The sequence below is a fragment of the Mauremys mutica genome, chromosome 13 (genome assembly GCF_020497125.1).
Source record: "Mauremys mutica isolate MM-2020 ecotype Southern chromosome 13, ASM2049712v1, whole genome shotgun sequence".
In the NCBI taxonomy this organism is placed as follows: Eukaryota; Metazoa; Chordata; order Testudines; family Geoemydidae; genus Mauremys; species Mauremys mutica.
In genome coordinates, this window is record NC_059084.1 from 12,359,846 (window position 1) to 12,479,253 (window position 119,408).

Sequence of the window (119,408 nt, forward strand, 5' to 3'; positions counted from 1 at the left end):
TATCCCTGGATATTTTAATTCTCCAACCGTGTAACAGTCAAAGAGATATCTGGTTACTTACACAAAGGAAAGGCTGTAATTGTAACATCTTCTATACTCTAAGGTGAATAATAAAGTAGACATCACTTACAAAAGGTTGAGAAGACTGTGCCTCAAGACATTTAGTCATTGGAGCTAAAGGACACGAATGTTACAGAGACACAAACAAGGCTAAATTTAACATGTACTTATGGAAGGCACAAGAGTCATGTAGCCAATGAAATGTTTGATTCTCAACAAATTATTCACACAACTTCTGTGCAATTTTTGCACAGTGTACCGGAGTGAGGCAGAAGGAAAAGTTTCAAGGTAACAGACACTCAGCAAGACAGTACTTAGAGAGGGCAGCTTCTCATTTATACAAGTCCTCAAGAGAGGACAGAAAAACCATTCTCCTGCAAGTAAAGCAACCCTCTTTTTCCTTTTTGACTTCTTCACAGCTACAAGCATTAAGGATTTATTGGACCTTTTAAGGGTGGACAGAGGGTTTTCATTCACCCTTCTTTGGGCACAAGGTGCTAAGTATTTTTATTCAGCTCTCTGAAAGTCCTCCAAGAAAGCTGTAGCATTGCACATCACTTCTTTGCTTGTTGTCTTACCCTCTCCTTACTGATCTTTTCACTATGAAGAATTTTATTTCCACAATACATTCATTTATTGTGAGTGTAAGGGGCTGGAATCCAGGGTTTCCCCCAAACCACTATCTCCTACATGATAATAGCACTTCCAGCTGAATCCCTTTAGGCTACAGATCAGAACTGAGGAGTAGTCAGTGTGTAAGCTCCTCCCACTACCAAGGTATAAAAAACACATTTAGACTCAACATTTCACACATCGTTCACAGGTACTAGAGTGATGGAGGGTAGCACAAAATCGGAAGCATGGTTTTGTTGTGGGTTTTTTGGTTGAGCAGTGGGTGGTTTTTTGTTGTTTTCGTTGGTAATGTATCAACTTTGGCCCTAAATTGATGTGTAAATATGAATGGAGAATCCAAAAGATCTGAGCATCTTATAGAATGTTAACATTGGTGTCATGGGAACCTTGAAGCAACAAGATCTAAGCCAATTTTGAAAGATGGAAGAATGTTACGATGGAATATGGATTACCGAGAGCCAGGTGACCATCGTCTTCATAGGGCCCAATCCTGCATATTTTATTAAGTCAATACACCGTCTGGAGTGTTCATTGCAAACTCCACTTAGGCGAGTGGGGAATTTAGCCCCTCAGATTTACTGAGCCAATAATGTCCCGGATACATATTTGCATTTAAATATGAACATTTTAATACTAATGTCTGAGAGCTTTGAAAGAATAAGAGAAAACAGAGTCATATGCTCCACCAGAGGAAAATGTTGTTGACCTCTTCCCAGATATCTAGAAGCACCTGGAGTTATTGATTACAGTGTGTCTCACTAGATAGGATTACTTTAAGGAGGATGTTATAAGCTAGCAATGCTCCAGCTGTACCTCCAGAGCAGAAGGGAGTTCTTCAAGGCTCTAGAAACAGCTGTCAATGTAAACGTCTAACTGACATTCCAGTCACTGTTAGGTTTAGGGCAAATGGACTAACAGTGAGAGCACTACTGAAATTCCCCTTCCCTTCAAAGAATGAGGAGAATCTGGGGGCATTGCCTCTGCCTGCCCAAATCAAGAATGGAACCTGACCCGTCCCTTCCCACCAAACACCATGAGTGGAGACAATCCTTTCCCTTCACCCTCACCCGCAGCCAGGAGTGCAAGAATAGACCCAGTAACAAAGGAATTAGGTTGTGTCAATCTAATGGGCTGCAATGATGCACAAAACCACCTATTGATACAGCATGGCGATATAAAGATCACATGCAGCATCAGCAGGAGATTGTTGGGAGTCTCTGCAAATCCATTTGAGGCTGTTGCAGGTCTTTAGCTGTTAAAGCCCATGCAGTGCTGTTATAAGAGATACATACTGAGAGCTCACATTCAAAACCACAGGCATTTAAAATCCATAACTAATTTTAAATTGACACAATGTCCTTCTTATCCTGTCTCTTTCTCAGCTAGCAAAGGGGGCCGGAGGTGGCTTGTTGGCTCAGACTCAACAGACACTGATCTTCTGAGGTCTTGATAGCAGGTAGGGTCAAGATACTGTACATACAGCACACACACAAAAACACACTAGAAAAGGATTAGTAAATAACATAGGAAGATCTAGACAGACTAGGATCCTGGGGACATAAGAGGCAGTAAGTTAAGAGGACTGGATTTACTGGCCCAACTAGTTTTCCATCCAGGACAATCCTTTTAAAAGAATGATTTTTAAGCTGTTCTTTTCAATCTTCCGTTAATTTGTTTGACATGACCTTATCAGGACTCTGCTAGTTATGTTCTGCTTCCCTTATGTAGTTGTTTTCAACAAAATGAAACTGCATATAGTTGTCTCCTTCTGTTATGCATTCACTGCTGCAGTGCTGAAACATTAAAACAATTTGAAAGATCTGACAACGAAGTTCCTCAGTACAGTGAGCATGTGGATTGATATGTTTTGATTTTTTTTCTTTAGAGAACAAGACTTGTCAGTGCTCAACTAGAAAAGCTGCCAAATACATCATCATCTCTAGTTCACTATGACCCAGGTACTGTCAGCCCAAACTGACTGTTTTCAGTAAAAAGAAAAAATCACATTGGGTGAGCTCAAAACTTATCTCAATAGGTGCCAATTAGCAACCATTTTAAGTGCAGATTCAATTGTTAATTTTGTAAGTTTGATTATCAATTCTCCAGTTTAAGGCCCACTTTATAATCTAATTTTGTATCACACAAGCTCTTTCTTTCATGCCAGACATAGACTTATGTGCAGCTATAAGGGTAATAATCGCATTTAAATATTTGATTCACTGCCATTAGCAAAAGGAGAGGGGAAGAACCTTTATGATGGATGATATGATTCGCTGTTCAGAGAATGCCTTCATGCTCTTCACCATGCATTATCATCAACATACCTCTGCCTATGATGTGCATTTTTTAGGTAAGTAAAACAAATAAAACAAGTACCACGGAACTCAAAAAAAAATCAATTTGCTAGTAACAGGGATTAAAGTGTGTGGTTCATATACAAACTGCTGAATGATCAGTTTTATTCAGATCATGTCTGTTTACTACCAAAAAAAAAAACAGGACCAGAAAAAACATCACTATGTTGCAATGTGTGTTTTCATTACTTTTAACAGTGAAAGATGCGTTAAAATAGAAAAAGGCCTTCCTGCATTTTTCTCAGAAACCACCACCATGCTATCTAGAAGGGTGACCTATCTAGCTGTCTAATCTATTGCACCCTTCATTGTAGTATCTTGGTGTATGTGTGTCCAGAATACATCCTTACTGATAGATATGTATTAAAAATCTTGGGAAAGTATGATTTAAAAAGGTCTGGTCAATATCCTGTGTAACTGATTGCTTGAATTAATCTTAACATTCCTAGCTCTGTTAAAATCAAATCGGTGTTACCAACTCTAATTTGTAAAGGTGGATGGCAAAGCTGAATATTTTCATGCAATCCAAACCCGATGAAACAGTCAGCACTATCACGTAACTGACAACACTCACAGTTAGAGCAAATGGGCCAGATTCAGACCTGGTGCAAGTGGTTGCAACTCTATTGACATCACTAGGAGTTAAGGGTGCTGCTCAGTACCTGTCAGCACTGTGCCCATTGTGTTCCTCTTTCACTAAGTGTTGCCTTTCATACACAGAATAGAATGGTCCTGAAGAGTTCCCACCCAGAAGTGAATGAAGCTCTGGACCCTTGGTGCAGGGACAGAGCAAACCCCCAGTAGTCAATTAGCTCTGGGCTCGTGATGCAGAACCAGAGCAAAAGTCCCAGGGGTCAAGCGTCCTAGCTCTGGCGCACTACCAATGAACACAGGCCTCTGGACCTGGCAAGGGGAGGCTGCCACCTCAGGGATGGGGTGGCAGGTGCTGCCCGGACCCACCCAACTCCACTGGACCCCGACCCACGGTGCTAATAGTGGAGGGCGGAATGGTGCACCACTGGGTCAGCAGGGATTCCAGCTGCAACAAGCCGCCTATGCCTCAGGCAGAGCTACAGCCAGACTGAGGTCAGCTGTCTCTGGGCCTCTTCTTCCCCTCCTCTCGCCCTGAATCAGTGGGGCGCCCTCCGTCTCTTCTGGGAAGGAGGTCAGTGGCAGTCCTGGCAGGTGCAAGTTCCCCGGACGGCATGGCACCCCTGGACTCAGCAGCAGAGTCAGTGGCCGGGAACAAGCAGGATCCATCTGCCTCCCTCGGTGTCTCAGCTCCAACTAAGCTGGAGGCTCTGCCCTTTACACTTCCTGTCCCTAATACCCACTTCTGGTGGGAGGGGCAAGGCAGGCCTGGCTCCGCCCACTTGGGCACAAAGGGTGGTTCCTCCCGCTCTGGGTCAGAGGGAGGCAGCACCGCCTCACTACAAAGAGTAAGGGAAAAATTCCCACATGAATTATATGCCAACATATGCAAATAGAAGAGATAGTACTCCAGAGGAAAGAATCCAAGTTTATAAGATAGTCCTTAGCCAGTTCCATCATCTTTCAAGTTTCATGAAAGCCATTCATTTTAGCTGGTTTTATTTTTAGAGGCAACATCGCGTCACAAGATGGTCCAGTTGTTTGGTTCTAGTTTTGCATAATTTTCTAATTTAAAAATGCCTGACCTGGTGCTGAACTTGTTGAGGAAATGCCATGCAAAGTCCCTGGGAGATTAGCCCTGGCAGCCCCTGCTGGCTGTCTAGGGTGCAGCATCACCAGTGGCAGCTGCTCGCCTGCTCTTGGAGCCAGAACAGCTTTCCTGGGATACAGATGATAGATGAGGGCTCAGGAAGAGAATGAAATGAGGGGTTGGAAGAGAAAATCTATAGTGAACAAAACCAAAAATAAAGGCACAGAACTGCTGTAGTGGTACAGAATGAACCAAAACCCAAATTGTTTTAATGAATGTATCTTTTGTGTCTCTCTGCCTATAAGTATCGGTGTGTGGTTAGAACTGGATATACTGAGACTACTGGAGAGTAAATTAGCTTTCCAGCATTTGATGTGCAGGCAATACAGGCACAAATACAGAATTTCCCCAGCCAATATAGGTCTACTTAGATAACATTTGCAATTTGCTCATACATTTAGGACATTAGCCCATGATGGCTGATACACATGGTTTAAAGTCAGTGGTTAACTATGGATTGTTTGGTGTATGAGTGTCTGTGACAGAGCGCACCACTCACCGCTAGTCTGGTGCCTCATCCTGGCCGCTCTAGGGATTAGCTCATCAGGTCAACACCTCTTCCCACAGCTGCATGCCGTCACTCCATCTCTCTCACTCCAGGAACTGCAGTGTCCTCTTCATGACTCAGCCCTCCAGCCAGGTCACTTGGCATTCCCCCTCTGTCAGAGTATATCAAAGTCTTTCCTTCAGCAGCCCTAGGCAGTCTTCCCATTCACTGCCTCGGGTGCCAGTCCTTCAGTGGCTGGTAGAGGAACCCAGGCCCACCCTCTACTGTCAGTTCCAATTCAGGGACCCTGAACCCAGTAGTTCTGGGCTTTATTCTCCCAGCCCTCACTCTACTTCCCTGGATTCTTCCTGCCACTCCTGGTTTCCCCTTTCCCTGGAAGTACCAGCTCCCAACCTTCCTCCCTCTTCCCAGGAAGTGACTGCAGCCTACACACCTCTGCAACCTCCAAATACTCATCCCTCTTCCCTGGGAATGACTGCCCTTTCCCAGCAGCAGCCCCTGTCTGTTGCCAGCTTCCTGGTTTATTAGGCCCCGCCTGTTCCTGCATAGCTGAATCTGCTTGCAATCAACTCCCTGCTCCCTGGCTCTTCCTCCAGGTGAAGCCTGTGGAGTTAATTGACCTACCTTGCCACTGCCAGTCCTGTGCGATGTGGACACCCCATCACAGTGTTATACGATTTATTGATTTAGTAAATTATGCCACATCAAGAAACTAAATCATTTCATTTGAAGAAAGCCAAAGACTATTTCTTTCAAACCTTAACATTACAAAGGCCTGATTCTGTGAGATGCCAAGTGTCGTCAACGCCTGTTAAGTATCCGGTTTTGTTTTTAATTAATAAGTATCAGGGGGTATTTTTTTCTATTAAAGGGACATGATCAACTTTGGCCCAGATCTTGAGTTTCTGAAGCGAAGGTCGATAGAAGTGTTCCCTTTTAAAACATTCCAATAGAAAAATATTTTAAAAGAAAAAGTCACAGTGCACCATTGGGTTAGTGCATGACAGCCAGATCCCAGCAGAGTGAAATGCAAAAAACCAGAAACAAATCAAAACAAAAAAAACCCACCCAACATAAATGGCAAAAAATGAATTAAGTTGGGGTAAACGACACTGATGTAGACTTCCACAACATGAGGCAGTTGCACTGGGACATGTGCATCAGAGGCTACAACCCCAATGTGCACAAGGCTATAAATATCAGTTTTAAGACTCTAAAGGGCCCCAATTCTCCACTGCTTTGAACCTCATGAAGTTGTTACCACACTGATTTAGCAGCATTTTTACATTCACTTTGCACAGATTTCGCCATTTTTACTCTTAGTTTTGCAGGTGTAAATGATTACATGAGGTGAAAGGCAGGAGAGACTCAGACCCAGGATGATATCAGGAGTTATGATTTTTATTCCAGCTATGTCCCTTTAAACTCTGTTCAGCATTGTCCTTTTTTTAAGCCTTTGCCCTTTCAGAGAAGTAGTTAATGCCCAAAAGGTTCCAATCTTTGCTCACATGCCTCTAGACGGGATTACAAGGAACAGCTCATTGAGAGTCTTCTTCAGCTCAAGTGGTGCAACTGCTGATCTAGCATTCAAGGCTTATATGGACAAACTCTTCACAACATGGTACCCTACGTAGCCTGTAACCGATAGGGGTTCGGGGCACCGCATCCAAAATCCAAATACAGGAGTTATTTTGAAAGGGCAACGAACCCCGGCCAAAGCAGCAGCTGCCAGTCTGCACAGTCAAGAAAGGAAATGCTAACTCCAGAAGATCTGACTCAGCAGAATGAAGAAAGAAAAAAGACAATCCTCCCTCCTCAACGAACACACCTATCTTTACACTTCAGGCAGTTAAAATGTCCTGGGGGAGACAGGGGGGAATGGCGGTGGAAATGCTAGCAAAGGCAAAAGACAATAAAGACAGATGTGCAGTTGCAGCACACACCTTTGCTGGGGAATAGTGAGTAATAACCCATAGGTTATTAAGAACCTGCAACATTTCTTAGCATTAGGCTATAAAAAAAGTGCTCTGATTTCGAAGTAGTATATCTCGGAACTCTATCTCCACATGAGCGTTGAGGTTTTTGTTTAGCCTTTAGCCTGCAGAAATGGAATTTACTGTTGCATGGACGGATTCCAGGAAACTGTTTCCGTGTACATTGCATGCCAAAACTGGGCCTAGTCAGCTGTTATTAAAATGTTGCTGTCAAGCTATTAGCTGCTTGAAAAGCAGAGAATTAAAAGAAGCTTGATGCATGCTCTCCCCACAGTGGTTCTAAACATGCCTTAGACACCTGGAGAGCCAATTTCCTTCAAAACGTTGAGTTACAGTTTGTGTTTATGGATCATGTCTTTAAGAACAGTAATCAAACAGCCGATTACACCCCCCATTCTCATCTGCACCATTGTGAGCAAGAATAGGATTGTATTCAAGCATGCTGAAAATACAGAGTGCTCCAGGGAAGCTGTGAAATGCAGGTATTTACAGGACTAGTTACTTCTGAACTAGGGAGTGGGGTTTGCTTTACAAGCCTTCACTTCTTTTCTCATCTTGGACCAGTTTGTGCCTGACTGCTCTGCATGGGATAGAGAGCCCATAAGGGAGCGCCTTCACTCCCTTGGACCTTGCACAACAGCCAAATACTGGAGCCCTTTGGTTGCAGTCCCAGGGATGCTCCTTTCTGCCTGCAATATGGAGCTGTGCGGAAACAGCATGATTTAGCAGGGCGGCCCAGAGGATTCAGGGGGCCTGGGGTCTTCCGCTGCCAAATTGCCACCGAAGACCCGGCACTTAGGCGGCGGGTCCTGGGGCGGAAGGACCCCCACCACCACAGGGTCTTCGGGGCACTTCGGCAGTGGGTCCCAGAGCAGAAGGATACCCTCCCGCCGCCGAATTGCCGCTGAAGACCCGGAGCGGAGGTGGCGGGTCCCGAGGAGGAGGGACCCCCACCACCACAGGGTCTTCGGGGCACTTCGGCAGTGGGTCCCAGAGCAGAAGGACACCCTCCCGCCGCCGAATTGTCGCTGAAGACCCGGAGCGGAGGAAGCTCCGAGGGCCTGGGCTCCATGAGAGTTTTACGGGCCCCCCAGAGCGAGTGAAGGACCCTGCTCCAGGGGCCCCGAAAAACTCTCGTGGGGGCCCCTGCGGGGCCCAGGGCCTGGGGCAAATTGCCCCACTTGCCCCCCCCCCTCTGGGCGGCCCTGTGATTTAGCAATATCTGGCTATTAAAACAGGCATGAAATGCAACACTCCAAGCCCTGGAGCTTAATATACCTGAACCAAACAAATAGCCATTTTTTAGATATCCTTCCATTATGATGACCTAGACCAGTTGCTTCAGAGGAAAGAGGAAATAAGAAAACCAATGTGATCATCTGTGCATTACCGTAGCTTTGAGTGAGCTAACTGGTGAACAACTTATGCCAATAGCCCTGAGGCTATTCAATTTTAAATTACGTTTCTCAAAGTCCAACTCAATTCTTTTGCTTGCTCTAGCACACGTTATTGCTCTTTACTTTCACCACGGGTCACATTTTTGTTTAGACATATGCAAAGTGACATCAAATGCACTCCTCTCAGAGTGGTGGTGGTTTAGATTTGCTTTGAACAGGTGTTAATCAATGAAGAACCAGGCTATTGCATTGTCTGTTTACATTTTCTTATTTTTTCTTTTTTTTTGTGAGTGAAGTTTTGAGAACTTCCATGAGCTGCCTCCTAGTTGCTGACTTCATCTGCTGTATCTGACGTGCCGAGTGGAAGACAATTTGTACAAAAGAGAACAGCAGTGGTATAGGTAGCAACAGAAAAAAATTAGATTTAGGACACTGATTAAACTTCATTCCTGTCCAGAATGAAATCAGTAACGATACTAACTAGAGATGAGCTTAAGCCACATCCCTGCATCCAAACAGCCTCAAACTTTTGGGGGTTTGTTTGAAATCCAGATCCCAAACCTATAGTTCACTCCCAGCCCCAGTACATGTAACCAAATATACCTGGGTGAGTCATCGGGATCAGGGATTGAACCTGGGATTTGAGTAAACCTCTACTGCCTGAACTAAAGAGACTCAACTAAAAAGACTGAACTAGGGAGACTAACTCAAAAGCTGTTGCAGACTCAAAAAATTCTGTGTGGCCCAGCCATTAGACAGGGACAGAAAGCCACAGTGTGGTTGTGGGATACGTATGTTTAGTAACCTAGGCTCTGGTCCTTAGAGGTATTTAGGCATCTAACTCCCCTTGAAATCAATGGGAATTAGGGCCCTAAATACCTAAATGACAAATATCCATGTATTTGAGGATCTGGCCTGTATTGACTAATCCTGTAATGTTTGCAGGCAGAGCTCCCACTGAAGAATGTGCCTGTTTAGGGACTGAATGGGTCAAGTAGATTATTAACAACTTGCTTTTATATAGGATTGCGAAATTGAAGTCTTCACTGGGCCTGGTGCACCACTTTGTTACTCTAGCTTTATGCTAGTCTGACTCTTCTGCTACGTACGGAAGCCAAATCCTCAGTTTTTGTAAATTAGCAAGGATCTGGTCCTATATACCAGGTATTGTAAAGGAGCCCTTTCAAAGTAGACACGTCTATTTGGATTCATCACCAGTGTTTAAACAGCCATCAGTTGTTCAGCTCTCGATGCTCTTCATTCTTGTCAGCCTTATGGACAAAAGAAATCCACCACAAACACAAATCACTGAAAACATGAGGTAGAGAAAAAATAATCATCCTTTAATTGACTGTTCACTAATGGAATCTATTAATTTATGGCCACAGAAGAGCCAGCTAATTTGTGGTTAATGGTGTTTAAAAGATAAACAATCTAAACTAAATCAGATGTGCATAATCCCCACATACTGACATCATCTCTGCATTCTGGGATGGCCTTGTAGTTTTTAACCTAGCAAGAAGAGAGCGATTAATCCTGAGAGATGACAAGCACCCACAACTTCTGTTGAAGACAATGGGAGCCAAGCATCCTCAGCATCAGGTAGGACCAGGCCAAAAGAAGTTAAGTATTTCAGAAGCCTGCAGAGCGGTAAGAAATGCAGTGACATACTTCAGTTCCTGAGGCGAGTGGGGAGAGAGGATTTAGATAAGCTATTGTGCTAAACATACAGCAAATGACATATTTCAGTGCCTGAACACTTACATGAATAAACCAGTCTGGAGCAGGGTATTCAAGCATAGGCTGTTGCTCACCTCTTGAATTTGAGGACTGTCTGTTTTTCATCTAATCTTTGAATGGGGAAGAAAACATTTGGCACTATGCTAAATATTCTATTATTTTGGAATAGCTGTTGGGGGAGGGGTCAGGTCTTTTAAAGCAAATCTCATCACACTGAAACAGGATTTATTTAACCAATGCTCCTGATTCCCAAGTGTTTTTGTTCAGGTGTTTGTCACAAGCTAAAAAGGATATGATATTATGATGGAACTGCATATAATACCTCCACTGATAGATCATTTTACATGATCCTAATTGAATTTGGGACTTTGAGATGTGTTATTTAGGGCTTATTCTCCCATTGCTTGTAACGAGATGACTGGGATTTACCTTTATATCAGAAGTTGTGGAACACATTTACAGAAGTGTACCTGCTGGAATATCCATATAGTTTTGTGCCTGATTTATGCATAGTTATGACAATAGAGTGTACAAATTAGTTAATTGCACAAATGGATAATCAGAGTTGCCCATGCAATTTGGGCACTTGCAAATTTAATGCAAATATTTCAATGCTTGTTTGCATCCATGCCATTTTGAACATTTGGGTCAAGCTTCCTGTGAATATGCTATATTGTACATGACACTATACATTAACTGAACAGCCAAAGCTTCATTTCTATAAGATCTCTGCTGTGTTGAGAGACGATTTTGCTGTAAACCAAGACATCTGAATTTAGGTGAGGATTGAACAAGTAGGAATTGAGAGGGAAGATTTTTTTTGACGCACAATATGTTAAAAGATAAATATACATTTTTTAAAGGAAAATAGGAAAGCCCCTTCCCTTCCACAAAATCAGTCTTTACTCTGGTGATCACCTGACCTCCACAGATTTAGGCAGCAGGAGTCATTTCCTATGCTGGACCTGCCCTGCAAAAGCACATAGCAGTGCTAGCGTGCCACTAAATTGCTTTGATAAGCTTTCCTAATGCCACTCTGAACCTTTTTTCTCTGAGTTTGTGGTTCCTAAATTCATGTTTTTGACCTAGTTTGATCATGATCCCAGAGCATGAGCTAATAGTTGAGCTCTGGTGCCTGTTCTCACAAGGTGTGGAGAATACAATTCTATACATTTCTATACTAACAAGCTGTTGCCTTTAGAATCTTAGATGTTAGAGATAGGGAAGACTCAGGTGTTTTCTAGTGGTTTGTCATGTCTAGTTTTAAAAAGGAAAAGCTATGTGTATTTAACAGGGCATCTAAACAGTACAGATGGATAGTATAAGATATTACTCATGACAATACTGCATTTGGAGCCCGTATTGAGTCAGTGCAGCAATACACATTTACATATATATACACACCCTTTTGTACTCAATTATGCAAGCTTAGGACAGACAGCATGAGCTCACATAAAATCTAACTGAGAAGAAAAACCTGTAGGTTTGCTTGCCTCACAGGATGTCCTCCTGCAATGGGACACTTCATTGAGGGGGGGAAAAAATCCCCACTATTTCCTCCTAATCAGCTTCTGCTTTCTGAGAAAGTTACTTCCTTGTCACCACCTGCGAACCAGATTCAACACAGCAAGAATAAACATATCAAATATTGAAATATTATTTCTTCTTTAAAGCACTTTACGCTTTAACTCATTAATCAAAGGAAGATTGTAGCCCATTTCATCTAGTTCCCAGACTTTTTCGGCAACTGTCTCATTGCAGATGAAGAACTTCTGCTGAACCAACCAACAACCTCCTCGCGCCTCTAGAGCCAACAACCTTCCCCACCTGCACATAAATAATAATTAGAGCAACCTTCCCCAGTGCTAGGCAGCCTAGCGAGTTCCAGCTGCCTGCTTCCTCTTTGAGCGTGTGCACTGAAACCTAGTACAAACCGACAGATGGGGGTTGAAATTGGGATTCAGGTCTGAATTGTTGGTCTCAAGGCACATTTCTAGTCTCAGCATTCAGATGCTTAATCAGTAGCCATCTTACTGATCATGTGATTCCTCCACAGAACTCCATCGAACAAGTGAACTGTGAAGTTAAGAAGGAAATATTATTTATCATTTGGGGGGAGGCAATATTGCTTAGTGGACAAATAACTGGTTGGGGATTCAGGAGATCTGGGTTCTATTCCTGACCTGCTGGGTGACCTCGGAGAAGTCACTTCAGCTCCCCGTGCCTCAGTTTCCCCATCTGTAAAATGGGGATAATGGCATTGGCCTTTGTACAACCCTGTGAGATGTACTTATGAAAAGGGCTATATTGGAGATAGATGTTATTATGTGAATGGAATTACCCTCAACAAACAACAAGTGTTAATCCTATGTTCTTCTCCTAACCCTGTTCCCCAACCAACGACCACTCAGCCAAGAACCTCAAAGTGAATTTCTCTTGTTCCCCTCCCCTCTTAAAACTCTTTGCTACAGTGGATAAAATTCATCCCTGGGGAATCCATGTTTCCACTACACTCTAAACACACCTTGCTCTCTTGGATAAGACTTTGGATCAGATTTTTGTTTTTGTTGTTGTTGTTGTTAAATAATTATTTGATAATATTAACTGGGGGAAATTTTGGTTAACTTATGAAGAAATTTCTCTGTTCCTTGCTTATTTCCATCTAAATATCCTAAGACCACACCAACAAATGAGATACAATTCAACCTATCTTTCCTATTGAACTTAAAACCTAGCAAGAGATTAATCACTACCAATGAGGCAGCAAATTCAAATTTGCCTTTATTGTGAAAGCATCTTTAACATAACTCCTGACATTCTCTGTTGCTTAATTGCCACATGTTGGTAGCACGTCCATGTAGTAATGCACTGACTCATCTTACTAGTTTAATCATGGATTGACATGGCTGGGTAAGCTCCTGCAGAACCATTTTTGGGACAAATGTTCCAAAGTGAAATCCTTCGGTGCATGACCAAAGTAGATCCATTATTCATTTTAATGCCAACTCTGCCTCTAACTTTGTATTTATGAATCTATACTCACAACTGCCGATTTCCCATTCCTACTGCCAGGAACACTCAGCAAAAAATTGGAATCATCTGAGCTTTTGCCATAGGGTGGGTTTTTTGTTTTGTTTTTTAATAGAAAAAGAAAATACATTTGCTCTGCTTCCGCAATTGTAATATTTACTTTTATGAGAGTACGTAAACCAGTCCTTTCCTGTTTACATTAAATAATAGACATGCTCATTCAACAAGCCAAAGTTGTGTAACAGTGAACAGTTAATCAGATTTGCTAATAGTTGTTTGGCAGCATGGGACACTTAGCACTGAATATTTCTATATATCTGTTTTTCTCTGCCTTTCCTTATGTCAAGAATATATTATCAAGCTGGAAGAATAGGACTGTACTCTACCCTTATGAACAAATATTGAGTGACTTCAGGGCACCTTTTCTCTTCCTTTGCATTGATTTTTATGTGTCTTTTAGCTCATTTATATAATTTACTTATAGTACATTTTTTGAAAGTGTCATAGTAACACTGAAGAAAAGTATCAAGGATCTCATGAGAGAGACTATCAAACTCAAGAATATTTCACATACTCTTGCAAACTTTTGAGTACATAGCCAAGTCTGAACTTTCAAGCCATCCGATGTTCACCCATCCCTAGGACAGGCATGAAGTGAGGGTTAATAAGGATTTTCTCAATGCAGATTTAATTCCTTGCACTCCATGAACCTGATTTTTTTTCCCGTTTGCATTAGTTGTACACCTATATAAATCCATGGATGTCAATGCTATTACTCCTGATTTACACCAGTGAAGGACTAGTGTCAGACCCTCCATGTCCCTTTTCAGAAATTTAATTTCACATGCTATCACTTTCTAAAATACACATTAAGCAGAGTACAGCATTAATTTCTTTACCCTCATTTAAAGCATTGCTAATGTATATTCAGTATGGAAGATCAGGTCATCAGGTCAGAGTATTGAGAATCAGAACTCCTGGCTTGGATTTTCAGCACTGACAGATCTGATCTGGGACCTTTGGCAGGTAGCTTAACCTCACTGTGCTTCGTTTCATTCATCCTCTAGAACAATTATGGAAAAGTTGTGAGGTTTAATCACTGTGTATAAAGATGCTTCAAGATCCTTAGATGGAATGTCTATTTTGGTTGTGGTCCAATTTTAGGAGAATGTATGGGGAAAGGTTTAAGTATGAGAATTTAGAAGATGTTTAATTTTTTGTATGTTGGTCCAATGTATGTAGATTTGGTTTTTGTTTTTTAAAGAAAGTGTATCCATGCACTCAGAGCTTTGAGAGAGGGCATTTTAAAAAAAATAGAAATAAATAAATGCAAAATATTGTATGTAGATGACACTGCACTTTTGTTTCTTAAGAAAGATATTTTCCCTTTCCTTTCCTAGGATCTTATTCCACATCCCCATCCTATGCAGAATATCAGTTGAAGACAATAAGAGTTCCTCACATTGGGCTGGATGTTGCAAAATGCTGAGCACCCTCAATGCCCACTGAAGTCAGTGAGAGTTGAAGTTGCTCAGCACTTGACAAGATTGAGCCCATGGAGGGATTGCTGAATCCAGTCGTGATAGCATGAACAAAGGGAACCTAGAAATGCCTTCCACCTGGCTTTGGACTGGAGAACCCAGATTCAGATGCTTTCTTCTCTCTCAACATTCAACCACAAGTCTTTAGTTCACAGCCACTCATTGCACTGACCTGTGAAGCTAAAAGCTTGACCCCTTTTCACTGTGTCCAAGTCAGAAGGCAGATGAGATACAGGAAGAGAGGCAGACTTTTTGCCTCCGAGGCTGGCAAAGGAGGCAGAAGCATTGTATATGAAATCTATTTAGAGCCACCACCAAGAAGTTATCTATTCTGTAGTCTCTCTGATTGTCACATCATTTCAGTGCTAGAGCTGCATGGCATTCTGTCATGCACGCTATCAGTAGTTCAAGGGATCATGAGAAATAATGTATTTCAGAGCACAGATTTTTAAAAAGAGGGAAGCAAAACACAAACAAGTCTTAAGTATGCCTGCATGGTTGTATTAAATACTTCTTTTTAAAATGGACATTTTTCTAATCTATATGGCCACATTTAAAAAGATTGCCTTTAAAACTGTAGATGTAATTTTCCACCCCAGAATGTTACATTATTAGGCACTAAACAACCCCATTGGCACGCAAATATTATCCGCACTTAAAATTCAGTGTTGTGTGCACAGAAACGGATAGCTCTGTCACTTTAGAAGCCTACTGAAAGTCCTTTGAAAATTTGGCCCTAAATGATATCAATTCCCCCATAGCTATAAGGGTTGCCATTATTGTTAATTTTCTCTTTTGATTTAGAGTCATCAAAATCACAGAAATTGGGTATATTAGCATGTGCGATTTGTTCCAAACCAATTATAGGATCAGGGTCTGCAAATGGAGGATACCTATATTAAGCCATCAGGCCATTTCCCTGCTAATGCAAGATTCTCCCCATTAAACATTTTTAGTGGTTCTCCAGAACTATCTCAAGTGTTGAGGTTTCCACAACTTCCACTATTCTACAGCCAAATACGGTCAAGATTATTTTTTGTTCAATATTTGCCCCAAATTTTTCCTCTCAAGTTCATCCATTACACCTAGTTACAAACAGGTGTGACACCCTAAGTAATTCCTACTCAACTTTGGCATTTGCACCTATACATATTTACAGTGATGAGCTGCCAAAATCTTAACAATGGGTTCCCTATAAAAAGTTCTGATTTAAGGGATGTGCGACAGCATGTATTTTTTGTACCAATAGGGTTACCATACGTCCATATTTTCCCAGGAGGTGATTAAGAACCGAAAAGCCTGACATGTCCAGGAAAATACAGATGTATTTTAACCCTACCTAAAGTTCTTTTTTTAAAAGATGGGGCTGAACTAGAAATGAGCTCCGTTTCACATGTGTGGGTGGTGATCAGGGACAGTCTCAATTTTTGGGTCTTTTTCTTATATAGGCTCCTATTACCCCTCACCCCCGTCCCGATTTTTCACACTTGCTGTCTGGTCACTCTAGGGTGTGCACATGTGTGGGTCCCAGCTGCTCCCTATCCCCCCCCCTCATTAAAGCAGGTGTGCAGGGTTACTGCCCTGGGAACTGCAGGGCACCAGTGGATGTGGGGCTGGCTGCAGATAGGGGCGTGGGGCAGGGCTAGCTGGAGGCAGGGAGTGACACGGGCTGGCTGTGGGCAGGTGATGCAGACGGGCAGGCTGCGGGTGGCTGTGGGCAGAGGCTGGCTGCAGGCAGGGGGTGGCTGTGGCAGGGGCTGCAGGCAGAGGCTGGCTGCGGGCAGAGGGTGGCTGTGGCAAGGGCTGGCTGCGGGCAGAGGGCGGCTGTGGGCAGGGGCTGGCTGCGGGTGGCTGTGGGCAGGGGGTGGGGCAGAGGGCGGCTGTGGGCAGGGGCTGGCTGCGGGTGGCTGTGGGCAGGGGGTGGGGCAGAGGGCAGCTGTGGGCAGGGGCTGGCTGCAGGTGGCTGGGGGGCAGGGGCTGGCTGTGGGCAGGGGGTGGGGGCAGGGGCTGGCTGGGGCAGGGGGCAGGGGGCGGCTGCGGGCAGGGGGTGGGGCAGGGGGTGGCTGGGGCTGGCTGGGGGCAGGGGGTGGCTGTGGGCAGGGGCTGGCTGCGGGTGGCTAGGGGGCAGGGGGTGGCTGGGGGTGGCTGTGGGCAGGGGCTGGCTGTGGGCAGGGGGTGGGGGCAGGGGCTGGCTGTGGGCAGGGGCTGGCTGTGGGCAGGGGGTGGGGGCAGGGGCTGGCTGTGGGCAGGGGCTGGCTGTGGGCAGGGGGTGGGGGCAGGGGCTGGCTGGGGGCAGGGGCTGGCTGTGGGCAGGGGGTGGGGCAGGGGCTGGCTGGGGGCAGGGGGTGGCTGTGGGCAGGGGGTGGGGCAGGGGGGCGGCTGCGGGCAGGGGGTGGGGCAGGGGGTGGCTGGGGGCTGGCTGGGGGCAGGGGGTGGCTGGGGCTGGCTGCGGGCAGGGAAGGCGGGGGAGGGGCGCAGATACTCACACGGGGGGGGGCGGCTGGGAGCAGCAGGATGCAGCCGGGGACTCAGCAGGCAGCAGCAGGAGCCCCAGGGCCAGAGGTCCAAAGAGCAGGAGCAGCAACAGGGCCAGGAGGCAGCCCACATGGCTCTCGCTGCACAGCGCAGCGCCCCCCAGCGGCCGGGAGGAGGAATTACAGGCTTCCCCGGCAGAGCCCATCAAAGCTTCCCTCGCAGGGAAGCTAGTTAACAAGCGGTCCTAAAACCGCTTCTAAATTTAACAACGGGTTCGTGCGAACCAGTGCGAACCGGCTCCAGCTCACCCCTGCATATTTATACATGGCCAGCCCATAACCAAGTTGTGCATATTTAGCTCTTGTAATATTTCTTCATAAGTCAATCTTTCCAGACCCTTGATTGCAGAAAGCAGATTCTGGACAAACAAGTCCCTACATTCTCTAATTTCTTAAGTGATAAACTGTGATACCCTAAAAATATTTGTGCAAAGGGGCATGTTTAGGGGACAGAGTCATAAAATAGAGTTAAAAGCAAAGACAAACTGTTTCTTTTTGTTTCATTTCTAAAATAGGAACATGATCCTTTATAGTCTGTAAATGTATATTCTGCTTCAGATTATGATTGAACACTAGTGACCTGTTCAATGACAAAAATCATTGAACCAGTCAAGCCAATTTGTGGTGAAAAATCACAGGGACAGAACAGAAGCATGCTCAAAGGGACCAGAGAACTTTGGAGTCATACTGTTCTATTTAAATCATAAAAGGCAAATTCCTTCCCTACTAGCAAAATCAGATTCTGTGTAAACTCTGCTAAAGAATTAAATATTTAAGCGCTCACACAAAATAAACACGTGTCTGCATCTGAATCACTTTGCCTGAATGTTTGGAGCTCTTAATGAAGCAGCGTTTGGCAAAGTTACAAATTTGCACATAAGAAAAATCTACTTTTTTTCCCACCTTCAATGCTCCTTTATATGCACGATGACAAAGCTGAATCCAGTTTAAAAATGCACCTGTCAGACCTGTCAGATGTCAACAGTACTCTTTTGTTTAGTTATGCTGTATGGATATTTGAGCATGTTTTCACTAAGAGCAGGAGGTGTAACTTTCATCTGAAAATGAAAAAACAAAACAGCATGACTCATAAGTAGGAAAATCATAGAGGCATAACACTTTGGAATAAGACATAAAGGCCTGCTTGGATTGTAAACACTTTGCGGCAGGGACTATCTTTTTGTCCTGCATTTGTACAGCACTGAGCATAATCGAGTCCTGGCCCACAACTAGGGCTCCTAAGCACTGCGGTTCTCAAACTTCATTGCACCATGACACCCTTCTGACAACAAAAATTACTACACGACCCCAGAGGGGGGACCAAAACCTGAGCCCACCCGAACCCCTCCATCCTGGGGGATGGGGGCAAAACCAAAGCCTGAGCCCTGCCTCCCCAGGTGGGGGTGGGGGCAAACCAATGCCAAAGGGATTCAGCCCAGGGCAGGGAGCATGTAACCTGAACCCTCCCGCCCAGGGCTGAAGCCAAATCCAGAGCCTCACTGCCCAGGGCTGAAGCCTAATGCCAGTTCTGGCGACCCCATTAAAACGGGGTCATGACCCACTTTGGGGTCCCGACCCACAGTCTGAGAATCGCTGCAATGCAAATAAAATAATCATATCTGGACAGCAGGTAATTAAGGATCTTTTGAATCAACCAAAGTAATACTCACGTGTTGCTACAATAATTACCTTTAACATCAAATTACTTTTACTGTATGTCCTATCTTAAGCCCTGATTCAGCAAGATACTTAAGCACATTCCAAACTTTTAAGTACGTGACTAGTCCTATTGACATCAACTGGCTTTCAATGAGGGCCTTAAGGCACAATTTAAGAGCGTCTAGAGCTGTTTAATACAGGAAGTGATAGCACAGATTTATACTGCAGAGACTGTGAAATAATATTGGAATTAAAGGTCACCTGCAAAGTTTTTCAAAAAAGTAGGCACGTGCCCTATTTTTTCTTCTTTAGGATGTGTTTAGGCCTTTTTCTTCCTGCTTGTGCTTTTTAACATTATAAATTCAGGTCTTGTTTACCCTGCTTTTTCTGGAAGTTATGACTAGTGAACCAGTAGGATGATGACAGACGTCATGCAAGCACTACCTCACTGAAAGAGAAAGTTATTTTTGTCAAATTGTTTGAGGCCTCCCTCCCCACAACACCCACAAGTTTTTGTTAAAATACCTAATCGTGTATTTGAGTGAAATAAGCAATTAGGAGAAAAGAAGGCTTTCTTAAGTTTCAACATCCTACTGCTTCAATTAAGGGCTTAAAAAGCTTACAATCCACATATAACGTTTCTAATGAGTTCTCAATAAAACTAGGAACACCACAGTTAGTATTCCTGATATTTTTAAAGGTAAAATCCAAGCAGAAAAAAAATCCTTTAGAGACCTTTCAAGACTTCCATATAAGAAGCAAAAATGGCTCAAAAAATTCTCTCATTTGCAGGTCACCTTTACACTTATCTGGTGAGACTTCTTTCAGTAGTATGCCAGAGTTTAGGAAACTTGAAGGTAAATATGTTAAAAAGATATTGAAATATGAAGGAAAAGTTGGACATTTATTTTGACTTATTCAGAATTGCCTATTCCTAGCACTCCAAACACACGTACGTAATTTAAAACACACATTACAAAATAATTAAACAGTTAGCCCCGCCAAGACAAGGCAAACGCACAATTCTTGCTTTATGCTGGTTCAATGAAGAAAATTCAAAATTAAGATATATCATCTCTAGATGTTCTTTTTGGGTTGTTTATCTGAAACTCAGGTCTTTTGTAGTTCTTCTACCCATCATTTTAGAATAACTGAACTGTCTATATATGGATTTGCAGAGGTACTTTTGCTCACAGTTAAGTGTACAACACTAAACCTTAACAGGCATCTTAATTTGGTAGGTACAAGCCCCTCACCATGACATCCAGAGTAAAGACATTAAACTAAGTTGACCAAGACCAGCAGGACCTTTGTTACACATTCCTAAAAGCCCTCTCATTCTACCTCTACAAACCACTAGAAGAACGAAGTCCCCCGGCAACAATCACATCAGTCAAGTCCGCTGCTACCTCCTAGATTAGAACTCATTTGTACCAGAGGCAGCAGAATCTCAGTCAAGGGCCCTTGTCTATAGAAATCACTTTCCTAATTGTTCAAGAAGAAGAGTTTGGTGGCCTCCAGTACATAATAAGGTGCATTCGTGATGGAAGTTCAATCGTTACAGAGATGAGACAGGTCAGTCAGTAGTGGCACAGTGAGGAATTGAATATCCCACATGGATGGTAATGTGTGTTTACAGGAGGGCTCAGATGCTACAGTTACACATTTAAATCCCCACAAATTGTGAAGAAGGTGTCATTAAAATATTCTCTCTCCACACTCATCCTGCCCAAAGTAAAACTAGAAATTCCTAAGCTATAGCGGGGTCAGAAAGCAAGACATTGGGCATGGTCTCCTCTTCCTGGCAGCATGCTGCATGCTCCACTTTAACCCTTTACTTAATGTGCTCTATTATTTTAGACAGTACTTCTGGTCACTCACAGGATAAAAGCTTGGCAGATGTACAACCTAAGTGCCAACAGTCTGGACTCTTATCATTGTTGCCAGTAGTGGCATCTGGGGATATGGCTGGCTTCCTAGTTGGCATTTGTTCAAGTATTTGTCCTTACTTCAGTTCTGGCTAGTGCTCTGTTGAGCTGCCTGTGGATCTGGTGGGTCAGCCTGTCTCTGTTGACAAGCTTGTTGAAAATCCCCTATCTTGATTAACACTTTCATTCTCAAGGATGAGATTTGGGGTATGAAAACTTTGTAATGTGACAGCCTGGACTTGCCTCCTGATTCATGGATAGCTTGAATAACCTGAATAAACTCACCCTATTACTTAGCAAACATGTGTCTGGGCATCACAGATTAGCACAGATGTATTTTTCACTCAGAGCTATGTGGCACTGGAACAGAGAGCTTGTTGCAGATGAAGACAGAGATTCATTACTAGGAATGCACATGTTTTTCAGAACAGGGTGTGTGTGCTAATGTATACACCTAAATTGTGTGCACAAATGGCCCATTTGATGCCCCAAATTAAATGCCTGCTTTTGCCTGCACAAATTTTGCCTGCCTGAAATTTTCTGAAAACAGAGATCCACATTTGAAGGGATTTTGGCCCTCACGCTCAAACCCAGACTGGTTCACTAACATTTCAGAATGAGAAAAAGGATCTGAGCTGATTTAAAGAAATATATTTGTTAAAATCCTGAGTAAATTTTCCTCAAGATTCTTGTCTAAAGGCACCTTTTCTACTACAAGCCAAACAACTGCCTTGGAGTTTTTAAATCAAGACTGGATGGTTTTCTGGAAGAAATACTTTAGATCAGTTTTTCTCAAACTGGGGTCGCCGCTTGTGTAGGGAAAGCCCCTGGCGCGCTGGGCTGGTTTGTTTACCTGCCCCGTCCGCAGGTCTGGCCGATCACGGCTCCCACTGCCCGCGGTTCACTGCTGCAGATCAATGGGAGCTGCTGGAAGTGACAACCAGTACATCCCTCAGCCTGCGCTACTTCCAGCAGCTCCCATTGGCCTGGAGCAGCGAACTGCAGCCAGTGGGAGCCGCGATCAGCCAGACCTGCAGATGGGGCAGGTAAACAAACCGGCCCAGCCTGCCAGGGTGCTTACCCTGGTGAGCCACGTGCCAAAGGTTGCCAATCCCTGATCTAGACCAATCACAAGTCATTGGGCTAAGTACAGCACTGATAGGCCAGAAAATTTTACCCAGTGTTTACAGGAGGTCAGACTCATGTACTACAAAGGACTTCACTCCCTGCAAGCTAGCTCCGCTCTTAGCACATTTTTGGATGACATTTATTCCTACCAGTTTTCAGATGGTTTGCTGTATAGCACATGGATCTCTCCACTATACAATATATAATGCAATTTTGGCTCCTTCTGGATCAAATAAGGGATAATCATTATACCACAATAACTGCAGAAGGCTTTGTATTTTGGCCCATTCGAACTGACTGTGAATTATTATCCTCAACTTTCTATTACTTTGGCTCCATGCTCACATAGCTTAGCCAAAATTTTTATAGTTTAAATTGCTCAGACAAATACAGAAGTCTGTTTTCTGGGGCACATAGTTTTGCATCACCAGCGCCTCATGCATATAAGGTTCTAGCTTTGAATAAGGTAATATGAAAGTAAAGCAATGATTTTCTATTACTCATAGGGAGCAATAGGATAGACATTTACAGCTAAGAAATGACTATGTCTCAGCGCTAGAAATATTCCTAGTACACTTTGGGGCACTGTAACACAAGCCCTCTTATCTCATTTAGAAAGTGACTCTAGATTTCAAAAGCTTCCCAACCCAATGCAACATTCAGAGGCATTGAAGCGATTTGCTGGAGTTCTACTGAGTTAAAATCAGCCTCTTCCCCTTCTGTTAACAGCTTGTCCCTAGAAGCACCATAGCAGCTAAGGACGAACTAGAAAGAGACTCAGATGCCGCTACTGGAAAGACGTATTCCAGCACTTGGCATCTGGGACTTACAGCTGCCAAACGTTCCCCCATCTGTGGTGAGGGGACACTCCACTGCTTGCAAAAGACAAGAAAATAAAAACAGCAGACACACAGCAGTAATAAGGGGGATTGTATCCAGGCCAAACTTCGCATGCGAGCCCGATTCTGATCTCACACCAGTGCAGCTCCATTGACCTCAGTGAATTGGCTCCTGAATGAGAGCAGAATCAGTCCCGATGGCCCCAGTTCTGACCCACAGCTGAGGAGGTGCAACCAAAGGGAGGCAAATGTGACTGTGCACCACCTCTGTGCCTCCTAGATCCTGACGGTGGCTGGAGATCAGAGCAGTTCCCAGGGCAAGGTCAGATCTACACTTAAAACTTTTGCTGGTATAGTAGTCAATTAGGCGTGCTTTTTTAAATATAACGGTAATAGCCCCAGTGTAGTTGTAATTCTACCAGCAGATAAGTTGGAGTATGTTTTCTGCAACGGCTCCCTTTGGGCTCTGTGGCGGGGTGAAGCCTCACCAGCGCTGGCACCTCCTGCTGGCCATCTCGGGAATTAGCTCTTCCAGCTCAGAGCGCCCTCTGCAGGCCAGTGTCTTGCCTGCCACTGGCCCTCGTGTCCCTTCCGGACCCCAGTGGGCCCTCTATGTCAGGGTTCTTCCCTCAGCAGTAACCCACAATCTGGGTCTCTCCACTCAGGGGAACCCCCAACCCTCTATTCCCACCTTGCCTCAGTAGCTACTGCCAGTCACCATCTAGCCCCCGCTCCCTGGGGCAGACTGCAGTGTATAAACCACTCATCATCGGCGAGGGGGGTTGGACCAGCTGCCTCTGCCTATCTCTGGACTGCCCCTCTGCAGCCCCAGTACCTTTTGCAGGCCTTTAACAAGACCTGCAGCCTGGGGTTTTACTAGGCTGGAGCTCCCCGGCTCCCTCTGCCCTTCCCCAGCACTGCTCCACCTTAGGTACCCTGCTCAGCTCCCAGGAAGCCAGGTCCTTCTCTCTCGGAAGCTATAGAGAGAGTCTCTTCTTCCTTCTGGCCCGCTGCCCTCTTATAAGGGGCCAGCTGGGCCCTGATTGCACTGGCTACAGCTGTGGCTGCTTTCCCAATCAGCCCAGCTTTTCCCCTGCCACAGCCCTCTCCCAGGGCTATTTGCAGCCATTCAGGGCAGGAGCGGGGTAACCACCCTGCTACAGGCTCCTCCACCAGCCCAGAATACCTGGAGCACAAAGAACTCCAGCCATGCTTACCTCCTGGCTCTCCCCTCCCTCCTACAGGGGCTGCAAGAAGACAGCCAAGGGCCACCACATCAGAGGGAGGCCAATTTACACCAGAGATATTCCCAGAGGAAAGGTATGCCAGAATTGCAGCCACAGAGCCTGAGTACAGATGCCAGAGGAGACCACAGAATCAGGGCTCACATGGACACCCTTGACTTGGCTGCTATTTTGGGGAGTCCTAACAGAGTAGCAGAGGCTCCCCTAGGCAACTGCACATTTCAATATCAAGATCATATAAGTGAGGAACACTTTTTCCTGCTCCTCAGCCACAGATCTGTAGTGAAAAGGCAAATCCCTAGCATGCGTAGCCACAGAATCTTGTATTAAGTGGCCAACTGTCTTTGTGCTCTAAAAACCTCTGGCACAGGATCATTTCTACCTTATTCACTGCTGTGTGGGTTTCTCCTCAATCAGAAGAATTTGGAGACGGGTTCCCTATCAGACAGGCCCCGTTTATCTCCCCAGCATTAACTCCATTCATGAATCAATCATATGCTTGCTGCTTCCTTGATCAATAAATCAGTGTCTGCTCCTCACTACCCACAATTTTGGGGCAGTTTCAAATTTCTCTGATGTTACCATTAGCCTTCTGATTTTGGATCCAGAATTATTTGTAATGGATTCAGCTGGAGCCCACCAAGGAACAAAAGAAATTTTTGAGTTAGAAAACTAACTCAGGAAGGGAATCCTGCTTCATCACTGCTGAAGGCAAAGTTTCAGATTCAGCAAATGTTACATACTAACCTAGGGAAGTTAGACCTCTGTTTTTCCCTCCCAAGATTAAATTCACTTTCCTCTTCCCTCCCTCCCACTCTACCACCCCATGCACATACGTCATGAGCAGGCTTTGGTTAGGAAATAGACTCCAGGCCCTTTCCCAACCAATGAAGACAGTCACGAGGAGGGGGGTCTTACACAGTCCCCTGGCCTGCTTGGCTAATGCAGGCTCTGCACCCTTGTGCGGGGGTTTGGGCCATTAGATCTAAGTGCTGATCCAGCAATCTCTCCTCCAGCCCACCCACTATCAGCCCAGATGCATGCAGGGATTGAAGAAGTATCTGCTTTCCCTGTGGAGATAGAACTATGAAGTGACAGACAGAAGACTGACGTGCATGTCCACTGCTCAGAAGGGTGCCACTTGATGATGGCTTTTCTGATGTGGACACTTAGCAGCTAGGAATGGACTGGGACCAACTAAAATTTCTTTCAGACACTGAACAGCTCTTACATGATAACTTTAAATACCTACCCACCTGGCCTGCATTCAAACCAAATATTAAATACTCTGCACCCTGTGGCCAGCCCCTTGTGTTACGTATCCTGAAGGCTACAGTATTTCCTGACAGACAAAGCCAAAATAGTCCTTGGTGACCTCGAAGACAAACTTTTATAATATTTACTATTGAAAGAGTGCAGTAGGGCAGAGTAAGGACAAGGAAACAAGATCAAGCGAAAAAAGTATGAGAAACCAAGATTGCTGCTGTCTATACACCCAAGCTTATTCTTCTCGTGATACAGGTCAAAAGAGTTTTGTGCCTCAAGGAAATACCTCTGAGACCCAGACAATATCACTATCCTCCCAAGTACATGGCTGTGTGTACCATTTGTATGTGGGTAAAGGTGAGTTCCCTTTTCTTGCTCATGCTCACGGCCGACATATTTGCAAATCCTCATACACCCAAGTCCAAATAATTTCAAACCAAACCAAACCCAAACAGGGGAAATCAGACAGACACCCATCAGTTCTCCTTTGCTGCCCCATTGCAATGATCACGCTGCCTCTCTAAACTTCTCTGCAATAGACTTGTGTGCCTATTTTCCAGCAACAGTGCAGCTGCGCTGACTTTTAGCACCATATCATGCAATTTGGTTCCGAACCAGGCCTGGAAGCTGGTTGTATTGACCCAGATTCTTTCCGTTTTATAAATCAAACTTTGCTGTGGAAATTGTTCTTTGATTTATTTTAAATGGAAGCAGCAAGTAAATTATAACTGCAAGATCCACCCTAAAGGGGGTCACACCAAACATGCTCGACCTGTCTGGGCAGGTCTAATTTAAACACCAGCCTTTTAAAACCGGTATGGTCTTTGAATGAAATCTCTTTGTACTTCTGAAGACACCACACACCCTTTCCCTGCCTCTTGACTAAACAGCACTCACCCAACGAAGAGATCTGCTTCAGGAAGAGAAGTGCCAGGAACTCTCGTGGAGGGGGGAGATATGTGCTAGCCTTTTCCAAGCTCAGCCTTTGGGAAGCCGTAAGTGTATTTCCTGGATGGCCTTTCAGGCTGAGTGCATAGCCAGGTTCACCCTGTTCTGTCAGCTGAAAGTGTCTGTGCCTTTATTCAAAGCAATTGCTTGAAAAAATTACCCATTAACATTAGCAGAAGCTTTCATAGAATCATAGAAATTTAGAGCTGGAAGGGCCCTTCAGAGCAGGGCAGCTCTAGGTATTTTGCCGCCCCAAGCATGGCAGGCAGGCTGTCTTCGGCGGCTTGCCTGCGGGAGGTCCGCCGAAACCGCGGGACCAGCGGACCCTCCGCAGGCATGCCGCCGAAGGCAACCTGCCTGCCGCCCTTGCGGCGACCGGCAGAGCGCCCCCCGTGGATTGCCACCCCAGGCACGCGCTTGGCGTGATGGTGCCTGGAGCCGCCCCTGCTTCAGAGGTTCTAGTTCAGTCCCCCTATGCTGAGGCAAGACCAAGTATACTTAGGCCATGCCTGACAGGTGTTTGTCTAACCTGCTCTTAAAATCCCCAAAAGAAGGATTCCACCACCTCCCTTGGAAGCCTCTTCCAGTTCTTAACTATCCTGATAGTTGGAAAGTTTTCCCTAATATCTAACCTAAAACCTCTGTGCACTGTACTGTTTAATTCATTGTTGCCACTTTTCCATTCTGGAGGGCATCTGAATGAAGGCTTAGTGTCACCTTCATGAGCTGACACCTTTTATTCCAAGATGTGCACTGTACCCTGGGCTGATGCAGCATCGGATGTGCCATAACATCCAAAGCTAAAATCTTGATATGCACATATTGTATTTTGCAGAAGTGGATCCTCCCCTCATAAAAATAGCACTGCCTCTGCTGCTTACGTGATTAACTTGATCCTTGCTCACATTCATCCAGGAAAGCTGTGTAGCCATGTCAAAAGACAGCAGATCAGGCTAAAGCTGAAGGGAAGCACACAACTGATTTTTGCATAGCACTTGGCTGCTAAGATTTCCACTCACTCTCAAAGCACTGGTTCCACTAATGACTGCAGAAATGCTGAGGCATAGCATAAAAGTCATGCTTAAGACTTAGGGAAGTGTCAGATCATATAACATATGGATTTCAGTCTCAGATTTTGACATTAGGACCTTCGGAAGTGACTCCTACATTTAGAGACATGGATGCTAATTTGAACCCCCAACTCCATCAGAAAGAGAAAGAATGATCCAGTGGATAGGCCAGAAGCCTGGGACCCAGAAGATCTGGGATCAGTTCCCCTGCTTCACCACAGACTTCCATGGGTAACTTTGGGAAAGTCAGTTCCCCCTCTGTAAACTGAGAGTAACAGCAATACTTCCCTACCTCACAGGGTGCTGTGAGGATAACTACATTGATGATTATGTGGTGCTCAGATACCACAGTGGCGGGGGCCATATATGAATCATAGATCATGCAAACTGACCCACACTTTCCAATGCCAATTCAGTTCCAGCAACAGGATATGCTATTGTTGATTTGACACAACGATTTGGAGTGATTACAAAACACAAGTCAGTGGATCAAAGTGACTGATCAATGTCAGTAGTGAAACCACCACCCAGTGCCTGATTCTGAACTCATTTCCATCAGGATAAGTTAGTGATCAGGGGTGCATTTGGCTAGTGATAGTAGAATTGAGCTCAAGCTGCAAATCCAGTAACTATTTAGTTAGTTATAAAAAAAAAGTTGGCACCTAAAGTTTCAGTGGTTGAATTTGTAAACTTGACATCCACAAAACTGAAGTACTTTTCACAAACAATTTTTTTGTACATGCAAAAACTGAGGGGCTTTGCCCTGTATTTGCATGAACTGGTCAAGGCAGGCAGCCATGGCATTGGCTTTAACAGCAGCAGGATCGGCCCAACAGAAATATGGGCACAAAAATCAGTATGTGGACAAGCAACACTGTGCCTTCAAACCTCCAGTGTTGGGTACCCCCAGGTACAAGTCTGGTCAGAAATTTGGACCTAAGTGATAATATTGTAGCCCTTAAAAAGTTATTATCTACTAATGGTGGGAGAGAACATAGACATCTTCTCGCTCTCCCCCTCCCAGGAAGAAAATGAGAACAGAAGGGTTGGCTGTGAGCTAGGAAAGTGATTTTAACTAGTCTTAAAAAAAAATTTTAAAAATCTGTTGTATAAGCATCTGCTTCTTTGCATAGCACAAGGGGATAAATCTACTAGTGAATTCTTTACAACCCTTTATCCGCCTCTGTCCTTCCCTCATGATACTTAAGCAAACACTTCTCAGTTTATGTAAATAGTCAGTGGATCAAATTTCACCACCTGCCACACCCTGAATCAGTACAAGAGACAAAGACAGTCAATATCATACATTTCCCCCCCAAAGTATAAACGAGTTGCTATGTTACCCCTTTTCCAGCCAGCATTTTCCATTCTGAAATAATTTTGCTGTATACGAACTATTTTACAAAAAGCTTGTTAAAATGTGATCTGATTATGAAGGGGAGTGGTGGGTGCAAGTGTCAGTGAAGGAGCATTCAGGATGTGTCTTTCTTCTTGCCATCATCTCCTCCCTACCTTTTTTTTTTTTTTTGTCACCCCAGAGACAGTTGCAGTGCTGTGGCTCAGTTTGAAGAGGAATCTGGAAACATCTATCTCAAGTATTTCTGACGAACCTATCGCTGCAATATCTAAGTGCAATATCTAAGGAACATAGGATTGCACCATCTCTGGGTATGAAAAACAATGAGACATATTTGGGAGGATCTTCATGAAAAAGCATTAATTTTTCCATATAAAGTCAGAACTAAGACTGAACCTGATTCTCCAGTCACACTAGCATAAGTCAGGAGTAACTTCAGCAAAGTCAATGGAGTTTCAATACTACAGAACTTGGCTTCAGTGAGTAAGACAAATCAGTCTTGTTATCTTTCCCCCATTCATTCTATTATTGTTCCTTGATGGAACCCAGTCTAGACACTTTTTTGCAACAGAATACTATACAGCTTTACATGAGCAGAGTTAGGCCACAGGCTATAGGCAACACTCAAAGTTCTCAAAGACTGAGCACAGCTAGAAGAACTCACTATATTCCTTCCCAGGGTATCCATCCTACCAGTAATTGAGCTGATCAGCACCCCCAGAATTTTAAGCAACCTAAATACCACTGTCTCTGAAGAGAAAGGGAAAATAGCTAGGGCCGTGGTTCGCAACCTATTTACCACTGTGGACTGCATATGCAGCTCTCTCTGTGTTATGTGGGTCACATCCACACAATATATATACTAGCTGTATGGCCCTGAGGATGTCACATGGGACACAACTGTATGCTTATTGGGCCACAGGTTGAGAGCCACTGAGCTAGGGGCTTTGATGATTGTATCACCTGGCATTTCAAAGAGCAGTCATCCATGGGCATGATTGTCCAGCAGCAGCTGAGCCATTGTCTAGACTATGAAAATAGGCTATTTTGAGATCTCTTTGCACTGCAAGATCAAAATAAAAGTTCCGTAGCATTACTGAGAATCAAGACCTGAATTCAGCTCCCAAATGTAGCACTTATGTCGGTAGGTTCTACAAGAACATGAGCACAATTCCTGTTGTGTCATTAACTGATCTATATCATCTCCTTTCTCCATTCCCACATACAAAAGATTGGCTCCTTACATCTACTTTGGCTCTTGGTTGCATCATTGTAACTGAGGGGGAATTTGATCCAAGAGTTTTCTATTCCTGTTTACTGGCCATTTGAAAGAAGTTCAAGTGCATGAATTTCTTTAATTTATTCCATCATTAGTTTGCCTTATTTCATAGCACAGTGTATTTACTGAAATCTTTTGGGGGGTTTGCTTGCTTAAGGTTCTTTATAGAAAATTCTTATTTTCAAATATTTGTGGTTGTACATTTGTAAATACATGCATTTTCAACAAGGTTTCTAGCCATTGCATTTTATTTTTAACTGTTCAGTTGAACTTCACACATTTACAACAAGTAACTTCTCAAAACCTCTTTTTTTGCTTCATTCCTATTTTGTTTAATGTTGCCAGTGCTGGCTTTTGGCAGATCTACCATAATGCCCAAAGGCAACCAGGGCATAAGATATACTGTATATCCCAAATCATTGTGATAAATGTTTGGTTTTGTGGAAGAATAAAGGGCCTGATCCTGCCAAGACTTACCCATTTGCTTTTTGGGAGCAGTCCAGGAGATGCAACTCTCTATTTTCATCTTATCCAGTCTCCTACTTCAATGAGAATCATTCCAAACATAACAAAAAAAAAACCCTCATGAGTGTTAGAATAGTAGTTCCTGTTAGATTAAAGAAATATCAATATAAGTCTGCTTCCTTCAGAAAGTTTACCAGCTACTCAGACCTACAACTGAAAGTTTAGAGGAAATTTTTCCTTTTTTTCCAGTTTGTGTGGTGCTTTTTACAATACCTTGAATATAATCATTTTCACTGTTCCTGTTGTAAAGACAGTTTTCTGCTATTTGATTGTGAGTATTTCATACAGCAACAGTTAAGAGAAAAGTATTTATACTTAAGGTAATGCAATAGGAAGATCAACCAGCCTGAATGAACAGTGAACTGGGATCTAACCCATACTGCTGGCCAGTCCAGGTTAAAAGTACCACTTAACTTGGATAAAAGGGTTGTGTGTGTGAACAGCAGGGGAGTTAGGGGCAACCTACAGATAAGAGGCCAGGCTAACTCTGCCGCGAAGACATACGCAAAGTGGAAGCTTTCTCTCTCACACACATGCATCCCCGCCCATCCCCCTCTGATATGTTAGCTAGTTAATGATGGAGGTTTCTGGTATGTAATCATGCTACGAGAGTTGGCACAGGATGCAAAACTATTGATGTGATCCATTAATCCTTAGCAAACTGATTGTACACACCCAATTGAAAAATGTAAGTCAACAATAAATCCTGTCCTTTTACATATATATATTACCTCAAGCTCAAGCATGTCTTAATCCTGCATTTTATTTGGTATCATTTACCTTCTCCAATTTATATAAAAGGATATGTTCTCCCCTTTAGACTACACTGAGCTTTCTATGAAAGTAGCTTTAAGGAGTAGGCCAATATTTGTATAGCAGATAATACCAAGACAAGGCAGCCTGCTTTTAGGTAAACTGTAGTGAAGCAGAGAAAGTCCCCATTTTAGGCCTTTAAAACAGGATAATTCTTGTATGCTTAGAGACACACACAATCTGGCTTCAGCAGCATGGTTCATACCATTTACAGTGTCATGTATTCCCTTGTGTTTGAAAAACAGGGACCGTAGGCTGGAACTCATTAATCTTCCAGATACTTCATAACAAAAACGTCCCCACCTCAGAACAAAATACTTGCGGCCTTATGCCCTAGAGCAGGTTTGAAATGCTTATTAAATTCAGTATAATAAAGCCACACTCAAAATAAGAATAGAAGTGGCGGATGGGGAGAAGAGAGGAAGACTAGTCATGGGGCTAAGGTACAGGCTTCCTGTGTGGCCTTTGGCAAGTCCCTTATCCTTTCTGTGCGTCAATTCCCCAACAGTCAGAAGGGGGCAGAGGGGCTGAGAGACTTACTTCATTAGTGTTTGTGAAGCGTTCAGAGACACTACCATGAGCAGCTCCGCAGGGCTAACAAATAGAAAGAGGGCACAGCAAGGCCCATAGGAAACACTCCTTCTGGAAGGAGAGCTCGGCATTTTAGGAGTAAGGAGGTTGGGACGAATGGCCACTAAAGGAGTAGGTTCTAGAGTCTCCTTAATATCTAATCTTGCTTCTTTTCATATTCATCAGCAAAGGGGCTTTTTACATACAGGGCCCCCTTTTTCACTTTCTTGCCTGCGGTTCCACAACAGCCCTGATCCTGTAAAGTGAATGAGTATGTGTGAGTCTTTGCAGGACTGGGATCCATTTTTAATCCATTCATCACCATAGCATTTAAGTGCCTCCCTTATTTTCCTCTCCACTTCCCCCAAGGCAGTCCTGTCTTCATGTTGTATGTTTGTGTTAAATGCAAGTTCTTCCTCTTACTATCTGCATATTGCTTAGACGTTACATAAACATCTTTGGTGTCACGCTTAAAAATTGATTACAACCTTTGATCAGTAACGATTTCCATGCTTATTTTTGTTTACATATATGCAAATAAAACATATGCCTGTAACTGTCTTAAGATGTGCAACAAATATTTAAACTACTTCTGGGTCTTAACATAGTTCTTTAAGAGGAAAGCACTTTATACTTCAGACCAAATCCATCAAATCTGGTCTCTTACCCCACAGCACATGCTGAAGATGCTAACAACACACAACCTTCTCTCTCATTTTCTTCTCCCATATATAGGTAAGGTAGTGCAGGGATATTATATGAAAACATCTTTCTATGGAATAGAGGAGGGATGTACACATTTCAGACAGGCTCTCTATTTCAAGACTATCGGATGATCTCAAAATCCCAAGGCATGACAATAAATGAGAGAAGCTATCTGTAAGAATTATTCTCTGCAGCTGGAAAGTTCCCATGCCTCCAGAACAGAGTTTGAAGAGAAATTAACCCTTGAGGATAAATGCACCTGGAAAATATCCAATACTGTATGAGACAGAATTGCATGAGGTAGTACTCCAACTTCTCAGTGTTCATTTGACCTGTGCTCCTATTCCTGTGATTAAACTATGTTGCAAATATCTACACTGCATGGATGAAGTGCAATTCTACGCTGAAAAGGGATTATATAGAAGTGGCACCTTCTGGTAACAGCTCTTAAAAGCATATTCAATGTTAGATATGCTGATTTTAATGACAAAAATGGAATTTTACAGCAGAGCTGGCACAGCTAAGCAAGGGGTATTCTGATTGGGTTCCTTCATCAGATTTTTTCATTGAGAGCCACTCTGTTACACCATTGCACCTGGCACTGAGCTCCAGCCTCTCTTCCAGGTAAGAGGCTAGCATACTGGCCTTGCACACTGGCTGGAAACGGATACTGTGAGTTCACCAATTACTCTGCCTCTACAGAGGTTGAATCACTTTTACGCAGCGAAATTAGTCCTGCAGCAATGTAGGTAGGGAGATGGACAAGACCCACTAGTGTGCCCAAGCCAAGTGATTCTCTTAAACACATGCAGATATAGTGGGACTTGTATCTCTCCAGGGGCATGAAGTTCTCGTGCCAGTCTTTAAGTCCATGTCTATGGAGCAGCATTAACATTATATCTTCAGCTTACTCCTGCTACTCTGGAGAGTAGAAGTGAGAATGGGAATCAGTCCCCAAAGTGGCAATTAGCAACAAGCATGACCGGAAAAATACTCCGAGTACTGTTTTGGTTTGAAATGACATCCAAAGGCTCAGGTACTCCTCAAAACCTCCTCCAAATTACCTAAAATCTCAGGGAGCTGCAGAACTAGACTTATTTTTCTTAGTAGCATAAAGGACAAAACAGTTTGCTACAATGCAAATCTTGTTTATTACATAGCAGCATTTGTGTTTAAATACACAATACACTATAATATTATATATACTGCTGCGTGTCTTGTTTTCCCACACAAATCTGGTTTAGTTCCAAAGCCAGCTTTTTAACACACTACCGTTGTCATTGCTCTTTGCTAAGTACCAACAAAGGACAGCAAGTGCTCCTCCATCGGAATCCTGAACTGTTGCATTTAGCCTGTTTATCAGCCAGGAAACTGATCTTTTCATATTTGTTAGCCTGGAGCTTCACTAAAATTAAGATCAACAGCGTACAGCTATAACTAATATCAATTTTCATTCTTGTATAACAGCTTGAAATTGCCTTTAGGAAAAAGGAGGCTCCTGTTGCTTTGGATGAGAAAAAAAAAATTATAATCAACTACTCTTTCGTCCTCAGGCTAAACATGTGGTTAGTCTCACAGAAAGTATTCAACAACTTTACAAGCTGCATCCCTGTCTGCTTTAGCTTTTACTTTGAAAAGTGAGCGAGTAAAACACTGCAGAGCTGGTTAACTTGTATGCACAGCTTAGTAGCAGTGTACTTACACCCATCCTATGTGATATCACTTCCTTCAGCCTAACAAAACAGGTCTGAGATGGCACAAATTGAAGTCCTGATCCAGAGCCCTTTGAAGCCAATGACTCCCATTGACTCCAGTGGATTTTGGATCAAGCCCTCAATGCGCAGTTTGGTCACAGATGAGGGCCATACTTGTCAAAAATTTAAGATCATTTATAAAGAAAGAGTTTCACACAGAAATCAGGGAAAGAAGTGGAGGGATCTTTAAAAATATTATCGTCGCTGATGACTTTTAGGAACTTACTAAATGCTCTGTTGTGGTAGGAATGGAAAACAGTCTGATCAAGTGAAATTCCTGGAGAATGGACAAGAGGCACTGGTATCGCCTATTGACTTCGGAACTCTGTTTCATTCCTTGGATCTGAGAAAAGTAGCAGGAAGGCGAAAAGTTTGGTCATTTTCAAGGTTCATCAACACTACAGGAAAAAGCTTCCATGTGCCTATAAAACAGGAGCACAATTGTCAGCTCAGCTGCTTGATTTTACTGTACATAGCTGTTATTTTTCCCTTGCTTTTGGAATCAATGTAAAAAGAATCAATTAGTGATGATCAAGATAAAAATTCATCCAGCAGTTTGACAAGAAATTGCTTGTCTGGCTACATGAAAGTTCACGTTGTTTTAATAAAGGCGGCTCTCCTCCTTCACACTCCCTTTTTAGCCCCTTTTTTCAGTGTGGGGGGAGAGTAATGGGAGAGAACAAGTTTATTTTTCATTTCAGTGAAGTTTTCTCTTTTTAAAAAAAAATTCTGGGAACTTTTTTTTCCTTTTTACCCACAGAAAATATTTACCATTTTTCCCACTGGCCCTAGAATAGACCTTGTTGACCATGGCTGAGCAAACTCATGGAATCCAATGTTGAAATAGTGAGGCCTCCAAATTGCTTGAAGCTGTACAAAGATGAAAGCAGCAGAATATCCTACCTGGGACCCACATTGCTCAATAGCTGAGATCACAAACTCCAACTTCAAGGCATGTGTGATATTGCAGTGTGGGAGACCCATATATCCTGAGTAGGAGGTGAAAGGAGCTGACATCCTGTTGAGCAACATTTTCTATGACAGACAAATGAAGCATCATTCAAAGAGAGACAGGTGAGTCAAAGATTAATTTGCTACCAATATGAAAATACAAGAAGAGACAAAGCAGCTTCATCAGGAAAGATCAGCCTCCACGGATAAGAAATGAGCAGACCTCACTGGGAGGCAGAACTACTGATATTTTACCTCTTGTGCAAAGTGAGTGCAATGCTGTTGCAGTATCATATTATATATATATATATATATATATATATATATATATATATATATATATATATATATATATATAATTTTTGCCTTGTGGAATCAAGTTAGTAAGAGCAAGGACTTCCAGTACACTAGATCTGCAACTGCATATGCACAATCACAGTCACTAAGCGTACACGTGGGGTATGAAATTTGAACATGCTTTTTGTTATACACCACTTGTTTGAAAACTAGTCTGGTAACTAGAAAAAAATCTCTTCTTGGTGGGTGTAAAAGGATAGAGAAGGGGAATTCCACTTGTATCAGGCAACTGGATTCTGGGGATAGTCAGCACCCAAGGATGTCTCTAGTTCAACATCCAACAGGTCTAGCTGTTTGTCTTGTTGGCCAGTGTACCCTGAGGAATGGTGTTCAAAGAAAGAACTCAGTAGCAACAATATACCATATATGCATTGCACTTGTGAAGCTGGGTTGAGAATGAGTGTAGTACTATAGCTCCCTCAACCAAGAGAATGAATGGCACCTAGAGAATCATCATTCATATGGGGAGCTGTTAAGTTTCATCCCAGCAGGGTTTTTTCCCCTTCCCATTCTAATCAAGAGGGTAGGCCGGCAATTAAAACTATAGCCAACAGCTGCTTCAGCACCACTGACAAACCTCCATCCTACTGTGGCACTGAAACATGTGTCCCACATTGCAATTAACAAGCCACCGAGAGCTCATTTCCAGAATGTCATGAACTACAGCAACATTCAGAAAGACACAGTCTGGATTTGTCTTTGTGATTGTAAAAACAAGCTACGGCAGGCAAAAGTGATAGTGTACTTAGCAAGAAATCACTGAGGATCTCCTAAAGTATGGAGATACAATCTTCATTTTATTGTTCCACCATGGTAGTTTGCAAATATTTACCCATGATGAGGGTAGCATTATGGAATTACTGAGATAAAACTCAGGGGCTGCCTCTCAACGTGCTGCACCCTGGCTACATTATGTTGGGGTGTTCAGACACTAGCTAGCTAATGATTCATTTATGAGTCGGACAAAAATGACATAGCTAGCATCTCTCCCCCCACCCCCAACATGCACTTAAAATCATAGAAATGTAGGATGAGACGGGACCTCGATAGGTCATCTACGCCAGTCCCCTGCACCGGGGCAGGACTAAATATTATCTAGACCATCCTCTTTCCTAGGCAGTCATTTCCCATTTGTGCAGCTGATTATTCCTTCTTAAGTGTAGCACTTTCCATTTGTCCTTATTGAATTTCACCCTACTTATTTCAGACCATTTCTCAAGTTTGTCAAGATCATCACAACAAAAGGTACTGTCCAAAAAAGGTGAACATATACATTAATACTCATACATATACTCATCTCATTGGACGGTAGGTAAGTGAAAGCTAAAACAGTGACCCTTGACTAAAAGTCACCAGGCCAACAGTGCTTGACTGAACGTAGGTCCCAACAGCAGGAATATACTCTGCAGAGGAGTGAAGGGGATTTCCTTTGATGTTTCAAATATTTGTTTAGTCCAAAAGTCTTCAGTGTTGGAAGAAAAAGCAGCATCAGCCACACATAAAATAGCCACTGTAGATTAAAGTAGCCATTCAGAAAACTGAGCAGGGCATTAGGCTTCTGGCCTCTCTAGTTACAATCCAGGGATGCTACTTCACAGCCATGATCAGAAGGGGGGAAGAGGGCAAGATGGTGCTCGCATACAGGCCAACATTTAACTTTTCCCTCAGTTGGGCTGTTCACTGCATGTGACAGGAGCAGGTCAGTATAGCAGGCGAGACAATATATGAGTCAGCCTGTGTCTCATCTGAATACAACTTGGGATCTACCATAATGACACTTCCTTCATTGAGGTGATAACTACCTGTCTGGTAAAAAAAGCATCAGATTCCAACTTATTATTAAAGTGAAACTGGACCTGGTATCCCTCAGGCAATTGATTCCAGTCTTCAGGTTGACATGGTTTTTCCTGCTGACAAGACTGGTTTGAAGGAGAGCCAGAAAGCCAGAGGCATTTGACCTTGCTAAGAAGAACACTGAAAGAAGTTACGATGATTATTAATAGTTCACACACATGCATGTGCGGTTTTCTACCATAAGCTGGTAGTTTATAACTAAGTTAGTTTTGCATGGCAGCTACTGATATAAAAAGGAACCACTGAAATATGAAATTCACATGCATGAAAGAGATAGCAAGCAATTTCCTGATCTTCTCCATGGTAGAATGCTTTCTCCAGTCAACAGTAGAGAAAGAACCTGATTTGCAAAGAGTCAGACAGTATTAATGCAATTGCATATGCAAATTCATATCTGCACATGCAGACGACCATGTGCACGCGCACATACCAGATTAGCTCATGCAGCCCAACAAATCATGAGACACAATTGTGGATGTATTTGTAGTTGCACAACTAGCTTTTTAAAGACCATGCTCTAAGTGCTATCAGTTTTTTGGTGGGGAGGGAGATGTGGGAGAGCCAAATAGTTTAATTATTGAAAAGTCAGGTTCCATTTTACTTGAGACTTTCAGGAAGCTTCATGATGGCATGGGATGTGGTTCCATGGTTTTGATGATCATGATCCACTCTAAGGACACAAGGGAATAAGTAAGTTATTGTGGTTTTGCTGCACTAGCCATGATTGTCATTTTCCCAAAGGGAATTAGACATGTTGTGTAATCTGGGGAAGCACCTTGCCTAGCTCTCCACCTCTATTCCTCCTACAGTCACTGGAAGGGTGTTTTATACAAGTCACTACAGTAATTAAAAATAAACAGTGCATCATGTTAGCCATAAAACTAGGGTGCAGGCTTCCTTCTGAGCCATGATTTCTCATGAAAGGGGTTGACAACAGCTTCATTTTTCATATATTACACAATAACCGTGTCCATAGCTTTTTCCAAGCAGTGATTTAATACGGGAGGTTCATTTGTGCTAAGCAGTCACTTTGAATAATTGCACTGAACTGTTCCAGTTTTTCTGGACCTGTTGCATTTTTCTACATTTTGCAAACAGGTTTAAAAAAAAAAAAGATTTTTAGCAGCTATAAAAACCCTCATGGCCGTGGAAGGCAAAAAGAAGCTCCTTACCCACAGAAGCCAGCAGGGGCCTGCTGGCATATGTAGACACTGAAATTGCTTCTATTTATGGTGTGATGTATCCCTTCCTCTACCAGCCATAAAACAGCTCATGAGGTGTCCCCCTTCTCTGTGGCCTGGAGTCTTATAAAGATTTAACTGAACGGGTTTCCTAAAACTGGTTACTGACTTCAGCTCAACATTAACTTCAGGCATTTTTAGTCTGAAATAAGAGTCTCCCCACACCAACTTGCACCAAAATAACTACATCAGGTCTCATTCACAATTTTTGTTGTTTGGGTGCAAGTGTGTAGGAGTGTGTGTGTGTGTGTGTACGTACATACCAGTCCTCTGGCAGGTGGAAGGCCTCTGCCCAAACTAGTGATCATCGATGACAACAGGACATTACGATTGTCTAGCCACGGTAAGCAAACAGTATGTTATTCTGTCTAGATTGTATGTTTTCTGAAGTAAATCAGTGAAGGAATAAAATGTGTGTGCCTTCCCAGCAGCCACATGTAGTCAGTAGAAACCCCAGCTACTAAGATTCTCTCTCTTACTTTTCATTCTGGTCATATTTCCCCACCCCCACCTTTGAATCCCACCACTGGTTCCCTATTTGCCACCGCATCAACTTCAAACTTCCTAGCCTCACTTTCAAAGCCCTTCACAGTTCTGCCCCTCGCTGCTTATCTGCGCTTGTCTCTGATCACACCACCCTTCCTCTCACTACTCTGCCAGACCCATTCACCTGTCGGTTTGCTTTTCCCATAACCATCTTCTTGATTGTGTCCAGACTGGCCTTTTACACACAACACCCTGCTTCACCTCCTTCTTCCCCCTTCAAATCCCTCCAAGACCCTTGTCTGCCACAGCACCACCAAGAAAAAAAACACATGCAAGAAAATGAATTTGTTTATAATTCGGGACCATCATGATGTCCACATACTGCAGCAAGTCTACACAGCTATGTGACATCATCATTAGCAAATTCTCCTCCCACCCTATTGTTTGCATCACTTATGTCTTGCCTTATATTAGTTCAATTGCAAGCTCTTTGGGATAGCGTCTTTCTATGGTTTATACAGCACCTGGCACAGTGGGGTCACCAACACAGATTACTATTTCCATAAAAGGAAGACAGCAAGACTCACTGACATTCTGCATTTTATGGACTGAAACAAAATGGCAGCTTCCTTGAAGCAGGTAGTCAGACTCCTGTATATTTAATGAGTGAGAAAAGTTTACATGGAAAAGTAAACCTCAGCCTTACGCCTGACCCTGGCACCAGCTCTTTTCAGTTACAGTAGAACCTCAGAGTTACGAACACCAGAGTTACGAATGGACCAGTCAATCACACACCTCATTTGGAACCAGAAGTACACAATCAGGCAGCAGAGACCAAAAAAAGCAAATACTGCACAGCAGCGTACTGTGTTAAATATAAACTACTACAAATAAAGGGAAAGTTTCAAAAAAAGATTTGACAAGATAAGGAAACTTTTTCTTTGCTTGTTTCATTTCAATTAAGATGATTAAAAGCAGCATTTTTCTTCTGCATAATAAAGTTTCAAAGCTGTATTAAGTCAATGTTCTGTTGTAAACTTTTGGAAGAACCATAACGTTTTGTGCAGAGTTATGAACAACCTCCATTCCCTGGTGTTCATCACGCTGAGATTCTATTGTACATCCATATTCACCCCACCATAAAGGGAATGAGAATTTGTATTTCCGTAGCAACCGTAATGTGCTAGGCTCTGTACAAACAAAATGCAGCATAGTCTCTGTCCAAGAGAGCTGAGAGCTCCCCAGATACTAATATCAGGAGAACAACCCATCATTTAATGGGAAGAGCACAGTCGCGCCAGCCCAAAGATATCCACACATGCCATGGCTTATGACTGCATTCTGGGAAGCAACCAAGGAGGAGAGAAAACCTAGTTGGAGACATTTGCCACAAAGTTCCCATCTCTAAAAACTGCAATCCCAGAGAAGAAAAGTGCTCTACCTCCAGTTTTACCCGGAGTGTTCAGGGAAGGCAAGAGCTGATCCCTACAAGGCTAATTTAAAACAAAACCTCTCTTCCTGAAGCCATCTCTCTTGTAACCTCAGTCCTAATGTATCACGGAAGCAAACATTCCAAAGTGAAAGTCAGTAACAGCAAGAATCAGATGCGAGTCACACAGGAGGGTCACATCACTGGTTTTCCACTGAAGCCTATAAGAAGCCTTTGCACTTGTCTCCAGAATACTATTGAAGATCTCACAGTAACCTCCCTTACTTACTAATTTTTACTTTACACTGCAGTGTTGCTCCTGATTCTGGCACTGATGTACAAGTGCTTGTTACCTTAACCAAAACCTTAAACCACATGCTTCTGCCCATGGATGACAGCTGCATAGGGTCATGTAAAGCTGGTTAAATTGAGAGCTAATCAGCTGCAGGGAAACATTTTACCATGTGATAAAGTGAGCAAGCTATAGCTCTCAATTCCTAGTTCTAGGTTCACATTTCAGACTCTTCAAGTGTCTCCAGAGTTACCGACAGACATCCAGTACATGTAAAACATTTAACTGGAAAGCAGTACAGAGTTGCGTGTTACATGCAACTTCTTGATTCTCTAGTGTTTTCTGTAACAAGAGCTTTGAAGTTTGCTTACGAAGTCACTGCATTGAAGGCACATACCCTAAACACGGCACAACATATCCATCAACAGTAGGCTATGCAAGAAAGAATCAGCATTCACAAATGTTCCCTGCCAATTGTGTTTTACATGATATTGGGTGATCAGTGTAAACATTCAGGAGAGATGCTGTTCCTCAGGCAGACTTGGTTTTCTTAAGCATTCTTAAAAGATCAAACATAGCTCTTGTCCCAAGTTCTTACTAAATGTATATGCCTATTTCACTCTGTTCCTTAAATAAAAAATCTATTTGTTGACTTCAGAAATTTAATACAGACAGTACAATGCAAAGAAATGCAGCTCCCAGCAGAGCACCTGGCTTGTTCTCATTTAACCTTTCATAATAACGCTTTCATAATAAAACTCCATTAGGATCATAGACTTTGGAAACCTGCTTCCATCCCAAGTTCATAACAGTCCAAATTTATTAGCCTTCAAGGAGTTCTGCAATGCTTATTTATTCACCCTTCCCCATGAGGAGATGGGTGTCGGGAAGGGCTGTGCAGCAAAGGTGTGAGAAACTAGTGGGGAGGTTGATTAGTTTTGTTGTTCTAGTACTTTATAAGTGTATGTGTGTGTGTAAATAATTAATAGAAGCTGATGGCTCTTAATACAGCAACAACATAAATAAGTGTTATTTGATCTGATTGGGGTAATTGATGGATCTTGTTTATTAGTGTGTTATTTAAAACACGATTGTCACAAGTGCCCAGAGCATTTCTGTACTAGAAACCGCGAACCATTAATATTGTAGTGATTGGGTCATGGTAACACCTTTGACTCTTTGGGCCCATTTTCCATTGAAATTAACAGAGCGGTGCTCTTTTATTATAGTTTGTAAAATTCCAAATAAAGAACTGGATAATTCTTGGGCACTGTTGCTGGATCACAGCAATGTTCTGGTTGCACCACAGAGCATTAGAAACACACTGGTGATCAGTTTTGTCGTCTCAGAAGATCTGATTTTGAGAACTGAGTGTGTGCAACATAATTTACATACACCATTTCCCTGACTGCATGCACAATTATGGCAACTTAAGATGCAAATGGCAGTAAGTCATCCAATTGGATGTTTTGGAAGCCCAAATTGAGGCAGTGTCATGTACAAGTTATGCCCAGACCTTTCCAATTGTATCCATTTATTTCATGCAAAATTAAGTCTAGAGCATAAAGTCTAAGATGGGTGGCAGGGATATATGTGGATTTTGAGGCCTTCAAAAGGATCCCTCTCTTCAGCAGTGATCCAAAACAACAGTGAAATCATTTACAAATTCTGATTTGTAATTTCTCTCTCCTCATTTCTCCAGTCAGCTTTATGCATTGGCAAGAGAACACACTGTAAGCATTGCCTTCTGCACTTTGACATGTACACACATAATGTCATTCTTTCCACTCACAGCTGTCACTACCATGCACGCTTCACACATTGCCTAGGGCTGTGGTATATCTTACTTCTATCCAGACACAAACACATCCAGAGCAGACACAGAACAATATGTGCACCATGCGGTATGAATGCAACAAACTTTAGTTACACTAAGCAAAAGTGGAGTAAGATGGGGAAGAGACAAAAAATTAGTTTGGAGCACACTGGAATGTGAGTACAAGGGTATGTCTACACTACCCGCGATCGATCCAGCAGGGGTCGATTTATCGCATCTAGTCTAGACGCGATAAATCGACCCCCAAGTGCTCTCCCGTCAACTCCTGTACTCCAGCTCAGCGAGAGGCACAGGCAGAGTCGACGGAGGAGCAGCAGCAGCAGCAGTTGACTCACCACAGTGAAGACACCACGGTAAGTCGATCTAAGTTGCGTAACTTAGATCGACACACCCCTCCCACCCCCCCAAATGTAGACCAAGCCCAAGAATCTGTGCTGTCTAGAAAAATTAAAACCGAGGTGAAGTGGGGCTGTAGAATGGACAGGATCCATTTTCTCTTTTGGCTTCCTCTATCCCCCAAATAATGTTTACCAACTGTTCCGACTTGCACATATACAATACACAGGTAAAAGGTACAAAAATGCACACCCAGTTTACTGTAGCTAGGTGGGCAAATGCACTGCTCACACATGCAACTGATTAGACATGCTTGTGTGTACTTATCCCAGTTACACATGCAATTATGTGAGCAAGTTAAGCACTTATTTGCATGCACAAAATTCTGAAGATTCAAGCATAAGTTTGTCCAAAAACTCTGTCTTAGATTTTCAATGTAGTGCCAACAGAGCCATCCATTGGGTAGGGTGAATTGGGGCAACCGCTCCGTGCCCGTGCTTTGGGGAGCCCCAGGCACCGATGCAATTGGCCGGTGCAGTCGGTCCCAAAAGACATAGGCATGGGACCTAAGAGTGAGGAGAGAGCCGCCCCACGCGCCCATGGCTCTGGCTGCCGCCCTGTCCACCCGGGGCTCTGCCACCTGCGTTTCGGTGCAGCGAGTCCCCTGCCCCGGCTGGAGCCCTGAGCCACCATGGCACTATGGCCAACAATAGCCCCGTGATAGGCGCTGGCAACTGCCGGTAGCAGCAGGCGGCCCAGCACCAGGCCAGATCCATCCCAACTGCCCAGCTGCCAATGCAGAGCAGGGCCTCCAAGCCAGTGGAGGTGATTTGTCACGGGCCCCACACCCCCGCAGGGAAGGCCCTAAGCACCGGTCAGTGAGATATCTAAGCCTGAAAGGTTAGTGGCTCTACCACCTTTTAAATAATGGCTTCTATGCATTCCAGCTGAGAAAGTTTCAAATTAAATTAAGGGTAGACTGGGGAAATTCTAAGACTAGTTTTAATAAAGACTTTTCAAAGAAAAAAATAATCTGCTGCTCCACTATCAAACTGTACTTTCACCTTTGGATTTCAAATGGCCAATGCTACATTCCTTGACAGCCAGTCTCCTACTGAGGTCTGAGTGAGTCTAGAGTACATAAGGGAGCAAGCCCAAAGTATCCGAGATTTTTTTCTCCTGTGGAGGGAACTCCAATGGTAGCACACTGTGCTGTGGTACAACCAACTGATGTAAAAGAACTGGTCCCAGATCTGAAAGAGCACACACTTGTGCCTTTATGCACTAAAGTAAAAAATGTCTAGGTCAACTCTCTCACTGATTAGTGTTTCTTTATCTGTAAAATTTGTTAATTTCCAGTGTAAAGGGCGGGGTGGTCAGTCAAGATGTACGTGAAAAGAACGTATGATAAGATCGCTTCTCGACCTTCTGGCTAAGAGGGGTGAAAACATTATCTACCTCCAAAGGAACAGTGTAGGAAGGCTAGCACAGGGCTTGTTCTCCAATGGGTTTAACTTCTAATATCTGCCTATCCAAGAGTCATATCCTCCTCTAGGGTTGTGCACAGAATTATTCCTGATGTTAATTGTTGGTAGCTATAGAGCCCTAAATGAGTGAGAAACACTGTATAGCCTACTTGCTCAGTAGTGCTTACAAGGTCTTGTATGTTGTTGAAAGTGTTTTCTTAAATAATACACATTCCTAAAGGAGAAATACCAACACTTTCTTGCTTTTGAATTGCTACCATCTTACTAACAACAGGAGCGGTGCCAGAGTTTCTGGCGCCCTAGGCAGAATTCGGGGGGCAGCATTTTGTGCGCTCCCCATGGGGTGCGCAGGAGCTTCCGGTTCCACTCCCATCACGCCGCTGAAGAAGGACCCTCCATCGAAATGCCGCAGGCGACAGCGGAAGTCATTGAGCTGCTCAATTGCCTGCTGCTGTTTTCCGAGGCACATCGGCAGAAGGTCCTTCTTTGGCAGCATGACGGGAGCAGAACAAGAAGATCCCGTGCACCCCGTGGGGAGCGCACAAAATGCCGTCCCCCGAATCCTGGCGCCCTAGGCGACCGCCTAGGATCGCCTAATGGAAGCGCCAGCCCTGACTAACAACCTAACAGAGAGTAAGCTCCTTAGATCAGGGACCACTTTGTTATATAAAGCAGTGGTTCTCAAACTTTTGTACTGGTGACCCCTTTCATATAGCAAGCCTGTGAGTGCAACCCCCCTTATAAATTAAAAACACATTTTTATATATTTAACACCGTTATAAATGCTGGATGCAAAGTGGGGTTTGAAGTGGAGGCTGACAGCTCATGACCACCCTATGTAATAGCCTCGTGACCCCCTGAGGGGTCCCGACCCCCAGTTTGAAAACCCCTGATATAAAGCATGATATACTAGAGCTGGTCAAAACTGGCCATTTTCTTCCCACCCACCACCACTACAAAATGTTAAGTCTAAAGATTTTGTTTTTGTTCAAAACCTTTTGTGAAAATGTTCATTTCTCGACTAACGTTTTGAAACATGAGTTTTTTGAAAATTTTCTATTGTGAAATTTTGGTTTGTTTTCAAAGGAAAAATCCCATTCTTACTTTTTATATCCTTCTCACTCCCTCCTCCTCACTGGGGAAAAGTGGGAGTAGGGGGAGGAGGAGAAAGAAAATGAGGGGGAAATGGATGGGTGGGGTGACCTTTAAAAAAAAAAAAAAAAAAAAAAAAAGCTCCTTTGGAGGGAAACAAAGGGGAGAGGGAGGGAGAGGTTTCAAAAAATACTAAGTGAGCATTTTCCCACAATTTCCAAGGAAAGTTCACACATTGTTCCCCAAACATTTCTCATTTTTAATTTTTTCGAAAACCAAAATAAATCTCAAAAGTGAAATTTTTTGGCAAAAGTTTTATTCTCTGTGAAACTTCATTTTTCCAACTGACAAGACTGATGAAAAAAATTCTAGCAGGTACATTGAACACTCTGACAGCACCTTTTTTTGGGGAGTGGGGACAGGTAATATAAATTGGGTTCTGAACACAAGGAGAAAAAGGACAAGATAATCCCATGGCAGCATCCCAAGCACAGGACTGAAAGTTAGGTCTGGTCTACACTAGAAAGTGTTACAGATATTGCTATGTCAGTTAGGAATGTGACCAAAATCCCTAGTGTAGATGCAGTTATAATGGACACACACACACAAATCCTTTTGTAATATAGCTTGTTCCATTTGGGGAACTGGTTTAAGCTAGATCAGCAAGAGAATTCTTTTGCCAGAATAAGCTGCGTCTCTGCTAGGAGGTTTTGCTATAACTATATTAGCAAACCCTGTTTAAGGGAAGACAAAGCTTCTGAAGTTCTAGGCACTAGACCTGTCTCTGATACTGACTTCCCGCGTGCCTTTGCGCAACACATATCTCTGTGCCTCACTTAATCTATAAAAGGCGACTATGAGAATGACCCACTTTTAAGAAGTACTTTCACGTGAGGATCCCAAAGAGGTTTATGGAAAACGGCACACCAGGACAAGGATCATTTGGGGCTTGATTCTGTACTCACTGAAGTTAATGGCAAAGGTCCCGTTGATGTCAGCGGTGGAAGATCAATCCATAATGCAGCAATTCAGGCACTGTTTTTAACCTGTCTCTCCAATCTCTGAAAGAAAGATAAGCAAAGTCAGGGCTCCAGTGACCCTCTCAGTACCATTCACTGCTCTCTTGTTAGTCCACATTTATGAATTATTTCCTCGGGGGTAGAGATAACACGCTGTCTCGGAGCCATATTTCTCCCGTGTTACACTCGGGCAACACATCCTACACTCTGCTACTTCCAATGTTTTCTGTCCTTGGCTTAGTGACATTGATAGCTGTATTTTGGATGCCAATGGGGATGGATGTCCTCCTGAGAAGAGATGAATTTGAAGTGACACCCAAGGGATGATTGACACCACATGTAAGTTCTTATTCTGTCAAAGCATCAGAATGTTGTTGGTTGTCAGACCCAACCACGCTGCCATTGCTTTGCCACAATCCTATTTGATGCCCAATGTCTATCGGGCTTTTCATCTGATCCTGAGGATGACTGTTCATGAATTCCATTCTCGGAATTGTACATATACCTTATGCATAGCCTAAAGTCAGGCAGTCTCTTGAAGAGTTCATTTGCTATACAGAGGATACATCAGAATTATTTTCACTTGTTAGAGTTACAAGAGAAGAAGGTCTCCTAAATCCAATTTTCTTGGTTATTTATAAACCTGTTTTAATTAGGCTTAGGATAAAAAGTCCTTTTGATGCCAAGCTGTACATTTGTTCTAGGCTTGAGCATGAGCTGTACATTTAAGACCTCAGTTCTAACTTTCACAAAGTCTGTGTGGGTTCAAATGCAGGGTTTTAGCCAACGTAGGAATTGCTCTACCAGATCAGACAGGTGGTCCATCTAGTTCAGTTTCCCATTTCCCACAGTCTTCAGCCCTAGCTGCTGCAGAGACAGAAACCCTGCAGTAGGCAATTACAGAAAAGCCTACCCACAAGGAGCATTTCTTCTTATACCTCTTTAATAGGAGATTGATTTATGCCCTGAGGGTGGAGGGTTTATACCCTTTAACTTCTTACTATAACAGATCTATAACTATAATGATAGAGATCATTATAGAGATAAGGGCCAAACATAATGTCTCCATCACTAATTTGTGCAGCCCCACCAAGTAAATGTTTTCTCTGGTGATCTGCAAAGGTTTATTGTCCATGCATTCAGTGGGGTCAGATCCTGCCAACACTACTGCTGAAGTGTTTGCTACTGGGAACTCAACAGAACCACCCACAGTAGTGAACATTATGCCCAGTAATAAGTATTTGTATCAAGCCCATAGTAACTAATGCTTGCGCACAGTCCAGTAACACGTCTGCTCACATTTTCTATGGAAATAATGAATAAACACCAGTTTTTAAAAACAATCAACTCGTTAACAAGAACATTTTCCCACCAGGTCTATTTTGCACTAAGATGCAAGTTCTTTCAAGTTGTTTTAAGTAAGAGGGGTCAGATCCTTAAACTGAAACTGGCATAAGTGCACTGAAGTTAATGGAGCTATACTGCTCTGCACCAGCTGAGGACTTGCCCCGAGATGTTTTTGGTGGGACCTCAGTCTCGCCTGTTCACGGCCTGAGGCACACAACATATCAGTCCTCAGGAGATTAGTCTAACTTATTTGGCTCAGTATAGTGGTAGCTGGGTAAAATTTAGTGGCCTGTGGTATACAGGAAGATGACACAGTGGTCCCTTCTGGCTTTAACCGCAATAGGGAATATATGAAATATCTTATCAGATAAATCCATAGACCCAGCATAGAAGGAAACAGACATCTTCCACCCAAGATATTCTAGAATGCTGCTCTTTGTGCTTGGAGAGGTTCCAAGGGGGCTCATTTTGAGAAGTGAGAGCAGGAGAAAACAAAGCCTTCTTTAAAATGAAATTGACAAGGGAAATCTACTACATTGAGTTTTTTCAGCTGGAATCAAAATGCACATCTAGCAAGATTGTCATTCAAAGATGACTTCTCTTTGTGACAGCACAAACTGAACCATGCATACTCTATGCCAAACAGTACATGTAAACATTCAAGGTGTCTTCGTGCACAGAGGATTGGAATGGGGTTTTCAAAAGTTTCAAGATACTGCACTTCTTATTTGAACAGAGCTCACCAGGCTTGGGATGAATTGCAACAGTTCCTGGGCCTGTAGCTATGTCACATACAGATTTTTAGTATATTCCACAATTCCTGATGTCCAGTTTGGTATAAATACACAAAACTGTATTCCCCGTCCAATCCAGAACTTCAGCATCCATCTAATTTCAAGTCTGGTAACAAAAAAAAAAAGTGACTACATGCAGAACTCCAGACACTTCACTTCACTTCAAAAAAAGTGGAAGAACACATCTCAGCTACTGCTGAGAGAATAATTCAGAGAGAATAATCTACCCTCTTCCTGCTCACGGATATGGCATGAGTGGATGGCAATTTCCCTCACATTTATGAAGAATAAGTGACAACACACAGTTCTGCTGCCCCAGGAACGAGTCAGGGAATGAACTCTGACTTAGTCCCCGGTTCCATTCTTGCTCAAGAGACCAGGTCCGGCCTTTGGCCCGTGCCAGCTTTGCTGTGCTTGCTAGTGTGTTTGAGAGCGGGGAAGAGGGAAGAGTCAAAACTCTGCCGATTTCCTGCCCATTCTCCCAGGAGGGAAAATAGCAGCCCTACTAAGGCTACTTTCTGCCATTCCCCTGATGTCATGACCTGCAGCACAAATATCCCAAGCAGGGGCATAAAGGATCACCCTCTACCCCCTACTCAGGCACTTGTCCTGTTTGAATTCATTCTACACATTAACGTTTTTTTTCCCAAAATACCCTCAGTAGATTGTATCAGAGGGGGAGCCGTGTTAGTCTGGATCTGTAAAAGCAGCAAAGAGTCCTGTGGCACCTTATAGACTAACAGACGTATTGGAGCATGAGCTTTCACGGGTGAATACCCACTTTGATGGTCAGATCAGACCACTGAGTATCTGACATTTGGTATTCAATATTTGAGCTAGGTTGCTTGTATTTAGGAAGAAAAATCACATGGTATTGTTTCCATTTCCCAACTAGCGGGACATACAAATATACAGATGCTAATGTCCATGCATGCTTTTATTAATAAAATAATTTACATTGAGAGGGGTCAGAAGAAAAAGAATAATTGAGCACATGCAAAAGTCTTACCGCCGCCTGATGAAACCTTTTGACCCTGCCTTACCTTCGAGTTTAGAAAGCATTTGCACATTGAGTGCTATCATGGTGCAAAATTTAATTACATATCAAAAAGAAAGAACACTATGTTAAAAGACTGTTAAGGTTGCAAAGTCAAGCACGTCAAATTGGGCAACCTTTAATTCTAGCATTTCCTAAGCAACTTTAATTTAATCTTCTTGTGCCTACATATCATAGTGATACAATCTTTAATTATAAGCTCACACATTTATTTTCCCCACAGGAGCCCTGTCTCATTCTCTTATAAATGGACAGTGCTCACTGAATAGGTATCCTCATCATTCAGTGTATGGTCCCACACATTATTTGCCGTACACCATCAAAAGCCTGCACTGAATACAAATTGTTAATGTCCTCATTGGCTTTTAATGGAACTCAGAGCACTGTAGTATCAGAGTGCTTCAAAGACATCAAATGAGTTTTATCTTCACAATAACCCAGGAGATGAGGTGGTATTTTACAGATGGGAAACTGAGGCAAAAATAGATTAAGGCCAAAGTTGTCAAGTGTCTATTAATTTTGGATGCACAAATTGACACCCTAATTTTTGTCAGAGCTCTTAGCATTTTAATCGCACTTTTTATGTTCAATGCCTAGCTCCTATTGACATCATTAGCAGCTGTGAGCATTCAGTATTTTTTGTCAATCAGAGAGTCCCTTCTGGCCTTAAACTCTGTGTCTATGGCTATTTCTGCAGCCCTAATTTTGAATCGTCAAGTCTGACAGGGTTCTTGCAGCTTAATAATAGAATTCTCTCAAGTAGCTGTTCTTGTAAGTGGGAGATAAATGCATAAGCTAGATTTACCTCAGTTACAAAAAAAACCCACTATAAATATTGTGTATATCTATCTTAAGTATTTACATGGTCCCCATTATTGTAGCAGATGCAATGGATTTACCCTCACAACAGCCCTATGAAATAGGGAAATACCATTATTCCCATTTACAGATGGTGATCCAAGGCACAGAAAGACAAATGACTTGTCATGGTCACACACAAAGTCTGCAGCAGAGCAGGGAGATGAACCCTGATCTCCCAAGTGTCATGACACCTGGGGCCTCAGGAGATTCCAACCAACCAACACATCCCTGCTCTCATCCAGCGGCTAGCTACCAACCAACTGAATGTAGAGACCATGAAACCTGAAACTACTTCAGGAAGCTTCCCTCGGTTCGGTCAGGGCTTCCTATTTAAATCCAAAGAGAGGTGCAGAAAGTTATCCTCACAACTGAGTAGATGCCTGACATGCTGCCATATCAGACTCTGCCTTCTCACCTGATTCCTGGTTCCTGCTTTCCTGACCTGTTCCTGATCCCTATCCCTGGTCTCCAATTCCATCTCCAGCTCTGTCCCTTGGCTCAACTCAGGCTTTGACCACTAGGTACAACTGCCCAAGCCCTGGTTCTGACACCAAGTTCCATATTAGTGCCCTAAACACTGCACCATCCTTCCTTTGTGAAATATTTAGTGAAGACGGCACTCATCTTGTCAGCTAGATGATTTTTTTTCCAGCAAAAAGAGTTTTGTTTTGTTTGTTTTTTAAATGAAAGATGGCTTCTGTCCCACTCCCTCTTTTTTAATGTGGGAAAAAAGGGTAAAAAAAAATGGAGAAATTTCCACTCACCTAAACTGAAACAAATATTTTAACAAAGATCAACAACAACATTCTCATTTCTTTCAAAATGTCTTTCAATGTATATTTACCTTGTCTCAAAGCAGCTCTAACTGTTGTCAGAGGAACTGAAAATGATGCGGTTTTATTGTATTATTTATACCATTTTTATATCATTGGAAGTTATAGATGGCATGTGACTCTACTGTTCTGCCATACGTTGTTCTGGCAAAAGTTATAGAAATTGTATTGCAATATTCTGCTTATTAAAATTTTTCAGAGAAAGAACATTGTAGCTACAGAGCAAAATCTTAATTAGCTCAGTCTCAGGCTTGTGATCTCACCGTCTCTCTCCTTTACATAGACAAGGTGCGCTACGAGACCACCTTCTGTTCGTAAAAGAGCCAAGCTTTCAAGCAACACAGGTCTCTCCTCTATATGCTTTAGGTTGTATTTCCCGTCATATATTTAGATCAAGTCCAATATCACAAAATTCAACTTTTCACTTTTAAAAAACCCCACAAATTGGTCGTTCCATTATGTTCCATTTGTGGTAATTTTAACAGTTTGCTGGTAAATCCAAACACTCTGCAACAGTTGTAGCAATGACTAATCACAAAGACATGTAGTCGCAGCTGCCTAGCTATTTATTTCTTGTCTAAACCCAACTATGGATAACTTAAGAACCTTAATAGAAGTGAAATAATAAATACAGTCCAAATATAGGCAGAAATCCAATCCAACCATCACAGCTCTCTTTTAAATCCTCCATCTTTCAACAGTGCTAGCTGCTAGAGCTCTTACTATTGTATAACAAGAATTCAGCAAAAGTGGACTAGGAGAAGCTGGCATAGTTACCCCAGTTACAGCTTTCACCTCGTCTTTTGTTTTCTTAAACTGAGCATACTTATGTTCGTCATAAATTCTTCCCTCTTTCGAAGTTATAGCTACAATGGGCTGTTATGTGGGCGAGAACTGCCCCTTGCTCTAACAGGCTTGGACAGAGATCAATCGGATGTGGGGGTGGGCGGTGCTGCAGGGTTGCTGCTGCCAGTCTGGCTTTGGGTTTTAATCTCACTTCTGGTATAAAAATAGACTGCTCTCCCGTGGCTGTGTCACTCCACTATGCACCCGATCCTGAAGTCAGAAATCTAACTTCCATCAACGTCAGTGCGAGCAAGATAAGTAAACCATTAGTTTCCTGTAATAGTGCCCACTCAGAGAGAGGCTCTGGAAACGTAGAGCTTTACAGCTAGATTTCCAGACGAGCTGATCAGTCGCATGAAGAACAATGATGGTAGCAGAGCACGTTTGAGACTCTCAGCCCTAGTCACTTAGGCCTTGCCTACCAGAGAAAATTGAACTGATTTAAGTAGGAGTGAGATTTTGGGTTAAACTGGCGCAAAGGGCTGGTTGCGCACTCCAGCACTGCCAAACCCAAGCGTTCAAAGATCACGATTCACACCCCAAAAAAATATAGCATGAGATTGGCTTAAAAAAGAGTTTGTTGTTTTGATTTAGATAGATAGATAGATAGATTTGGGCTTCTCTATTTACCTTCTGGGTTTTGAGCCTTTAAAATGCACTTAGTTCATGTTCTGAAGTTTTTCCTCGGCAGCCACAACATCTAAACCCTTAAAAAAGGAAAAGTGAAAAAGTAAGTTCGCTTTGTCCCCTAATCACATGCCTCCAGGATCAGGGGCTTTAAAAAACAAAACACATACACCCAATATCACCACTTTCATAAGAAAACTGCAAGAGTTAGGGCTAATCGACCCTACAACGTTAGGTTGGCTTAACTACATTGGTCAGGACTGTGAAAAACCTTTCACTGTTGTAGCCTCAAACGTGAACTCAGGAGCATGAACCCAGGCCCTGGCCTGATATCATTGGCTGAGCTTGCACATCTGTCCATTTTATCTTGTGCAGCGGGGAGGGTAGACCAGAATCAGAGAACAGACACTATGGCGGGCAGAGAGCAAACTATTAGCATGAGGACTATTAGGGCGAGACCAGAAGCCACAGCTCTGAGGTTATTGCTGTCTGTGGACAAGGCTCTGATGGTGGCAGTCAGCTGATGAGGAGGAGACGGTATGTCAGTGTTGCAAATAAACCACAAGTGACTGGGAGTTGGCTTAGGAATAAACATCAACTAAGTCACAAGTCACAGGGCTCCTTCCACTCCCATTGACTTCACTGGTAGCTCAGTGCCTCACCAAAACTGCTCAGCTCTTCCCAGAATCAGGGCCTAATAGAACACTATATTCAGGCCTACTCCCAGTAACTCTGGAGACATTTACCTGTGCCTGGACCCGGCCACACTATCTGGTCCTTGCCATGGACAAAGAAGAGTCCTTTATGACCAGCCGTAAGACCATTCCAGCATCACATCTTGGCATCCTGCAGTGCTCTCTCGTGTCTCTTTATATAGTACATTTCTCCCTTTACACAGTTAACTCCAAATTGTTCAGTTTGTGGAGCCAGTCCAGCCCCCAGGCTGGCTTGCCAGGGTCAGTTTATCAGATCTAATGAAGACGTTTATGGGTTGATAGACAGATGCTCGATTTTTTGATGGGATAAGGATGTCAAACTGTTATATAAGAAACCAATAAGTGCCATTGGCTACTAAAGCAGTAAAACACTGCTGCATTTCCAAGTTAATTGGCAGAGGGAAGCCAGTTTGCGGAGTGGGTATTTAATCTAAGTCTACTTTACGGATTTATATAGCACTCTACACCATGCTATCTAAGAGCTAGAACAGAAGTGATCGCTATTACAATGTATTATTTTTTCTTAGCAATACATTTTGGTCCCATATATAGCTAAGACAGCAAGATGCACTTGGAGGCATTTATGCCTTTCCAGGGTTTTGCATATGGGAGATAGGAGAAGAAAGCTGGTATGCAAGTGTTCTACAAAGTTAAGGGGGTTATTCATTTAATTTAATTGGAGGGCTTTGATCTTATCTAAAATTCTAAAAATAGTTCAGGTTTTCCCCCATGAAGAGAGATCTTTAATATACCATACCAGACAGCCTGTCCCAGGTTTGATGCTAGATGCACCACTTTTATCATTCATCCTATGTTAATCCAGGAGCGTTTTGTACTTAAATATTAAGACCCGATGGAGCATGTTTTATGAGTTCATTACAATGCAGCTCTGGTGTGTTGTGAAGCATGAGACCAAAGGCTGAGTGCCATGGGCTGCCTGAGACATTGATTAGGTGGCCCCATTAAACACCTCCTGGAGTACTTGGTTGCAGTTACAATATCGTTTTCTTTTAACAGTCCTCTGGAGCTGAACGCATCCTCTGCCACTCGAGCTAAGGGTCAGCTCCCCTGCTTTGAAAGCAGTCATCAACTCAAAGTCTACACTAGGCTAGCCACAAGAGAGGGACAGAGACCCACTCTCAGCTACATTAGCAGAGCATGCAGGTTAGACATGAGGCAGTTTATGCCCCTAGTTTCTGCTCCTTCCACTGGTGATTTCCTCAAGTTAAAGCTCTCCCCCCTTGAAACTCCCAGGGCCTGATTCTCCTCCAGCTTGCACCTTGTGTCATCATTCACACCTGTGGGTCTAAAATGCTACCACTGGCATACGTGAGGGAGTGAAGAATCCAATTGGGTAGCGATTTACATTCACTTTGCACAGGCTCTAAAAGATGCTACAGGGTGCAAGGTAGTGGCAAATCAGGCTCACAAAGTCCACCCTTGCTGTCCTGGAGGCCGCTCTGCTGAGGCCACCTTCCCCTCAGGCAGATTCCCAGATTCACCCCCATTCCCACTGAACTCACTGCATTATATTGTGTGACATGATTTGCTGATGGTGTTTAATTTTTGCTACCAGAAGAAGTCAATTGTTAGGAAGTGACAAGGTAGAAGAAAAATTCAGATTCCACTAAATCATTCCCAGCGAGTTGCCCTGTTGCTACCAGATTAGGCAATGTCAATCTATATTTTTAAAGGCAACCCTGTCTGTGTAGCAGAGGCACAGAGAGATGGCAGTTGACAATGCTGAATGGATGACAGTTTCTGGCAGCAGTTTCAGCTGTCTTGTTAGGTTTTTCAGATTAATCAACCCCTTTGGAACACTGAACAGATCAGAATAATCCTTCAGTCCAAGATCTTTTGTGAGAGAAGAGAAGTCACCACTAACTGAGATAGCAGCATGAAAAGTCGGTCTTCTACAAGGGCCGATATCAAGACAGTATTTAAAGTTAATGGCCTGGTCCATATCATCACCTAATATATTAGCATAGACAGTGGAATGTTCTCTTTGTTATGAGTTTTGTACAGCTCATTTCTGAAACAGCATTTTCTCTCTTCCCTTCCGTCTTCTCCTGGTTTGTTGTATGATTTTTGTTTACCCCTTTCTGTTGTCAGAAGTTAAAAAAATGGACAGTCGCCCCCAAGCAAAATGTTCACTCCATACTATTTAGAATAATGCACAGCTGCTTGATTCACCTGTTTTAAGCACATTATTCTTTAATGTTCAATTTCATATAAATCATAGTAAAGTAGGGCTGGAAGGGACCTTAAGAGGTCATATAGTCCATTCCCCCTGCACTGAGACAGGACCAAGCATACCTAGACCATCCCTGACAGGTGACTGTCTAACCTGTCCTTAAAATGATCCAGTGACAGGGATTTCGCACCCTCCCTTGGTAATTTGAACTGTCTAGAAAGAGTCAAGTAACTTGTATTCTCTTAAAAGCCATTCACCATCATCAGATTTTCAGAAACTCCAGCAGCCTATCTCAACCCTTTATTATTGTAGGACTGGAAATATTTCAGATTCAGACATTTAAACTCCGTCTCTCCTCCTATCTATTTTCGATTTCCTTCATTTCCTGTCTGCAGTTCTTGAAAGCTATTCATAGAATTATAGAAGATTAGGGTTGGAAGAGACCTCAGGGGGTCATCTAGTCCAACCCCCGGCTCAAAGCAGGACCAATCCCCAACTAAATCATTCCAGCCGGGGCTTTGTCAAGACGGGCCTTAAAAATCTCTAAGGATGGAGATTCCACCACCTCCCTAGGCAACCCATTCCAGTGCTTCACCACCCGCCTAGTGAAATAGCATTTCCTAATATCCAACCTAACTGTCCCACACTGCAACTTGAGACCATTGCTCCTTGTTCTGTCATCTGCCACCACTGAGAACAGCCTAGCTCCATCCTCTTTGGAACCCCCCTTCAGGTTCAAATCCCCTCTCACTCTTCTCTTCTCTTCTGCAGACTAAATAAGCCCACTTCCCTCAGCCTCTCCTCATAAGTCATGTGCCCCAGCCCCCTAATCATTTTTGTTGCCCTCCACTGGACTCTCTCCAACATTGCTGTTGCAATCTTTCACACCAGGAGTGGTTGCATTTCAATGGTAGGTAACATGAGCCATGAATTAAGGCTACGGGAGTGGATGATGGGGGATGGATCGCTCAATGATTGCCTTTTCTGTTCATTCCCTCTAAAGCATCTGGCATTGGCCACTGTCAGAAGCCAGGACACTGGGCTAGATAGACCATCGATCTGACCCAATATGGTATTAATTTAAGGGATTCTGTTCTTTGCCACCCGTAGACACACTTTGAATGGGATATACTGCTTTAATGGATGATTCAGATAAAATGTACCAATGATGTGAGGCACTTTACCAGCTAAGATGTGTTTGTCACAAGCAGCTTTGATAGCAGTTGCCCCCAGAAATCCCATGAGAGAAAAGATGACTCAGTCCTGTACAGACATCCAGACATTCTCGCATACATAAGAAATACTTCATACAAAAAAAATGACCTCTGACTTTTTGTGCCTCTGCTCTATACTGTCATAAACAAGACTATCATTTTAAAGAGATGCTGTCAAATTAAATTTGGCCTAGTTTTTAATTTGATTTAAAAATAAAAATCTTTCCACAATTCTATTAGTTTTAAGTTTTATGAAACTATTATTTTTTAAAAACATATTCCAGTTCAAACAACGAAATATGTGCTATTGCTTTTGAAACCCTAATTCTGCAGCATTAAGAACTGGAACTGAAACTGACTACATACAAATATGAAACTGACTTAACTGATTTTTATCATCCAAGCTTAAAATAGTGTAAAGAGTAAACAGAATACAAATACTGACAAGGAAATTGGATTTCCTACAATTCTTTCATTTAAGTTTCTCTTTTGGGGGACAACATGTGACTTAAGTTGGCAGTGACCTTGTAATTAAGGAAGTTTAATTAGTAAGAGACATGTTTGATCATTGGAGCTGGGCAAATACCTCAGAAAAATTATGCAAATATTTGCTCAAATAAAAAAAAGGCTTCAGTTCTGGGCCTTGTCTGTACACTTTCTATTAATATTTTAGTGAATGAATTTACTGGCAGTAATGGAAATTATTTTTTTTCAAATCCTACAGAATATTCAGGCAACAAATTTTGAACAAGGGGTATGCCCACCCAACTAAGGAACAGAAATAGGGCCATGTGGCCTGTTTTTCAGATTAAAACTAACCAATGCAGCTAGAATTTCAAATATCAAATAACTAACAGGCCAAAAAAGTATTTCCAGAACTTATTCAGCAAAAAATAAAGTTGAAAAAAAAATTGTCATCTGCTAACCAATTAAGATAGTTATTTTGTCATTTGGGCATCTGTCCATTTGGAACAGATACCACTAACTCATTTCAAGCAGCCAAAGAACAAAAAACAAAACAAAAAGGCTCCCGCAACAACTTTCAGTCATTAGTAATCCAGGTCAGATTCAAGCCAGCTTCCCCACAAGAGATTGGTTGAACACTCCCATAAACTGTGATCCCTCATTTCAGAGACTCCCTTTAGCCTGTAGTGACTAGAGAGACTTTTCTGAAGTAGAAAACCCCACCTACCGTGACATTTACTGACAAAGACATATTCAAATCTCATGGTTCCTGTCTCAGCCAGTCAGCCATGTGGTTTTTGGAAACTATCCTTATGAACCTGAGACTTCAGAAACATCACAGAAGCCATCTCCCTGCCTATGGGGAATTTCCACTGCCCTGGCAAAGTGAACTCTATCCTTGCCATTTTAGTTAAAGGGCGGGGGAATCATTATTAGTTAAGCACCAGGAATGCTCCTCTAATTGTAAAAGGCACAAAATAAGGAGAAATTTTTGCAAGGGAAGGCTTACAGTCTGGTTCATTCATGACTGCGCCATCATAGGACTGCAGCACAGTTACGCTTCATTGTGTACCAATTTGAGCAAACAGAAACCTTGGCTTGGCTACCTTTAGGGTTTCTTTTGCAGCATTTGCCCAGGAGAGTTTTATTGTTGCTTTTCTGGCTGATTTTCTTTGGCGCACACACGCACTTTATTCCTTTAATGTGTTATTTCCCACTGTAGCCAAAGAGTAAGTCACAATAAAGAGGGTCATATTATTGTTGTTTTTAAATTGACTTTAGCCTCTTTGGTGTTGGTGGATAATTAACTGGTTTATGTGGTCTGGAGCATGGATGGGCCCTACCCTTGTGAAGGGGATTCATGATCTAAACTTGAGTCCAAGTTTTGCAAAATGATTACCTATCTCCTTAGTGGACTGATCTGGAACCTCAGGTGTCAACACCCCCAAGCTTCGGGCTATTAGAAATCCAGTTTCAGGTTTTGTTACTAGTGCCCATCTCTAATCTGATGTAGATTAAGGACCTTCATCGCCCTAGCATGGTGTACTAGGTTGTGGGTAAAATCCTGCCACCAAGGAAGTCAGTGGAGCTAGGATTTTGTCCTGTATTTTGTCTTCTGAATTTTGTCTTGGTGTTACGAAGTGATCTCAGAGATCCAACTTTTGTTTTCTTCTTTTGTTGTTCTTTTAAAATAAAAAGGTCATTATGATTGAGAATATAGGAGAATCTCTTCTCTTCCGGTACCAGAAGAGGTAACAATGAGTTCTCTACTTTAACAGAATTCTTAAGAGTGACTATTATATAATACAATCATTAAAATCCATCAGCATTACAGCAGGAACACACTATGCAGATTTCCTGGCACCCGGGAAAGCCATATGGCCAGCATGACTCAAGCAACTCTGCAATATGATTAGACTGGAAGACAGAAGACCTGGGGTCTATTCCTGGCTCTGCTACTGCCTCACCGTGTGACCTTGGATATGTCACATCACCTCTCTGTGTCCCAGTTTAAATAGCTGGGAAACGGGAATAATACTTATCCACCTTCATAGCGCACTCTGACCATGTTTTATAAAGAATGTACCTTAGTTATAGATTACTTTATTATACAAGCAGTTTCCTGAAACCATATTAGAAGAAATACAGCCACATGTGCACCGTCCTGGACCGTATAACAGTATTTACTACAGAAAAATTCATTGCTACAATTTACATATTTAGATCAAAAGTGAATTTTTCAGCAGTTTTTTTTAATTAATTTGATTCTCTTCCTACTTCTTTATAATAGAAACCATATTTTGGATTTCCACATATCTTAAAGCCATCGTGGAAAAAAGATCTAACGCATAACAACTGCTATGCATAGAAAATGTGTCCTTTCAACAAACATTCTTGGGATGGTTTATTCCCAAGAATGCCATGGTGCTTGGAGTTGACATCATGAGTGAAATAATGATGCATTAAGGTTTTAATTTCCTGTAATTGGAAATTATTTCCAGAAAGAACAGAGGTGTACAAATAGCACCTTCTCAGCATGAATATCTGTTACCCAAACAGATGTCACCCAGTTAATCCATCCAAGCAACTCTGCTCTCCAGTCAAAAAAGCAGGGCAGAGTTGCTTGGGCAGATTGACAGAGCAAGGGCTGATTGAGGAGCAGACATCTGTGCCAGAACAGTAGCCTGCTCACTTAGGCTTTTTATGAACTATGCAGTTCAATTTCCTAAACACAAACCAAAAATTCAAAATAAATATAGACCACTCTTAGCTTTCATAACACCCACGCACACTCACAGGCAATGTGGTAGGATGAACAGTTATAGCTGGAGCTTTGAATAGCAAGTATATTCACAAACCCTGCCATCCAATATTCATTAACACTGAGATAAATCCCAGTGAACGGAGATGAAGAATTTACACATTCGTCCCTATTAGAGGGGCCAAGTATTGAGACTGACCCAACTGAGGCTGACTAGAAAAATCAACATTTGTTTCTGACGTTGATCTATGCAATGGAACGGGGCGGGGGTGGTAATTTAGGGCAGTTTACATCTGAACAACAACATCTGTCATCTACTGTGCAAGGGCAGTAATTACTGAATCTGTTACATGGGGAAGGAATACCTGATGTTTCGTTTACACAGAAAGATCTCAGTCTGTAATCCCAGGGACACATTTGCAGAGACAGACAGTGACGTTCCCACATGCAGCCCCATCTCTGGGATCCTGCTACTTTCCATCCTCCACTATTAACTCACTACTTTCCACCCTCATTCTTTGCAAATGTTCTCTACAAAAGCAGAATCTGTAGCAACATGTTCCTACAACCTCAAAAGTAAACACTAGTCAGCCGATTACTTCCAATGTCCCAATCTACTTAGAATGCAACAATACACCATTTCTCAGCCTGCATGGCAAAAAGAAGTGGGATAGGCACAATCTAGGAATTCAGGAGTTTTCCACATTCAATTTTTTAAACTAGAGAGACATTTCATTGTATTTATAATTAAAATTATAAATTAGCCTGAAGAGTAGAGTTTGGATCCAAGCCCAAGCTTCCCCCCAGAATTGGGGGAATTTTGCATACGGGGTTTTGGTCCAGGCCCATTTCTATTTGGATTTGATTCAGAAAGCTAGGCAGCCTACAGAAGATATGTAACACTTTTACTTGCAAATTCACTGGAGTCTATTACAAGGATGAAACCCATAAAATAAAACTTTCCATCAAATCCAAACACATGTAATTGCACTGTCGAGATCCTTTTAAAAGTATCAATTTCCTGATCCTTAAAAAAAAGTAAAGGAAAATTACATGTTTGTAAAACCTCCTGTACCAGCCTGGGCTGTCTTGTGAGGCATGATGAGGCCAAGGGAAGTGCCAGTAATTCCTGCAGACCTTGAAGTGCAGAATTGTTTCAGTGTATTGTGTTGTTTTTTCAATTGAAGAGGATGTGGAAAATGACTTCTGACCCTTAGGATTAAATAAATAGTTTGAAACCCATTTCAGCAAATTATTCCCCCTCTAATTAGCCAAGCCCTGCACAGATTTAGCCTACAACCAGTTTGCATTTAAACAAGTGGACATGGATCCATTTTGCATGTGCAAACCCCATAGTAGCATACACAAGTAGAAGGGTGTCCTCTTCTCCAATCTGTATCTGCAAATAGCTATTTGCCTGCATAAAACTAATGTGTGCTGCAGTTAATTGTGTACACAAGAGCAGGGAAGGTGGGGTTGAATATTTGGCCGAAAGTATATATTTTTCTTTAAGCAAACCAAACATCAAATTTCATGGCTCAATAAGTCCAACTTCTGCTAGAAGCATGATTTCTCATATGCATGGGAAATGTATGGTAATGTGCAAACATTAAAGGCCCCAATTCAGTAAAGCACTTATCTTTAAACATGTGTTAAAATCCCATTCAACAGGACTTAAAATGGGGATATTTTCTCCCATTGGCATAGGTAATCCACTTCCCAAGAGGTATTAACTAGATCTACAGAAGAATTCTTACATTGACCTAGTACTGTCTACACCAGGGTTATGTTGGCTTGACTACATTCCTCTAGGGGGGTGAATTTTTCACCCCCTTGAGCAATGCAGCTGGTTCAACTTGACTTTTTAGTGTAGACCCAGCATAAGTCTAGGGTTTCCAAAGAAGCCCAAGGCATTAAGGCACTCACACACTTCTGGGGGAAAAAATACAGACGCAAACACCAATGGATGTTGAATGCCTCGCTCCCTTAGGCTCCATGGAAAACTTTGGCTGAAAATGAACCCTGAGGAGTTTACAGTGTAGTTTAGAAACATGATGCATGGAACTGTAGTTCAGATGCAATATGAGAAGGTGGAGAAATCAAGAGTGTGCATAGCAAGAACTGAAAGCTTTGCAAAAGGAGTGGACTGTAAGGAGATCCTTGAAGGAAGATGACACTTCAGGAGAAGCTGTTCCTTGCATAAGCAAGGGGGCATAGAATCTAAAAACATGGAGGAAGCAGACATTTTTTGTAATCAACAGAATCAGTCATTTTATATGGGTTGTGGTTACAGTCTCATGATGTGACTGAGTTTGTAGCTGCTTATGAAATTTCTGAATGGATCTCTTTATAGTCAGCTCCATTGAGAATAAGATTTATACTTTGAATTTTAGAGGGGCCAACCAGTGGTTAAGGAGGAAGCGTAAGTGGTGATGGAGAAATGTCTTTTTAGTAAAGTATCTTTTGCATCTGCATTTAGAGGGAAGCATCTCAGTGTTCTTAGAGAGTGGGATTGTGTGTTCTTTAATCCAAGACTGGCCATAGGCTTTAAAACAGGTAAATATAAAATGAAATACAATATTCTAAGCTAATTGACATTACAAACTGAGTCCTTCTTCTTACAAAATATAGGGCCTTAAGCAATTAAATTAATTTTAGATCACCATTATCTTGCAAATTTTGCAAGTAAACACACACCTTTACCCAGGCATCCTCCAACTTGCAGACTGAAAGAACAGCTTCATCAGCAAACAATCACTAGGAGAGCCAAGGAATAATGGCAAGCCGATTTCATTGCACTGCATCGCCATATTTGCATCTTATCATACCACACACCGTCACATATACAAGGTCTTCAGCATGGATATTGGAATGTCAAAACATCATGACTCTCTACGACTCTACTCGATACAACATCACTTCCTTCTCACCCTCCTGAAAGCTTTCCTCTAAAATCCCAAACTCCTGGATGCTTGGAAGGGCAGATAGGAATTTTGGTATCTCTGGTCTTTTTGGTCTGTATTGTTTACTTATTTGGTGACGTCTTCAGATGAATGGAGGCAACATGATCAGGACTGTGCTCAGCTCACTCTGTCTCTTCTGATATCAGCACCTGAGACAGACCCCATGGCTCCAGTGTCATCCTCTTCAAGAACCATCTGCAGTTCTAGAGCTTCAAGTGAAGTTTAGCAAGAAAAACTGATGAGGCAGAAATAAGTTATAAAAGATCATCTACCTGGGCCTTCCTTTCTCCTGTGAGTAGAAGCAAGCAGGAGGTGTTTCAGCCAGAGTAAATCCCTCATTCTTTAAAATGTAAAATTCAGAAAGATGCTTTTATGAAAATCATGAGCGGATGCAGCTCTGTTCTGACACATCTCATCCCACTCTCTCATCTCATGTCATGACATGACTGATGAACATACCCATGTCCTGTTGCCAAAACTCCTGGAATCAATGTGCTAGCAAAGGGCACTTTGGAAAGGTAAGACTATAAATTAGTGCATTCACTTTGGAAGTGTCAGTGATGTAGGTTTAAGGGATGATCTGATTGCAAGTGAAGTTGGTTGCTCAACTGAGCACACACTGTGGCAATTTTTGCATAACTAACAGGACCTATTAAATTCTTCCCAGGAAGGTTAGGATTAAGTCACACCCATTTGCGTGTAATCAATTAAGAGACCTTAATCTTCTCAAACAGTTTCTATAACTCAGTCCACAGGTTCAGGCCTGTTTCTTATACTGCAAAGTTTAAAATAAAAAAATAAATAAGTATTTTAGAGAAACAATTATGCTATAAATATGAAGAGCTAATTTCTGTCTCTATTCAGGTTTTATGACAGGACAAGCATGAATTAACACAGATTCTGCAGTGTATTTTGCACCCTTATCCAGGCCAGCTTTAGGCTCCAGCAGCAACGCTGTCAACAGGATAAAGAGGGAAATAATCAAACAGCCACAGGGAGAGATAACCATAAAACACATGGACCATATCCCAGAATACCTCCCCATTGCTCAATATGCAAAAGGACCTGCTGAGGTCCTCTAGAGGTGCCCATTCTGTGCGGTGCTGAGGCCAGTCTGAATAGAGACTTGGTAACATGTGAATCCACCCTTATTTTGGCAAGCCCCAAAGCCTGCCAAAATTTACCTCCAAATTTAAAGAAGAATCTAGAGATGATAAATAATGCTAAGATTTAGTAGAAGACCAAAAGATGTTTGCACAGTTATTACCTGCTCCCCTATGAAGTCAGAAGGTCTCCGACCGTTTGAACCACAAAACGTGTTGATTAGTCTTCGCTGGACATAGTTTGTGGTTTATAGCATGAAAAGTCCTGGTATTGTTTCATGCCAAAGAACAGTTTTGAAGTCACATCTGTATTTGTTTCTTGGATCCACTACTCTAGGCAAGTGAGTCATCTCCACAAACCTTAAATTACTTTTCATCATACATCAAACATTGTAAAAACACAGCATTAGTGTCCGGAAACAGGTCAAACCGAAGTGGAAGAATGGCTTGTGCTAGGACTTAGCACTTACATTAGGGCGCATGCAGTGTCCAAGCTTCTTGGAATTTCACATACATGTAGTGTCATCAAATCACAGTTGAATGCATCAAGGTGAGCAAGGCTCAGCTTATGTCAACAAATAAATGTTGATTTGTGACAGCTGTTTGCCAACTGAGAAAACTATTTTGAGAATTGTATTGTTAAAGACAATGGCTTTTAAAATACATTGAAAGAACATATAACTTCTTTTAACATATTTCATGCCATGGCAACTAGAATTAGAGAACGTCAGGCAGATTTTCAGAGTATAGATGTAGACCTGTGAAAAGAATGGATTTTTTTTGGTTTGCTGGCAATTATGAAAAATTAAAAAAAAAAGATTTTGGGTCAAATCAAACATGAAATATTTCAACATTTTTGAAAAATTGAATTTTATATATTTTGGGTCAAATGAAATTGTTCTGACACAAATCAAAACATTTTGTTTCAATTTTAACCACTGAAGGATGTTTAATTTTTTGGAAAAACGAAGGAAATTTTGAGACAAAGTAGTTTCAACCAAACCAAAAAAAAAAATCAAAAGAAAACATTGATTTTTTTTTTAACTGAAACAATTTGGCAAAACTAACACAAATTTATTAAATGCTTCCCTGTTGCAAAATAGACACATTTTGCCCAGCTCTATTTAGCTGTGCAGTGCATGTATGCAATATGAGCATGGAATTTGTGCACCAAGAGCCTGGTTCAAAGCCCTGTTCTACTGGACTTGGATCAGGCCCCCAATTTGCATGCACAGTAACCACAAGTGTGTGGGAAAAAAGGATTTGTATGCACAGATGACTCAAACTGATTAACAGCTCATGAACCTGCGATTTACATGGGCAAATATGGTAATTGTGGGCTAAATCCAGGCAACCTCACTCATGACAATTAGGTCCTTAGTCCTCAAGAAGTCATGCAGATTCTTGCAGATTTAGGTTTTAATCAACATGAGTGAGGATCTGACTCTTAGATACACAATTGCACACATTCTGCCGGTACAGTTACACATCTATACACATTGAAAAGCTGAATGGAAAAAGTCATTTTTTAACCATATAAAAAAGCCAAGGAGCAGAGAAAATCTGCTCAACTTTTGTTCTACAAACTTTGGGTTTCATTCTAATTGGCAGGGAGCTACATAATAACGGGCATTACTGTACATTTTCTTTTGACTATATTCTAAAAGCCACAGATAATGTAAACACCAGCATCTCTTTAGTAATGTCCTTACATTGGTAAACACTAAACAGCAGCATCCAACCATAATCACAAAGAAAATAAGTCTACAATTGTATTTCAAGCTACATTATTATTACACAGTTTGTGGACTATATATTTGATAAGTGTTTTTCAGAAAGGAAATTTGATAATTTGCTAAAGTTCTATCACAAGGGAAAGGCCTAAATCCACTGCCCTGCCCAGCAGTTGAATTGTCAAGTTCTAGGCTAGGGACAACTACACTCAGAATCCATATAAATGGACAAGAAAAGGGAGTCTGCTAGTTGGATTCCTATCCTAGGGCATAAGTGAGATTAGAAACTGAACCACAGTGACTCTTGCTCACGTGCACAGGGCTGAATTGATACCATGTATGTGTTTGGCAAAGGAATGTCCCGCCTGCTGTATTTGCAAAGGCCTTGAGGTTCTCTCTCTGCACAGGAGGAGGAATCTTCCATTCGGATCAGGTGGATATAGATGTGATCAGTTTCCTGCTCTGATAGGGTGAGGAGGACGGACCCACTACTTGTGACCCTTGGAATTTCCAGTCTTCTGTTTCTGCTCGGCTTGTGACTTACAAAGACAAAAGCCACTATTGACATGTTTGAGTAGTTTATTATGTGCCCCATTTACGCATAGTGCCCGGGAGCCCACACAAAAATGAAAGAAATCTCTCTGGCCAAACAGTGAAATCACAGTGTCCTCTTTTGCTCCTTCTCTTGGTCAGTAGGTACCCTACTAGTCCAGTAACCCTCCTCTTCCCAACAACCAATAACAAATCCCCTGCCAGCTTGAATGCCAGATTAAGTGGCTATGACTTGCACCTCATCCTGAACGTTGCAGGACTCTGGCTCTGGTGGAGAGTGAACAGCAAAGCCGAGGGCCTTCCACTGAAGCTGCCCTGCCACCAGGAGCTAGGCCCTGGGAAAGAAACAAGAACATTCCACAATGGCACTCTTTCCCAGTGAAAAGTCACTGCATACAACAGAGCAAATCCTGGCTCCATCTCTAGACAACCATGGAGCAGAACTAGTGTAGCAGGACCACGTGTGTGTGTGTGTGTGTGTGTGGTGGGGGGGATGGGATTTCCTGTGGGGATCTGCGAGCACACGCAATCACACCTAGTTTGGAGTCCCACTTGGCCGGGAGCAGGGGAGACTGGGACCAGAGACTCTAAGGCCGCAGGGATTTTCTTTTCCTGCCTCCCACGGAGGATGTTTCTGCAACCACTCAGTGTAATCAGTAGAGCTGTGCAGGGGGTGAATATTCTGTTTCATGAAGGATTTTGAAATTTGGCTTAATTCCAAATCAGAATGAAACTCAAAAATTCCTAAGTTTTCCAAAGCAAAATTCCAAATAATTCTTTTCAGGTTAAACTGAATGTTTCAGATTCCAGCTTTCTTCCATAATATAAATATAACACCAAAGGAAGAGGTTTTGAAATGAAAAGCAATTGCAAAACAAAAGTACTGAAACTTTGTTTTCCATTTTTTCCTCCAAAATGAAATGTTGCCAAAATTAACATAATTTCACCAGGAGTTTTGAGTTTGACTGAACCTGCATTTCTCCAACAGAAAATGGTTCCATCAAAAGTTTTTCCGACCAGCTCCAGTAATTAATCTCCATAAGGTGGCTCCACAGCCACAGCACAACCTGGGACGGACAAACTGTTATCTGGTCGGTGCACTGGGTTCTAAGCAGGGCCAGCCCTAGCTGTTTGCCACCCTGATTGCCCTGGGGGCACGGGGGAAACAAAGGCTGGACCATGAAATTGGATCTGTCTTTTTAAATAGAAACAATTCTTGAGTTCCTGTGTCTATGTACCTTAGGTACTTATGCGGCCCCTCATCCCTGCCCTATGGGAATACCTCATAATCTTTGATACATTTCCCCTCACAACACCCCTGTGAGGTAGAGCAGTGCTGTTGTTCCCATTTGACAGAGAACTGAGGTAGAGAGAAATCTAAAGCCCAGCTCCTCGAGTCCCATTGATCTCGCTGACTTGCCCAAGCTCACACATGAAGTCTGTGGTGGACAATGAAATTGAACCCAGGGTCTTCTTTGTCCTAGGGTAGCCCTCTAACAAGGCCATCCTTCCTCTCATGGTCATAGTTCATAGCTCATTGTGGTAGGGATGAGCAAACCTCAGTGTCTGGAGGTTTTGTAAACACCAGATCTAGGTTGAAAGGATTGGAACAAATATCCAAACTCAAAAAAAAAACCCTGTTTTGCGGTCACATCAAGGATTGTCCCTCCCCTCAGCCGTGTCAAGTCAAGGTTTTTAAAGCTAAAGCCTGTGTATTCAAGATAGCCAAACACGGTCAAAGGCAAGACTAGCTGCTGGACACAGTAAAGGGGGCATGTGTGTCTCCTTTTCCCCTCCAGATTCTCTCTCCCTGTGCCTTCACCCTCCCCGCTCTGTACACACACCCCAGACTCTATTTCACTCAGCCCCTCTCTGCTGCATTTTTCATTATGCTAAAGGCTTAAGAGCTGGACACACCTCCCACTCCTAGACCTCTTGGATGATATTTGTGCTAGTTCCCATTGCCTTACATTTCTCACCGTTGAATTCCTCCAGCTCCCTGTTGATCCAAGTCACTCTGAGTTTGATTACCCTTCTTTGTATTGCTTGACTCCCTGACCCCATAGGTTATGGTTAATCCGACCCTCTCCCTTCCGTCAGAGGGCACTTCTCAGTTAACGTTAGAATAAATCCTTTTAGGGCTAGTGGTGTAAAGAATCCTGGAAAAAAAATCCTCATTCAGCACAGAAGCAAGAGGTTTGTTCCATAGCAATTATGATCAAAGCGATGGATCTTGCCAGGTGTCCACTGATTAATTTTTGTTCCTAATACTGCCATAAGGTTTCCTTCATACCCTTTAATTGCTTAAGTCTTACTTCAGGAATGTGGTTCAAACAAACAAACATAAAAAAGTTACAACAACGTAGTATGATCTTGACATTCAAGATGTCAGAACCATTATAAAACCTTTTATTCCAGAATGATGTCTTTTGTGCTTAGAGGCATGCTTGCTATTCATAGATCTACTGCTCAGCTGTTCCAGTTTTTAGTTCTGCATAAATGCCCACTCATTATGTCCAGAGGGTTTTGCCTGTAGCTTTGTGTTTGTAGCCTTGAGGCAAATGTCTTGATGGCTTAGGGAACTCATAGCGAATGACCAAACAACATCGGATTTTCCACAGCAACAAAGCCGTTATGGGACAGCATTTCTATGTAACAGCACCCTTCAGTGTGCAATCATTATAACTAAGGATTTAACCAGGCTCTGGGGACATAACAAAATCACTTTGAAGCCAAAAATCCACAGTGAAATGTTAAGCATCAGATTTCAGCAATGCTTCTCAGAACTGCTCTAGTCAGGCAGCTTTGTCAGCTATAGCAAAACCAAATTAGGAGAAGGAATCTTATGACCATCTCAAGAATGAGCCCAAATGTTCTGAACTGGGTGTGAAAATTTGAGAGATACATGTACATCATTTGCTCAGACAATTATCACGATTTTGTGTGGCTCCATAGTAAGTGTATGCACAAATAACCAATCACGTGTTTAACTGGCCATTTGCTTTTACTGTGGTGGTTGGGGGGGGGAGTTTGAACCACAAGTCATGGTAATTGCACACATTTCTGGAGTTGTTAGTCATAGATATTTGAGGAAGCGCTTAGTTAGGGTGTGGTGATTGCAAAGGCTTGTGGGAAAGGTTCGTCATATACTTTATTACAAGAGCTAGCTACATCCTAGCTCATACAAAGTATTTTACAACAAACATCAAACTTGTAACTATCTTATTGTTGCAAAAGTGACTCATTACTGAGAGGTCACAAGCAGCTGCTGAGATACACTGGAACTGAGACTCAATAAGGTATCCCATAAGGATTAAGAAATCTTGTTGGCTTGAGACCATAACAAGTGCTATGTCAGTATTTTAACAATGCAGGTCTACTGCAATCATTCCTGAAAGAATCCAACAGATGAACAAAAAACAATATGTTGCAAACCACTAGCGGCCTGAGCACAGGACTGGGAACCAGGCGCTCCCAAATCCTAGCCTCATTTCCAAACTGATTTCCCTCTATGGCCTTGGGCAAGCGATACTACCTCTCTGCCTGAGTTTTCCCCATCTGTAAAATGGGGATGATACATACCTGGTCAGACTACTAATCACCCTCATGTGCTTCCAGAGACCTTCGCAACTAGAGCTGGGCAAATACTGTAAAAGGTTGCATATAAATATTGGTTCAAGTTTGGAAATGAATTCACTTTTGCAATGCTCATATCACTGTTTGTGACCAAGCAGGCAAACAAATGTGCACAGAATCATTTTCAAAGCTGTAAGTGTATTAGCAGACAATGAATTTTAAGCTAATACATGTGTCTGAAATGGCCATACATTTATCCCGTCAGGTAACAGAAACAGCACCATGCAGCTTATCAAGCCAAGAATCGCATCACGAGTTTTGAATATTTGTGATCAATCCATAGAATAAATAGTTCCAAAAAGACAACATTGAATATATTTAAGAAAATTGCAATCTACTCACCTATTCCATGAGCAGAAAAAGCATGAACTCCTCGCATCAGTTATTCAGTCTGGGCTGACCAAAGCCTTTGGCTTCCTTTTGTTGCCATTAATAATTTTCTTGTATGAGAATTATGTCAACATACAAGGGCATTCTGCAACCATCTCCCTCACCACCCATGCAACCCAGAACCCAAAATCCATAACACTTCAACTGCCATATTCCCCATCTATTGATTAAGGAATGTCTAAGGTATAATTTCCTGCTGAATTAGCTATCTTGGTGCAGCTCCACAAATTGGTATGTGTTGCAAACACTGGAAACATTTGTAATGAAAGAGCTCTGGGGCAAGGTGAGACAGGGTATATCTCCACCACAAGGTGCGATTGTAGCACTAGTAGGCATAGCTAGATTAAAGGTAGTGTGGGCATTACTAGTGGAATAGGAGTGTGGGCATGGTGGCACAAGCTTCAGCCTGAGCTGTTCACTCAACTACAAGCCAGTCAGGAAGCCTGGGTGTATATATTCAGGTGACTAGCCTATGCTGAAGCCCATTTGCCTGAATCTATGTTACCAGTGCTAGCTAGATTAAAGCTAGGATATGCCTGCCTGGACTACAGTCACAGCCTTACTTGCAGCGTAAGCAAAACCATAGTGTACATGAAGGGCTGACCTGGTGACTTTGAGAAACCGTTACTATAAGAGCAAGCCCCTGGAATCAATGAATCTCTCTTACAGTGGAATGGAGACTATAGCAGATTTCAGCTTTTCGTACATTAGTTTTCTCCAAACTGTGAAGAATTCTTTTCGTTTGCCACCACTACTACATGCGAAGGACAGTTTGCAAAGAGAGTTCCCTTGTGCTAACCTCTGTGCTTTCCCTTCCCTGTGTCCATTCAGACTCCCCTTGGGGATAAAGCTGGAGAGGGAGATCATGCAGAAATGAGAGCCTGTTTTCATGGGAGAGGAGAAACAATAATCATGCACAGATCAATCTGTGCAAGGCACTCGGTCTCCGCAGATTTCGTTCATGGCCTTCGTTAATGAGCTCCTAGTCATTACACATGAGAAACTCCACTGGTGCTTCAAGGAGAGTAGTCTGGCTGTCAGCAGAACACCTGCCTTGTGGACATATGGTGGGGACTCCCAACAAAGCCACTAAATAAAAATCAGATGAAGATAGAAACAGCGTTGGAGCAATGTGGCTTTAAGATTACAATGCCATCAATTTCATGAGCACCAGAAGAGAAAGAAAGATTAAAGCATTAGATTCTGTCTTGTTCCTTCCATTCTACTCAGTTTTTGCTAACTAGTCCATCATTTTACTTAGGACAAAGATCTGAGAAATAGAGGAAGTTAAGCTGGACACACAGTTGTGCTTCAATCAATCCATGTAGATGCCCAAGATAGAGGCTGAATTTGTGATGCAGAAAAGGTTAAGTTGCAAAATGCATATGATTGCACTAAAAATAATGAGAGCAAGTGCTAAAAGAAGCTATCCCTTGGTAAAGAATGGGAGTTAGTTCAGGAGACAGGGAGCCTCTTTCACCCCACCCAAATGAATCCAGTATGGCAGAATGGCTTGTGGAGACTAATGGCTTTGGCAAAAGTGACTAACCCTATTCCCCACATAAGCCCCTAATCCTAGGTACAGCATGATTTTTACCTCACTCTGGGAAATCCCTCTCCTCAAGGAGGGCAGGTAGAGACAGCCAACAATGTCATTTACCCCAAATTGGGGCTGGCAGGGGAAGCAGTAATAAGAATAGCCTCTGTAAACAGAGGAATCCAATCTGGCTTAACCCAGTGGCAGTTCTAGACAAAATTTTAGCTGCTGCCCTGACTCGAAGTCCTGCTACTGCTGCTTTGGAGCCGGATACCCAATGCAGTGCGGTGCAATGGAGCAGCTGATCCAATATCTAATATCACCCCTTCATCTGGAAGAACAACTCTCATGGAAATGGTGCACCAACCTGGGATGAAGGCAAATGTATTTTACTCTGAGTTTCTTGTCACATCATTCTAAGCGGGACAGTTCTCCAGCTACCCTGATGGCAGAAACACCACCAGATGTCTATTATCATAGCTAGAGTTCAGGCCTCAGGCTTCATGTAGAAGTCAGCGGTGTTGGAACAATTTGTATAGTGCAGGTGCTGAAAGCCATTGGACAAAACTGTAAGCCCTGTATATGGTGGAAACCACTTCAAGCCATAAGAGGAAAAACTAAATAGATTCTTAGACATTGTTTCCTCACTTCTGGCATTGTGAGGAGGCAGCCATCCTTGCCCAAGCAAGAAAGATGTCAGTAAATATACTCTGGCAATGAATAAGAGGATGGGGAAAGAGGACCAGTTCCTCTTCATTCTTTGCCTAGTTCCTGATTTTGAGTTTTCACATTCCTACCACAAAGACCCTGACAGTGATTTTTCCCATCACTGAACTATGGGCTGAAGTAGGAGTCACAACTCACCATGTTTAGAGGATAGCCAGGCTCCACTACCACAGCTGGCTTTGCTTGCATCTTGCATGTGTTTGGCTTATACCCTGGAAATCTGACTGGAACACAAGATTTTCTTCAGCTAGGAGATTTTCAGCAGGGTGACACCAGATCCAGGCTCCGTGCTCACACCCAGCAAGAATAAAACAGCCTGGCTTGCTTGACCTGTTATTGTGCTACAGTTTATTACATTCCTGGGAGAAGATACTCCACAGCATCCAGACTTTGATGTGTTATATAAAAAGCATGCTCCACATTTCTGACTGGAAAGGTTTGGTGACACCCCGAGAGCCCTAAATGCTCACCAATCCAAGCCAGTCTCAGGTTTCAGGGAGCTGCATACAGAAACCACAAAAGAAGCACCTACGAAAGAGCCTGCTTTTCTTGTATCCTCATGTCAACAACCATGCAATCTGCCCTGTTGAGCCACAAGGAGAGACCTTTCAAAAGATGAAGATTTAGATCAGGGGTCGGCAACCTTTCAGAAGTGCTGTGCCGAGTCTTCATTTATTCACTCTGATTTAAGGTTTCACGTGCCAGTCATACATTTTAACGTTTTTAGATGGTCTCTTTCTATAAGTCTATAATATAGAACTAAACTATTGTTGTATGTAAAGTAAATAAGGTTTTTAAAATGTTCAAGAAGCTTCATTTAAAAATAAATTAAAATGCAGAGCCCCCCGGACCGGTGGCCAGGATCCAGGCAGTGTGAGTGCCACTGAAAATCAGCTTGCGTGCCGCCTTTGGCACGCATGCCATAGGTTCCCTACCCCTGATTTAGATTCTGCAAAAATTAAGATAAAAAAATGTCTGCAAATTAAAATAAGCCACATTACTGCAGGCTCAGAGTTCACATCATCCACTGCTTCCAGGCAAGTATTTCTTCCAACAAGCAGTTTTCTAGGAGGGGGGAAGGTGTTGTTTGGTTGGTTTTATTTTTGTTATTTGTTTTTGAACAGCATTGGAAAGGCAAGTAGATTTTGTCCCTGGGCTAGTAAGAGTTCATGACAATTTTTCCAGGCTGCTTTTGCACACGTTTATGAAAGATTTTCAAATGAAAGCCTGCCTAACCAGTAAAGTCACGTTGCAGAGGGAAGCTATCTTGTCCATGTAGCTTTCCCCCATCTATGGTGCTTATATGCCCATCCCCATCACTGTAATACCCAACTACATCACAATATTCAGTGTATTTATACTCAACATCCTCTGAGATATAATAGCTCTGCCCTCTCCATTGTACAGATGGGGAACTCAGTCAAAGAAAGGCTATGGCCCAGATTTTTAAAGGTAGTTAGGCATTTTTATGCTCAGCATTGCAATGCCCAATTGGTTTAGGATCCTAAATATTTTTAAAGGGATTTAGGCACTTGGTAACCAAAGTTCCCCAAGCTCCTAAAGCAGTTAGGTGCTTCAACATACATGTGAACTTCCCTCTCTCTCTCTCTCTCTCTCTCTCAACCACAATCTTCCCAGACACAATTATCTCTTGGCTCTCAGAACATGTACTACATCACACAGCCAGGTAACGTGGCCACCACTATCAAGCCCAAAGTTAAGCAGTAGACTATATCTATAGGAGCCCTTTATGGAGTGGTTCACAAAGGGATTAGTGAACCAAATCCTACCATTTGGTTTTCAGGGTTAGCCAAAATGAAACCTCCCAGAAGACCTCCCTCTTTCCCTTCCTCCCCCCAATCTCTTCCCTACAAGTCCCATCTCTACATTCATCCACCATCCACTACAATCCTCTGGGAGAAACAAGCATGAGCCAGGAAGGCCAGATTTGTATCTGAACACAATCAAAGTCTGAGAGTATTTAGATTCAAAGTTTTGTTATGGGACCATCTCTAGAATAAGGAGGGTTTCTTGGATTTGTTTCTGGGTGGAGCAGCTACAGGGAAGAAGGTTCACTGGCTCCATGGACATAAGGACTACAGTAGGCCACACCTGCCAAACTTTCATGAGCACAGACAGACGTTTCACCTATGCATCAGAGCCCAGGCTCAGTTCCATGTTGGCTTTGTGGTTTTCTGTGAACATTTTGCTCATATCCACATATTTGTTAAATGTATTTCCACATTACACCATGCAGCAGAGTGCTATATCCACAGAGCCCAAGTAAAAGACTCTCAAATTGCCTTTGGGCAATATTTCCCCTCTTACCAGCACAAGACCTATGCACCAGTTAAACCCTCAAAATATTATTTTTACTGTAGTAGCACCTAGCCACTGTATAAGCACAAAACAAAAATGTGGTCCCTGCTCCAAAGAGTTTAGTCTAAGTAGGGTGTATGTGGGATTTAAGGGGCACAGAAGCTGTGCACTGGCATCTGCATTAGCATAGTTTCATTCTTTGTGATGAGGGAAAAACACAAAAGCTTTATTTTTTTGATTTGCTACTATGACTCCTGAGGTCTGGTTTGCAGTTCAGGGAGAGGATCCCATGTCATGACCCTAACTGCAACCAGGGGGTTCCCTTCATGGAGCTAGAACACATTTAGAGTATGAAAATGTACAGTCTTTCAAGAGAGATGTTTTCCCTTATTATTCTCATGCTCTTTTGCTGCTGCTGCTGGGTGCTTTTTAATCCATACATGCCACATCAGATTCACAAATTTAACTCAGTGCCTTCCAGCACCTCCCAGATGCAGCAAAATCCCCTTTGAAAGAGTATCAAGGTCAATTACTGAGAGAGATCCTCTCTGGAAGAGCTGAGGTTTCAATACCCCAGTATGAAAGGCTCTTTCACCTACTATCTTCATCCTCATGTACAAAAGTGAGCCATCCGTTTTTTTCTCTTCTAAAATAATTATGCAAATTTTAAGAAGTTATGTAAAATTATGGCCTGTGGCCATATTGCCCCTAGCTGTGATCTTGTCAGATCTTGCAAGCTCAGGCCTGCTTGGTACATGGATAGGAGACCTCCAAGGAGAACCCAGGTGCTGCAGGAAATGGTGGGTGATTCACTAGGTGGCCCTTGTCCATCTGAGTCAGCAATGAGGCAGTGCCTGAGCCTGGCCAAACAAATACACTGGGCTCTTGCATATTGACGGGGATGTGAGGGATAAGATTTTGAATTGGGATGCAGAACTGAAGCAAATCTTCAGCTCACAGCATCCTAAAATTTGGGCAGTTTGAGCCCAGATCCAAATTTTCCACTCACCTTTATTGCTCACATTTTGAGATACATCAGAAACACTCATGTGACACACAAGCTTAGCTCAGATCCACAGACTTCTAAGCCTCAGACAAAGCTTTATACTTAGTGACTTGTCAGTCAGTTTCAAAAGGAGAGGAAAAGCTGTGATACACTCTATCAGTTTATACCCCCTCACTCTCAGAACAGATCTCAAAGCAGAATGGAGGACTTAACTTCTTGGCATTACATTTATATTGTATTTATCCTATGACTTTAACATTTGTATTGCTCTTCCACGTTCTTCAGAAATATCAGTCCGAGACCATTCTTGTTTCAAACATATTAGCATAAGCCACTATAACGTCTCCAAGTAATCTAAGCAAAACCACTTGTTTCCAGTTTGGATCTCAAATGCTACCACAGTCAGAATTCAAATGGAAGCCCTCCTGGTCTTTAAGGAACTGCTCTATCTAAACCTCTCTTTGATAGAGCCAGTAGGAGCTGTGCAAACTTGTCACCCTTTGCATCCTACTCCAGATAAGCAGGGGGAGATAAAACAACAAACAAACCAGGATGGTAGGAGGACTACACCCATTACCTGTGTTTTATTAAAGATAGGAAGCAGTAATTCAGGCTCTAATTATCCAACACTAGGTTTTACATGGGCATATATGATTTTTTTCCACAGCAGCATTTCCCAAAGCTTTCAGAACAATAGCGATACATATATACAAGATGTAGACTCTCTATAGTACAGAAACTCCTGACTTCACAGCTCTATGGACTAAATGGTACAGAATTGCAATGGAGGAAATATAGGGAGTGTAACATATGTTATTGGGTGTGTGCAGCCTGACTGAATGACAAACGAGAATATACAGGCCTCTTTCTTACCTCAGCCAAGTGGCTAATATTGGTGGTACAGCAAGGCCTGAGGGAAGCTGAGCTTATGATTGTAGGAGAGAAGGAAACCTGCCCTTAAGAACAGCTGTTGCTTGACTGCTCATTTATATGGGGGAGTGTCTGAGGCAGAACTAAAGTCACTACACCACCCAGCTCACATCTGACCACACCCACTGCCGCTAAGAAGGTATCAAAGGCTACTTCCTAACCTCAGGTTTAGTATGGACGTCTGAGAATGGCATGTGTGATGTAACTGTTAAAGAAACAGTAAATTCTGCTGTGTAGAGAGAAGGTACCTATAATTAATGCCCTAGCCATGTTACATCTCTAGCTAAGGCAATGTGCCCAGTTACAACATCGTTAAAAGGTGTAACATAGATAGGACTTATCTGGGTCTCCATAACCAGGTTAAAATCCTGAACAGTCCAAGGATTTACACCTGTTATCAGGACATGTCCTGGTCCCATCTATGCTGCAACACTCAAAAGTACTGTAACTGGGGCCTCTGACTTGGAGTTGTAGTTAAAAAAAAAAAAGAGTCTTGGGAACTTTTCCCATTATGTTCCTGATTCTGGAAACCACTTAAGCATGTGCTTAAGCCCTGTAGGGTGCTGAATTTGAATTGGGTGTCAGACTTCAGATATCTTAAAGGGGCATTAACTTCAGAGGATAGATGCTCAGCGCTTTCTGGAAATTGCTGAGGTATCTCAAGTTGGGTGCCCAAAATTTCAGACACCCAAAATCACTCATCACTCATGAAAATGTAGGACCTAGCCTGCTGCTCTAACCACTAAACGGCTTCTTGGAACATGTAATTAATTACCTATAAAAACAGGCTTTCCTGACATTTTAGGCATAAATGGCCTTCTTTCACTCCTCTGCTTTCCTTGGTTCAACAACTTTCCATTAAATATGGAGCAACATTGTTGTCGAAATGTAGGAAAAATATAGATTTTAATTAATTCAGACAATGTGTAATGATTTCATTTAGCTCTGTATTTTAGTGCCTCATAGACATTTTCACCCAGCAAACATTTCAAATCCCTCCTGTGCATTATATGCACAAACAAAGCAGCTAAATATATGGATGGGTGGCCACAGTGAAAAGTGCACTTCCCCTTTTAAGGGCTTACCATCCTTTTAAAAAGTCCACAACAAAAAATTACACCAAAGTCTGTCTTGAAGTCTACATTTCTCACAGGTTTGCTTTCTGGGGTGCCATTGGCTAGAGGATAGGGCACCAGACAGGGAGTTGGGAGACCTGGCTTCTATTGCTGGCTTTGCTACTGGTCTGCAGAGGACCTTGGTCAAGTTACTTCACTTCTCTATGCCTTTGTTTCCCCTCCTGGGCTTTGCGTATCTTGTCTACTGGAGAAAAGGGCTGGTCGAACATGAGGGAGACTGAAGACGTTGCAGTAATAGCTTTCATTGTTCCTATTGCTTGCGTTCTGTTTGAACATTGTTATTGCAGTTAGGGGTAGATACATTTTTCTCAAATCCTCACACTGCAACACAGTGTTATGAGAAATCATGGTATCACCTCTGAATAAATCAAGGCACTATGACAAGGGCAACCTTTGGAAATAATAGCATTGCATAGCTAGCAATGAGGTGCTTAATAAAGCAATTTTGCCTTGCATGCTCCAGTTTATCTTCAGAACAGTGTGGATAAAGCACTAGACTGGGGCACAGGAATCCTGGATCTGCCACTGGCCTGTTTGGTGAGCTTTATCAAGTCCCCGTCTCCTCCTGTGCCTGTTTCCCCATCTGTAAAAGACGATAATGATATTGATTTCCTTTCTAAAGTACTTTGAGTTCTACTGACAAAAATTCTACATATAAGAGCTAGGCATATTTCTTAGTGGAGTGTGGTGTTGAAATTCATAAACTCTGCCCTTCAACTTTTCCCTCATTGGCAAGGACGGTCTGGAAGTGCTCTTTTTATTTCACCTATGCACCAAAAAATGTGCTGTAATTATTCCCTTGCTCCTATGCTGCCTCCCGCAACATTTAAATACTGTGAAAACATGGGCTCTAAAACTTACCAGAAACAGTCACGTTCTTTCTGGGGTTTTATTTTTCATGCAACTCGAAACATTCCACTGTGTTGGTAAACAAACATGTTGCACAGTAGATTGGTACAGCATGTATATGGCTATGTGGTTTAGATTTAAGATTACGGGTAAAGGTGTTGCTGATCAAATGAGATAGTCAGAAAATGTGACATGGCATAGCCTGCAAACAGAACCTCCCCCGGATCTCAGCTAGGAGGGCTGTTTGCCAATGGTAAGGACAAATGGAATTTTTGTGGCTAAGAACTTATGTAACACCGCCAGATTCTGGTCGTCAGCGGGCGGGATTGAACCTGGGACCTCTGGAGCTTAGTGCATGAGCCAAAAGCCAACTCTCTCTAAGTGGTTTCAGTACCACTCGATGGTACAGAACACCACACCCTGAAGGTGTGTGGGTTACACTTACACAATAAATGCACATAGGAACTAATTGTAAAGTCCTTGCAAGAAATGTAAGTACATCCAAGGAGTTCACCATGACATCTGAATCTTGATCAAAGTTTACTTATCTAATGCTATGAAAAATGAAAGAGGGAGGGAACCAAAGAAAGCGAATGATACAGGATACACCCTACTGCAAGTATCCATTTAGTAATACTGTTCTAGCACAGGGCCAAGGTTATTTGCACTTGTAGATGTAATAATACATCATTAAGTAATGGGGGCAACAACACTAGTTACCATGATCAATGCTTCGCTAGGACTCATGCAGCCGTACAGCTGTAGTTCTGGCTGAGATCCAGCGTGCTGCACTTTGATTAAGGCCTGGAGGATTAAATTTTACAGGAAAAAACTACACAACTGCAGAACCCATGCAAAATACATCCAGACCCACTGCACCTGTTTTACTCATTGTTTATGAGCAAAGTCCTGCTTGCACGAACAAATGTGAGTTTGCAGACACAACAGGTGCACATGCACTTTACACAGCTGCCGTCATGCTTAGGGACAGATTTCCAAAGGGTCCACAAACCACTCACCCAAATTGTGTCCAGGTTTTGCCCCTTATGGTGACTTTGACAAGCAAACATGCCTTAAGGAACTGGGATTTTTGTAAGCTTAAATCATGAATGCCTCCTCTCTCCTGCCAGTCTTTAAAGAACAGAAGTTCTGCAACAAATTCTGACATTATCTATCCCTATTAAAAACAATCAATGAGGAAGTATTCTGCAACACGTGCCCCAGTCACTGCAGTAAACACTCGTGTAAAGTAACATTTTGTACTATTATTGTAGAACGCTTCCTTCTATTGTAGTGGCACCCCAAGGCCTGACTCAAGATCAGGGCCCCATTGCGCTAGGCTATGAACAGACACACAAAAAGAGACAACTGTGCCCAGAATAATTTACGACCTCAAAACGTACCCCTCAGAAGGAAGAGTTGCAACAGAGGGAAAGTCATTTAAATAGTTGTTTTATTTCTGCTACAAAAATCTTTGTATGTGGCAGCTGCAGAGATTGCTTGGGTACCGGAGGAGAGTTGAGAAAAGGAAAGTGAGGGAGATGGCAAGACCGCGAGCAAGCGTGCGTGAGGTTGGGCCGCCTCAGAGTTGCAACGGAAAGAGAATGGAGTGAAGAGGGCCCAGGCACAAGTGGCCATATAGCCAATGAAGGGGAAAGAGGCAGATTCTGAGTTTCAGAGACCGGCTTAAACAGCTTAAAGGTAGGGAAATGATCCAACCATTTAATTTCAACAAGGTCAAAAATGTTTCATTTTGACGTTATTCGTTTTTAAATTAAATGTTTTGCCCTTCTAAAAACATGTATAATCGCAAAATAATTTTCTAGAGTATTTCCTTGTGAAAAATTCAGAGATTTCTATTTTCATCCTGATTTGGGATGACAGAATATTTCATAATCTCGGGTTCTCCCCTGGAAGAAGAAATCCTATTTTTCAAACAGCTCTGAAATATACATATTTTATGGAGCCAAGACCAGGCATAGAAATTTACATCCCAAAAGGAGAAATGCTGAGACACAGAACAGAGGAAGTCTGGATGTCAGCTGTTCTCTAGGGTATTTTGTTAGCTGCTCTGACAGTGTTGTTTAGCAGTTAAGCTTCTTATAAAAAAGTTAGGGAAAACTTTACAGTAGTTTAGTAGACTAATAATTTTGGATGACAGATGACTTCAGGTCACACAATTTAGCCATTCTGTTGAATGAATGTAGTACAAGAACAATGTTCTCTTCTATTATATCATTGGGACTGCTGATTTGGTAATTGAGCCTCAAATAATGTAATATCTGAAATATACAGTACAACAAAGGCATTAAGTTAATGGAAACTCAACTTTCCTAATGTTCTGGCATATAAATAGAACACTAGTCAGTCCGCTACACAATTGGCTGGTTTTGCTCGAATGCACATAGGAATAAATGGAAACCATCCTTATTTCCTATCCCAGGGGGAATTATTTCAGAGCTTGATTTTGTGCATTAATAAAAAGCAAGATTCCATTGTCTGGGAGCTAATCTAAAGCATCCTGCTGTAGTACGCTGAAGGGGCAGTTCTGCAGAAAAAAATTAAACTGTGATGCTCCTGTACTTTGAACAAAAACTGGGACTCACAAGACCTAGATTCTTTTCCCAGCTCTGCTAATGATCTTCTGGATGACCCAAGACAAAATTACATCATGTTTTCTTGTTTGTTTCCTCTCCCACTAGAACTAATCAGGAGTGGAGGGAAAAATAAAATAAAATAAAGGTGGGGGAAGGTTACTATATTTTGTGAAAGAAAAAAAAAATAATTGGGACGGGGTGCTTCCTTCTTTCCCCACTCTCCTCTCCCGTTTTTCATTGGAAAGCAGGGGAAGTCAGCACACACACATTGTGTGTGTGTGTGTGGTGAAATAGTGAGAGAAGGTAGGATTGTTTCCCCCCTACACACACACACGAGAACAAGAAGGAAGAAGTTGTTTCAAAGTTTTCACAGAAATGGAAAATCTCATTAAAAAAAATCCATTTAATTGAAAGGCCTTCGTTGTAGCAATTAAAAAAATTTATATATCAAAACACCAACCTCCTCCTACGGCCCCCAGAAAGAAAATTTGGAGACCTTACAAGCAGCTCACCTCTCCACCTGTCTGCCACGTCTACCTGGAGTGTGAGGTCTTTAGGGCAGATAACATCTTTACTCCGGGTTCGTGCCTAGCAAAATGGGTCACCCCCCCCCCCCTCCACATCTACACTGGGCCTCACAGCACTACTGTACAAATGAGTTTAAGCATATTTTTGTATTAGGCAGATGTTAAGCATATTTTCCAAGATTGCCCATCCCCAAGTATTCAAAACTTCATGAATCAGCCTCTCTCTCCACAAAACCACCTACCCACCCGGAGGACTTTTTGTTGTTGTTTTTAAAAATTAAAAAAAAAAAGATGCATTTTGGGTTCTTATTTGCCGTCTGGTTTTTTGAGCTGTTAGCATGCAGTCACCTCAGTCTGGTGTCAGCATCCTTCACTCTCAGTGCAAGATTTGGTATGAAACTATCTAATAATCCTGACTTGGTGCTGAGGGCCTATGGGAATGTGTGAATATTTGCTTCCAAGATTTTTTATTTTTTTTTTTTAAACAAACTTATTCCAGTTTCTGCCGGACAGCGTCATGGTTAAGTGTACCACCACACTGACTCTAGACATTGAGGGTTCTGCTCCCAGTCCTGCCACAGACCTCTCTTGTGACTTAGGCACTCTAGCCAAGCTTCTCCAGGCTGCAGTTCCTTCTCCCCCCTCCCCCCAAAATCTATAAAACGGGGCTAATACTGGAAGTCAGATATCCAGTTTCACATTCAAGTTATTTGCAAGCATTCATCATTAAGCATATAGAGTATAATCATCTGATTAATCAAATTTAATGTAAAGCTGCCTGGGTCAGATTTTTATGAGAAGGAAGCCTTAAAATGTGGCTCTAGTTTAAATAGGCAGATGGCATGATACAGAGAGCTAAAAAAAAAAAAGTTCTTGGAGATACATGACTCATGTAATTGAAACCATTAGTTTTACTGGCAAACAACTACATATTTCTGTTCTGTTAATCTGAACAAAGTGCTGTAATTATGACAATACACAACGTCCTCTAGTGTCCCATATTGACAAAATATGGAAAGAAAACACTTTCCGGGTAACAAGACATTCAGTGCTTCTATCCAGAATACTTTTATTATATGGTTATCATATACATCAGAATTATATTGGGAACATATACAAATATGCAAAGAGTAGTTCAGAACCGCCATTAGTCGCATCCGCACCGTACCTCATGCACTCATTCTACTCAGTTCTCAGGTGAATGGTACACAAAAATTATTGCTTTGTGAACATACCCCTCAGATTAGATTTAATCTTCAGTGGCAAGAATTGAGAATTTAAAATAAAATTAAAAAATAAAATCTTAAATACCCTGTATAACATACCTGTGCATAAACCTAAAGATGTATTTAGCTTACCCCATTACCTTTGAAATACTTACCAAAATTAAAATTTGAAACCCATTTATAAAAAAAAGTATTAAAAAGTTCACCATTATTTACAAATCCCATTAAATTACACATAAATAAATATGTACATTCAACACACTGTTTCCCTTAATACACATAAAGTCTCCCTGGAAATATTTTTTTTCCCTAAATAGGCAAAAAAATGTTTTAAAAAAAAGTTACAGTATATGCCTATTCTTTCAAGTTTTTTTCAATTTAAAAACAAGACCTGATATAAATATGTGAATAAAGCTGCAATATCCTTAGACAAAGAAAAAGGAGATTTTCTAAAAGCATTTATTTTCAGTTTGCACTAGCAATTCTTTGGGGGGGGGGGTTGTTTTGTTTTGTTTGTTTTTAAAAAAAATAAAAAAGATAATTTCCACTGTGGGCAACTGCAATTTTTAAAAGCCTGGATATTTCCATAAAAAATAAGAATTAAAATAAGCATGTCAAATGCATCAAATAGCTCTTTCATTTACGCTGATATCAGTTTTTCCCTACGGTCATCTGAAAATAAAGCAAAACAGAATGATCTTGGTGTTTGTCATGTGTTTATAAAATACACCATGCACATAAATCTAAATACCTTGTTTAATACTGCATTATAGTTATTGTTGGCTTTAAAAACTAAAAACCTGACGTTTTTCCAGATAATGAAGAGTATCCCATCCAAAATCTATATCTCAAAAAATATACACGGTAGCTTGTCACCACTAGATATTTAGATGTTTGAAAACTCTACATCTCTCTTAGTATATTTCCACCAAAGACTTTATAGCACCACTTTAACAGCAAAGGATTTTAATACACTTCACCAGTACTTATCTTCTGGTAACGGATTCCACAGTTAAGGGAGGTACTGCAGCTTTAGAAAGACTTGTCTTACAGATCCAGAGGGAGTGAAGATCCTGAATAAGATGTTTTGTTGTTTTAAAGAGAGAGAGGGGAAGGAAAAGTAACCAAATTTCTACATGCCCCGTAGGCAAGAAGATCCCAGTCTGTGTTTTGGAGGAACAGTTTGAAAGTCTGGTTTCCCTCATTTTACTTCCTGTGCTTATCCATTTTATCAATGTTTTTGTTGGTTTCTGCAGGACTTTGGTCGCCAGTGTTCATATATGTTTTGTCTGCTATTTTTAATGCTTCATTTAGGTAGTTCTGGACGGAAGTCATGGCAGCACAGATGGCAGCACTCCCAAAGCCATGCGTGATCAGGCTAAAATGAGTCAAACAGCCCTGGATGCCAGGGTCCAAGATTGGACTAGGTCTAGTGTTTCCAAGAGGAGTTCTATCCTGAGTGAGGAGGTCTGTGAATTCCTTACATATCTGCCTGTAAGACACAAAAGGGTTCATACTTTATGCCGGAAAGTGCAAGGCACTCTGTAAGAGGATTTAGCACTAAGAAAAGAAGCAGCAGCAAGATACAGAATCCTTTAAATTGAACTAACCAGTGATTCAGACTGTGTAGCAACTCAATTGTTTTCAGAACTCAATTACACTCTATTACAACTACATCACTACAAGGATATTCTTCAGTCTAATTACAGAATAAAGCCTGGTTTTTAGTGTCAGTTTCAGACAAGTTTTATATACACATATACATACACGTGTACACACACTTTCCACAGGATAATCTTTCCTGCTTTGGTGTCTAGCTGGTTCTGCTTCATTTGCTCTTTTGATTTAAGAAAGAAAAAAAAAATTAGGGATAATGTCTGTGAGAACTTCCACAGATGCACTTAAGTGATTTACAATGGACAAAGCAGCTGAACTGGGGCATTTAATTTACCCCCTTCATCAGAAACATAGGCCCCCAATCCTGCGAACACTTATGCACGTAACAATACAATTTAACAATACAAATGAATGTTCAATGGGCCTACTCAAGCACATGAAGTTACTCACATGCATAAACGCTTGCAGGATCAGAGGCCTAAGTTTCAGATGTATTTTTAAGTTGCTTTGTTCATTTCACATGCACTGAGTGAACGTCACTGAATCAGCATGATACACAATGTGATGCACTAAAAAACACCTCACTCTTATTGTAGAGTACAAAAAGAGTAGTGCTTACATTATCGGATACGGAGTGCTGTATTTACGAGGTATTATGGGACTGAGCCAAAGCCCACTGAAGTCAATGTGGTTCTCTCTCTTGACACCAGTGGGTTTTCATTAGATCCTAGATCCCTGCTATACAACATTAAAATTAGCCAGATGTAAAAATTCTATAGAAAGATCTCATTCTGTTTTATTCTGTAGAGGTTTAGGGCCATTTCTATAGACCATGTAGGTTTCAACTCCAATAAATTCTAAAGGACTATGCCATAAGGGTTTATGCTGACTCTGGTATTACAGATTCACATAGACACTTTTTTTTGTGAGGGGGAGGGGAATTGTTTTTTTATTAAAAGCGAAAAACAAATAGTATTTTACAGAATCTCACATTCTTCCAGTAACCCAAAAAGCATTTTCCCCCCCTTTAGCCTTCCATACTTACTTTGCAGCAAGAAGCATATTTTTCCTGTTAGCCATCTCATTACGGCCCAAGTGTGGTCTGGTTAAATATTCAGCCACTGCTTTGGAAGGAAACTCTGTCTCACATACATAACCAAAGTCACGAGCAAGATGTACAGCTTCACCTGGGGTGGGGACAGGTGATAAGGTGAATGTTTTAGATCCAATAATTAGACCTTCACTGTTAGAAGATAAGAGAAATATAGGCAAAAGCTTTAATTCTCAAAATATACCCCCCACTTTAGAAAGAGCCATTGCTAGTATGATCTTCCCCATACTGTTTGTTATTTCCTAAGTAATAGATAAACCAAATTTGAGGAAGAGACACTGAGAAACACCTGCATAACCAGCGCTACAAAAAACAATTGTTCTGGTTCCCTTTGAATCAGAGGACAATATATGGGTCTCTGTATCTAACTGTGTTGCATAGGTACAGATAATCATTTTCAGGTGAAATTCTATAAGGCATATGATGATCACACAGCTGGCAACTGATCATAATTTAGGTCAGTAAAATTTTGAAGTTAAATAGACTTTGCACACTTGTGTAATTTATCAGATGATAGCTGTAATTAACTAAAACAATTGCCTGTCTCTATTATTGTATTAAAACTATCTATTCAAAACAAAGAAAACTCTGAATGTTATTGTGAACTATAGGTTAGCTGTAGCATGTATGTAATATACAGACACACTAATATATTAGACAAGATTTCCTCTCTTTTGTCCTAAGGATTTAATAAAGTAAAAGTTAGTACAGTATTTTGAGATGATGTAGATTAAAAAAACCTGAGTGATATTTTCAAAGTATTGTTCACACTTAAATTGCTGTTTCCATTTCCATTAACTATAGAAATAACAAGAAGCTGCTTTTTTAAAAGGCCCAGCTAAATTAATACAGGGACCACATAACATGCTGCAAATTAAATGAGCTCCAGTTTCCTATCAGGAAGTCAAAAGCTGTAAATCTCACTTTATATGCATGTTTATTAGGAAAGCTTCTGAGGTTGCAATTGAGGTAGGGCCAATCATTGGAGTGTGCTGCTCCACTGCTTTTAAGCCTTTATATAGGAAGTCAAACTCACTAATATATAAGACCTCAAAATTGGAAGAGCTTCCCCCCAACTATCCCTTCTCTAATACACCAGTGACTTAACAAGCTAGGTCCCACTGGGGACTTTGGAACTGCTTGGTATAAAGGAGTCACTCTCACACCTGTCAATTTCACTACAGTATGGAAATAACTATGCAGAATTCCTTAGTTTACACAGAATGGCTTCCGTGAATGAAAACTGAAGTTAATGCACTAGTTTAGCTCACTAGTTACAGTTCAGATATGATCAAGGTGAAAAATAACGTAATAATAGAATAGTCCGATATCCCCATTTGATCTGAAGGATGGCATGAACAACTAGAGTTGAGGAAGGGATAAACCAAAAAATAATTGCATTTATAGTAGCGTTGGGAGGGCTAACAGGCAGCACAGTCTGTAACTTGTTTTTAAAATAGCTCTGTTCTGTCTCTTGGTTTTTCTAGACTTGATCTGCATCCTGTCAGCATTTGAATTACAGTTTATAAGCCTTACACAGAAAAGTCATTTTATTAATTTAAAAAAACAAAACAAAAAAAAAACCCACCCCCTCCACGCACACCCCCTTAGGACTGACCTTCCACCAAAGATGTCAATAATGTCACATTTGCAGCTTTCCTTCTACCAGCTGGAAGATTCAAGCCAATTTTATCCAGTTTTTCCCTTAATGATCTGCCACCATTTTTAGATTTGGCTCTGTAAGTAGACAGAGGGAGAGAGATGTGACCTTATTTAGCTTCAAGGGGACACACTTATTTTAAAAGATGGGAAATCGAGTTACTGACATTTAATGAGGTTCTATTGGAGGGAAGGGAATAAAAAGCAGGTTTTCTGTTTTTCAATGACCTACTTTTTTTAGGCTCTGCCACAAACCCCTTAGTGTAAAACACGCATCAGAAACCAAATCAAATATGTTTTGCCTTTAAGTTTATACCATAATAAAAATATAGCAGATATAATAATGGGATGTAATATGAATTAAATGGTTTGCAAAAATAAGTAATACCAAGACACTGCCACAGGGAAATGATTTGTCACTGAAATAAGAAAATTCACCTTGTGCAGTTCCAGCGATGGAATCAGATTTTAACAGGGAATGAGAATTTGTTGTGAGAACTGTTATAGCACTTCACTTTGGGAAGTGCTAGAGGTGCAAAGGAGTTTTATTTCCAAAGCCTATTAGAATTCAGTGTTATTTTTTTAAGTCTCATAAAATGCTTTAGACACCAGTTATTCGGTTCAGTTTTGTACAATCCTTGCAAAAAGGATCAACAACAAAAGACAGGATTACCAAAGTCATGGGGGTAGGAGGGAGGGGAGTAGCCTACCTACCTTCTGAGTACTCCTCCTAGCAAGGAGGCATTTAGACATTCTGGAGGTGAGAGCCTTCTCTGAACCTCTGCTACTGTCACTTTATATTTAGATGTGGAACTCAGCAGAGAAAGTCTCCCCGGAACAGAACAAAACACTTCATTGGGATTTATCACCACTCCAATTAATCCATCCTTCTGGCAGGGGAGACTCAGCGAGTTGTTTTTTGTTAATGAAATGGGACCTGTGGGAGCCAGGTGGAAAAGCAGGTATTGATTAAAAAAAAAAGAGGAAATTACAAGTCTAAATGGAGCTAAACAGTACATGGATGTTTAACACAAAATCTACTACTGGATCTTGTCCTGAATAACTGATCTAACAATGCCACAAGTTAGCCTCAGTGCGACTAATAATGGACCGGGGCTGGTTTTGTTGTCACAGTAAATTTCAACAGTTGCTGCATTCAATTAAGACTATAACTTTATTTTCCTTAAACGTTCAGTCAAAACTCAGCATGCACCGGTGACATAATATCCTGGATGTTAGCAAACTCAGGCTTATAAAAATGATCAGGGCTGTAAAGCATATACAGTGGCAGAGCAGAAACTAGTATCCTTCGGCTATTGACAAAAAAACCTCGTTCAAACTAAAGGCACAGAGAGGTCTCCCGTCCTTAGAACAGGAACAAATAAATATGATGAGGGCTAGAGAGTGCCAAGCAGTATTGAATTTCATCTTCCGCCTCCAGATAGGGAGTCTCTGTTCAGAGAAGTTACCTCTCTCCCTTGAATTAAATTCCAGTATATTCCTGCCCTATATTCCAGTATCTACAGCTGAAAACAGTTAACGCCATTAGTCTTGCTCTCGGTAATCGTTACTGTGAGTAGGGGCAACATACTTTCCAGAGGGATGTTAAACCTCAGTGCGAGCATATTTGTAAACCTGTCATATTAATGTACCAACGAAATATAGCCAGACTGAATCACTGCTATTGGCAACTAATGCAAGAAAGGGTTAAACAGCAAGGGCTGATCTTATTCTGAAGTGGTGTATCTGACGGCAGAATAGTTCTCCCATGAGCTAATTCGGCAATCAGCGGAGTTTCTGACAAACACTTCTGCTTTTCCTCAACTAAATACGTATTTGAAGTCCCACTTCAGTTTCTAGAAGAAACTTGCCCGATTTACAAAGCGCAAGTTTGTTTGCAAGCAGGAAAACAAGAGTGTAAACTAAGCTGAGAGTCGATAGGCGTTTCCCGCTTGTTCGAACAGCTAAAAACCATTTCAGCCCAGATAAAGTCTGACCGCTTTATGGGACCGTTGATTACAAACGGCCCTCTGCTAGTTTAACTAATTCCTCATTAGATCTTAAACCAAGTCCCTTCCTTTAGAGATTGTACTACTAGAGCAAATATACCTCTGCCTCACGTTCTTAGCAAAACCAGCCCCGTGCCATTGTACACACAAGGAATTTGGGTCGGGATAAAATGAAATGCCAGATCTGCATTGAAATTCCGTTCCGGGATAAGTGCATTTGTTCTTTGCTGAAGCCGGAAAGCGATACAAACAAGAGCATCGTTTTGCTATTGCGGCTATTAGTATCACAACAGTCCAGAATAAGAGATTCAGGTGCCAGCGACAGTCTGCTGGTACCACTGATACTTAGGGTAATTCGCTTCCCATCGAAATGGTAGGTTTGCAAATGGAGACTTTTTTGTACTCAACATAGCAAAGGAAGCAGCGCAGTTTCCAAACTACCCCCACCATTCAATATCGCCTAAGATCGCGTTCACCATATATAAAAACCAAGGTTCCTCTATAGTTAAAGCGATCATGCAGTAAAGTTCAAGCTTCCTGCATTTAGACAGATCCCCTTAAAGCAATGGAACAAAATAATGTATCAACTTGCCAATGTACCATCTACAAATCAAACTTCAGCTATGGACAAGTAAATCAGAATGCCATCTACTGACCTTTTCTAATGACTGTCTGGTCATGCATTAATAAGTGTTGATCTTCCACATTCTGGAGAGAGAAGGGGGGAAGGGGGTACAGTTCCTTTAGAGAAAGTGACCCTGGAGTCTTTATGGATCCCCCACCCCCCTGCACCCGCTGATTCCAGCTTTTGACTGATGGGGGAGAGGAGGGGGGTGTTAGTTCTTCCTTAGGAGCAGCTACAAAGCCCCTCAGACACACCAGGGCACCTGGGCTCTAGGGACGATGCTTTCTGGCCTCTCTACGCGCATCCATCCCACTCCACCCCCAAACTGGGCTAAGATCCCATCCCCGGTGTCCGTCACACCCACTCTGGAATGAGCCAGGGTCTCTCAGCCGGCTGAGAAATGGCTTTATCTCAAGCCCTGCCGGCACCAGGCTCACCGCTCGGACTGGGCTCGGCCACCGCAGGCCGGGGGGCCAGTAGCCGGTACCCCAGACAGAGGGGACTTACCGGCACCTCCTCCATCTGATGAGCCATCTCGTGCAGCCCCAGGTTCTCGGCCAGCGTGGAAGCGTCCAGCCCGTGTCCGTGGGGCAGGAGGAGCTCGGAGCGCCTGTAGGTTTCCCTCCTGCCCCCGGCCGAGCCGCTGTCCAGCGCCGAGAGATGAGGGACCAGGCCGGGCCTGGCGTGATGGATCAGGCCGGTGGGATCCTGGCTTTGCCGGCTGGGCCAGGCAGCCTGCTGCTGGCTAGGCGGCGGGGGAGGAGGCTGGTGGAGCGGGTTAATGGAGAAGGGGTCCCCGAGGTGGGAGTAGGGATCGCTGGACTGGGAGTAAGGCAGAGGCTGGTAGGGGGGTGGGAAGTAGGGGGGCTGGAAGTCGGACGTCCCGGAATGGGAGAGCTGGGGAGCCGGGCTGTACAAGTGCTGGCTGACGGCGGAAAGGTGGGGGAGCCTGGGGTTCCCATTGCTGCTCCCGTCGTGCCGGTCCTGGAGAGCAAAGGGACAGAACAGAAGCCCGTTAGTGCCGGGAGCTTAGCCTCAGCCCCTGCCCATTGACAGCCGGAGGGGGGTCCCCGCTCCCCCTCGCTCGGCTCTGGGTGCAACGCGCGGGGCGCGCCTGAGTTAGGGACATGCAGGAAATTCTGGTCCCGGGGGGATTCAACGGCGGAACTCCCCGCGCCTGGAATGAGGCCAGGATCCCCCCCGTGCCCCGCTCCGCACACCCCCTGCGCGCCTTTGTAGGGGGAATCTCAGTCACCCTCGAGCGGGAGCAAAGAAAAGGGAGAAGCTCAACGTCTAGTTTAGGAATAGCCTCATTCAGTAGCTCGCCTAGGAACCCAATTAACTCATCCCACAGCCTGGGTGGGAATAGTGGGAAGAGCCGGGACTCAGAAATAAACTTCGCTTCCTAAGAGAAACTGACTCAAGCCGCGGGGGGGGGGGAGGTGTCTGTAAAAAAAAAAACAGTGACTGTTACAAAGTGAGGAATGGTGGCTGCTGTCGCAGAGAAGTTTTTTTTAAATTAAAGTTGAGAAACGAATTCAGAAGGTGAGGGAGGGGAGAAGCGCCCTTCCCTGCCTCCTGTCCAGCCTGATTTCAGGCCCCTGACTTCGAAGTTATGGGGAGCGGGGGCGTTCAGCTCCCCTGGCAGTGGTCAGTTGCGGGCAAGTGTAGACACAAAACCTTGGGCATTGGTTTCAAACAGCCGCGCTGGCAAGCTGCAGACGGGGCGGCGCTGAAGGGCCCAGTCCGCAATCAGCGGCTGAGCCGAATGCGACCCCAGTTCAAGCCGGTCTCTTAGCTGATTTTCCTGCTCTCTAAACACCTCGCGGCCCACGTCTGCTCCGCTTTTCGGGCGCGCCGAGCACATGGGAGGGGGGGGGGGGGGTCAGCTCAGAGTCCGAATAGCTGCCTGGCCATTTAGAGGACTTGTCCTACTACTCCAGCCGCCTCCGCTGAAATTCCCCGATTTAAAAGCTCAGCAATCAAAGCTTAAAATGTCTCCATTGAACTGATCCCGGGATTTAGCAGCTTCTGGCTTCACGGTCATTAAAATAACAGGGCTGGTTAATAAGAGGAGAATGGGTGTCTCAATGGAGCGTGAAGTGGGGACTGCAGCTAATCCGCAGGAGCCAAACAGACAGGCCATGACCAATGGAGCAAAGGAGGAGACGCTGCCGCTTTCAAAGAGATCAAAACGCAGGAGGTGGGTGGGGGAAGTTTCACAAGGAAAGAGGGCTGGGGAGGGCAACGTGGGAATAAGCCAGCGCGGGCAGGCACCTGAGCTCTGATCTGCTAATTACCGCGGATCCCTCTCAGGGCTGCTGGGCTCCCGTGAGAGAAACGAATCGGGATTGAAAAGGAAACACCCCTCCCCACCCCCAAACGCACCCCTTCCCCCAGCCCGGGGAGCTGCTCGCCGCCCCCGACCTGGGATGAGCCCGAGGGAAGAGGGGGTAAAAAAATCATTTATCCGGCGAGTGGGAGTCGCTTGTGCCGCTAGTTAAAGGGCCAGCGACAGGCGCTCCCGGCTGAGGCTGGCAGCTAAATAGTTTCCGTGCCAAGGGCGCCTACTGGCTGCCACGCAGCCCGGACCTCTCCTCCCTAGATCTCTCCCCGGCGGCAGCTCCCACCTGGCTCCCCATCGCACTTCAGCCCTACCCCGGCTCCCTCTGAACCAGTCCAACAGGCTGGGGCACCCGCCGCCCCCTGCTCCTGTGCGCGCTCCGCTTCCACACCAAACTTCCCCCGTCCGGGGGCGCATTGCAGCTCAGACCCACACACACAAACATGGCCGCGCTTTGCTTAACGTGGGACTAGTGCCCTGGCTGATCTGGGGAGCAGGCACAATCTGGAGCGGATTAAACACATCCGTTTGGTTGTGGGAAGAAGAAAACTCAAATCCCCCCCCCCACCCCCAGGTTATTCACTCTGCTCCCAAGCGGCGCTCCCGGACTGGCAGGATCTAAAGGAGTTTCTCCTGGGGATTGGGGTGGGGGAGGTAAATTGGTCTGGGTTGGCACTAGTCGGGTTTTGCTGTCCCTCTCCTTCAATATCTCAGAGCCAGAGACACCCCAATGGGCGACAACTGTGCGAGGAAAGAAGCGCGAGGGAGGGGGGGAAGACGAGGTAAGAGACCAGATTTAAAACCTAAAGGTGAACATCACTCCTATTAACCTCACGCCCTGTTCATCTGGGCAACTCCCAGCAGGAGAGTCAGCGTTGGGTGAGGTTATATAAGCTGCGGCGCATCATCGAACAGCAAACAAGAAATCTGAACATCCCCCGATCTGATAGTCCGCGTCTGGTACAAGACCCCCTAAGAGCCCAACCCTGCAGTCCTGCTGCCCCTTGGCATCCAGGGGATCTCTTGCCCAAGCAAAGACTGCTGGATTGATCCCATTTATGTCCAGGTGCTGACACCCACACAAAGCCCCTTCTCCCCCCGCCCTCACCTAGTGCTATTAGCTCTCACCTCGCAGTCCTCTTCATATTTGACATTATCTGCTAGTTTCCACAACATGGCGTCCAGCGTCCAAAATATATATAGTAGATCAGAAAAGATCCCCAGCCCCAAAAGCAGTAAATATCCAAGTCTGTGCTGGGGAAGAGCAGCTCCCCCGGGTGGATTTTGTTAGTTGCCAGGCATGAAGATTGGTGCAAGACTAATCTTCCCTCTAATGGTCACTGAGGTTTTTTCCCCTGCCCAGACGCCCTTAATGGCAATAGTATTATCATAACTCCTCCCCAGGGATGGATTGGGAGCCTGGGCTTTCATTATGGGAGGCTCAGAGCCAGCCACTCAGGAGGCAGCCCGCAGCTCAGAGCCACTCCTTCTCTGCGCTCTGGGTTGGACTGGATCTCATCCAGGGCGCACACGAATGGCTGGGGGAAGCTCTCGGCTGCCCAGGGCGCACACACGCGCGCATGGCTGGGGGAGCTGCCCAGGGCGCGTTGTAGCTAGATTCCAGGCGCGGATGTAACGCTGCTTTTATCCATGAGGGTCCCCTCTTCCCTTGAGTAGGAACACGCCGAGGTGTCTCTGGAGAAGTCCTGTACACAGCCCCAAAGCCCCGAGATGCGCTCAATGGAACTGGGAAGCCCAGAGTCGGGGGTCTCGATAGCAGAGCCGACCAACCTGCCTGTTGTAAAGGGTCTGGCAGAGGGCAGCTGAGCTGGAGCAGGAGTGGTGGAAAGGGGTTTTAAAAGCCTAGCATGAAGAGCGCCATAATAAAGAGGAGAAACGGCTCTAAACATTCCTGTTCCATCTTCCCAGACGTATCGTCCCTATTCAAACTGCTTTCTTGCCCCATACAGGGATTCTCTTCCGCCGGCCATGCAAAGCTCGCGTTGGCCCGGGCTGCAGTAGAGGTACAACTGATCGAGAATAAGGCATTTTATTAAAAGCACCCCCTTTGCCATGCTCAATACGAACTCCTCATTCTCCCACACCCCAGAATATACCCATCTGTTAGGCACTATCTTCTGCGGAGGGGCAAAGGATGGACTGTCACCCCGAACAGAACAGTGCTGGATGTTGTGTAAGTCTCCGTCAAGACAACAAAGGTTTGGTGTAACAAACAAAAACATTTTGACAAGCCAGATCTTGCGGTGCCTTGATTTCAAGCCCCAACATTTACCAAAAAGTCCTAATTTTAGATGAATCATTTTGCAAAGCAAACAAAAAGCTTTATTGCAAAAGCAAGAGTAGTAACTCCAGTATTAAATCAATTTGCATAATTGTCAAGGAGTTTGACTTACTGATTACAACTTGCCAATGTTTAGGGTATAATTTAGTTAATTACCCTACACTATTATTGCAGTTGGCTAAATAACTTTTAGGTAAAGCAGGACACATTCAGCGTTTCAAATCTAACTGGCGTGAATTATGCCCCTGGTTCGAAATGTTAATGACTTTTCCCATGAAAATCCAATCTGTCCGGTCCTTCTGAATTATGCAAAATCTGGTTTGGGACCAGGTGACAAGGGGGACACACGTTGTTGATTTTTAGACAACAATCCCAGCTTTAATCTAAAAGTTTAAAACATAGCCATGCTAACTATCTGCAACCCGATCTGATCTATGCAGTTATGTTTGCCTGGCAAACTGAACATTTGCTTTAAAACAACTCTTTCTGCTGGTGCTTAAGGTGCGTTTGGATCGCTGCTCATTTGCATGAGAGAAGCAAATGTTTTTGTTTCTCGTGGCAGAGCCAGACATTCCCATCGAACAATGCTTGCTGCGACCTCTCTGCTACCTCTGGCGCGGGAGAACGATACGTTTGGTGGGTGTCGTTAAGGGCCTGGAACAGGAACTCCGCTTTAAGATTTTAGGTGCGTTAATGGTCAGTTTAAAAAAAAAAAAAAGCTAAGCGAAGAATCCGAAGATAAAGATGAAGAGGCCGATTATGCTCGAGCTAACTGTCTAACTGTTGAAGGCGTTATCGGTCTGTCTATCTGGCACGCAGGTGCTGATTCACATCAGCTGAATTCAACCCAGCAGCAGGGAACCAGCATTACCATTTTTGGTGGGGCCCTTTATTTATTTATTTTAAACGACGCTGTTTTTTTCCAGGGTTGTTTCTTTGAAATGCAGCTTGCGACGATTATAACGAGTGTGCTCGCGCGGCACTTGGCGTCATTAAGACTAGGCATCTAAATAATAAAAGCCAGGGGGAGCTTAAAGCTCATTTGTATTATAGGGACAAGATGGATCCTAAAAAGAGAGGGAAAAAATGCAAAGCATTTAGGTTTGCAGTCGATTCACCTGATCCCTTCAGGGCGATCCAATAGTCTATATATTTGGGGGCTGGGAATTTGGATGATTCCTTTACTCTAAAAAAATGTAATATCTGCTCACTGCGCGCAGCTCTCAATGGGATGGTCCTCGCTCTTTAATAGTCGGGGTTCCCTGAAGTCCAGGGGCAGGTCCTGGCCAGACCGTTTAATTTTATCTTAACAGCCAAGACGCAAAAAAGTAAATCACGTTTCAGATCCTTTTTAAAAAGGGGATTCGAAGAAAATATCGGTTACTCAGCTGAACAAGAAAAAGTGTCTTTCAAAAAGTAACAAGTAAATCGAATCAGAGAGTGACATCCCAGGCGGAGAGGTTTTAACGCAACCTCGCAAATGCCTCCAAAACCGCCTCGATCTCTACAGCCAGAGCCAACATTTCAGGAGACTGGATCTTATGCCAGGCTCCTTGAATTTGGAATTCTCCACTGGAAACAAACCTGGCTTCAAAAAAACAGCTGACACGCACTGTACCAACGTGTATGGTTTTAAAACAGTCCATGCGACAGACTTCTTGTGTGTCACCTGCTGCTTTTGCATTTTTCTCGACACAATTTCACGGGGGTTTAAATGAGACCAGAGCTTGGTTTGCTGCTAGTTTTCTTTAAAGGGCCTTTCGTTACACCATGACAACATCACCCGTTCTTCTGAATAGAAATCGGAAGCCTGAATTATTACTACTACTAGGGTACTTGTAAAGGGATCACTGAACGCTTTAAATAAGAAGGAAAGGACACGTAGAATATTCTGATCTTTTTCGGTTCAATTCAGAAGGGGGAAAAGACTTTTTTTTAAATTCAGATGAGGCCCCTAGAAATATGACAGCCTGCAAACTTTATAAAGGAGCGTCACATTTTAAACACAGCGTGATAATATTTCTGTTATAACTGATTGGGGTGTCGATCTATCTAAAAATATTGTGCCCCTCCTACACAAGACAACTATTTTATAACCAAAAGAGAGGATCCATTCTCCACTAGTCTAGTTGAAAACATCCAGGTAGAAGATGACACCCGATCACCGCTGGCACGGACAATTACTGTTGTTGTTACGGGACAATTTCAAACATTTCGCTGGTAACTTACAAAAAAATCCCGTTCAGCCTGTGAAGGGCAATCTAGCTCTAGCTAGCGGGGCGAACAGTTCCGCGAAGGAACAAGCGGCCGAAGAAGAGAAAGGCCAAGAAGCAAAGTAGACGCCAAAGGTGCGCTCCTGGCTCCCAGCTGCTAGGCGCGTTCATCCCCCTGTTTTTACATAGGAGATAGACAGACACGCTGATGCCGGGGCAGTGAGGGCTGCTCGGTGCAGGTTTCCTGGCACTTCTGACGCGCACACAGGAGCTTTTCCTATGTTTGGTTGTTGGGTTTGGTTTTTTTTGGGGGGGGTTGGTTTTTTTAAACGTGGATGCCATTTCCAATGAGCGACTGTAATGTTCACCCAGGTCTGAAGCCGGGGTGAGAGCCAGACCCTGCCGTTTACACTCATACTTAATGCTTCGTCTTTTCTATTTAGCGCCTTCATCCCCCTCTATAACTTGGCGCGGGGATTCCACTGACCCCCTGCCCCGATCAAACCCACCCCGGTATTGGCAATAAATAACCATCACCCCGACAGGGCTCGGGAAGCAGCTCCGCGGCAGGTCTCTCTAGAGCCCCAGCTCAGGATCGGGCCGCCGGAGACTTTTAGGGTCACTTTGAGACACAAAGCGGATCGAATCCGGGGGGCGCTGCCCCTCCCTCCCCAGGCCCCCAGGCGAGCCGGTCTCCGCGGCAGCTGGGGCGCGGGGGGGGGGTGTAACCAGTTGCTCCCGGCGTCCCCTGGCTTTTCACAGCCTCCCACGTCCAACCAGGCAGGCTCGGGCCTGGGGTCCCCTCTGCCCGCCGGGAAAGGGCGCATCCCCGCGGCTTGGAGGAGAGGGGGGACCCCGGGCCAGCTGCGCGCCCCGCTCCCCGGGTGGGGGAAGGTCCATCCGCCCCCAGGGCCTGGCGCGGGGCCGAACGGGACGGTACCTACTTGCCAGTCGAGCCTCCCCAGCAGAGCCATGAGCCTCCCGGCGGGGGCTGCCAAGGGGGCGCGGGACCCCAGCGGCGGCCTCGTTAAGCGGAGCCCGGGCCACGGCGACACACCTGGGCTGGCCTCCCGGCGGCGGCGCAGTGCGCGTGCGCAGCCCGCCCCGGCGATTCACCTAGGGACACGCATTCCAGCCCTTGGATCCCGGCTCCTTCCCCGCCGCGCCCGCAGCCAGGCGGAGCGCGGCTCCTTGCAGGGGCCGCTGCCGCCGCCGCCTCGCCCGCCCTTCCAGGGGGGCCGGGCCCCGATCCCGGGAGGACGGGCTTGTGCAGAGCTGGGGCGAGGCGCACCTGGAAACCACCCGCCGCCCTCAGACCCGTGCCCAGGGAAACAGCAGGAACCCGGCGCGGTGCAGGGAACATGCTTTGATTTTCTTTCCAGACCAACCAACTGTCTGTAGCCAGGCGGATGATCTCTCCCCTCAGATTTCCTATAGTCCAGTTATTAGGGGCATAAAGCTGGGGGGGGGGGCTGCAAATCTGTTTTGGGTAGAGTATCGGAGGGGCACCGTGTTAGTCTGTAGCCACAAAAACAAGGTGGAGTCCAGTGGCACCTTAAAGACTAACATTTATTTTGGCACAAGCTTTCCTGGGTGAAAAAAAAACCACCCCACTTCTTCAGCTGCCTTGGGTCGAGTTCTCCAGCGGAGTCCACTGGTCAGAAACGAAGACGCGTTTTATGTTCTTCCCAAATGTGAAGCATATTTTCCGCTACAGCGATTGGAGACGCTCCCTAGCTGCAATTTAGCTAGGAAGTTTTCACGAAGTTTTGCCAAAACCCCGAGAGTTACCTCCTACCTCCCCTCGCCCTTCAACCATTACAAACGCGAGACCGGTGGGATAAACTTCTCTCCCCCCCCACCCCCCAGGTGTTTACAAAAGGAAGCCAGGAGGGAAATTATTTGTTCCGATGCGAATGGAGAGCATCTCTCCTGTTCGGGGGAGGGGGGATTTCCCTTTCCTTAGCGAATAAGGGAAGGAAAATATCTCAAAGTAGGTTGCTTGGTGCAATTTTAAAAGGGATTTTAACGCCGTTTTTATTACAATGATCTCCGCACTCATCTACGTCATTCTTTCCTTATTTCAAAGCTTTTCCAGCGAGCCCCACTAAAGTGCATACCCTGCCTTGTAGATGCACGCCCTGCCTTAGAATTAGATGCACTGGTGGTACCAATTTACCTGAGATCGGATCTTTTCGAGTGTAAGTGGCTGTTGTTTTTAAAGATCGTTAATTTCATTGTGATCTTCAGAAAACCAGATGATCTCCTTAGAATCACGTCCTCACGCTTGTGTCTGTCTTATCTTGAGCAAGTAGCGTATTTTCCACATTCCGCCCGCCGCCCCCTTCAAAATGCTTCCCCCAAATCTTCCCTATGAAGTAGTTTCACTTTTATCTGGCTGCTCACAACAGCAACAACCACCCCAGGTCGTCCAGGTTTGCCAAAACGACTCTGAGAAACGGGTTTATATATATATAATTCAAGCTACCACAATCGCTGGTTATTTGCACAAATATTCGACATAGATCAGAGTGGCCCACTGTTTATTCGGAGACTGTAATCATCTCTTCGTTTTGATCACAGTTATTTGGCTACATCAGCCGTTTGCATTCCTGCACAAAAGAGAAAAAGCCAAGGAGGAACAGACTTGGAGTCGTTTGATTTGATTTGAAACGGCAAGAATCCTTTCTATTTTCCATGTTCTTGCGCTCCTTCAAGCTCAAAACAAACTACCAAAATCTAAACCAGGGACACAAAAGTTATAATGAAGGACTAACAACCCCTCAACAGTGTATACACTTCCTAGCTAATCTTTCCTAAGAAGTGCTATTTAGCAATGCTTCCCAGCTGCCTGTGGATCTATGTCAACGTTAAAGCACACATTCTATTTTAGGTATTGGTCATAATTTGATGGGCATATATAGCACCATATGTGTGCACACAAGGCTTTATAGAGAGAATAAAGCCACAGGCCCAGCACCAGGATCTTCCTCTCCAGGTGAGATATAATATGACATGACAGCTTATGATGGTTTGAGGCATGCCTTAGGCTTCGTCTACACTGGGGGGGGAGTGTTGATCTAAGATACGCAACTTCAGCTATGAGACTAGCGTAGGTGAAGTCAACGTATCTTAGATCGAATTAAAATTGTCCTCACAGCGCTGGCTCCCCCGTCAACTTTGCTTTCGCCTCTCGCCAAGCTGGAGTTCAGCAGTCAACGGGAGAGTGATCAGGGATCAATTTATCGCATCTACACTACACATGATAAATCGATCCCCAATAGATTGATCGCTACCCGCCAATCTGGTGGGTAGTGTAGACGTACCCTTAGAGACAAGGGAATGGCAAGCTGCTTGAAGGATCTGTGAGCAGTCCCTTTTCGGCTTTCCTCCCCACGGTGCCATGGCAAATGTCCGGTGAGAGAGGTGACCAAGAAAAGTATTGTGTAAGGAGGTATTTATTGCAGAATTGTTCTCTCAGGGAAGTAATTGTGGTCTAGAGGCCAGAGCACAGAGTTGGAATCAGAAAGACCTGGATTCTCACCCACTCTCTGCCACTGGTGCATTGGATGGTTCTGAGCAAGTCATTTCACCTGTCTGAACCTCAGTCTCCCTATCCGTAAAACTGGGATAATAATCCAGTGATACCTCACAGGAAGTGTAAAGTGTCTCCAGTGCTTTGGACATTCAGTGCTACATATTATGAGGCTGTCTATTCGTTTGGACCAGTGGATCTTAACCACGGATTCAGGGCCCCCCCCCCCCGGGGGGCTCTGAGCAGGTTTCAGGGGGTCCGCCAAGCAGGACCAGCATGAGACTCGCTGGGACCCAGGGCAGAAAGCCGAAGCCCCACTGCCTGGGACTGAAGCCAAAGCCTGAGCAACTTAGCTTTGTGGGTCCCCAGCTAATTGCCCTGCTTGCTGCCCCTCAAGGCCAGGCCTGGCTTTTATATGCAGAAAACTAGTTGTTGTGGCACAGGCAGGCCAGGGAGTTTTTATAGCATGTTGGGGGATTGGAGGCTCAGAAAGAAAAAGGTTGAGAACCCCTGTTTTAGACCATTCCATTCGGTATAGCAAAAGCACAGGCATGAACACACTAAATCTAGCTAGCACAGGTTCAGCTTCCGAACACGGAGTCGCACTGATGGCCTCTGCCCTTGTTTGCCAGAATGTTGCTCTGAGGAGCGTGGTGACTGTGAATGTAACCCAGCTCAGCTCCTTACCTCAGCAGGCAGGCTCCACATTAAAAACCACATTCCACTGTGAAAGTACTACAGCAACAAATATGAACTCAGGATTCCAATATTTAGATTATAAATCCTTTGGGGCAGGGAGTTTTTCTTCTTGTTATCAGCCTAATGGGCACGAGATACAGCCTCATTTGCAATTTTAAAAAACTCAACCCGGGATAGATCATACATTCCTACAGTTAATTTGTTTATGTTACAATCAGGATGAAAGTCCTAACTAGAGACATCAGTACAAAGAAAGAATTCCATATGCTAAATCACCAGTATTTCCTAGTTCAGATATCAGACCAGAAGTGAGCATAAAAATCACTATCGTCCCCAGTTCAGGCCTTTGCTAACATACCTGCTCCACTTACATACTCCCATTCCCCCAGATAACTTACTTTTATAACAACAGGAACCTACATGTTTCCCAGATTCAACTATCCTCATTCCTATAACAATATTTCTCATTAAACTTCCCCTTTATAATTCCATGGCCTTCAAGGCTTATCTTGCCAATGCATAAAAAGCAGCCTATTAAATGATGCACTAGAGGCCTGATTCAGCACCCAGTGACTTTGGTGAACAGTGACTGGATTGTTTAGGGAAAAGTCCTGCATAAGCATGGAGATGGACTACAAGAGCTAAGGGACTTTTTCTCCTCCAACCCCTGACTCAATACACCTTCAGGGAATTTTTCAAGGGTACATTTTAAAAAAGATCCGGCCATGCACACATATTTTGTTTAAGAATATTAAAGAGTAGATACATCATCTTACACACTGCCATTAAAAAAGATGGATAGCTCAAAAACTGGATATAATCATTTAAAAAATCATCCTTTGCTCTTCTTTTGGGGGTTTTATAAAGATTATGAGGTACAAAGGCTGTCTTCAGTAACAAGCAACTGGGTTATATGTAATTTTTGAGTTGATTATTTCTCCTCTAGACTGCTGGACTAAAAGCCCTTCTTCTCTCAATTGTACTGCTTCCAACTTCTTGTGATCTCATAACCCATTAGATTTCCAGTCATCCATGGAGTTCTCCAGCGAATAAAGGTTAGACAAAACCTGAAATGTATCACTTTAAAAAAAAAAGCAGGAATGACAATGTCTTTAAATACGTACACAGAAGACAAAGACATTTGAGGCTTTTTATGCATCACAAAGCAGAAAAGAAGAGCTCAATCATATTGTTTTCCTTTGTGTATCACCTTTAATGGATTAGCACAGGTGTTTGTTTAATTGTGATCCTTTGGAAAAATGCATAGTTCTCAGTGGCCCCACACAGCCTCCTTTGTGGCATGTTGCTCCATTATCAATCTACTGGTGAGTTGTAACACTGGCAGGAAGAATTGGAGCTATGTGAAAAAATTTGCACTGCTGGCAAAAATTACATCAATCAAAACTCTTCACCTAATGCACTCTGTCATTTATAATCACACTAATCAGACACCAGTGAAGAAGTGCTGTCAGCATCAAGCATCATACAATATCAGGTCCCAGCAGAAAGTCTTCCAACTCCTCCAAACATGCTTCTCACTGCATTTTCTAAACAGTTGATAGTGCAGGTGTATTTGAAAATTGAGACAGGAATTCAATCAATCATATCACACTGTCATTCCAGGGCAAATACATTAAATATACAGGGTAGTTTTAAGTGGCTCACTTTTCCTTGCAAAATTGTGCGCACAATTGCATGTATGTGGCTGGATGCACAAGGCACTCGAATACACATGTTAATTTAGGTTGCTAAACAATTATGCTGCTACCCTAATTGCATAAAAAATCAGACTATTTTTGCATACTAATGTAGGTGCATAAGTCTCCATCTAACTTTAGATATACAAATGAGTTTCCATTTGTATATCTAAAGTTAGATGGAGACTTATGCACCTATATTAGTATGCAAAAATAGTCTGATTTTTTATTTTGAAAAATTATCCCTCATGTTATTCAGTAATTAAACTGATGCAACATCATGCAGCAAGCTCAAATTCAAACCTTGATTTTCAGGCATACATTCTGCAGGTCTGTACATTTGTGTCTACACTAGTATTTCCCCTCCTTAAGATTTTCCAATATTGCTCCTAGCAGTGCAGCTATGCACTTGTGGTAGTCACTGTAGGAGCACTACTAAAGATGGGCAGTTGCCATTTTAACCAGGCGTGTTCTCTAACCCTGCTTCAGACTAGGCATCTTGTCTATAGATACATTCTTACATAGGAAAGAAATATATGTAGGATGAAGAGGTACTTCTTCCTATTCAATGTGGCAGGAAAGTCCTTTGTCAGAGAACTGCGGAGCAAGTACCCACCTTGGCAGGGCCGCCCAGGGGGAGGGGCAAGAGGGGCAATTTGCCCCAGGCCCCGGACCCCACAGGGGCCCCCACGAGAGTTTTTTGGGGCCCCTGGAGCGGGGTCCTTCACTCCCTCCAGGGGGCCCGGAAAACTCTTGCGGGGCTGGGCCCAGGAGCTTTTTCCGCTCCCGGTCTTCGCCGGCGGGGGGTCCTTCCACCCGAGCGGAAGGACCCCCCACTGGCGAATTACCACCAAAGCGGGACCCACCGCCGAAGTTCAGCTCGGTCCTCGGCGGTAATTCGGCGGCGGAGGGCCCTTCCGTTCTGGGACCCGCCGCTGAAGTGCCCCGATGACCCGCGGTGGGGGCCCTCCGCCGCCGAATTACCGCCGAAGACCGGGCTGCACTTCGGCGGCGGGTCCCACTTCGGCAGTAAATCGGCGGCGGGGGGGCCCCCGCCGCGGGTCTTCGGGGCACTTCCGCGGCGGGTCCCAGAACGGAAGGACCCCCCGCTGCCGAAGACCCCGGGCCCCCGGAATCCTCTGGGCAGCCCTGCACCTTGGAGCGAGAAGGAGCTGAAGAACACATGAAGGCCGTGAACCTGATTTTTCACTTCATTACCCCAGTGAGTCATGTTAGTGTAAAACTGAGGCACTGCAATGAAAAATCAGGGCAGATATTTAGAAGAGAGGCCCTTGAGTCCACTGAGTCTTATTTCTTAGGGCAGGGGTTCCCAAACTGGGGGTCGGGACAAGGGGCGGCTCTAGCTATTGCGCTGCCCCAAGCAGGGCATCACGTTGCGGGGGGCGCTCTGGCGGTCGCCAGTCCCGCGGCTCCGGTGGAGCATCCGCAGGCACGCCTGCGGCAGGTCCACCGGAGCAGCTGGACAACCGGACCCTCCGCAGGCACGTCTGCAGCAGGTCCACCGGAGCTGCTTCCTGGCGGCATGCCGCCCCAAGCGCGCGCTTGGCGTGCTGGGGTCTAGAGCCGGCCCTGGTTGGGACCTTTTAGGGGGTCATGAGGTTATTACATGGGGGGTCGCGAGCTGTCAGCCTCCACCCCAAACCCTGCTTTGCCTCCAGCATTTATAATAGTGTTAAATATGTAAAAAAAGTGTTTTTAATTTCTAAGGGGGGGGGTCGCACAGAGGCTTGCTATGTAAAAGGGGTCACCAGTACAAAAGTTTGAGAACCACTGCCTTAGGGCGTACCTACACAATATAGCCACAATAATGCAGCTGCAGAGGTGCAAACTCCTGAGGTAGACATGGTTTCACACCAGGTCAAGTTGCACCAATGCAAGTTATGGTTTACCTCCGAGAACCGGACCTACACTAAGGGCATGCACTGGTGCAGCTACAGGACTGTAGCTAAACCCTGATGTGATAGCATTGCTTATTTTAGCCCCCGAGAGCAAATTAAACTATGCCAAAAAAAGCACAATTTGGTAATATAATTGTCTACACCGGGGGCTTTTGCCAGCACAGCTATGCTGGTCACAAGTCATGACCCTGACTGACCTAGCTGTGCAAACAAAAGTTTGTAGTGTAGCCCTGGCCAGAGACAAGCCTTGCCCTGCTTAATAATGGTAGCATTTAAATAGCCACTGTGAACCTTTGAAGTGAACGGAGGGGAGGGATGAGTTCACACTTGCATTGCTACCACTATTGTTTGTCTGGAGACAGCTTTCTGCAAGGCTGGGCTAACAGGGTAACAGTCCATTGACTTGTCTAGATAACACTATCTGCACAAAGGAGGGGGCTAGGAATTTCATTTTTAAGGCCAAATTTCTGGCCCTGGCCTCCAAAATTCCACACCCAAATCTGTGCACAAAGTTGGTCGTGCCTGTAAAATTGGTCACACACATTGTGCACCCCCACAATTACCTGCACCTGCAAATGCAGATCCTGTATGGACAAACCAGAGGGGTGCCTCATTTCACAGACGCAATCAGTACTTTGCAAATAAGGAGGCCGGTTTGGGGAGTGGCTGAAAATTTGGCACTTGACATTTCAGCTTGGATTCTGCAGGGGAAAAACTTGGATTCTTCTTCTTTTTTTAAAACCACACACACAATTGCTGATATCCCTGCCAATGGGTGTGGTAGCAGCACCCTTACAAATTAAAGATGACATTTGACTATTGTATGAACTAAATTGGAATCTGATGTGAGAGAAACTGGCTCTGTCTATGGTACTTATCTGTCTTCCGTTACCATAGTATCTGAACATCTCACAATCATGCATTTATCCTCACGCAACATTCCTGTGATGTAGGGAAGTGCTGTTATCATATTATCACCCTTTTCAGATGAGAGAATTGAGGCACACAGACACTTAGGCCTAGTCTGCACCACAAAGTTTTAGCAGCATAGCTTTGTCGGTTATGAGTGTGAAGAAAAAAAATCACACCCCTAACCGACATAGGTAGGATGGCAGAAGCTCTAGTATACATGCAAATATACTGGTTAAAAAAAGTACTTTTACCAGTATAGCTTAGTTCATTAAGGAAACTGGTTTAAACTAAACTGCTAAATGAAGTCTTTTGCCAGAATAAGCTGCATCTCCACTGGAGGAGTTTGTCAGTATAGCTCTACCAGTATATCTATATCAGCAAACCTTTTTAATTATACAAAGATTAAGTGTCTTGCCCAGGAAGTCTGTGGTAGAGCTTAATAGAACCCGCATCTCCTAAGTCCCAGGCCCTTCCCACTGGACAATCACTCCTCCCTCTACATCAGTGGCATGTCTGAAAAAAGTCTTCAGAGATACAGATTTCAGAGTAGCAGCAGTGAAAGGGTTAATGTGGTTGACATTTGAAAAGGCCATGCTTGAAAGTTAGCACTTGATTAAGAGGAAGAGTGAACTATAGAGGGGCTCCTCTGATATCAAATAAATAACCACTATCTGGGCAGGACAACGCTAAAGGAAAAGAGGAGGCTCAGAATCTGAACTGCATGCAGCGTTGTTGTAGCCGTGTGGATCCCAGATATTAGAGCAGGGGTAGGCAACCTATGGCACGTGTGCCGAAGGCGGCACGCAAGCTGATTTTCAGTGGCACTCACACTGCCTGGGTTCTGGCCACCGGCCAGAGGGGGCTCTGCATTTTAATTTAATCTTAGGGCTTGGCTACACTTACAAATTTGCAGCGCTGCAGCAGGGTGTGAAAACACACCCTCTGCAGCGCTGCAAATTGCGGCGCTACAAAGCGCCAGTGTAGTCAAAGCCCCAGCGCTGGGAGCCGCGCTCCCAGCGCTGTCCGTTATTCCCCACAGGGAAGTGGAGTACGGACAGCGCTGGGAGAGTTTTCTCCCAGCGCTGGCGCTTTGATTACACTTAGCGCTTTGAAATGCAAGTGTAGCCAAAGCCTTAAATGAAGCTTCTTAAACATTTTAACAACCTTATTTACTTTACATACAACAATAGTTTAGTTATATATTATAGACTTATAGAAAGAGACCTTCTAAAAACCTTAAAATGTATTACTGGCACGCGAAACCTTAAATTAGAGTGAATAAATGAAGACTCGGCACACCACTTCTGAAAGATTGCCGACCCCTGTATTAGAAAGACAAGGTGGGTGAGGTAATAGGTCTCCAAGTTATTCTGTGTAAGCATGAAAGTTTGTCTCTCACCAACAGAAGTTGGTCCAATACAAGATACTACCTCACCCACCTTGTCAATCTCAATAGCAGCACTTCAAAATATAGATAAGGTGTTTAGGGGCACAGGCAATGCTGGAGAGAGAAGGATCAATGCTCTGCTGAGCCTCTGACAGTGGATTATGAGGTATTTCAGGGGAAGGAGACACTGTCCCCGCACATGTACTAGGAAAATTCTGCAGTATTATACCATACAAGCATATTTCTTCCTGTCTCCAGGTGGTGATCAGGTAAGTGTGAAGACCCGGTGCTCCTTGTCATTGCAAATGCTGTTCTTATTTATCTAAGTACAAATTATCTTTTGAACTTTTTACGAGTTCTTCTGAATATATCAGTGAGTTCCACAAGTTCACATTGCTATAGGAACTTGAGATAGATTGAGAGCTACATTTCAGATCTACTTTCTACAGTAATACCTGGAAAATGACTGGTATGAATTAGAGAAAATGTTCTCAGGAGTACCCAGATATTTATTGAGGGATCATTATATGTCAAAAGAAATATGGCCTAATAGCTAGAGCAGGGGGCTAGGAGTCAGAACACCTGAGTCTGTGCCTGGCTCTGCTACCAATTCTGTCGGTGACCTTGGACAAATCATTGAAAGGGTCACAATCAATTTAAAATTAGTCAGTTTAAAAAATGAGTTAAAATAGTTTCAGGAACTACACCTGCCCAAGGCCCTTTGCTAATTTTTGTGGTTTTACAATCACTTAAAAAAATTATCCTGTGTTGCAATATGAAAGACCAACCAAATAACACAGTCAATTGACTACCCACAAAGTGCCATCAAATGCACAAATTAATCTGAAAAAAATATTAGCAAAAATAATCTGTTTTATGTTTCTCTTATGGTCCTCGTAGGTGTTACTTGTACCAGTGTTCATACAATTTTTTTTGAGGCATAAGTGTGATTGTTAAGTTGATCAATATCCTTTTAACTTTGTGCTCCAATTAATCCATGTGTGAAATGCCTCCTAGTGCTCTGTGATCTTTTAGTGAAAGGAGCTAGATAGCATAAAGTTCAGGTATTACACACCTCATCTGCTGTGGCCCAGTGTCTCTAGTCAATACATATTAGCTATGGCTGCACCTACATCATCTGTGTGGGTCTTTTTCACCACATAATGGGGATGTTTGTACCAATGTAGCAATACTGGTGCAAACTCCTAACAGATGCAGCCACACCAATGCAAACACTATATTACACTGGTGAAGCGCATCTGCACCAGGGGGTTACATTGGTACAAATATCCCACACACACACACCCGCCTCAGCATAGACAGACCCATATAGCAATAGGAATCAATGTATATTAGAACCTTAGGTGTATGTATCTGAAGATATATGTGATATACACAGTTATGGACATGCTATCCAGGTGTTAAATTCATTTATGACAAGAGTCTGCAATTTGTCATCTACTTTTGAACACCACACGTGTCTTCCACCTAATAACGCATCTTGCTGGGGCTTATTCTACATTCCAAAGTTCAGAACAGCTTCCAAACTCTCTAATCACCTCTCATGTATGGAATTTTACCCTCAAAATTACTCCAGCCAGAGGCCCAGGACAAGTAACATTTACTCCTGTACTAGTGACAGCTTTTCTATACCCACAATTGTCAGGACTTTAACCCCCACCTTGAATCTCACATCATGGCAGAGCTAGAAATTGGAGCTTTATACTATAGGGAAGAGGAGATTCCAGCTTCCCAATGGGACACAGCACTTGCTTCTAGTCCTGCAAGGTACCAAGATATTATTATTTAAAGTTGTGACATTTTTATTTACAGTAAAGCTATTTTAGGACATTTTTAGAGGTTTTATGCTTCCCTCTGAGCCCTCTACAGTAGGTCACATGTTAATGAAGGCACCTGGCTTTACAGGTGTTGTGTAGCATTCTCATTTGGCTGATCTGCATAATCACTCCTGGCTTCACCACTCAAGAGTAACATCCCAAACTAAAGCTGCTCCAAAATGTTATCCCACCCCATGTTTTATATATATAAAAACATGGGGTGGGTGAGATAAAATCTTGTAGCAGTATATATATAATATGGACTCCAAACTGCATAGTGGAATATCAGCAGTTCAGAAGTTATTTAAAACTTTGGAAGTGATATAAACTAAACCAGAAAAAGGCATTCTTGTGCTGGAATCAGTGCCCACCCAGGAGGTTACACTGGGTACTGGAATAGTAATGCTGGTGTATTTCTCCATGGAGACAAGCTCTTATTCCCTGGAACAGTTTAGTAAGAAAATACGAGATAGCAGCTAGCTAGCTGTTTTAGTCTCCTGAAAGTTTTGATTCCATAAGATGAAACACATCAAAGCTGGACAGATAGAATCAAAAGGTGCAGCAAACTGTCTCCAGCTCTCCAAACTCTGGGCAAACATCCCTTCGTGAGCCTGTCAGTGTACGCTTGAGATAGGTTTCACCTTCATCTTGAGCTCAAAAGCATGAAGTGGGCTTTCAGTATTCCCCAAACAGGGAGCAGGAAGGAGGCTCTGACTACACAGGAAACTTGACCAGAACAGCTATTGCAGAATAAGCTATAACCATTCCAGAATTGCTATTGTGCTTTAAATTCACACCCTGCCTTATTCTGGAGTAACTTCCCCATTTAAATAAGCCCTTACAAGAGAGGCCAAAGGAGATGTTAAATCATAAAAAGCCCTTCAGCTTCAACCTCTCAGGTTGAGATAAACCCTAAGCTCCTCAATAATCTTTACCTTGTTGCCCTACCATGTGTGACAGCTAAAACTGCCTTGTGTTCACTAGGATTTTACCTCCTGTTCATTACCATATGTTAGTTAACATGAGGTAAGAACACACCTTTTACTCCAGTGAAGACACACTCAGTAGCAGCTTTTTAACCAGTTCACCAACATGTCTGTAAAATAGCCTGAGTCTGGAGCCCTAGCTCTCAGCACCCCTTCATTGCAGTACCAATTGGGTGAATGGCTGGAATACTGGAACATGCCTAATTTCCTTCCCCTTGATATTACCAGAGTCTTGATCTGACAGCCCAGGGGAAGAAATGCAAGCCACTTTTGTTTTACCTGGCTTCATGTTGATTAGAGTCAATAATCAGGTGAGGATTTGGGTTTTTAATTGTTTGTATGTGATAGGTAGTAAAGAGGGGGAATGGTCTATTTTACACATCTTTCATTGTTTGCAGAATTTTGTAACCTCCCTTTGATACTGTCACAGTGATTGGATATGCATTCATTAAAAAAAAAAAGTTTCTAGCCTTTGAGGTTGTGAAAATTTCCTTCCCAGTGTAAGCAAAACTAGAGGTGCCACCTTGCTGAGTCTGGTGCTAATGTCTCATTCTGTCTTGGCTCCAACAGAAGCGTCAACTATCCCTCTCCATCTCTTTGGAGGTCTTTTAAATGCAAACACCGAATACTTTGCACAAAAAAAACCCCACCCTCAAAACAGCCATTTTGTGTCATTGAAATGTATTGTGAAATATTTAAAGTTGTTAAATGGGTAATAATGAACAATGGGGAGGGCATTTCCTGGCTGTTTAACTGAAACCTCCTGACCCCACGGTCAGTATTGGTCGGTGCAAAACTCTAAAAACAAAGAGGGGGGGGGGGGAAACCAGAGTAAAATCGTTACCTTGTTAGGTGTTGCTCAAGGCAAGGTGCTTTGTTGTGTAACCAGTCTCTTCTCAGCAGGTAAAGACCGCAGCTTTTGTCCAGTGGGGATTGCCTCACACTGCTCTGGGCACAACAGGCTCAAGCGAGTAACTGCTAAGAAAGTTGGACTTTATGCTTCCTGTTCCATCAAATTTATATTCTATGAAACGATGAACACGTCTACCCTTTCTGCTAGCATTACTGTCCATTTAATAACGAGTCATTGCAAACATGCAGAATTGTGAGATCAACATTTTGAAGTGCTATCCCTGTTCAAATTTTAACTTACTGATTTAAAGCCAATGTCCTTTTTGTTCTGCGCGGACACTAAGGATCCCCTGGGACTTTTTCAAAGGGTAGGTATTCGCCCCTCGCTATCTTTGGCTTTCTCCTCTTCCTGCTGTACAATGCTGGTGGGCGCTTCCCCCCACCCCAGAGGTGGCTGCATTTCTGTGCTTTGAAGCATATCAGGACCCTTCAGGTTTAGCAAGACTATTTGAATGCAAATGACTGTTATTCCTAAGGGGTAAATATGCCCCGTACTATGTTGTGTGTCCCTAGATAGAGAGGCACCCAGGTGCAAACTATCCAGAGTTAGAATATTGCTTGTGATACATTCACTTTTTCAGTACGGCCTTAGGTCAACATTAAAACTGCTGGATCCTGTCTGATTTAAGCCGAAGTAGAAAAAATAGCCTGCGCGTTGCCCCATGTAGTCTATTTAGGTTACCACCACTGAATTTGGCAAACAAGCAACGCTCCATATAAGAATGCAACGGAACCAGCCTCCATCAGGGAGCCATAACGAAACACATGAGCAGGTTGCATTGAAGCTTGGAAACCCACCCCCCATCCCCCTTTTCACTGCTGGATATTGCCTGTTGTTGATTGTCAGGCAGGGCGTTGGCCCATCCAACTCCCCATCCCCCAATACATGAGTTACTGAGTATTACCACAGCAAATATCTTGTCAGATTTGTGAGATCAGAGATCTGAACTGATGACTAGTATGTTAGGAACTTCCCCCCTCCCCTACAAATTCCATATATATTCCGTCTGGACTTTGAATGCTGCTACAGCATGTCTTTTTCCAGCTGCAGGTTTGATGGAGGGGTGTGTGGAAAGCAGCACACTAGCATATGGCATACCTGTGGATATGGAGTCATTGTGGATACTGCTGCTGTTCGGGTTACAGGAAGAGTGTGGGTAGGTGCCAACATGGAGGAAGGCACCAGAGAGTGAAAGAGAAGTGTCAGGTTCAGACCTTTCAATGGGATTTGTGCTCCAAAGCCACTTAGGTGCTTTTGAAAATCTCACCCTTGGACGTGATTTTTAAAATAAGTCCTTTGTCCAAAGATGTCTAAAAATGTTTATTTCACCAGTGTTCAATACACCTGCAAGTATGTAAGTATTATTGCATCCATTTTACAGACTTGTTGACCAAAACTCAAACAGATGGGGGATGCCATGTCAGAGGACTCACTCGGCCGCTCCACCATGGTTAAAACAGGGCGATGTAGTATTAGATAGGACCTACTCACGTTTTAACCATGCTCCCAAATTAGGCTACTATCTTGGACAAAATATGAGTCAAAGACAGCGAAGTCCCCTCTACACTACAAGACAAGCATGTTGCAGCCAGGTCCTTGAACAGTGGTGTAGGGCAGCAGAGACGTCTTTAGAAAATGTTTGTCATTAATGTGTAGGTGGCGAGAATACTGCAAGATTGAGCAATTCAGGCAAATTACACCATTTTTACACCATGCCTCCCACCCAGTCACCCTCTGAGAAGTGTAGAGCACCTTGAGATGTGCTTCATGCATAGTAGGATTTAAGATCCCTGCAATATCAGTTTTTTTAAAATGTGCTCAAATAAGAGACACACACAACATAAATCAGTTAGGAATAAGGCTCCTACCAGACAGTTCTGCAATCAAATTCTTTAAAAAAATATTCTATCCTGTCTGTACAAAAAGATGAGGGGAAATGTAGCTAATCCTTTCTAATCCCTTACAATGCAGAACTATGATCACACATGTTATTGTGTGATTATGTGTCTTTGAGTGCTCGTTTAGTTACTTATTAAAAGATACCAACCGACTTCTGGTGTATGAAAAGGAAAAATTGCTTGATACTTTTTTTGCGTTTTCGAAAGAGAAACTATGTAATGCAGTCCATCCAGTCTCATCTCACAGTCACAACTCTTTAGTCATACACTGCTACCCTGATATAACGCCACCCGATATAACACGAATTTGGATATAACGTGCTAAAGCAGCGCTCGGGGGGGGGTGTGCACACTCCGGTGGATCCAAGCAGGTTCAATATAACACGGTTTCACCTATAACGCAGTAAGATTTTTTTGGTTCCCAAGGACAGCGTTATATCGAGGTAGAGGTGTATTGGGAGAATTCGAAGTTCTTTCACATGGAAGGGACTATGGTTTCACATTTGCTCAGGTTGGGATTGCTTGCATGAAAATGAGTGTGTTACAGACAGATGATAACTATTTTGATGGGAAGATGTGAAGTATTTGTGAAATAAACAATTCAGTAAGAGGGGTCGCTATGGACAAGCAAAGGCCTATCAGTCTGGGTACCTGGGACCTAATTCCCAACCATGTGACTTTGGGCAAATCCTTTCCTCTCCTTTTTGCCTCAGTTTTCTCATCTTTAAAATGAGCATTGGATTACCCGACTTTGGAAAGCATTTTGGGATCTATGCCTGTAAAGCTCTAGATATATACAAGAAATTCTTACATCATTTAGTGGTGCCTTTAATGAATGTTTCATGAACACAGATCATTTAAATTGTCTGTGATAGTCCCATGTGAAGGAGATAAAAGGGGCAGAGTGACTCCTTAACTGATCATGGGTATTTGTTTTGTTAATCCTTTTAATTTGTGTCTCTTTTTAAATAAACTCATCGTGGGAAAGCTTGAAAGGGAATGAGTTTCATGCAGATATTGAGCGGCATTTGGTAAGAGTGGAGCAGATTGCTTAGTGAGAAAGTTACAGAACATCCTTTAAAGACAATGGGTGAAATCCTCACTCATCGATGGCAAAATGTGGGGCCAGGATTTCACCCATGGAAAGACAGGTTAGAGCAGCTTATTGAAAATATTGTATAGTATAGTGTATAGTATAGATCGGGGTGGGCAAACTACGGCCCATGGGACCGTCCTACCTGGCCCCTGAGCTCCTAGCCCAGGAGGTTCACCCCGGCCCCTCCCCTGCTGTCCCTCCTCCCCCGCAGCCTCAGCTTGCTCACTCTGCTGCCGGCGCAATGATCCGGGTGGTGGGGCTGTGAGCTCCTGGGGCAGCACAGCTGCAGAGCCTGGCCTGACCCAGTTTCTGCGCTGCGCGGTGGCAGTGGCGTGGCCCGGCTCCAGCCAGGCAGCGCGGCTGTAGTGCCACCAGTGCTCCAGGCAGCGCAGTAAGGGGGCAGGGAGGAGAGGGAGTTGGATAGAGGGCAGAGGAGTTCGGGGTGGTGGTCAGGGGCGGGGATAGGGATCAAGGCGGTTGGGGGGAAATAGAGGGTTGAATAGGGGCAGGGATCCTGGGGGCGGCAGTCAGGTTGGATGGGGCGGCAGGGGGCAGTCAGGGGCAAGGGTTCTGGGGGCAGTCAGGGGACAGGGAAAATGGGTGGTTGGATGGGGCAGGGGTACAAGGGGGGCTGTCAAGAATGAGAGGAGGGTTTGGATGGGGCAGTCAGGGGACAGGGAGTGGGGGGGGGTTTGGATGGGGCAGGGGTCCCAGGGGTGGGCCGTCAGGGAACAGGGGGATTGGGTGGGGCAGGAGTCAGGGGAGGCAGATAGGAGGTGGGGGCCGGGCCACAACCCCCTCCCCGAACCGGCCCTCCATAAAATTTCCGAAACCCGATGTGACCCTCAGGCCAAAAAGTTTGCCCGCCCCTGGTATAGATGCTTGACATAGGGAGTTCTACTAGCTCGCCTAGAGAGTTCCGTTCACCCACGAGTCCAACCGGAGCACAGCAATCAGTGCAAATGTTTACAGCACAAAATATATATTAAGAATGTGAACATGATACAAGTTCAGCTGGGAATGTCTGGCCATGAGGCACAAAGCCATTGCAGATTACAGCATAATGTCTACTGAAGTAAATAGACGCCAGCTCCTAAAATATAAATAACCATAGAAATGATACAAACTGAACTAGACAAACTAATACTCTCAACTCTTGAATCCAGAGCTGGTTGAGCAGAGCAAGTCCATTTTCCAGGCAAACACTGAATCTTCATCTCAGAATAAAACACCCACAGCACCCCATTAAAGTAAACTTGGCATAATTTTAGGTCAGAAACAGATAAAATCAACAGTCAATAGCTAAAAATGTTAGTGTCATAGATCTACCTAAAGGAGCGATGGAGCCACCTTTGCAAGGTGGACTGCATTATTTAACTAGGTGGCTTTCTGGACCTAATGTGTATGTTAAAACTGTTTCAGCATGTTCTGGAGGAAAGAGAACAAGAACAGCATGTAAGGATGCAGTGATTTTCAAGGTAACATTTGAATCAGAGAATGACATGGTGCAGAGGAAACAAGGTGGTTCTTATGGTTTGTTTCTTGGCAGTCTTGCTGTTAACATGACTGCCTGTGGAGAAGCCCCATAGACCTTAGGACTACAGCCAGTGAAACCCTAGGCTCCATTTGGAGGGATAAGCCAGATGGGGGGGGGGGGGGGGGGAGTTTTATGGTGTGACCAAAGAACTATTTGTATAGGTTAAAAAACATCAGCAAGAGTATAAAAGGGACAGCTTGATTAGAGCACTGGAGAATGAAAGCATGTTCATCCACAGAGCAGTTCCATCAAAGGCAGGGGCAGTGCCAGATTACCAGTTCCTCCCCCCCCCTTGTCTTCTAAGGGCGAGACGACAGACCACTGCACAGTCAATCCTCAGCCTCTGCTGTGATTGCCAACAGGGGTAGCAACTGGGCTGAAGATACCTGTCTACCTGGAATAGGACTAAGGGTATCAGCCAATCAGCAGGTGCTAGAGACTCAGCCACTTTGGAGGTGGACTGGATTTGAACCATTGTTCTAGATGTAAAAGGCTCATTACTACATTACCCAGCCAGAGTCTCTTCCCCTGCTGATGCTGTTTAAGTTACTGCCACAGAATAATTTACCCGGGAAGCTCTGATTTCCAGGAGGATTGCAGCACCAGGGTGACATGTGTCACAATTTTGGTCTTTTTCTTTATAGTTCTGACAAATCTACAACAGTGCTGTCAACGGCAACAGGGCCTCCTTTGGGATAATACACTGTTATAATACACTGACTTTCCAGGGTCCTCCCATGCTGCTATATACCAGAAGCCTGACTGTCAAGGGCTCTGACCTGCTCTCTGACACCCTCAATACGAACACTTAAGCAAAGTCTACCTCATAGTACTACCTGTTGGTTATATTGTAGTTAGTCATGGTGAAAAAGCATAAGAAGAAGAAAGGAAAGACCAATACTTACTAATCTCTTCCTCCCTGCAATTGTATGAAATCACACACCTCATCCTAACAGCTTTTGCAGCGTTTGAGCTTCCAAGCAAGTCAAATCATGGTGCCATCTTCTCAAAAATTGTTTTATGTTTGTGATACTCTAATGCTGTTTAATAAAAATGAAAATAAATTCATCTGAGTACCTTCCATCCTGGTCCACACTTAATGGTACATGGACATGTTAAAATGAGAAACCCGTTCCCCAACCCTTTTGTGTGTTACAATCCCATTATTAAAACTGAAATAATTTTATAAATCTGTTTTTCTTTTCTTTTTTTTAACATTTTGCTCTGTTTTAACAATGCAATTAGACTTGTCAGTTTCACCATTGCATAATTTTTCTTTTCAGTTTCACCTTTGGATGCTCATGTAACAGCTAAATACTCTCTAATGTTTGGGCTGCCAATGCTGCAAGATACTTATATTTAAAATAGAAAAACATATTCAGCATGTTTTTCAATTTGCAAATACTAATTTTATGAAAGATTTCTAAGAGTTTTTTTTAAAATCCCACATCTAGATTTTGGACTGAAACTACTAGACATGACCTTAACCAAACCTAAAGTAGTAAAAATTGAAAGTCGATCTGGTTGCAACATTTTTAACAATAGTTTTCCAACAGAAAATGCAATTTTGTCAAAATCTAAATGTTTTGTGGGACTTTGTTTCAATTCACAACAAAATTTTCAACAGGGAAAAGGTCTAAACATTTTGTTTAACTTTATCATTTTGATTAATCTTGTTTAGACTTTTATAAAATGTTATCACATTTAATATTTTAAAAATATAATACACATTTCAAATAATCCCAAATCAAATTTTTGGTGAGGGATTTTCATTGTACAGATTTCCCAAGGAGCCAAGATTCGGAGGGCAGGGGGTGTAGATGATTGAGAGTATCTTAACCTGCACATATCTTTTTAAAATGTGGAAGTTAATTGCAGATCATTTTTATTCTGTTTCACAGAACAATTAATATTGAGTCCCTGCCTATAAGAGTTTACAATATAGGTAAAGACAAGGACAACACAAAAAGATAACAGAGAGGAGAAAGGGTAGTAGAGAGAAGTTGAGTTAGTAAAATTAAACTGTAAACTCTACAATGCAGGGATTATATCTTCCTCTTTTGTACAAGGCCTACCTAGCACAACAGAGTTCTGCTGGTATTTCAGGACTTCTAGGCAATACCATAATACATAAATATTAATTACACCATCACATGGGAGGCGAGTGCATTCTTCTTGGTGGTGACACAAAGCAAAAGCTTTCCTGATCATGTTTTTAGCTATAGTCTATACTTAGGCAAGCCTGAAGAGGTGAGTGTGAGAGAACTTACATGACAAGCAAGAGGCATTGTGGACATTGTCAGGAAGAGAGTACCGGGGCTAGGGGGTAATCTCTGAAGTGGACACAGGAGGGAGAACACTAAGGGGAACAGCTGAGAGAGTAGCTTGGGCTATACCAAGATGTGGTGGGATATGAAAAGAGACAGGGAGCTAATGCAGTAGATCCTTATTAATCTGCTGTCACAGCCTTGAGAGTAAGCAGAACTCATTCTGTTGTGCACATTTGTATTCATTCATAAATATATACCTTAATGCAATGCTCTGTTCCAGCATTATGGAGAGTTTCCTCGGTTTTCAGATGCTTTCTTTTTTCACTGCATGTTAATAATAATTACAGGCTTTCCTCTACAAACCTGTGCCAGAACTGTGCTTCTTTGGGCTGTACTTTTGGTGCCACCAAATGGATAATGTTATCAACTGCAGCTCATGTTCTCTGCAATATTTTTGCTGAAAGCTGTGTAAAAATCATGTGACCTACTGAATATCTACACCCAAGAGAGGCTGATACACATTATTTAATTTCAGCAAGGGTTTGAAATACATTATTATAGCACCCAGAACTCCTAACCAGCCCCATTATGGTAGCAAGTGTTACAAGCACAGACAGGGTTCTTGCCCCAAACAGCTTGCAAACTAAGAACAGGTTGCACTTGTCATGAACCAAGATGTGAGGGGTGGTTGGAACAGGGGTGGTTAGGCTTAGTGGTCGAAGCTGGAGATGCCGCTCAGGGAACAAGCCAAAGGTCAGAGCTTGGAGTTGGGGACCAGGAGTCAGAGCCGGAATAAGGAAACAAGCAGGGCTGGAGTGGAGTGGGCAGGACAGGAGCAAGGCTGGGAACAAGGCAGGAGCGAGGGAGGCAGAGAAAAGATCACAGCTGTGGGCATGTA

The 119,408-nt window shown here is 43.3% G+C and overlaps 1 protein-coding gene and 2 long non-coding RNA genes across 6 annotated transcripts; all 3 read right to left on the reverse strand.

The window, feature by feature from the left end:
* Positions 1–10,120: 10,120 nt before the first annotated feature.
* LOC123348653 lies at positions 10,121–77,629 on the reverse strand. Its single transcript, XR_006573228.1, has 5 exons — positions 77,552–77,629; positions 46,945–47,040; positions 34,844–34,960; positions 18,436–18,590; positions 10,121–12,503 (listed from the first exon to the last, which is right to left on the reverse strand). It is a non-coding gene; the product is annotated as an uncharacterized LOC123348653 (long non-coding RNA).
* Positions 77,630–84,468: 6,839 nt separating this feature from the next.
* On the reverse strand, positions 84,469–98,884 carry TFAP2C (transcription factor AP-2 gamma). 3 transcript variants are annotated; one of them, XM_044985781.1, is made up of 7 exons: positions 98,768–98,884; positions 91,472–91,948; positions 90,996–91,047; positions 89,045–89,267; positions 88,290–88,408; positions 86,606–86,747; positions 84,469–85,435 (listed from the first exon to the last, which is right to left on the reverse strand). In XM_044985781.1, exons 1-7 carry the CDS (start codon positions 98,795–98,797, stop codon positions 85,150–85,152), a joined length of 1,329 nt encoding a protein of 442 aa, XP_044841716.1. In that variant the 5' UTR covers positions 98,798–98,884; the 3' UTR covers positions 84,469–85,149. The 3 variants fall into 3 exon arrangements, with proteins under 3 accessions (XP_044841716.1, XP_044841715.1, XP_044841717.1); XM_044985780.1 differs by lacking the exon at positions 98,768–98,884 and adding an exon at positions 94,437–94,630; XM_044985782.1 differs by lacking the exon at positions 98,768–98,884 and adding an exon at positions 92,645–92,735.
* Positions 98,885–103,288: 4,404 nt separating this feature from the next.
* Positions 103,289–112,380, reverse strand: LOC123347960. Of its 2 annotated transcripts, none has more exons than XR_006573128.1 (3): positions 111,950–112,380; positions 111,641–111,774; positions 103,289–103,414 (listed from the first exon to the last, which is right to left on the reverse strand). It is a non-coding gene; the product is annotated as an uncharacterized LOC123347960 (long non-coding RNA). The 2 variants fall into 2 exon arrangements; XR_006573129.1 differs by having other exon boundaries at positions 103,307–103,395.
* Between the last annotated feature and the right edge of the window lie 7,028 nt (positions 112,381–119,408).

Excerpts from the sequence above, each read along its gene's own strand:
- TFAP2C (XM_044985780.1), bottom strand. The coding sequence starts at position 94,484 with ATGTTGTGGAAACTAGCAGATAATGTCAAATATGAAGAGGACTGCGAG. Across the intron at positions 91,048-91,471 it reads ATCAGATGGAGGAGGTGCCG|AATGTGGAAGATCAACACTT; the intron begins GTAAGTCCCCTC and ends TTCTCTCTCCAG. Across the intron at positions 85,436-86,605 it reads AATATGCTTCTTGCTGCAAA|GCAGATATGTAAGGAATTCA; the intron begins GTAAGTATGGAA and ends TGTGTCTTACAG.